At 36.9% G+C, this 140,817-nt stretch overlaps 2 protein-coding genes and 1 long non-coding RNA gene across 7 annotated transcripts; all 3 read right to left on the bottom strand.

Moving 5' to 3' along the window:
• Positions 1-18,130: 18,130 nt before the first annotated feature.
• LOC149837075 (uncharacterized) lies at positions 18,131-45,450 on the bottom strand. Its single transcript, XR_016432081.1, has 2 exons — positions 45,248-45,450; positions 18,131-18,325 (listed from the first exon to the last, which is right to left on the bottom strand). It is a non-coding gene; the product is annotated as an uncharacterized LOC149837075 (long non-coding RNA).
• Positions 45,451-64,868: 19,418 nt separating this feature from the next.
• On the bottom strand, positions 64,869-90,275 carry LOC149837074 (metal tolerance protein A1-like). Of its 2 annotated transcripts, XM_090005801.1 has the most exons (4): positions 90,196-90,275; positions 90,052-90,105; positions 87,424-87,492; positions 64,869-66,029 (listed from the first exon to the last, which is right to left on the bottom strand). In XM_090005801.1, exons 3-4 carry the CDS (start codon positions 87,424-87,426, stop codon positions 64,875-64,877), a joined length of 1,158 nt encoding a protein of 385 aa, XP_089861927.1. In that variant the 5' UTR covers positions 87,427-87,492; positions 90,052-90,105; positions 90,196-90,275; the 3' UTR covers positions 64,869-64,874. The 2 variants fall into 2 exon arrangements, with proteins under 2 accessions (XP_089861927.1, XP_089861926.1); XM_090005800.1 differs by lacking the exon at positions 90,196-90,275 and having other exon boundaries at positions 90,052-90,141.
• Positions 90,276-95,286: 5,011 nt separating this feature from the next.
• LOC149837073 (uncharacterized) lies at positions 95,287-134,269 on the bottom strand. 4 transcript variants are annotated; one of them, XM_090005795.1, is made up of 11 exons: positions 134,133-134,269; positions 132,787-133,530; positions 129,789-129,977; positions 126,962-127,054; positions 126,654-126,836; positions 126,453-126,555; positions 126,162-126,347; positions 116,474-118,671; positions 113,430-114,061; positions 96,800-96,996; positions 95,287-95,530 (listed from the first exon to the last, which is right to left on the bottom strand). In XM_090005795.1, exons 2-10 carry the CDS (start codon positions 133,015-133,017, stop codon positions 96,849-96,851), a joined length of 3,963 nt encoding a protein of 1,320 aa, XP_089861921.1. In that variant the 5' UTR covers positions 133,018-133,530; positions 134,133-134,269; the 3' UTR covers positions 95,287-95,530; positions 96,800-96,848. The 4 variants fall into 4 exon arrangements, with proteins under 4 accessions (XP_089861921.1, XP_089861924.1, XP_089861923.1 ...); XM_090005797.1 differs by lacking the exon at positions 95,287-95,530 and adding an exon at positions 96,638-96,693; XM_090005798.1 differs by lacking the exon at positions 126,962-127,054.
• Between the last annotated feature and the right edge of the window lie 6,548 nt (positions 134,270-140,817).

Raw genomic sequence — 140,817 nt, 5'->3', positions numbered from 1 at the left:
TTGGTTAAGTTGTGCATGATGGTTTTGAGCATGAATTGTAACTAAATTCATGACAATTAGTTTATGTATATTAGTTGAAGCATGAACTTATATTATGTCATGAATATACATGCATTAAAATGTGTGCATGGGCATGCTCTATAATACAAATAGAATTTTCGGCAAAAGATCTTGATTGACCGATTCATGTAATCACCAAAGTGATCTGAGTCGTGTTAATTAAGGATTCTTTGAACTGTATTAAGATTCGTTATTTTGATTATGTGTGAATTTATGAAACATCGATTCTACCCAAAGGTAGGTCATTGTGTTCCAAATTTACACATGATGTGATAGTAGATGTGTATTCCAGTCCATGAAGCATGTTCGTACCCAAAGGTACAATGCTGAATTGCCTCTGGTTACATGATCTACTAGTTTTACCAACTGAAATCAATTCCTTGAGAATTGAAGAGACGGAGCAACTATGAGTATTGTCGTTTTCACAAAAGTGAAACGATACTGGCTTAACTATGCTTGTCTCAAAAAAGGTAAAAATAAAGGGTCTCAATTTTACCTTTTTATCACGAGTCTCGTCTGAGCAATAATAGTATTGTCTTTACATCTTTTTGTTCCTTGTTTTATCAGGTTCCTTTCTTATCGATGATTCTAGTAATATCTCTATTTTAGACAGATCAAATTTTTTTGATTGGAAAGAAATCGTATTATTCATTTTGGGCTATATGGATTTAGATCTGACCCTTAGAATTGACGAACCTCCCGCTCTTACAGAGCAGAGTACATCCGATCAGAAGGTTGCCTCTGAGAAGTGGGAGCACTCGAACAGACTTAGCCTGCTGCTTTTACAATCTCGGGTGGCTAAGAATATTTGAGGTGTCATTCCTCACTATGGGATAGTGAAAGAATTTCTGGGAGCCATTGAGGCTCAGTTCGTCACTTCTAATAAGGCAAGGGCCAGTACGCTCATGTCCAAATTAGTGTCTATGAAATATATTGGTGACAGTCACATCCGACAACACATTTTGAAAATGAGGAATATTGTGACTCAACTGAATGACATAAAATTCACCATCTTTAACTCTTTCTTAGTCCATCTGATCTTAACCTCGTTACCTACTGAGTATGAACCCTTCAAAATCTCCTACAACACACATAATGATGAGTGATCTTTTAATGACCTCTTGGCTAAGTGTGTTGAAGAAGATAAGAGATTGAAGGGTGAGAGGGTGCCAAGTGCACATATGGTCTCTCATAAGAATAAACATAGGTCGAGGCCAAAGAAAATCCCATTAAAAAAGAAGAATCAGAAGAGAGCCACTGAGGAGAGTTCAAACTCTCAGGCAAAAGCTAATTCCCAGTTAGGAGGCCCTTCTATAAAGTGTTTCTTCTGCAAAAAGAAGGGGCATAAGAAGGTGGACTGTTTGAAGTACAAGAAGTGACTAAAAAATAAAGGTAATAAGTCATTCGTTTCTCATGAGTGCAATCTAATTCATGTTCCATTGCATAGTTGGTAGATTGATTTTGGTGTCACGGTGCACATTGCCAACTCTTTACAGGCTTTTCTGAACAAAAGGGAATCAACGGAACATGAAAGAAGCATCTTCTCAGGAAATAAGATGTGTTCGCATGTCAAGAGCGTTGGGGTCTGCAGAATTGTGTTGGAGTCAGGATTTATATTAGATTTGATTGATACATTTTATGTTCTATCTTATAGTCGGAACCTAATTTCAATTTCAAAACTTGACAAGTTTGGTTTTGCTTTTAAATTTGAAAAATCTAAATTTATTATTATGAAAAATTCAATGAATATAGGTTCTGCATATATGTGTAATGGTTTGTATCGATTAAGAACCAAATTCCAAATTCGAGAGTATCACTCCATTGCAAACACAATGATTGACAATAAACGTGGTCTAAAGGATGATCAATCCTATTTGTTTTGGCATCGGAGGTTAGGATATATCTCCAAAGAGCGAGTCCAAAGACTCGTGAAAGAGAGAATCCTCGGATCCCTTGATTTTACGAATATAGAGCCATGTGTTGACTGCATAAAGGCTAAGCAATCTAACACATATAAGAAAGATGTCAAACACAACAATAAAAAGTTAGAAATAGTGCATACGGATGTGTGCGGCCCTTTTTCACTGTGTTATACGAGTGAAAAATATTTTGTCACCTTTATAGATGATTACTCACAGTATATGTATCTCTACTTATTATCTGAAAAATCAGAGGTCTTTCAGGTTTTTAAGGACTTCAAGAAAAAAGTAGAGAAACAAATCGGTGAAGTTATTAAGGTTGTCAGGTCTGATAGAGGTGGCGAATATTATGTTTGTTTCACTGAAATGGGACAAAAGGAAGGTCTATTAGTGCGGTTTCTAAAAGAGGAAGGTATTGTATCTCAGTATACCATGCCTAGTAGTGCTTACCAGAATGATATATCTGAAGGAGAAACCGTACGCTTAAAGAAATGGTTCGAGCGATGTTGAATCACTCAAACCTTCCTTTGACCTTGTGGGGTGAAGCTCTTAGGACAATAATGCATATTCTGAATAAGGTTCCTATGAAGGTTGTTCAAAAGACTCTTTACGAGTTATGGACATGTAGAAAACCTTCTTTGTCATATATGCATATATGGGGATGTCCAGCAGAAGCTAAATTGTATAACTCACATATAAAAGCTTTTGATCCTAGGACAACTAGTGGTTTCTTCATTGGTTATCCAGAAAGATCGAAAGACTTTAGGTTTTATTGTCCATCTCATACACCATAGATAGTGAAAACAGATAAAGCAAGATTTCTTGAAAATGGTTCTGTTGGGATATATGTGTTTCAAAATATTGATTTTGAGGAAATGCAGGATTCAAGTTTCACACCCGCTAAGAATAAAGACCCGATTTTCTCTATCATTGTTCCTTCGAGTAATATAAGAAAAAGTCCAATCAATGAATATCAATCCCAACTAGATCTGGTTGTTGATGAGGATATACAACAACATGATACAGAGACTCATTTTGAACCACCTATAGCACCTATATGGAGGTCCACCAGAATCAGAAAAGTTGCTATCCATCCGGACTATGTGGTGTATTTACAAGAGTCAAATGATTTCATAGACATTGATGAAGATCCCTTCACATTTGCAGAAGCCATTGAAAGTGAAAGATCAACACATTGGATTAATGCCATGAAAGAAGAGCTTGACTCTATGGCAAAGAACCAAGTGTGAGATCTTGTACCTCGACCTGATGGAGTTAGACCTGTTGGAGTTAGACCTGTTGGTTATAAATGAGTTTATAAAATCAAAACAGACTCTAAAGGTCATGTGGAGAGGTATAAGACTAGGCTTGTTGCAAAAGGTTTCACACAGATAGAGGGCATTGATTATAATGAGACTTTTTCTCCTGTCTCAACTAAAGAATCATTAAGGATAATCATGGCTCTTGTAGTTCATTTTGATTTAGAGTTGCATTAGATGGATGTGAAAACTGCTTTCATGAATGGGGATTTGGATGAGAAGGTATACAAGCAACAACCTCCTGGTTTCAGTATAGATGACTCGAATAGTTTAGTTTGCAAATTGAATAAGTCAATTTATGGACTTAAACAGGCCTCCCGCCAGTGGTATAAGAAGTTCAATCAAGTAATAATGAACTTTGGATTAACTGAAAACGTTGTTGATCAGTGTATTTATATTAAGACTAGTGAGAGTAAGTTCATAATTTTGGTTTTATATGTTAACGATATTCTTCTTGTAACTAATGATTTGAGTCTATTACATGAAACAAAAGATTTTCTTTCATCTCATTTCGATATGAAAGACATGGGTGAGGCCACTTATGTCCTTGGAATCGAGATCTGTCGTAACAAAACTAAGGGTGTCCTTGGTCTCTCTCAGAAATCATATATCCTTAAGGTTCTTAAAATATATGGGATGAAGAATTGTTCTCTTTGTTTGACACCTATAGTGAAAAGGGATAAATTGAGCTTAAAGGACTGTCCTCAGGATGATATTGCGAAGGCTCAGATGGATGATGTCCCATATGCTTCGGCAGTTGGGAGTTTGCAGTATGTGCAGACCTGCACTCGACCTGATATAACATTTGTTGTGGGAATGTTTGGTAGATATCAGTCAAATTCAGACATTGCGCACTGAAAGGCAGCAAAGGAGGTCATGCGCTATTTATAAGGAACGAAAGACTATATGTTGACCTACAGGAAAGCTGACCACCTAGAGGTCGTTGGATACTCTGATGCGGACTTAGGAGGGTGTATTGATAGTAGAAAATCCACTACTGGATACATTTTCCTTCTAGCGGGTGGTGTTGTCTCATGGGGAAGTGAAAAGCAGTCTACCACTGTTGCTCATACCATGGAGGCAGAATTTATTGCTCTATACGAGACTTCGTCACAAGCCATTTGGATAAGAAACTTCATTATGTGTCTTAGTATAGTGGACTCTATTGAGAGACCACTGAAGATCTTTTGTGATAATGAAGTAGTTGTGTCCTTTTCAAATAACAACAAGAGTTCAACATCGTGTCGACACATGAAGTTAAGATATTTTGTTGTTAAAGAAATGACTGAGAATCATCTAATATGTATTGATACAATTAGGACGAAGACAATGACTGTTGATCCCCTTACTAAAGGGCTAGCACCGAGATTGTATTCCCAACATGTAAAGGGGATGGGTCTTTTTTATTCCTCCTGATGTATGACAATACATTATGTGATCACATTTGTGTTTATGTTTTTTGATTCTCTAAAGTTTTGTGTTATTGTTGATTTTGCATAAAGAATCTCTCATATGAGTTAGAGAGAATAGCAGAATAACAATATTAAAGGACCAATAGAGTAGGTGAGAGACCAACCTATTCATAAAGGTAATTTTCTATATGCCTAAGCATTGAAGGTGAATTGTAGTGTAGTACATAGGAATATGACATTTCATAAAGGAGTGTTCATATCCATGACTCATATGATTCATCATTGTGATAAAGGGTGGCATGTGAACCCACATAAAGAATTAAATCGAGATAACGGTATACACCTCAATTTAGTACACTTTTGGTGTCAATGGGTCAAGTGGGAGAATGTTGGACATTATGGGTTAAGGGTCCAACCCATAGTGTGACCCGATTTGACAGCCATTATTGGGTCACATTAGTGGCCAAATAATGGGGTTAATGGGTGGGAGTTACGTGAATGTGGAAAGACCACATTCACGTAACTGCCTTAATCTTCCATTATATAAAGGAGTTAGGAGGCTACGAAGATAATGAGTTATTCGTAACATTTATCTTGCCAAAAGAATTCCACATTCTGATATCGTGGGACAGGGTCCTGCTCATCGTCGACCTAAGGCCTGGGCTCATTGTGGGCATCGACCGACTGAGGAGAACACTGAATTCCCTACACGCATCCATGACGAATTCAGGTACGCTTCCTGCATTTTGTTTTACAGGATTCGCCAACACAAACACACAACAGAAAAAGGAGCTCATGGTTAACATTGACATGCCCATGGATCGGTCACAAATATCGGCCGCAAGATTTTCAAAAGCTGATATAATCACGCAAAGAACGTGATATTTTTAAGATATCCCCTATTTTTAAATATCACGATATTTATAAATTTATATATTTTTTGTATTTTAAATGTTTTTCTTATATTTTTAAACAGTTTCTTACTTTCTTACATATTATTAAATTTAAGGCGTATATGGAAACGAGATAATACTGGGAAAAATACAAGTCATAAAGGAAAACTGGCAACTTTTTTATTGGTTCCACATAATAGAAAATGTTTGAAAGTGAAAATTTTCAATATTTGCCTTGATTTTATCAGGAAACAATTCTCGATTTCAGAGATGAAAAAAAATTATATAATTTTTTTTTAGTTTTGAAGACAGCCGTCACCACTTAGAGCACTAACATTTTTTCAACTTGATTTTCTTAAGTCACACAAAAAGAATTTGTTTTTCATAAAAAAAGTTCTCATATGAAATAGGCAAATTTTTCTTTCTTATGAAAATTTCCCACTTTCAAATATGTCGTTGAATATACCTGTATTTTTTTCAAAGAAACACAATATTTTTAATTCATTGCAGTATTTTTTGCTGAGAAAATCCCTATAACCAGACTTGTGACAATAGTTGTATAGAAACCACATTTTTCCCTACATATCCTGTATCAAAACATTGAAACCAGTTTAAAAAACATAAAGAAACTCATCCCTAAGAATATAGGAAACCATATTTTTATATAAGTGAAACCAATACAAAACTTGGTTTCATTTATGGTGGTGACAATAATTGCATCCCTATCAAACAAGGTAAGGCATGGGATAATAGGACCTCATTTGTCCCCTCTTACACCTTTCTTGTGTGGATCTAGCTTATTCTATTGAAATCATCAACAAACTTTTCTCACTTTCATTCACAAGAGGTTATTTCTTTTTCTTTAACCTAAATATGATTTTTGTACTTTTTATATCAATTTCATGATTGAGATTTGAGAAGACATGCAAGAGATCATTCTCATACTTGCATATACTTTTCATAAATTCTTGTAATAAAGAACCCTTACATCATTAGCTTTATATGTTTTTTCTTTATTAATTATTGTCTTAAAATATATTACTTTTATTATTTTGCTTTTACATGTTGCTTGAAATTAGGTGACATTTTGATTTTCAGTGCTTTTGTTTTTCTTAGCATTTCTTTTGTCACAATATGTATGATGGTATTATTCTTATAACATAAATGATGAGATATAATTTTCATACCAAAATCTTGTATCAATGTCTATTAGAAACCTGTACCAAAATTTTGAGATATTCAATCAAAACGTACTCAAAACTTTTGAGGGCCTTGCATACCCGTACCCATCTTTGGCAACTGTGTGGTTCACCGAGAAGGCCCAGGGCTCAGACCAAGCCCCACCGTGCTTGGTGGCTTGGCCTTTGACTTGACCAAATTGACCTAATTATTAAGGCTCGGGTCTGATTCAATCTAGTCTTCCATCTTTAGAGGCCTGTGAACCTAGGCAGGATGGGACCAATTTATATTAGATTGAATGTAATTTTGTCAGCCAATACATTGATTCTCCTTGCTTAACTTGGTTTGGATCCAATAATTCAAGGAAAAAATCCTATCACCGACCACATTGGTTGGCATCCGGTTGGTAAAACCCTTGAGGTCCCCTGCAAACCGGGGAGTGCACCCAACTTTGACCTTGTGGCGAGGGACGCCACCCATGGGTTTGAAACTTTGTGACATTCACAAGTTGCTCCTACCAGATGAGTGGAGCATTTGAGGGAGGTTTGGATATGACTTTGAGAAGCTGGATTTGGGATGATTGTGGACTCAATCGAGTGGGACCAAGTTGGGTAGACTTGGCTTGATCGACGGCCCTCGGATGCTCATTCTAAGTTCCACAAGGACTTTGTTGAATCTTTTAGCCGGGTCAGGTTCATTCTCTGTCTTGTTTAATGCAGTTCGCATGCAAGCTGTTAGTGTGAAAATGATGGTTTGAGTTGGACCATTCACGATCCCAGATATATGGGTTCAAGCATAAAAATGCCTGCCCTAATTACTCAACCCAAGTAACAAGTTGGTCGGGTTTGAGGTATGATATACCCTTTTCAGATATCCACCAAACCGTCTTGCCCAAATGCGTATGTATACATTTTTACGTATATGGGTCGGGTTTGGGACTCCATTTTCTCCATCTGAAACTGAACCCAATTACCCAAGTGCTTGGTATTTGGGCAGGTTTGGGTGCAACCTCATGGGTCAGATACTTGACCCGTTCACATCCCTGCCTGAGAGAGGTTACTTCATGCAAACATCGAATGGTTAGGACAGTTCCTGTCCTCCCCTATCCAGTATCCTGAAAGCATGTTTTTAAAACCCTCGTCCTTGAGTGACTCGTGACTCCGCTGGGTCATATTAAGGTTTTATTTTAGATAAAATATATATAAATATATATAATATGTATATTTATGTTATCAATATATTATATATAATATGCATTATATGATATTTTTATAATATTTTAATGTATATTATTATTAATGCATGTATAACCATATAATATACATAATATTTATATTATATTTTATATAATATATGCAATTATATATAAAATATATATATATATATATGTATACATGACTTGACGGAGTCCTGGGCAAACTCGGCCTAGTCATGCCAAAACTCAGCTGGGCCGGCCATGACTCGGCTGAGTTTTGTATACAAACAAGTTGTAATGGATTTTGACCAGTACTTGAATGATCCGGGTAGAGTCACCGGGTTGACCTGGTGACCGGTGAGTTTTCAAACCATGCCTTGAAGTACGGTATAGTCTATGACCCTATCTAGGTCTAAAAGGATGGGTCTGGAATCTGGATCCAATAAACCCAAGGGATTTCATGGGACTTGAGATCAGGCGCAATGTGATCGCACACTTTACGCTTGCTGCTTCACCTGATCACCCACCATTTACTGTTGGGCCCCACAGCATGCAGCAGCACACTTAAAGTTTGCAATCACATTGCACCTGATCCTCCCTCATTTTATAGCGGGTCGGACCCTATCTTTGGGTACTGCAAAAGAAAAGTGAATTTGACCTAGTAAACCCAAATTAGGACTCAAAGCCAAGATTTCAAACTTGCAAATAAGTGATCTATTGGATTGTTGAGGGACGTGGAAGGGAAGATCAAGTGGAGAACACTACTTTTCTTCCATCGGGATTTGGGGTAGTGGGATGGGGCCTAGAACGTTTGACAGGCAGTGTAGGTTCAAATCCCATGGGTGTCACTCCTCCTGCATAAGCCGAAGCTTGGCGACTCCTTTGGGTCAAGGGGTGATATGAACATAGACTGTAATTACGGCAGGCTGAGCCAGTGCGGCTAGGTCTCGAAGTAAAAAAAAAAACTATTTTTCTTCCATTTGCTAGCCAAGGATGGCCCTTCAAGTTTAGTCTTCTAGCAACGTGCTCTGCAATGATGTTCTATAAGATGGAAATACCCGATAGTCATGATTTTGACATGAGAGAAAGAGAAAATGTTTGAAATATTTAATCTTTTATATAGTATGTGACAAAGTAAATTTTTTGTAATTTATCAATAAAAAGAGACAATGTTAACATATAAAAAAAATATGCACATAAAATTTTGAGAATATTATATATATTCAGTAATGCTAATTTAACAAGTTCCATAATAAAAGTGAAAAATAATAATAATATTCACCACATATTTGCTTTACATTCGTCCATTTTGGCATTTTTGCTGTCATAAGTTCTACAAATTGATTTTATTGCTCTAATTGCTATGCATTTAGAGGGAGCACATTTGTATAATTAAGAAATTAACATGTCTCCAATTTTAAATGCATAGCTAGAAATTTTATTATCTATAATTTAAGCTTTTTAGATTTTATAACTTTTAATGTGATATTCGATTTTGCTCATTAATTACCATTTGCAATTTTGCCAATTAATCACGATTTAATGAGGAGCTTGCATGCCAAAGTTGACCGAGTCCCGATTAATCACGATTTAACAAGGAGCTTGCTTGAGTATCGAGGAACTGCTGAGGCCGAGTTTAGTTACAATGATACGGCGTCAATCATAGGGTTTAGCTCAATCCTATTTTGATCGCTGCTGTGTGTGTTTTTTTTAATCTAGTTGGATAACTATCTTGCTTAGATAGTGATATAAACAAATTTTTTTTCGACCGAGAAAGCTGCTGTTAGGCAGACTCCTACCAGCTATACAACCATATACCATTGGGATTCGAACTTGCAACATCTCAACACAAGCTAAGGTACACTAACTGCTCCTGCCAGCCCCCGTTGGTAGATATCGATATAGACATAGATATGATAGAGATTCAAATAGAGATGCACACGATACGGGTTTGAGCCGAGCTTGGGCTGACTTGGCTCGTGAAGGAAAACAGCTTGTTCAAGCTCGTCTCGAGCTGAGCTTAACAACTAGGTTCGAGATCGGCTCGAGTCAAGCTCAAGCATGGCTCTTGAAAGAGATGCAAACAATGAGATTTGAACTCACTTCTCTTCCAAAAATGACCAGTTGTCCATTAAAGTAAGACACATCATTGTGTTAAGAATGTGAGCAAAATATATAGATATATAAATCAAATTATATATATATAACTATATGAATTGAGTCTAATCGAGACTATCTAAATTATTCAAGCTGGACTGTCGGTTCAAGCTCAACTCATTTAAGTGTTCTGAGTCTGAGTCAAATTATGTTCAAGCTCGGATCATTTATTTTTTAAACGAGTTTGAGTTGAGCTTAAACTAGTCAAGCTTGAGCCTAGCTCAAGCTAGCTTGGCTCGTTGTTCAACCCTAGATTTTAGTAACAAAAAGGGTTATATATATATATATATTAAAGTACGGCACATGTTTTCAAATAATTTATATATAAAAATTAATTTAGTAATAATTACAGTATATAATTGATAATAAAATATAAAAAGTTAGTCAAAATATAAAAATGTCAAATCGCGTGTCATAGTATCATGCGGCGTGTCCGCAAGTTTGAGCCATGACCCCTGGACCAAAGGTTCCAAATAAAGTGTCAGTATGACATTTAATGCTATTTTGTAGCCATAATTGCAGTTGACTGGGTCTTACCATTTCATAATTTGTCCCAAGGACATGACGTAATGTACATGGACATGATAGGGACATGACGTTTTTTCTATAATATTGTGATTATTGTTGTTTTTACTTTATCATTAGAATTAATAATAAAAAACGTATTAAACTTGGTTTTATTCTCATGAGTCAGACATGTTTTTAAGAAAGAAATATTTTATTTTTAATTTTATTTGGTTTTATTAAACAATTTATTTGTTTTTTTCATTTCATTGAATAATAAAGCATTATATCAATGTTACCCAATGGTAATAACTTTTGCATCAATCATAATAATTCAGTTATAAAAAATTTATATTAAATTTATGTCATATGTTATTGCATATTATACAACCGACATAATCAAGTTGACTCGGTCTTATTATTTTATAATTTATCTCAAGGACATGACGTAATACTTAATATACACATATTGAAAATAAATTTTTTATTTTTTAAATGATGAAAGATATGTTTCTGATATTTTAGTTTATATATATTAAAATATATAATATAAAGAAACTAAAATAGTGTCAAAATAATGTAAGGGCATTTCATGATATTGTGTTGTGTTGTGTCATGTCGTGTCGTGTCACATGACCCCAAAGAGCCAAAGAACGTGTCCTTATCACATAGCTCATAATCATAAGGTGCTGCGGGTGATCCTTGATTTGTGCAAGGGCAACCCTGTAGACAAATAAACTTGTATGACTATGACGTCTAAATCAACTCTCCACAGACTAAACTCTGGGCCAATCAAGCCAGTCGTATAGGGCACTAGACCCACGGGTCAATTATCCAGTCACAACTCACAAATATCTTTTAAATATGTCTGGATTTTGTTGTTATATTTTTAAAAGATTCTCTAGTTCCATCACAATACCGTTGTGATATTACTGTTTATTTTTTTTATGTTTTTGTATTTTTTCTTCATATATTTGAACTTTTATAATTCAAGTTTTATACAAATGGACGTTTTCTTGGAATTTTCTTGAAAAACGAAATTTTAGATTACCGTGAGATTTGTTTTATTGACGAGAAAACCAAGAACAGTGACGGTTAGATTGTATATAACCGGGGGTCGGTTACATTGATAACTGCTCTCGAGAGAATCCCATCACGGTATTTGTGATATTGATCCAATTACCCACCGACACTCTGGTGCTGCAAGTAACTTTTTCCTCTCCCACTAGTCGTTTGAACTGACACAAAACACACACAGCCTGGCCAAGGAAACCAGTTGAAATAATTAGAGATGGCAGTGGACAAGGTCTCCACCCTCATCCCTTCTTCTCAAAATTCTGCCCTCCATCCCCATTCTCAACCCTGTACAGGTTTTGATTTTAACCTTCATCCCCATTTCATGTCCTCCATCCCCGGTCTAAACGGGGCGAAGCAGGGTCCCATTTCTCTTCGGTCCACTGTCATACCTAAAGAGTATTTTAGTATTTTACTAATAGGCATAAGGGATGGGGTGGGGGGAAAAAGTAAGTCTATACACATCTCCATCCCCGCACGGGTTTTGATTTTAACTCCAATCCCTGCTTCCATCCCTGCACGGGTTTTGATTTTAACTCCAATCCCTGCCTCCATCCCCAGTCCAAACGGGACGAGGCAGGACGGGGTCCCATTTTCCGGAAGCAGATCAGGTCATGCTGAACATGAGCGTTTTTGCTCATGCTGACATCATGGCCATCCGATTTGCATTTTAAAAAGCTCAAAAGTCAACAAAACCACGTGGCATTCACCCAAAATGCAAACAGACAGCCACAATGTCGGCATGACCAAAAACGCTCATGTTCAGCATGACCTGATCTGCTTCCCCATTTTCCCCCTGCCATCCCTAGCAACCATAATCCCACAAAGATCTCTCTCTCTCTCTCTTAGGGGCAACTTGTGAAAGTTACCAAGTTGATGAGGCGTTACAAGTTCGAAACCCAGGGTGATGTCCCTTGCCACAAGGTTGACGTTAGGTGTAGGCATCGGTTAGTAGGGGGACCTCAAGGCCTTTACCAACCGAAGGCCAGCCAATGGGCGGTTGCTAATGGGTTTATCTTGTGAACTATAAAAAAAACAAACAAAAACTATATCATATGTCAATTGCACCCATATGTTGAACTTGAACTAAAAATTTTACTGGGAGTTGGAATCTCTTATCTCATTCCTTGTGTGCTCTCAGCCAATCACATGTCCGCATTCTCTCTCTCATATGCTATTGCACCCATATGCTGAACTAAAAAAAATTTTACTGCATATTTTCAACTCCAACTTTCAACTCAAAAGTCAGGTAGATGGAACAGGCAGCCTGTGACCAACCAAATGCCAGACCCACTTTGGAACACTAGGGCCCCATCTCTCTCTCTCTCTCTCTAGCTGGGGTGACCAACCCAACATGACTCTGAGTAGCACATGTGCCACTGCAGCTAAAAACTGCAAAAAATACGTTCATTAACAGATAATAAAAGAGGCAATATCACGTGCCTCTCTGTAAAGGATATATATCACATAAAGAAGAACAGCTCAATTCATAATCAACGCTCCATAAATTCGCTTCTATTAGTACTCTCTAACGGCTATATTCCCCACTATTTATCAGCAAGGTCATATCCCCCTGTATCTCATCCTCTCTCTAACACTCTCTTAACGTTCATCTTCTTCACCACCATCGACATTACCAACACAACAGTTTAAAAGGATCCTTTTGGAGGGTCATCCTTATAGTTCTCTAATGGAAGCAGCCTCTGCCGTGCAGCACGTCAACAAGGCCTCGTCCGACCGGCTTCTGCGTAAATTCGCCGACATCGAGCTGGCTGCACCGCAGAAGCAGAGGAAGAGAGCCCGACCGGTTCGCAACGAGGACTCGCGTAAATCCGGCGGCACCATGACCGAAAGGAAATCGCTCCTCCCGTTGGCGAACCCGTCCAAAGCCGAGATATTTTGGCACTTCAAGATGAAGAAAACGGATTGGAGGACGCGGGAGCGGGCACACAACCGGTTCCTCTTGACCTTGGTTAAGAAGGTATGAACTTTGTGACTCTGGATTTTTACTTCCAACAATGACAATTGGGTTTTTGGAAGACAAATGAGAATCATCCTCTTAGGCCAAGGGGTAAGCTCATGGAGTTTTAGGGTATCAGGAGTCAGGACAGTGATCACAAGTAGGGCAGACCGAGCCAGGCTAGGTCTCTGATCCTGAAGGCGTAAAGGATCAGGTAAAACTGTAGATTACAATGTTAATGTGAACACCAATGCAACAGGCGACACCTGTCCTATTCAACATTCCTCAAAGTGAGTGTGGGTCCCATAACCCAGGACAGGTGTTGGCTTCTAAGTTGAGTGTTTTACTCAACACTCGTTTTACCTTACCTGGTCAGGTATGACAAGGTGTTAAATGTTTTGGGCTGACTGTTTTCTGTCAGAAACGGTACCACTAGGTAGCGACGGTAGATCATGTGCAATCAAATTGCACACTTTAGCGTGAGGCTGCACCTGATCTGCCCTCCATCTTGTGTTGGGCCCCATAGCTGACAGGCTGTACCTCAGATGTAAAGGGCAGTAAAGTGCAGCAGTACAATCAAAGTGTTTAATGTGATTGTACCTGATCAGCCTGGTAATAGGGCCTGTCTCTAAGGGTGTCAACGGGTCGGGTTTTGTTCGGAATAAGGTGAAACCAGACCTGGACCCAATTTTCGAGTATGGTATCGGATTTAAACCCGTGTCTAATCATACTCACTATAAGAGAAGCCTTACTCGATAAGAACTACATGAACCAGACCTGGGACATACCCAGTAAAATAATATTTTTTTAATCATTTTTACATTGAAAAGTTGCGGGTCTTAATCGAAACTCGGGTCAGACCTGGATCCTGTATAAATTTCATAAACTATAGCCAGTATTAATCTGACCTTGGGGTCCAGACCTGGGTCTTAATCAAGTTTTCTTATTTATCACCATACCCAAACCCTATAGGGTTTGGTACAGGTCGGGTGTGGGTCTGGGTAAATCTGACCGGTTGACACCTCTATGCAGCCCTAGAGGCCACGGTGCAACGCTGGCTTAACCTATCCCTTGCACCTAAGGGCGTTTGCACATACAAAGATACGTGTACCAACTGACACGCAACTCAAGAAAGCGATCCGAGGACACAGATTTTTGCATTTTTTATCAATAAAAAAACTATTTTTTAATATTTTAGAATATATAAAGATGCGTTTTTCATTGGAATGCTATTAAAAATATTTAAAAATATTTTAGAATACCAAAATAATGTTTGTATGTGTCAGTGTCGTGTTAGTGTGTCTGCTGTCACCCATGACACACACATATCCTAAATGGCGTGTCACTGTGACATACAGGGTACCCTAGCCTGCACCCTGCATGGACTGGCTTTGGTCCGTATCTAGCATCCTGGAACCAGATAAGACCTAGGCTGGAGCCTGCCTGAGCAATAAACCAGGCTAGACTGAGGTTTGGATGAAAATTCTTTGATGGGCCCAACCTGACCCGACCCAAGCACGGACTCATGGCCGATATATATGGGTCCTGGCCAGTGTCGGGGACTGGCTCTTCCGGTTCTAAAAGGAATTGGGTTGTGTCGGGACTGCCTGATTTACATCCAAGCAACAGTCTAGGTCTCACGTACACAGAATCCTAACTGGGTCCAACCTAACACCGGACATGGACCTCCCTAGCAGGCCAAGTTAAGTTCATCATGACTGGCCCCGGCGCATACTGGGCTTGATTTGGGGTATTTCTGTCCCATATGCAAACCCTGAACCATTTTGCAACAACTCTTGGACTGGTCCGATCCATACTCTTTTTTTTTTTTAAAGGCAAGCTGGGGTTAGGCAGACCCCTACAGGATATCTCTTAAACCCCATGTAGCAGAGGGATTCGAACCTGGGCCTTCAGCTTGGCACAGGACCCTGCTTACCACATGGGATACCATACTCTAGTTGGTCAGATTGGTTCCTCAAACCCAACTCAGAGCTGAGCCCATGGATCAAACCTGAGTCCAGACCATTTCAGCCCGCAAATCTGCATCAAGCCCTTTATTTAAGGGCAACAAGTTCAAAAAGAGGAGAAAGCTCCTTGTGACCATCACCAAAATGGGCAACAATGACGACCATCTAACCCTAACTTAACACAAAGAAGCATAAAAATGACTAATGCAATCAAGCTATAATCATCAAAATTGACAAATGAAGGACAAAGTCGACATGATGGTATTTCAACTAGGCATGCAAACGGATCGGATCCGGATAAGCAAAATACATAGGAAAGTCAAATCGAGTAGAAACAGCCAAAAATCATAAAATGTGGATTCGTTCTGTTTGCATCCTTAATTTCAACCTAAATTAGGGACCTGCAGGTCCTTTTCTCTAAACTTGGAAGGCATAAATAACTATTCTTGTTCAAGATTGAGCCTTACCAAGTGCAGGTGACTTGTAAAATAAAGAATTAGAGCATTTTGTCAAATAGACTTGCTGCAATATTCTGCACAGTAGGCAAAGCAGGTCTTAGTATGAAAAGAAATGGGGTTATTTTAATAAGGTTTAACCACTTCAACATCTCCTTACTCAAAATTAAGAATCTAATAGGCATTTGTAGACCATGACACTATTAGTGCCCGGGTCCAATGAGATAGCTGGATAGTTAGGTCAAACTATCATAACCGAGGGGTCTCAGGGCTAGGAAGGGCTACAGATTGGTGAAATAGTAAAGTGAATGAGCCCTCAGGGCAAGAAAGACAGGTTCAAGTCCTAAAAGTGGCTTATTTATGCAAAAGGCAGAAGGTTAAGACTTGTATCGAGTCCGCGACTTCCCCGCACCCCCGAGTATGATCACAGTGGGCATTGGCTCCTTTGTTCATTTACTTTGAGCTTCATTGTAACTGGTTCATAATTTGCTATTCTTATTGTTATTACTATCATTCTAACTAAAGGATTAATTATCATCAGACATGGCATCATACCATGGAAAGAGCTTCAAAGATGCTGCTGGAGAAGCACTGCAATCCACACGTTCGACTCAGAAATGAGGTTGCTTGATGGTTGGGGGGAGAGCAGAGCAATTATCATGTGGCAGATAAATGGTTCATCTCAAGAATGATCTTATATGTCCCCCCCAAATGTACCATCATAACATTTTAAGCTTTTTTAGGATGGCAACCAGATATGGGCTAAGGGGTGGTTGTCCAGCAAGTTGAAATTTTATGTTGGATGCTTTATATGTAATGCATGCTGATGCTTTTGCATGCACAACTGAATATCAATGTCGTGTAATGCTTTAAAAACCGTTCATCTTCAGTAGTTTCCTCATTCATTATCCATATAGATCAATAAACTTCAGAGAAATTGTGAGAAGATCATCTGTACAAGAGAGGAAAAATAAAAGAAAAACTCATGGGCAGGCAAATCTGGGAGATAATTATCAAAGCAAATACGCTCAGTCAAAGGCTCTTCATATTTGATGTTTGGTTCAAGTTTATGATAGATTCTCAGTTTGGATCAACGGAGTATTTGACCCGGAGAACCTGTTCCAGTTTATCTCCATACTTCTGTATTTAAGGGTCTCGCTTTGGTAATCTAAAAACTTGGTCCCGAACAAGGTCAAGTTTTACTTGGTGATGCAGGCGAAACTCTCATTTTTATAATATTAACCAACAAGAAAACCAATCTGAAGATAACAAAAAATACAGCAAAATGCAAAATGCAAAAAAAAAAAGAAAAGCAGATATAGATTGTGAATCACGACTCATCTCAATTAAGTCACGATCAGAAACCATGTAACACGGACAAATCTCAATTCACTTATGCAAATTGTTTTGAGAAGACCACTGAATCATGGGATAACACAAAATCTTGGCACAAACTGAGTGAACCTTTATTCTAGACTCACCAAGCAGCCAATCCAAGATGATTCAGCTGAGTTTGCAAACCATGAGAGGTTATGAGCTAACAAGAACAGATCAAATAAGTTCAAATAAGCTGTTCCAGCCTTCCGGGCTTACTGTTACCTTCCATTTATCCATATTTTGCAATATGAAAGACAGAAATGCCTTAAACTCAAAGTGGGCATGCCTTGTAAAGATGCCATGAGGGCAGATCAGGTGCAGCAGCACACTAAAGCAACATAATAAAATCTTATTGCTCCAAAAAGAGATCACCATGTCATGATAGGATTCAAAATCATAAAACAGGAACAAGATTGTAAAACGCCCAAGTCTGAGGAATGGCAACAGATCTAGGGCAAGATCATGACGTCTAACCAAATTTTACCTCTAGAGTCTAGACTTGATCTAATAGAAACCAATAAGACTGGTCACCAACATCAGCATCAGGAATCCAACCAAGTTTTGTCAAACAGTTATTCCAATGCAGAAGTGTCATGATTCAAATTCACACACACATAAACAGAGAGAGAGAGAGAGAGAGAGAGAGAGAGAGAGAGAGAGAGCTAAGAAATCATCCATGTAAAAGATTTGCAAGCAAGATACAAAATGTGGCAGTCCATTTTATTATCAGAAATAGAAACCAAGTCCTGAGAAAGAGGGTCCCAACAACTGGGGTACTGCAATAAAGTCTGCCAATGCCAAACCTTGCACTCGAGATGGATTTGAATGACTAACCATTTCTCAGAGGTCGAAACCTGCATGTCATGAATGTGGAAATGAAACTTTTGCAAACCAATTAAAGGAAAAAAGATAATTTGCAGCAAAATTGGTGACTTCCCACATCCTGAGACTCAAGTGATTCATCATGAAACAATCATGGAGGCGGTAGTTAATCTACTTTTCACTAGCTAGAAGGCAGTACTATAATTTTCATAGTCAAGTACAAACTTGATAAATACCCATGGTTCTTCATAATCATGCATTTTGACTCTTCTCCATTGCACACTTAATTGTCATAGGTGCTAGGCGGTGAGCCCCTAAAAAGCCTAGGCGAGGCCTAGGCGGTACCCCAAATAAAAAAAAAAACGAAAAAACATACAAATATGTACAGACTACTAAAATTAATAACATGTGTACAACATAAAATCAATCAACAATAAGCAATAGACAAAACAAAATATGTCGTCAAACACTATAAGACAATTATATTAAATAACCAGCTCAATACATTGTCCAATACAAAACATTTAACATTTAACAACGCAATACATTTAACTAAACATAGAGTTCAGAAACATGTCTATATATAAAAGTCATCTTCATTCTTCAGTAGCAAACTTCATTTCAACGATTTCCTTCGTTTATTGCATCGTTTAGTGGCTTGAGATGATAATGGTGGGTCATCTTCATCTTCTGAATCAAGGACCACCTCTGGCAATTTTTGTCCCATGTTGCATGTACTTATGCCTTTCATAATATTCTTTAAGACTAGTAAGAATCTCAATACGAATATTCGAAAGAATGCTATTTGTACATAATTTTACATTAGAGTTGATATACCCCACAACATGACATTTAAATCTATACAATCCCCCATGCATTATAAAATCACAAAAGTTACACTTCACTATTCCTTTGAGAGACTGGTGTAAAATATTTCAATGCAGGATCCTCTAAGAGGCATCATCCAAGACCTCCACCCTCCATCGACCTCTTAGAACATGAATTAATAAATCTAATAATTACAAAGATGTAAAACAATGTAACTAATAACCATGTTAAAAAATAAAACAAAAAACAATTGAATAAACAAACCATGCAACTATAACCTATACAAAAAATTAAAACATAACCAAATAATCACCAAATAAAAATATAAGCACACAGATATTCAACAAATCTACACACACATAATATAACTAACTTTAAGTGTATTCAAGTCTAAAATAATCAAAGAACCCCAATAAGTTCATAATAAGTTTTCAAATAACAACATTTAATCCTTAAATGATAAACTTAAAAGTCCATTATCATTATCATCATCATCATCATCATCATCTGAAACATCTTCAATAATATATTGCTCTTCTTCTTCAGTTTCATCTGCAGAGCTAGCTTCTTCCACTTCTTCCACGCTCACCATCTTCTTTCCTTTGTCAGACATTTTCTTTCTTACGTCTTTAGTAACACACGTTCTTACCCCCGCCCTATGCCTTGACGCTCCGGATGCCTTATCAACAAGATCTCATGTAAGTGACATGTCATCTTTGAAGACTGCCTCTTCTTCACTTGGCCACAAATCGTTATCATCGACTTCTCTTAAAGACGATGGGGTCGAGATCTCCTTTGTTCATTCGCTTCTCTTACCTTCGCTTCAATTTCCGATTATATTGCACAAAAACCAAATCATTCAACTTCTTGTGCAAAAGTCGGTTTATTTTCTTTGTATGAATCTGCAAAAAAAAAATATAAAGTTAAAATATATACAAACAAAAAAAAACAACTACGCCTTCATCCCAAAAGTTAAAATATATACAAATTGACAAATATTATTTAGTTATTACTAATTAGTGGTAAATAATATTTTACTGCTTCAAAAGTACTCCAGTTACGTTCGCAACTAGATGCACTGCATGTGAGGCCTAAGACTCGAACAACAAAGGTCTAAAGCTGGGGACAACCAATGGCAAAAGAAATCCACCGATCCACTAAAAAAAATCAAATTAGATGTAAATAAAATATATAAGTTATAAAAATAATGTAAAGCAAGTTATATGCAATTTAATCACCTTACCTGGCGTTTGCACTTTTCTCTTCTTCTTTGCTAAATCCATCTCGAAAGGCCCATTAGCAGTTCTATATCTTATGAGTTGGTCTTCCAGTGTATCTCAATCCGTTTCGCTTTGAACAAGACACTTGATGCAATCATATAAGTCATTTTTTATCTCTTCATTGGACTCAATATTTTCATACTCATAATATATAGCTGGATTCAAATATAAGCCTATTACATGCAAATGTTTGTGTAATTGATTGCTCCATCTTTTATCGATTATCTCTCAAACAGGGCCATATATTTCTCTATCATCGCGCAAATTTACCTATTAAGTAAAATAATTAAAAATAATCATCATAAAAGCTAAGTTAAAATTTAAAAACAAAATTTACAATTAGTAGAATACAAAAAAATTAACTTATACCTTGACATGTTCCTTTGCACAGTTCATTTTCTCGTAGATGTAACCCATAGGAGGCTTTTCATCGCTATCAACCAATTGAAGCACATCAATCAAAGGGGCCATTGTTTTCAGAGCACGACTCACTTCCTTCTAAAATTTTGAAATCATGCTTTCACATCTTTTACCAACTGGTGTTTTTGAGAAACTACTTTTTGCCCAGTCATCTCCAATAAACATGGACCTTAGGCCTTTTTTGTAATTATATATGCTTTCTAGAGTAAAAAATCTAGTAGCAAATCTTGTCACTGCAGGCCTATGTAAGTCCCTTTGTGTGTGTGCTTTCATCATACTCAACACTTGTGTATGTTTATATATGAATATTACCAATTGTCTTGCTTTTCTTAAAAATGTTCTTCAACTCTTCCAATTCTCCTATATCTTCTAACATCAAATCTATACAATGTGCAGCACAAGAAGTCCAAAATAAATGTCTTCTCTTATTCATCAACAACTTATACGCTTTGACGTAGTTGGAGGCATTATCGGTAACAACTCGGACCACATTCTCCTCCCCAACTTCTTCAACAATATTATTCAACAATGCAAAAAGCAAATTTGAATTTTTTACTTCATCTGATGCATCAACCGATTTAAAAAACATTGTTCTCAAAGGACAATTAACCAAAAAATTAATAAGTGTATGCCCTTTTTATATCAATCCAACCATCTGACATTATTCTGCATCAATATTTGGACCAGTGCACTTTGTATTGGTTCAAAAAAGTCTTTCATTTTTTTCATTTCTTTATTTAAAAGTGATTTTCGCAGCTCGTGATATGATGAGGGTTTTATCCTTGGTCCAAATTAGCCTATAGCTTCAATCATACTGTAAAATGAAAGCAACTTTGTTGTATTAAAAGGTATTCCATCGTCATAAAACCACCTACTAATATACTTGCACATTGTTTCTCTTCTTTTTTTTTGAAGCGATTCTCTAATATGATTTGTTTGTTTGCTTGCATTCCTTTCTCTGCTAGATCACTTCGGAAGTACAAATCCATAAGCCCTTTTTCCTATGATGGTCTCAAGCCAAATGCACTACTTGGCTGCCCCTCTATCTGCGAAACTGCAGCATGTCCTTCGCTAGAATCAGAAGCTGATAACAAACTTTCACTTCTTTCGTAGCTCTCTTATTTTTTTCATCTATCTTCTTCTTCGATTGTTTCATGTACTTAGAAAGTATTTGCTTGATTTCTGCAGTTGTTTTATCACAAGCCTTCACGTTTCTTCCAATCCCAAGTAAATGTTGCTTTATTCTGTATATGCCTACTTTATAAGTTATTCCGCATTTAAGGTATGCCACATAATTCGGATCTTGATTATCCTTAATATAGACCCACTCCCATGTTGGATTACTTGATTTTCGCTTGAAGTTCTACGTATCTTTCAAATTTGAAAATGTCGAGCTTAGAGTGGACCCGCTAGAACTTGTAGAAGAAGTCCCTTCCATCGTTCTAAAAAATGATAAGAATAAAAAAAAAGAACATGTAAAATCGCTAAATTAAAATGAGTAAACATAAGCAAAAATTAACATAAACGCAAAATATGAATTCAGCCTTTCACAGAAACACACATTGTCACATATTACATATATATATATAAATATATAATATATTACATAATAAGTAATAGTCTAAACATGCTTTTGGGCTTTTATAAAAAAAATTACAGAAACAAATCAATAAGCATGCACATGCAAGTGTTCATGCATGTGTTATTTTCTGCAGTCAATATGCTATTTTGATGGCACAAATGCTGTCAACATGCTTAGCAAAAGGCAAATGAATTAACTTTGCATAAGCATCAATTTCATAGCAAATATCAGAAGAAAAGGAAAAAGTATGCAGTCATGATGACATAACAAGGACCTTGTTCATCCTTTTCATTTAAGCAAGAACTTTATATTCCCATGAATGAAATATTAAGGGAACAATCAATCTTGTTTGATGGTTTGAGAACCAAACTGCTATACCTTGCAGCAAACACTATGAGTACTCTACTGCAGTAATAACTGCAATGGTAAATCACACTTGTACATAACACAACGTCCAATAAATCACATTCACTTGGCCATGAATGCCGATCAGCTTGCAAGTGTATTCCATAAGCATCTTTTCCATTTAAGCAAAATCGGGTAACTACCTACGTGTACCCTAGAATCGGACATTTCAAAGTGGTAAATATTTACCTATTTGCTCACGTGAATTGGCCCCGAGATGGATGAGGGTGATCGTGTTTTAAGTTACTAAGAAATGGATGTTGGACCCTGATACAAAGAAAATAATGAAAAACAGGGGAGGGTGTTTCTGCATAATTGCAAGCCAAAAAAGGCCAGGAAAATGTCACATTGGGAGGGCTGCACAACTACCTTAAGCAACTTTTAAAATTTATAGGTTTTACACGATCTTAGAATCATATGTTATCACTAGCAAAATGCTTTCAAGAGTTAAGAAAAGGTCGGTGACCTAGGCATCAGCATTCCAACAATGGAAATCAGCATGATGGCATTATCAAAGGAGTGATTCTCTTCTGATCTACGATAAAGAGTAAAGACAAGTGATAAGGATACATCTTTCCACAAGTAATTTTCATGTGTTCCATTACAAAGCTGATGGAACAGTGTATTCCATATTTCTCTATTTTATCCATTTTGATAGAAACTTTATCAAATGGTCGGCCATGACAACTTTTAATAAATCATACAAGCAACAATATAGCCATAAATATTGCAATATTTCTCAAACCCCATGGAAAACGTCATGGACGGTACCATACCAACCATTTTCTCGCCACCTTGTGGCTGAAAAACGGGCAGATATATTTTTTTTAAAGAAAAGTTTGTTAGATCAAGCCGTTTTCTGGCCATTGATCGGCCAGAAAACATCCAGAATGGTATCACCTAGCAAGGGCCATACCATCTGGTAATTTTTTGGCTGATTGGTAGCCGAAAGAGAGCCAAAAGGTTATTCCCTTTTTTTCTAAAAACCTTATTTTTAGCCATTTTTAGGCCACAGTTTGGCCAGACAATGCCCTTTCTCTCCATCCCTCTGTGGCTAGAGAAGAACGGCCCATCGCCGAGAGTGGTTGCCATCCCATACAGAGAGAGAGAGAGAGAGAGAGAGAGAGAGAGAGAGAGAGAGAGGTACCCGTACCTGTGTAGTCTGTAGAGGCCCAGAGTCTTCTTCTTCTTCATGCCTAGCATGCAAGAGAGAGGAGAGCGCACAAATAAAAGGGGAAAAGGGACCCCTTTTCCCCCTTTTATAGTCGTTGACATTAGTCAACGACTTAAAAAATTGCCGACCTAGGCTATCACCTAAGCGGTCCCCGCCTAGGCGGCGCTTAAGCGGAAATGTAGGGCCCCACTGCCCAAACTGTATCGCCCAGGTGGTGGGGCTGCACCTAGGAGTCGCCTTTGACAACTAAGGTTGCACATGATTGGGTTTTTTCAGACATCATGGTTAGTTTTGGCCTTTGCATTCTTTGTGTAAAGCTCTTACACATTACTCTCTCTCTCTCTCGCACGTATATTATCATAATCACTCAAAAGATGAAACGTAATCAGACTTTAAATTCTTATTGAAATCACATGGAAAAGTCATCATGTTCACTCATGATTATGGATGAAACAGTCAAAAGAATAATGAATATAATAGACACCTATTAGAATTCTTGCCTCAAATGAAACTTCACACATTCAAGAGAGCTATTAATCTGAAAGAAACATTAAATGACATGACACATAAGATGATTCTTACATATTAATAAAAAATTTGACCTCTAGAGTTACTCTTTTCAATGTTTTTTTTTCCTTTAACAACTATCTAATCACAACATAAAAGGTCGCTCCATACTATTAAATATTTTGAATGTGAACAAAAATAATGTGCTCACCCATTTCAATTTCACTCTCATGTGTGCTGTCCATAATTTCTCTCTAACATACCACATATGACTTCTTACATGCTATATGAACGGATGATTAAGACAATCACGAAAGTGAAAGCATCATCAAATTGAGTGTTCCATCTAAATGAACCAGTTATTTAAATTAGCTTTTCATCTTCCCGCTTTCAGGTGTAATGAAATGGTGGTCTTCAACAAATGCACTCACAAACAAGTGTCTATTGGAGACACTACAAACATGACCCTTGAAAGGGAATAAAAGGAAGAACACTTGAAAAATAAATAATACTTTATTCATGCACAAAATGCTTAAGAAGCATACTAATTTACATTGAAGGGGTTCACCCCTATATATACAAAAAAGTGGAAGGGAGAGGAGAGCTCATTTTGAGCTCTCCAAAAGAGACGTCCAACGACTCTTATTATAGCTGTTGGACCAGAGTCCAACAACTCTTATTATAACTGTTGGACTAGAGTCAAACGGCTATTTGCACAGTCAAGTTCCTGACTTGACTGGATCAACTATCTACTTCCTATTGAACTGGATGCTAAAAAAGAAAATAAAGGAAAATAGAAAAAAAATAATAAAAGAAAAAAATATAATAATAATATTAAATAATATATATGTATTACAGTTTACATTTTAACACTCCCCCTCAAACTTACGGTACAATGAGCGAAAGTTTATCTAAGAGGAAGTGAAATCTGGGAGCAGCGAGAGGCTGGGTGAAGAAGTCTGCTAATTGATATTCTGATGTAACATATGGCAGATCAATGATTCCATGTAAGTATTCCTCTCTGACATAGTGACAATCCATCTCAATGTGTTTAGTGCGCTCATGAAATGTCCGATTGCTTGCAATGTAGATCACACTTTTGTTATCATAGCACATCTTTAAAGCTTGCGTTGCTTCAGCTCTCATATCCGCTAGCAATCGTCAGAGCCAAACAACCTCCATAGTGGTGGTTGTCATAGCTCTGTATTCAACTTCGGTGGAAGAAAGAGAGACCTTTTGCTGCTTCATGCACTTTCACGAAATTAAGGCTTCACCTAGGAACACACAAAAACCAGTAGTTGAGTGCCTATTATTGGGATCACCTCCCCAGTCAGCATCAGCATATGCAATTAAATTTAATGAAGATGAAGCAGGCAAGAAGAGTCCTCATGAAAGAGAGAATTTTAGGTATCTAATAATACGCAAAACTGCTCCCATATGCACAGAGGTGGGAGCATGTTAAAACTGACTGACTGTATGAACTACATGGGCTATATCTGGCCTAGTAATGGAAAAATAAGAAAGAACTCCAATAAGTTGTCTGAAAGGAGTATGATCATTAAGAAGTTCTCCATCATCAATTTTTATTTTAACATTGACAACTTCTGGAGTGTCTACTTATCATCTGTAATTCCAGACCTGGAAACAATATCAAGAGCAAATTTAGATTGAGATATCAAATACCCCCGAGGGGAATAAGCGACTTCGATGCCTAAAAAATATCTTAATAAACGTAAGTCAGTCATTTCAAAGTGAGTTTTAAGAAGAGATTTGATATTTGCAACTCTCTGTTTGTCGCCTCCAGTGATGATCATATCATTCACATAGAGAAGAAGAATAATGATACATGCATAAGATTTCTTAACAAACAAAGCAATGCCAGTTAAACAAGGTTGAAAACCAATATCAAGCATAACATGACTAAATCGATCATACTAGGCTTTTAAAGCCTGTTTAAGACCATAAAGAGATTTTTCTAAACGAAGAGTTTTACCCTTAGGGATACTAATACCAGGTGGGGCTTTCATGTATACTTCTTCAACGAGATTCTCATTCAGAAAAACATTTTTGACATCCAATTGAAAAATAGACCATGTTCTAATGGAGGCCAAGGCTATTAAAGTTCTAACAGTGGTCATACGGGCCACAGGAGCAAATGTTTCTTCATAATCGATGCCATACTCTTGGGCATATCCTTTTGCCACTAAACGGGCTTTATACCTTTCCAAGGTCCCATCACTTTTGGTTTTGACTTTGTATACCCACCTATAGCCTATAGGTTTCTTACCTAGAGGGATATCTTGGATCGTCCAAGTGTTAACCTTTTCTAGTGCATCCAATTCTATTTTCATGACTTCTATCTATTCTATATGATTTTTGGCTTGAGAATAGGATGATGATTCAGCATATGATTGTATTAATGTAATGACTACCCTATATGTGGGTGAAAAAGATTCGTAAGACACAAATTTTTCAGGAGGTCTAGAGATTCTAGACATTCTTCTGGGTGAAACTTCAGAGTTTTTTGTAATACACATGGAAGATTTTGCTCTCTATGTCTTGATTATTGTAGACTAACATCCCTATGGATTTGCTCTTCATTATCATCATTTTCAATAACAATAGGACTTTGATCATTGTCAAGGTCACATCCAAAATCACATTCATTGGATTTTGAAGTTGGATCAATTGAAAACGAGTAATCAGTGACAACCTTAGATTTTTCAAATTCAAAAAAGCTTTATTTTTTTAAAAAGGATACATTTCTTGACACATATAATTTGTCATTTTGAAAATCGAAACACCTGTAGTCTTTTTTATTATCAGCATATCCTAAAAAGGCACATGGGATTGCACGAGGAGAGAGTTTGTCATTTTTGTTAGTGAAAACAAAACATTTGCATCCAAATACTCTTAATCTAGAATAATCTGGAGTTAAATTAACAAGTTTTTATATTGGAGTTGTATTCTTTAATGAGGAAGATGGCATCCTATTGATGAGGTAGGTGGCAGTTAGGTCTGCTTCAGCCCAAAAACTTTTTGGAACCTGATTTGCAATTAGCAAGGTCCTAGTAGTTTCCATAATGTGCCGATGTTTGCGTTCGGCTAAGCCATTCTGCTGTGGAGTGTGTGGACATGATCTTTGATGTGTAATACCATGTAAATTGAGATAGTCTTTGAATTCTTTGAACATAAACTCTCCCCCTAAATCAGTGCAAAAAACTGAAATATCATTTTGAAACTTATTTTTAACCATTTTATGAAATATTTGAAAGTTAGCAAAGACTTCAAATTTATGTTTAAGAAAATAAATCCAAGTATCTCTAGAAAAGTCATCAACAAAAATGACATAATATGTATAACCACCTTTGGAAATAACTGGTGCAGGGCCCCAAACATCCGAATGTATTAACTCAAGTGGTCGTGAAGAAACAAAAGTTCTACTAAGAAATGGTAACCTTTTCATTTTGCCAAGAATGCATTCTTTACAAGAAAAATTTTCAGAATTACAAAATTTTCCCAAACTTGAAAAATATTGAATTTTAGACATATGAGGATGGCCAAGTCTTTTGTGCCATAAATCCAATTTTAATTTTTGAACATTATAACAAAATGCATTCTTGGGTAATTCCAAAAAGTCCATTTAATAGAGTCCTCATTTTCTATGACCTTCCCCAATCAACATCCCTGACTGACGATCTTGTACCCAACAACCATGAGAAGATAATGAGATATTACATAGTCAGATATTTGTGAGACAGATAAAAGATTCAAATTAAGTTTAGGGATATATCTAACTTTTGAAATAATTTTTTTTTTGGATTTTTGAAGATTTTCAAAACATCCTATTCCTTTTACTTCAAGAGACGTGTCATTGGCTGTAAAAAAAAACCTGACACACTTGAGTTATTTTTAAGACATTCGGATAAACTATTAACATTTGGGGTCATGTGAAAAGAAACACCAGAATCTAAAAGCCAAGTTACCTGGACCAGACAAAGATGCAACTGCCGCTCCAGTTGAGGCTCCAGTTGAGGCTTCAGTTGAGAAGGATACCCCTTTGAGAAGAGGTTGAAGGATTTTCATCAGTTGAGCCATAGATACAGGTGTATCTTGATCTTTTGACTCGGATTCAATAGATGCAACTCTTTTTTCTTCTCTTCTTTTTAACTCTGGACATTGAGGCCTATAGTGCCCTGATTCATGACAATGATGACAAATGACTTTTCTTTTATCAAAGTCACTGTTTTGCCTTCCAAAATAAGGCGGCTTGTAAGTAGGAGTATGATTCCTCAGTCTAGACACAGTTAAAACTGAGTCATCATCAACTTTTAGAGTACTTTTTCTAAGTCTATTTTCCTCCATAGTCAGCTCTTCTATAATATCAACAATAGAAGAAATTTTTCACGATGTAAAAGGGCCAATTTGGTGGATTCAAACTCCGGCCTTAGACCATTCACAAATTGATAGAAATGTTCTATATCGAGTTGCTTTTGGCGAAGCTCGATATCTTCGGCACAATGCCATTTGGGCTCAAGAAGAGTCAACTCTTCTCAAAGTTCGGACAACTCATTGTAATATTCTCGAATAGTTTTATCTTTTTGAGTCATTGTCCGAACTTTGTCTTGTAAATTGCACACATGTGCAATATCTTTAAGGGAATACATGTTTTTGAGGTATTTTCAAGCCTTATCGGCATGCTCAAACTTAGCTAAACTAGATCATTTTTTAATGTCTACGCTATTGATGAGCCATGGCATAATTTTTGCATGCCCTATCCTCCACTCTTTCCATTTCTTTTCATAAGTGGCTAACGCTTTACTTTTCTCTTCCTCCATTAGAGAAACCTCTTTATCACCCTCTTTCTTGGTAAGAGATAGTTTAGGTTCCGAATCGGAACCATCCACTATACCTCATAAACATTTTCCCCAAATGTGGTGCTTCATAATCGAAGCCCACATTACATAGTATCATTTAGCTTCATAGGAATGATGGTGATCTTATCATTGTCATCCATCTTTTACAAGGGTAAGACAGGAATAGATAGGAGGAGAGAGAGAAAAAAGAAAAGAAAAGAAAAAGAGTAGACAAGAGAATACGAGAGAGGATACAAAACCAAATTTTTTATAGCACAAGTTCGCCTTTCTTCAAACAAATCTTCTTAAGCCAAGAACAAGGTGATGAAACACATTTATAAATGTAGCACGAAAATCGAGACAAAAGCACTTCAAGATCTAAGAATTCCGTAGCTCTGATACCATGTAATGAAATGATAGTCTTCAACAAATGCACGAATAACTCATAAACAAGAGTCTATTGGAAACACTACAAGCATGACCCTTGAAAGGGTATAAAAGGAAGAATACTTGAAAAATAAATAATATTTTATTCATGCACAAAATGCTTAAGAAGCATAGTAATTTACATTGAAGGGGTTCACCCCTGTATATACAAAAAAGTGGAAGAGAGAGGAGAGCGCATTTTGAGCTCTCCAAATCTAATCCAACAGCTATAATAAGAGTTGTTGGACTAACAACTATTTGCACAGTCAAGTTCTTAACTGGATCAAATATCTAGTTCCTATTGAACTAGATGCTAAAAAAGAAAATAAAGGAAAATAGAAAAAGAAAATAATAAAAGAAAAATATAATAATAATATTAAATAATATATATGTATTATAGTTTACATTTTAACATCAGGCAACTCTAATTCCTGAAAACCTAATTTTTCCATCTTTATCTTGTTTCATTCTAAATTTTCAAGTCATGGCTTTTAGTACGAAATATTAGTTCTTTTTCTCAATTACTAAAATGTTATGAACCTCCTATTACCTATTTTCTATCTTAATCAAACATAACCTAAAAAAGGCCCCAAAGTGTTCTTCGTTTATTTATCATCCTAGAACATGATAAGACCCTGAGTCTATGTCACATGGGTACGGGTGCAGGTACGACATGACAAGTTCGAAAAATGTGGGTACGGGGACATGGCTATATATATATATGTTAAAATGTAGTCTCTTTTATATTTTTATATATATATATATATCAAACCCGATAAGGGTATTTATGTAAATTCATGTATTTTACGCATATTCTCACTTGAGAATATGACTGTATTTTTTTCATTTTCATTTTTTTTTGTATTTTTCTTTTTCCTTTTTTTCTTATTTTTTTACTTTTTGGACTGATGTGACATGAGGGGGCCCTCAATACACATGTTGGAGCCCCCTCCAACGGTTACATTTCTAACCATTGGAAGGGCTCCAACGTATGTATTGGAGCCCCCCCCATGTCTCCAATGCATTATAAATAGGGGTGATCCCCTTTAGCTTTTTCATGCTTATGTAAAGCCCCTTTTGGGACCCAATATATTGAAGTTGATATTTTTTTATGCTTTTGTGCATGTGTATCCGTGCCTTTGTGCACTTGTGAGAGTTCTCATTTGTGCCTTTGTGCTTCTAGCATTGTGTTTTTACACCGTCTCTTTTTATAGAGATTTTCACATGGTATCAGAGCAAGGTCGCTTGGAGAAAAAAATTTGTGTCGTTCTTCACAATATCGAGTGCCTCAAAAAGTGTACAGTCAACCTTTTGGTGATTGGCGTGAAGAAACTTCTTCATCTAATATTTTAGAAGATTACTACAAGATTTAAAATCTTATTGTGGTACGTCCCCTTTTCTCTCATCTTACCTCTCTAATGGGTGAAAAGGACTCCCATTTTTCTCTTGGTTTCAAGCTAAATGACTCCAATTATCATGTATGGGCCGGAAATATGGAAGGCCACATTAAAGGAAAAGGGCTTTGAGGTTACGTTCAAGGATCGATTCTGGAACCGGAGCCTAAAATTACGTTGATTAAAGAAGGCAAAATCAAAATTCTTGAGGGAGGGAGATGAAAGAACTAAGACTCTTGAGGAGTATAGTAGAAAACATGAGTGAGAAACGAAGAACTTCAAGATCTTGTCATGGATTTTTTCCTCTACTGAGACAAGAATTAACGCCAATATTATAAAGTTTAGAAAGGCTTCTCAAGCGTGGAAGTAACTTGAGAAGATGTACACTTCTAGAGACTTGTCCCATAAGTATTACCTCTAAAAGAGAGAGCTAACCCTTCTTCAAGGGGAGATGACTATAAGGGAGTATTTTGTCGAACTCTCTTCTATTTGGGATGAGCTTGCTATGCTCGAACCCAAGTGGAGTGGCAAAGCCATAGAGTTTCATCATAAACAACTAGAAGATCGATTTTTCAACTTTTTGAATGGGCTAAGGCCCGAGATTGAGCAAATTAGATATTTTCTCCTATCCTCCTTCACATCTCCTTCTTTTGAAGACGTCATTACAAAATTAAGTGAAGCGAAAACTCGTATGGGCATTAGCAAGCAAAATCCAAGTGTTCTTACAATGCCCACAAATCAAGAAGAGTCTGATGGAACAAACGCCGTTTCTAGGCCCGGGAACAACTTGAGGACATATAAACCTCCTCATTTTAAAAGCCAAAATCAAGAAACCAATGGTGGTCAAGGCGGAAGAAGGGACAATAGCAAAATTGTGTCACTTTTGCAAAGAGTCGGGTCATATCAAACCGGTTTGTCCCAAATGGAAGAAATTACTAGCAATGGCCACCACATCTCAACCACAAAAAGAAGAATCTACAAATAGAGCTCTCTTTCTAAATTAAATTATGGAAGCTCTTCAACCTCTTCTTAAGGGAGCTATTTTCGATGCTGCCGTGTCTACTCCTTCTCCTTCAGGTAAAACTTCTTGGCTTTTAGATTCGGGTGTTTCATTTCATATGTCTCCAAACATTTCCTCTCTTTTCGAATATTCTGAAAGTTCGTCACCATCTTTTGTTTCAACCGCGGATGACACTTCACTTGAAATTAAAGGAATTGAAAATTTTAAAACCCAAAACTTCTTTATTCCTAAAATTAGATTTATACCGAAATTGAATTTAAACTTACTTTCTGTCTCTTAACTCTCGGACCTTGGGTGTGACATTCAATTCTCATCTAATAAATGTTTAATACAAGATCACCGGTCTGAGAAGTTGATTGGGGAAGGCTCTAGGAATGGAGACTTATACTATGTGGACTCTCTTTAAATTCTTAAAACCCCCTTTTGTAATGTGACCCAACATAAAGACATAAATGTTTGACACAAAAGACTTGGTCATCCCAACATCACCAAGTTGTCATATTTGGACTTTGTTAAAAATCTTTGTAAAAGTACTTTCTCTTGTGATGATTGCATTCTTGGAAAAGTGAGAAATATGCCTTTTGAACAAAGATCTATGTTTACCACTAAACTTTTTAAAATTATTCATTCGGATGTTTGGAGACCGGCACCCGTCATATCTAATGGAGGTTTTGCCTATTATGTGATTTTTGTGGATGATTTTTCACGATATTGTTGGATATATTTTCTCAAACATAAACATGAAGTCTTTTCGTGTTTTAAATCATATCATATAATAATAAAAAATCAATTTAATAGTAATTTAAAGATATTTAGGACCGATTCCGGAGGTGAATATCTCTTTAATGAATTTAAGAAATATCTTGAAGACTATGGTATTGTCCATCAAAGATCGTGTCCTAAGACCCCACAACAAAATGGTTTGGCCGAAAGGAAACATAGGCATATCATTGAAACCACTAGAACCCTTCTTATTTCTCAAAGTATTCCAAAAAATTTTTGGGCCAAGACGGCTTTTGCTTCCGTTTATCTTATTAATCGTCTTGCATCCAAAAATTTAGATAAAATCTCTTATTTTGAGACTCTATATGAAAAAGAACTCGATTATAATAGATTGAGAGTTTTTGGTTGCAAGTGCTTTGTCATTACAGATAAAAATGATAAACTATCACCAAAAGCCATTCCTTGTGTTTTTCTTGGCTATTTTGAAACCCAAAAAGGGTTTCGATGTTATGATACTAAGAATGATAAGTTATATTTCTCAAGGAATGTAACGTTTTTGGAAAACGATAGTGGTTTTGAAAAGAATGAATCTCATTTAGAAAATGCCGACTATTGCTTCCTTTTTTATCTATTATCTAAAGATGATGATATCTCTAGTAATGATGAATCAACATATAACAGTGATAATAAAGTGGTTGAAATCAACAATAATTCTAACCCTACTACCTCTCAAGAAGAAAATACAACTAGAGACCCTATCACCTATACTCATAGAGATAGACACACCTTTAGAAGTACTATTGAGCAATATAGTGAACCTAGTGAATCTATCTCCACACATGATTCAAACCCTAGAAGAACCGAAAGAACTAGAAGGACTCCCTCTAGATTCATATCATTTGATTCTTTTTCTCCTAAATATCGAGCTTGCTTAAGTGTCATTCACTTATATTTTGAACCGAAAATTTTTAAAGATGCCAAACGATGTATTGAATGGAGAGAAGCCATGGAGAGTAAACTCAAAGCACTTAGGAAAGCCAACAGTTGAGAATTTCAAACGCTTCCTAGTGTAAAGAAAACTATAGGATGCCGATGGGTGTTCAAAGTCAAAACCAAGAGTGATGGATCTCTTGAGAGGTATAAAGCTCGTCCAGCAGCTAAAGGGTATAGTCAAGAATACGGGAATGATTATTAAGAGACATTTGCTCCAGTAGCTCGTATGGTTACTGTCAGATGTCTCATCACCATTGCTTCCATTACAAAATAAAATATTTATCAAATGGATGTCAAAAGTGTCTTTTTAAATGATGATCTTAATGAAGAAGTCTACATGGATGCTCCACCTGGTATGAAAATTCCTAAAAATAAAGTTCTTCGTCTTCGTAAAGCTCTTTATGGCTTGAAACAAGCTCCCAAAGCTTGGCACGATAGGTTTAACAATGTAATGACTGAAAATGGTTTTTCTTCAAGCTATACTGACGCTACATTGTTTGTTGAGAAATCTGATGCAGGAATTGTTATATTACAGTTATATGTTGATGATATGTTGATAACATGAGATGATACTAAAGGAATCAAAAATATTAAATCTATCTTGACTTTAAAATTTGAAATATCAGACTTAGGATTTTTGACATATTTTTGGGAAATTGAGGTTGCTTATTCTCACAGAGGTTATTTTCTTTCTCAAACTAAACTTGCTTGTGAGATTCTTGACAGATCAAGAATCACAGATGACAAGGTCTGTGAAACTCCTGAAATAGTGGGTTCAAAGATGAAGATTAATGATGGGATTCTTCTAAAAAATCCCACACCTTACAGGCAATTGATTGGATCCCTAACGTATCTCAACATTACTAGGCCTGATATTTCTCATGCAGTACATGTTGCCAGTCAATTTCAACATGCACCTACTATAGTTCATATGAGCACCATTCTTTGCATCATCAGATACATAAAGGGTACAGTAAACAAGTATTTTTATCTTCTCTTGAATTAAGTTTAATTGCTTATACTGACTCTGATTGGGAGGTGACCCAAATAACCGTCACTCCACCACTGGTTTTTGTATTTTTTTAGGAGAATCGTTAATTTCTTGGAGATGCAAGAAGCAACAGAAAGTATCGCTTTCATCTACCGAAGCCGAGTATAGAGCCATGACATCTACCACCATGGAGATTGTTTGGATTCACAACTTGGTGGAAGATATGAATATTCAAGTTCTAGGGCCCACAAAATTATGGCAGACTTCTTCACCAAGGCGCTGTGCTCTCCAAGATTTAACTTCCTTCTTGGCAAACTTTCGGTTGTGACACCCTAAGTTTGAGGGGGGGTGTTAAAATGTAATCTCTTATATATATATATATATATATATATATATATATATATATATATATATATATATATATATCTATCTAAGTATATATATAAATATATATCTCAAACCCGATAAGGATATTTATGTAAATTCATGTATTTTACGCATATTCTCACTTGAGAATATGATTGTACTTTTTCCATTTTCAATTTCTTTTTTGTATTTCTCTTTTTCCTTTTAGTTTTTGGACTGACGTGACATGAGGGGGGCCTCAATACACATGTTGGAGCCCCCTCCAACGGTTACATTTCTAACCGTTGGAGGGGCTCCAATGTATGTATTGGAGCCCCCTATGTCTCCAATGCATTATAAATAGGGGTGATCCTCTTTAGCTTTTTCATGCTTCTGTAAAGACCCTTTTGGGACCCAATATATTGAAGTTGATATTTTTTTATGCTTTTATGCATGTGTATCCATGCCTTTGTGCACTTGTGAGAGTTCTCCTTTGTGCCTTTGTGCACACTTCATGTTTCTAGCATTGTGTTTGTACACAAAGTCTCTTTTTATAGAGATTTTCACAATATATATATATATATATATATATATATATATGAGTATGTGCAAAATTGATACATGCTAAATAATACCTGCTAAATGGGTTTTTCTGCCCTTCCGGTGTTTTTTTCGCAGTTCTGACCCCATAAATGTGTTGGGCATGGTCGATTTACGAGGAATCCACACTTGGATCATGTGTTTTCATTGAAAAAAATGATATTTGGAGCCTAAAAAATTTACAAAGATTTTGGACCGTTGATTTTTTTAACCTTATAAAAACCCACCCATGTGTCAGAATTAAACACTTCAAGAGCTGATCCCTATAAAATCAAGTACATAGATCACATCTTTAAAAATAAAACAAAAAAACTTTGAAAGACTCATTTAAGCACCTACCCATTGCTATATATATATATATATATATATATATATATATATATATATATATGTGTGTGTGTGTGTGTGTGTGTGTGTGTGTGTGAGAGAGAGAGAGAGAGAGAGAGAGTGGGGGGGGGGGAGGGGGATGTTTGTTTTATTTAAAATATTTACAAATATTTCAATGGGCTGTTTGTGTTTTTTTTTATAAGGGGTAAAATGAATTTGTTCAAAAACAGTGGGGTGATAGATTTTTTTTTAAGGGAAGGGGGTCTCGTTCCCATTCCCACCACCTCTCTCACTCGATCTCTTCCCACCGCCTCTCTCCCTTTCTTTTAATCTTGATGTGAAGAAGAACGAGAAGGAGGTGGAGTGTTAATATATATATATATATATATATGTGTGTGTGTGTGTGTGTGTGTGTGTGTGTGTGTCTATTGTAATACCCACTAAGGGTAAAATAGTTTTTTCACATGTATATACGCATATCCAATAGGGATATGCTTTCTCCTTTTTCTTTCTTTTTATTTTCCTATTTTTATTTTATTTTTTTATATTGAAAGAGGGGTCCACCATAGAGATGTTGGACCCCTCCAATGGTAAATATGACAGTTGGAGGGGCTCCAACGGCTCTATGTGGAGTCCCTCTTTGGTTCCTTTTGTGTATAAATAAGGGGCTTTTCCCCACTACATTGTAAGCTTGTTTAAGCTTTTCTCAATAAAGGTTCTCATATCTTTTAGCTCTCTTTCTCTCATTTTGTGTTTGTTAATTGTCACTTTGTGGCTTATTGTATTTTTGCCCATTAGCGGCCTCCTGTGCATCTCTTAGTCACTTAGTCACATTATCTTTTATCATTAGTGTTTCATTATAAGGTATAAGAGCTTTGGTTGTGAAAGTATTACTCTTACCTACGTTTGAGTAACCTTTTAAGAGTCATTCATTTGTTCATCATCAAATTCCTCCAAAATAGCCGACAAAGACACAAAGATCGATCTTTCATTCAAATTGAATGGAACAAATTATAGAATGTGAGCGGCCGCCATGAAAAACAATCTCAAAGGTAAAAGACTTTAGGGATATGTATGTGGAACCATTCCGGAACCACAATTGAAGCTTACTAAAAAAGAGAAAAATGAAGAAAAGGCCTTGAATGAAGAAGAGATGGCTAAAGCTATTCAAGTGTACCAATCTAAAGTTGAAGATTGGGAAAGTGAGCATGCCAAAATATTAGCATGGCTCATGAATAATGTGGAGCTCAAAATATGCATCAATCTTGCCAAATTCAAAAAAGCAAATGAAGCTTGGTTGTTTATGAAAGGTACGTACACTCAAAAAGACCTTGATAGGCATTTCTTTTTGCAAAAGAAAATAAGATGAACCAAAAAGACCTTGATAGGCATTTCTTTTTGCAAAAGAAAATAAGATGAACCAAGCAAGGAGACATGAGCATTAGAGACTACTATAGTACTCTATCCCCGTTATGGAATGAATTTGCTCTTCTCGAACCACAATGGAAAGGAAGTGCTATTGCTACGGAGAGAGAGAGGTTTCTTCAATTTATTCATGGGCTTCGTCCCAAATTTGAACAACTAAGAGAATCCCTTCTTCATAGGGCTTCTACTCCTCTTAGTGAAATTTTAACCGATTTGTGCCAAGAAGAAACTCGCTTGGCTCTTAAAAACGATATTGATGAGGTCCATGCGGTATCTAGACCGAGAAATAATACGAGGACATATAAACCTCCTCATTTTTTGAAAAATAACAATGGTGGAAGAAGAAAAATTATTTGTCACCATTGTAATGAACCGGGTCATCTTCGACCGGATTGTCCTAAGCTCAAAAGAAAGGTAGCTTCCGTTGGAGAATGTCCAAGCAATTCAAATGAAGAATCAAAGAGAGATGGAGATATAAAGGACTCCATTATGCAACTTACCGAAACTCTCCAACAATTCATGAGGATCAATTCTTCCACACCTTTCACCTATGGTGTCGCGATCTCATCAACTCCCGGTATGTCCTCTTGGATTCTTGATTTGGGTGTCTCTTTCCACATGACTCCGAATGCATCTCTTTTATCAAAACCAAGTCTCAATTCTTTTAAATCCTTTGTTTCCACGGCCGATGGAATATCATTAGATGTTGAAGGAATGAGGAACTTCGAAAAAGTTTGTGGCCAAAACAAAGAATTTCATGTTACAAAAATTAGAATAATTTTAAAACTTAATTTAAATCTTTTTTGGGTATCTCAAATTTCATGTTTTTTTAATGTAGTGTCTATTTTTCACCAACCAATTTTTATGTGCAGGATCTCCGATCCGAGAAGCGGATTGAGCAAGACCATAGAAGATGAGACATATATTACATGGATTTTTTGTCTTTGCCATCCAAATCTTTTTGTAATCATGTTCAATCTAAAGATCTTGAGACTTGGCACAAAAGGCTTTGTCATCCTAGTATTTCCAAGTTGTATCTTTTTTCATTTTTGGAAAAAAATTGTAATGAAAAGACATTTACTTGCAATGATTGTATCCTTGAAAAAATGCATTCGCTTTCGTATCCACATAGCAATTTTATTTCTAAAAGACCATTTGAACTAGTGCATTCGGATGTATGGAGACTGGCACCCGTTATGTCTAAAAGAGGTTATTCCTATTATGTTGTCTTTATTGATGATTTTACTAGATACACATGGGTTTATTTTATCAAAAACAAATCCGATGTCTTTCAATTTTAAAGAATTTCATGTTCTCATTCAAAAGCAATTTCAAAACAACATAGCAATTTTTAGATTCGATTTTGGAAGAGAATATATGTCAAAAGAATTTCAAAACTATCTTAAACTAAATGGCATATTACATCAAAGATCTTGTCCAAAAACTCCGCAACAAAATGGTTTTGCAGAGAGGAAACATAGGCATCTCATTGAAACAACAAGAATTTTTCTTGTTTCTAAAAATGTTCCAAAGAACTTTTAGGCCGAAGCCACCCTTACCGCAACTTATCTCATAAATCGAATGTCTTCCTTTTCTTTAAAAAATGTTTCTCCTTTTGAGAAATTGTTCAAAATATCTCCAGATTTTAAAAGATTGAGTCTTTCGTTGTAAGTGCTTTGTTCTTTTTCAAAGACAAGATAAACTTTCACCAAAAGCCCTTGAATGTGCTTTTATTGGATACAATGAAAATAAAAAAGGTTATAGATGTTATGATATTGAAAACAACAAACTTTATGTTTCAAGAAATGTCACAAAATGGTTTTGAAATTCAAAAATCTAAATAAGAGATTGCCTATTCTTTTCTATTTAACTTATTACCTAGAAATAAGTCTAAAAGTGATTTAATTTGTGATCATTCTTATAATGACAATTCACATCAAAATGTTGATTTGTCACATCAAATTGTTGATTCTCACAACAAGAATCCTAATAATATGCACATGTATAGTCGGCGTGAGGGCAATGAACATCAAATCGCTTTCAAATATATACTTTCAAGACATCTCCTTAGAAGATCTAGTTGAAGAAACCCAACCTAGGCAATCTTCTGGACCTCCTCAAAAATTTGTGTTATATGATTTCTTTTCTCCAAATTATAGAACTTGTCTAATGATGATACATTCCTATCATGAGCATTCCAATTTTAAAGAGGCTAAGCAACATCCACATTGGGTTGATGCTATGAGACTTGAACTAGAAGCCCTTAACAAAGCCAACACTTGAACCATCGTAAGTCAACCATTAGGGAAAAAAGCTATTGGATGTAGATGGGTTTATAAAGTCAAAACCAAGAGCGATGGGACATTAGAAAGATACAAAGTTAGGTTAGTTACTAAAGGATACACTCAAGAATATGAAATCGATTATGAGAAAACCCTTGCCCCAGTTGCTAGGATGACCAGTGTAAGAACCTTGATAGCTTTAGCATCTATTAAACAATGGTCTATCTATCAACTAGATGTTAAAAATGCATTTTTAAATGAGAATCTTTGTGAAGAAGTATTTATGGATCCTTCATCGGGTCTTGAGATTAGTAAAGGAAAAATTCTTAAACTTAATAAAGCCTTTTATGATCTCAAACAAGCTTCAAAAGCTTGGTATGATCCTTTTAGTAAAGTTGTTCTTGCTAATGGTTTTACCTCTTGTTATACTGATACTGCTCTATTTGTTAAGTCTGCAGGAGATCACATAACTATCTTATTGTTATATGTTGATGACATGATCATAACTGGGAATGATAAAAAGGGCATTGAGCTTATTAAAAATATTCTTAAAAAAAAATTGATATGTCTGACCTTGGATTTCTAAGGTATTTTTTAGGGATTGAAATTGCATATTCTCCTCAAGGATATGTTTTGTCTCAGATGAAGCTTGCATCAGACATTATTGCCAAGTCTAGATTAACTAACGAAAAGAATGTGGAAACTCCCGAAACAATCAACGCCAAGATGAGAGCTAATGATAGAACTCCTTTAAAATATCTCACTCCTTATCGTTAGCTAATTGGATCACTAACATATTTGTCTATTACCAGGCTAGATATCACTCACGTTGTTCACAGTGCAAGCCAATTTCATAATGCTCCTGCCTCTATTCACATGGCTGCTGTCATGAGAATTATAATATACTTAAAGAAAACTATAACAAAAAGGGTTATTCTTATCTTCCTCTTCATCTCCTAATTTAATTGCTTATACTGTCTCTAAATGGGGGGTAACCCCAATGATCGTATTTCTACAACAGATTATTGTGTTTTTCTTGGAGAATCATTCTCTTAGAGATGTAAGAAACAACAGAAGGTGTCCCCTTTTTCCACAGAGGCCGAGTACAGGGCGATGACCACCACTACCACTGAACTTGTCTGGCTGAGAAGTTTGCTCAAAGATATGGGCGTCCTTTTCTCTGCTCCTTCGAAATTGTACTGCGACAATAAGAATGCTATTTACATTGCTAGCAACTACACCTTCCATGAACGAATAAAGCATATAGAGATGGATTGCCACTATGTTCGAGATGAATTTTTACGGGGGACCATTCAACTACCTTATGCTATTTCAGAGTATCAGCTAGCGGACTTCACTAGAGCCTTGCCATCGCCTCATTTCTACTTTCTCCTTAGCAAACTCTCAGTGATCTCACCATGTGTTTGAAGGGTATATATATATATATATATAAAGAGAGAGAGAGAGACATATATACATATATATATTATATATTATATATATATATATATATTGTAATACCCACTAGGGATAAAATAGTCTTTTCACATGTATATACATGTATCCAATAGGGATACACTTTCTCTTTTTTTTTCTTTTTTTTTCCTATTTTTATTTTTTCTTTTCTTTTTTATATTGAAAGAGGGGTCCACCATAGAGACGTTGGACCCCTTTTGAATATAAATAAGGGGTTTTGCCCTACTACATTGTAAGCTTGTTTAAGCTTTTCTCAATAAAGGTTCTCATTTTTTTTAGCTCTCTCTCTCATTTTGTGTTTGTCAATTGCCACTTTGTGGCTTATTGTATCTTTGCCCATTAGTGGCCTATTGCTTGTATGCATATGCATCTCTTAGTCACTTAGTGACATTATTTTTTCTCATTAGTGTTTCATTACAGCCGATGCTCTCTCTCTCTCTCTCACTTGATCTCAATGTGAAGAAGAAGAACGAGAAGCCATCATTGTTGTTGCTTCTCTCTCTCTCAATGCAGTGAAGAAGAACAAGAAAGCAGAGGAGGTATGGTTATCTCTCTCTCACAAAATTGTTTTCTTTGTTGATGTTTAAGGTATGGTGCTCCCCCCACCTCTCTCTTTCTCTTTTTCTTTTTCTTCTTCCTCTTCTCCTCCTCCTCCTCCTCTTCTTCTTCTTCTTTTCCTCCGCTCTTTCTTCTTCTTCTAAGAGGTACGATAAAAAGGAAGGGGGAGGAAAGGGGATGATCTCTCTCTCTCTCTCTCTCTCTCTCTCTCTCTCTCTGTTGATTGGATGAAGAAGAGTAGAAGGTCCTCTCTCTCTTTTCCTTCTTCCTCTTTTCCTCTTCTCCTCTTCTTCTTCTTCCTATTTCTCCTCCCTCTTTCTTCTTTTGAGGGTTTTGTGAAACAACAAAAAAAAGGAGAGTTTTTGGGTTTCAGGTTGGGTCCAGGTTGGACCCGACCCAATCTGGGCCACTTGTCACGCCCAGTACCCGTCCCCGTGTCGAGCCATGTCGACACGGGTACGTGGGCCATTTAGCCACGTCTATGTGACATACCCCTGAGTACATAATATTAATAAACAAGAAATGAAGGGATTTTGCAATTACATGTAACCACTTCACGTTTACCCATACCAACATACATTGGACCAGTTAAAGTTGTCACACATTTAAGAGTAAACAAAATCTCCTCTCATGTGTTTTCATGTAGACGCTATATCATATTCAACTCCCTCTAACCAAAATCAACAATAGAGTATACAAAAAGTACAATCTGTTTCAAACCCTGCAGAAGGCTGGCTTGATCAATTCCAATGTTACCATCAAAGGCATCACTCCAAGCTCCAAAAGTGGGTCATAAAGTTAGACTTGTTGACTTAGTGTCTGAGTACCATAAACCTCAAAGCACATATCATGCTATTGTATTTTCAGTCACAACAAGTTACAGCATAGCCAACAAGGAAGTCAAACAAAATGGTTACTTGATCCTTTTCGACGTTTAAAAAAACAGTCAAGTTGTCTCATACAGCTATAGGTAGATAACGGTTCTCTCCTTCGGACTGGGTGCTCTGCGTTGTTCCAATTCCACAGCTTTCTTTGTTGGTCTGGATGGGCCAACGTCGTATGCAGGTAGAAAGAGTGCTTCCCGCTCTCCTTCGTCAAGCACCGTATTGATTCTCTTTTGGTTTAATGAGCAGTTTTCTCCTGGGCTCCAGGTCTGATTCTCGCTTCACTCGAACTCGTTTCGATTATAAAATAAAGACATGCAAGAGCCCAAAAAGCTAAAGTCTAAGAAACTTATATGCTTTCTGACCTTGTAATATTTCTCACATCACATCTATATTATTCAAACGCTGTTGGCACTTGATAGTGAAGAATCATGCTTCATGCTCCTCCAAATGAAGCCCTTTGAGCCATATCAAATATGCTAATGGACATGTATGCACAGGTCTCTTCTATTGGCCAGCTTGACTGCCTAGAGGCCCTAGACAATGAGTTTTGGCAACTATAATGGTTTGATTAAAATTTGCTGTAAATTTGAGATGACGGCATCACCTTCCCAAGTGAAAGCTGGTCAGTATAATTGCTGTGGGTCATGCACTAACAAAGAGTGAATTTGAAGACCTTCCTCCTAGATGGCAACAATTTGGTAAAAGAGCCTCACTGGTGGCTCTTCCTCCTAGATAATGCCGGATAGAAGAGCCTGCAGAAACTAAAGTCCAACATCCCACCCCCGCCTCCACCCAAAACACCCACACTGGAGAATGCTGCGAAGACCATTATTCAAAAGCAACAAACTTGTGGGAAAGAATTGGAAATATGTGCCATCAATCAGATTATTCATGTAGATGATTATTAATAATCTTTCAAAATGTTGTTGGCTAGAGAAATTTATACAATGAATCACACTGAAAAAGAGCATCCTGCACATATATGCACTGCATGTGCATTCCATGGTTTTTATTTGGTTCCTAATCTTCTACCATTGTCATTCTTTCCCTCTAAACTATCTTAAAGAAATTTTGGCAATTTCTATAAATGCCAAAAAAACAGTATAAAAGGAAAACAAGCAAATCAATCCTTTAATATAGGCTTCAATGCTAATTACTTCATCCTGAAACCTTTATGACAGAGCCCATCTAACACAATAAACTGGCAATATTTGGGTGTTTTTTGAAGAGCCTGCCCATATCTCTAAACTTCGTTTGTAATGATCAAATGGTAAATATGGAGAAAGCTATCAAGTCTGATAATCAAACACTTAGACGGTACAGGGCAGATGAAACTTTCCTAGAAAAGAATCTGCTTGGCCAAGCTGCTGTTTGCTGATTTCTCGGTGCCTTGAAAACTTCATTCCCTTTTTCAAACCAGATACTAACTGGCAAGATCACAACTTGCAAGAGCATCACAACAGAGAAGATGGGTAATCTCAACAAATTGCAAGTCAAAAGGTCATCACGTTGGTCCCAGCATCACCAAAATAAAGGCAATAAGCACTATCGTCCTAGAAATCTCAAGTAAAGAGGCAACGGAAAGGAGAAGAAGTTGAGAGGAAACAGAATGATGGCACGCTTGCTAGAAAGCATATGAAAACTTCCATATGCATTTTACAAACAAAAGCTCAGGGAAAACTAGACTGGCAGGAACGAGATCTAGTAACTAGGTGACTCTTACCCAAGCACCAAGTAGAGTAGTGATCAAGACAAGCAAGAAGCTTATCATAGAAAAAACCAATAGAGAATACAAAAGTTCACAATAGCAAGCAATAGGCAAACTATGTACGAAATTACTGTAACAAGTTCGCCATCATTCTCAGTAATAGTAATCTTACAAAATTGCTAAAAACTTCTGGAGAATGCATGTGAATTACTCATCTCTAGCTCAGAAAAACATTTCGGCAAAGGGTTGAAGGGAGATAGTGCATCATGCTGTTCGCAAGGAAAACATTTGACAGTATACATACAATCAATCACCACAATCACATATAGTAACACTCGGAAGCAGTTTATCCCATGGATCAAAAACCTACAAATATTCTACCCTCAATTTCATCAAGAGATCTGATTGCCATCAAAGTCAAAGCTTCAAAAATCTCAGAAACCAACTTCACACACATGTTTCCTCCTCGAATGAACAACCACACTTCACCCAAAATCCATCGTTTCTAATGGTTCGCATCTATTTATAAACTGTTCACTGAACTTTTTTTTTTCCTTTCAAGCTTATTGATAAATGATAATCGATATAAAGCGATTCTGATACAATATAAATGAAAAGAAGGAACATGCAATTACCAAGGAAAAAAGAGAAGAACCCCAATTTGAAGATACAATGGAAAAGCTAATTGTGAAAGGAAAAGGGGGAAGAAAGAAAAGGGTCACAAAGGGACAATAATGGGTGGGTACCTCTGAGAGAGAGAGAAGTTTTCTCTCTACTTGTCTTCGTCCTTCTTCTTCGAGCTAATGGGAGGAACGTAGAGAAGGGAGGCCGTCATGGCAGCCGGGAACACGACGTAGCGCGCTACGCTCGCCAACTTCGCCAACAAGGGCTCGCCCCTCATGAACGCCATCTCTCTCTCTCTCTCTCTCTCTCTCTCTCTCTCTCTCTCTCTCTCTCTCTCTCTCTCTCTCTGGGGTTAGATCCTAAGCACTAAGCGGTATAATAAACAACGACACTTCCATCATATACAAACATAAAACATTAAAAGAAACCGAATTCAGAATGAAATTTCAATAAAGCCCATAAGGGCTCCTTTATATGGTAGTAGCGACCTATGAACGTCACCAAATTGACTGGACGTGACAAGTTCGATACCCACAGGTGACAACCTTGATCAAATCTGACCATATAGATGGATTCAGTATGGCCGATTTAATAGAAATCAACCCTTGAATCATAAATGGGTTTTTAAATCACAAAATATTGTGTTTTGTCAAAAGTTGATTTTTTTAATCACCAAAAAATCTTGCACACAAATCAGATTTTGGTGATTTAAGTGTGGATCTTCACTAAATGGATGATGACATCTAATTTGATCAAAACAACTTTTTTTACTAAGAGAAACGGCTCTAGGTGCAAAAACCTAGACTGCCCTTCAAACGGTCTAGGCCCCATCCCACTACCCCAAACCTGTTGGGTCTTGATCAAAACAACTTTTTTTTTTTATGATCATTGATCAAAACAACTTACATCAATGAAATCCCAAAGAGGGGTATGAAGATAAGGATAACTTTGGGGATGAGTAAAACCAAATTGTGTATCCTTTGCCGAATGATCAAAGCTGGGTGTATTCTCAAGGGTTTTACTAACTGGAGATCAGATAATGTGCAGTCAGTGATGAGGAGTTTTTCTCTTGGATTATCCAAAAAAAAAAAATCAATAAGGGTTTTTGATTGGGCAAAAGTTCCTGCAACTCTAGTATTATAAAGATGCAAACTAATCGGATGTGGGCTGGATCGTGGCAGATCCGAATCCAAAACACAAACAAGAGATCCCAAAGTGAATCGTACCCTATGTGGCAGGGTTGAATCCAGATCCCAAAATGCATGTGGCAATAAGTATCCAGTACAAAAAGATTAGAAATTAACAAGCTTTTTACATGTAAAAAAACATTTTGCATCAGATTTCAATCCGAATTTGAATTAGATCCGATCTTAAATACTGATCCAAATCTGAAAATAACTTGAGCTAGCAAATCCCAATCCAATATGGTGCAGATCTTAGTAATGGATCTGAATCCAAAATTCTGTTAGATTCCGATCAGACATCGCATTATATCTAATCTATTTGCACCACTGCTAATGAACATTCACTGTTTCACAATTACTTTGACTTGCCCTACTTGTGCCTCTCCTTGAAGAGCAACGCAACAATGGATCAGCCATGACCCATGAACCCCCTGGAACAAAAACTCTACTTGGTCCAGGACACCTTTACACCTGGTGAGCAGTGTCCAGACAGAACTGCTCTACACAATCTTATCCACGCAATCAAACAGGCCAAGGCCGCATTAAGTTTGATTTGAAATAATAATACTTGCAGGCTTGGGTCTGTCTTAGACTAATTAATCCTAACCTAATTACTGGGCAAAATAATAAGCTTCAATGCTGTCCAAGTCCTAAACACTGGGCATGTTCCGACCAGGCTTGAACATACCTGATGTTGATTAGTTCCAAGAGGTTCATGGGGCCCATAAAACTCAAGCACCCAACTAGGGTTGAATCAGGTATTCTTTTGACCCTAGTTCATATTTGAGTCATAGTGAAAAATATTTCAAATATAACATGATTGTATTGCGATGTTCACATTTTAAATGGTAAAAAAATTGAGAAATGGCTATTTTACTCTTATATAAATTTTTAGTAGTTATTTTTAATTTTAAAATTTATTTATTTTGCTGATAATTTTTTTTTGTTTTGGGGAATGGATCTCATCCTAACACGGTTGGACACTTACCTTGTCATGCACAGTTAGAACATTATACCAGAACTGCCTTAGGTAGAGAAAATGGAGAGGAAGAGGTGGGAAAGTGAGGTAGAGGAGAGATAGAGAATAGAGGGAAGAAGTTGAGAGAAATCTTAACTTTAGAGGCATTTTAAAAAAGAGTCATTTCTTAACTTTTTTTTTTGAAAGTCTAGCTGGGGTTAGGCGGACCTCTACCAGAAAACGATCGCCCCATGTGGCAGAGAGATTCGATCCTAGGTCTTCAGGTTGACAGAACCTAGCTTACCACATGAGATACCACCTCGGTGGTGTCAATTCCTAACTCTAGGTGCACCAAAGAGAAGCCCAAAGACTATCAGACTCAATTCATTAAGCAAATGAAAAAAATAAGTACCTACTTATAGACTCAATCGCTCAAGTACAATGACTATTGTACCCTTCACCCATAGGCTAATGCCTCCCATGTACATTTGACCTAATACCCCCTTACAATTATTGACCCAAACCCATTACAAGTAGGGGTGGCAATCAGGTCGGGTTGGCGGGTTGGCGTGTCAGCATACCTCAACCCGAACCCGACCCGTTTATTAAACGGGTCAGCTGTGGCAAACACGAACCCGACCCGTTTAATAAACGGGTAACCCGACACGACCCGCCAACCCATTTAATAAATGGGTTGGGTCGGGTAAACGGGTTTTCAGGTTCGCGGGTCAGGTTGGTGGGTCGGGTTGGCGGGTTGACGGATCGGGTTGGCAGGTAGTCAGGTTGGCGGGTTGGCGGGTTGACCCACCCGCCTAACCCGTTTATTAAACGGGTCAGCCGGGTTGGCGGGTTGGCATACCCCCAACCCGAACCCGACCTGTTTAATAAACGGGTTACGCGGGTCGACCCGTTTATTAAACGGGTTGGCTTAAGCCCAACCCGAACCCGCCTAAGAGGCGGGTTGGCGGGTCGGGTCAGAAATTGCCACCCCTAATTACAAGTGTAGTCAACCCTCTCAATGAGCCTTAGGTGAGTTAGACTAGCTTAATGAGCTCCTCCTCTCATGGGTTGCTATCATTCTACCACGGTTCCAATAGCCTTGCCCTCAAGGCTAGTGTAATAGTAATAGGAGGTGGTGTTGGGCTGATCTTCCTTTATCTTTACCTTTTCTTAGCTGCACTTGGCATTCTTGTACATCATGGAATGTTCCCCCATTACATGAGAGCATCTCACCTCAAATTACAAGAATTTGCCAAAATACAAATACATGAGTTTGCCCCCAACCCAAAACATGAAAGTACATCCTTATTTCATCATTTTTATTTACACATTTGTATGTGAGGTACTCTCATGCCTCACCTCCAAGGTGAGAACCCACAAAATGAGTGTATACATCTTCCTTTTGCCACGGTGAAAATGCTTGGAAACTATGAGAGTAGACCTTTCTCTTTTCCCTTGACTCTTGCTTACATGAGGTGGCTTCCTGCTTCTTGATTGCTCATGCATCAACTTCAATTCTTTCTTAATAGGAGACTCAAGCATGTGGATTTCTTTTATCTTTTTAAAGACAAGCTGGGTTAGGTAGACCCCCACCAGTTATTATTCAATGTACCACTGAGGTTTGAACTTGCAACGTCCCACCACAAGGAGACCTGCACTGATAGCTCCTACCAACCATGCTGAGCCCCTGTTGGTAAGCATGTGGAATTCTTGTTTAGTTGCATTTAGAGAAGCTTGTATCTCTACCTCTTCATTTTCAATTGGGAACTTCATTGATATCTTTTTGAAGTCCCAAGTGATAACCCCTAAGTCTTGGAGTCATTGGACCTCAATACGGCATTAACTCCTTTCACGGGGATTACATAGAAATCCAACTTGAAGTCATTACCCTCAAGGTCTAGAGTGATGGCTTTTTTAATGTTCTTCCCCCATTTGGAGGGATGGTCTCCTTTATAGCCACTTTTTTGCACCCGATCCGGCCTACTGGTTCCTTGCTAGCTTCTCCTCAGCTAATCTAGCCAATTCAAAGCATTGTATAACATTAATTGGGTGTGCAGCTTAGACTTCAATTTGAATGTCATACTTCAACCCCACAATGAATGGGCTAATGAGAATATCCATTGACTATCTCTGGTTACCAAATTACTCAAACTCAGCTAAATATTCTATAACATTTTCAGTTTGCCAGACACTAGAGAGGGAACCATTGTGGTTCACGAACACCGAAGGTCCAAACTGGATTGTGAGAGTATTGGAGAAAGATTCCCAAGATGGTGTACCAAAACTAGACTCAAACCAATTAAACCATTTAATCACATTCGCTTCCATGTAAATTGCGGCAAGGTACACACTCATTATTTGGAGTTTAAGCAATTATGAAATATTACTCACAATGGCACAACCAACTAATAGGATCTTTGCCAGAAAATTTTGGAAATTCTAGCCATCTTTGTATTTATATCTCCTTCTTTTAAGATTCTAAGTCATTGCTATGACTCAAGTTGGCCATTGGGCTTGTTGGAGTCTCTTGATGTGTTTGGGACGGCGTAGGTCCCGGTTTTGCATCATATTCATCAATTGAGTTAATTGTGTAGTTGGACCATCTATTTTTCCACAACCGACTTACTCCGCCCATTTGACTTATTGTTGATCTTCATGTGCCCAAGCTACTTGTGTAACGTTAAAAAGTTTAACCCAAAAATACAAAATTTTCTTTTATGTAAGGCTTGATCAATGGCATTACTCTAATTAGACTAAGCACTAGGGGGGTGCTTGTTCAGAAGCGCTAGCATATATTAGCTCACTAGAACTAAGTTCAAGAAAGAGACAACTAAGGACAATAACTTTTTATCAAAGAAAAACAAAAATACAATGAAAACAATCATTTTGGTTCTGGTTAAAAATTTTGGGCGAGTTACAAGTAGGGTAACACATCATGAGACTGAATCCAATTCTCATATTGGACTTGGGTCTAAGTCCAAACCATGAATCGATTCCAACATAGGAATTCGAATCTGAAATATTAAAATAACAATACAATTCATGAACAAATTTAAATCATTCATAAATTGATTTATAAATAATTGTCAAACATTTTAACAAGTATTGGTAAATCATAAACTATTGGCAAAACAAAATTCCAGATCTAAAATTGTTGGTTCTTGGCACCACTCGCAGCATCCCGCTATCGTGCTAGCTAATTCATTCATTACCTGAATATTTGAAATATAGGGGTCTGACTCATCGAGTCTCAGTAGGAACACGATAATCATGTAGGTATATACAAAGATAAGCATACATGAAACATACATCATTCATAACATAACCAATACAACATCATATCATAATGCATTCGAAAGAACAATTATAACCACTAAATTCATGCATTCAACTGGACGATTTGTGCAACATGTTATAAAATATAAACATATTCATAATTAAGCATTTGAATTATTTGGGGCATAAATCAAACAAACCTCAACTTTAGAGAATGTTAAAGACATAAACCAATTCAAATATGCTTGCAATCAAATATGATACATAAACCAATGCATAATGCATGAGGTAACTTTTATCTTCCATATTGCCACTTACTTTTAAATGCATGAACATATTATAAACAATTTAAGTTTTCTCCTGAATCAAGACAATACTAAAGGTATTTTTACCTACATACAATTTGTATTTTATTAACCTGCTTTGCACATGTTCCTCCGAACGATATCAAACATCATCATCCAAATTGTCAAAGGGAACCATCATCCCAAGCAGCTAAGAACATCATTACCATATGCCATCACTACTTGGCATCATCAAACATCATTACCCTAGCTAAATTCTTAGTATACCAATACACTATCAGTTGAAGCAACCACACCATCCCCGAGTCTCAATGGTGGAAGTCATCTACTACCATAGCTGAGTTCACGAACCACAATATCAAGTTCTTGAGAAAACAATACCATAGAGTTTAGTATTATACTGTCTCCCACGACATCCATCCAAGGATTCCAATATCATCAGAGGGTAATTAATGAGTGAATTATTAGTATATTGTTTGGGTATCTTTTTTTTACCTCTTTAATTTTTATATGTTCTTTCCACCTAAAATATTTTAAATCCATAATATTCATAGCATGCAATCATGCCACATGAGTTCCATCTAGCTCAAACAAGCATATCACCATGATTCATCTGATTGGGCAATCTCCCAGCTCGGATACATCAGGATACCTATCATCTGCCAATTATGTGTCAATATATGGAAGTGTGTTATTCATCATATGCATCATAATAGAATTAAAACTTGCATTCAATAACATTTTTTATAAAATACTACACTAGCACACAACCTTAATATGCCCATATGTTGCTCACCATCATGCCACATATCATATTTGTGCACTTATGATACCACATTGGTTCTTTTAAGCCACTTACTTATTCATGAGCATAAACATGTGCACGCATGATTTTGATGTCTTATAATACCTTATAATATCACATAACATCATATTGCATATCATAACACCATGTTGAATATCAAAACATCATGTTTTACATTAACACATTATTCTTCACATTATAACATTATGACAAAAATTTATGACATAGCATTCAAACAATGTTTTAAAGTGATGATACAATCGAATTGACTCCATAGGCACATATATATGTCATGTGTTCATTTGGTTCACTTTTGGAAGCATGTCATGTTCATCTGGTTCACTTTTAGAACCATGTCATATTCATCTGGTTCACTTTTGGAATCATGACATGCATTTAAATACAATGATCCAATTTGGGACTTTTAACACAAAAATTTACCTAACATTGTAAATTATGTCATAAATCATCCATAAAGACTTTCACAGAAAATTCTCACATATGTTATATGCATACATGCAAAAACCCAGAATTTAACTCATTATAGATTAAAAATTAAAAATTTTGTAAGCACAAACTGTTTTCTATTCACAGAACAGTCTTGTCCAAATATATCTTTCCAATAAAAAATCAGCCATAAATCATACATAACAAATTAAATGTTGGGATTTTTCTTATGGATGTCTTGATATATCTAATTCAAGTTTTCAAAAACCTAGAGTTATATTCGATTTTAGCAGAAAACTAAAAATCATGTAATAACTGTTGTTTTTGTTATTTGACAGTGCAGGTTCTAGAAAATCACATATCCTGGTGTAACTTTCCTGGTTTTTCATTTTCAAACCATAAGAAATCAACCTTCAAGATTTTAACCGTATGATTTTCCATATACAGACTAACATATACAAAAATCTCAACCATAAGATTTTTACAAAAATAAGTTGTCTCCAGAAACTCCCTATCAAGACAGGATTCTTCTGTCAAGTTAGAGAAGGCATATCTATCAAACTATAACTCATCTGAGTTTCAGATTTGGACTGGGATTACTTTTATATGTTTGAAACATCTTCACAATTTTTTATGATTTATGGGCTCACAGTTTTGGAGAACCGAAATTATCTTTATGACTGGTCGGATCAAAATACATAAAACAGAATATAGATTTTCAAGAATCAAGAACTTCATGTTTTTCAACAAAAATATAAAGAAAACACATCCAATGATTTTGATCCATTAAGAACACATCGAATTCATGCATATAAATATGTAATCATGTTGTAAATAAAAAAATATGACACATGTCATGAATCTATATCTCAAATCAATCATTTTACCAAAGAGAATACATTTTTCTCAAAACCAATTTCCGAAAAAAGATTTTGGGTCTTTTAAAACCTTTGTACATGACATAATTTTATATCCTACGTAAATCTAGGTTGATATATGTGTTGATACACATCTGAGGATCATCAGACGACATGCTCATGTATCCTATTACTATACATGCATACAAAGTTATGGTGTACCTTCCGCAAAATCAAAAAATCTATCAAAAAAGTTTTTCTTGAATTTGTATTTATCAACCAACCCTTCCTACGTATGCACCACATTTAATGAAGTTGTAGCCACCCCTTGAACCACCTTGGGGTTTCTCTCTATTAGGGTGGGGCATGAGTGTGGAAGAAAGAAGAGGGAGAGAGAAGAAGAGATAGGGATAGGGAGAGGAAGAGAAAGAGAGAAGAGGGAGAGAACAAAACATGTGGGAGAGAAGGAAAGTGATTCTCTCTTTAAATAACCATTTCCAAGGGGTTCTTTAATCAAATTATGAAACCCTTTATGAGATCGTAGGATTTTTAAATAAATTAAGGCAACCTAGCTAATTTAAAACTTCCAATTGATTTTTGACACTTATCTAATTATAAGAGAAGGAAGGCGGGGACGACCCCACCATTTGGGATTGACATTGTTGAGACCTTACCTAGGACTCCAAGATTCAAGGGGGGATACATCAAGGGCCATCCCACCCTATGGGTCCTCTTTATCATATTTAATTCAAAATAAATCCAAATTCAATCCCAAATTAAATTTACATTGAAATTCATTCTAAATTAGAATTCAAACCCAAATTGAAATTAAATCCCTAATTGAAATTCAAATCAAATTGGTATTCAGATCCAAATTAAAATTAAATCCCAAATTAATTCAAATCCAAATTGAGTTGAAATGCAATTATCCAAATTAAAATCCAAGTTCAAATGAGAATTCAAACCAAAATTGAAATTTGAATTAAATCTAAATTAAAATTCAAACTAAATTGAGACATAAATTTCATCTTTATTTATTAGAAATTATAAAAAATTCTTAGGTGTTACATCTTGACTTCGGGTCATCATTGTGTCTCACTTAAGTTCCATCCAACTTTGTGAATAAAAAATTTCTACTCCTAAAAATTTGCTACCAGATTAAGGGTTTATGTTAAGGTTTAAGGCTAAAACTTGGTTTGGTCTTAGAGGTATATGAGTTGGGTAGGTTATGTAATGTTTTTGTGATTTATGGTAAGGTTTAGGTAGGTGAAAAAAGTTGTACTATGAAAGTCTATTTTGTGACAGAATTGATTTCCTATAGTTATAAAAAAGTATGTTCTGATAAATTAGACATAACTCTAGATAAAGAATGAATTTTAAGGTGTTGTAAATTGAGTTACGTTAAGGACAAATAGGGCTATCTGAGTATAAATTTTCAGGTTTAAAGGTTGTAAACTTTGAAAGTTTACAAATGTGCAACTTTAAGGGTCTTCATGATTGGTCTTAGAGAAACATAATATCTCAATTCTAATAGGTTCTTGTAACACCTCAAATTTTCAAAATAACACTTTGTTCAAATTTTTTGGAGTATTTTTTTCTTTGCAATAGAATTTAGAAAAGACTTTATCAACGAAAATAGACGATAGTTGATCATCGATTTTAGAAGATGTCGGGCGAGTCACAAGTATGTGGTCAATTACTCATTGTCTACTAAAATATTACATTTAAGCAAATAAAAAATGAGCTATTTGTTATAAACAATACTGCTTAATAAAAAAATATTAGATAAATTGGGTTTGTAAATGAAATGTCTAACGAAGTCTAGAGAAACCTTGGATCTTGATACCACCTTGCTCTGTATCGCATACCACATGTTTGGTACTTGTATCCCTCATAAAACAGGGTCAGAACCATCCCTGGTCTGGTAAAAAAGCATAAGTCTAATAACTATAATATGTTGAAGACATACAAGGCCACTCCAAGGCCGCAGTTGAAAACATCACAACTCAAGTCTCCACAACTTAGCGTATAGGGATCCCACAGACTAAAGCAGGAGCTCTTCGAGCCTAGCTTAGCCATGCAAATACAATTTGGGTCCTTCACCCGATCAATCCAATAGTGTATCGATATCAATACCTTACATAAGGTAATGCATGAGTAGTACTAACGTACATTCATTCATTAGTGTACCTATGACTAATGCAGTATTTTGATAATTATAAGTTCACCTACTAGTATGTAGGAGAACCTAACTTTGGCGTCAAATGAAGTCATTTGAGTGTTTCTTATGCTATGTATTTTTGTGCTCAGATGCCTGAGTGACCTTGTTTGTAGCGGAGCAACAGATTTTTGTCGGGAGACCCCCACCAGGCCGGTTTAGATGCATCCTACAATTGTAGTAGGAGGTTCAATCCCTAGGTCTTAGGATAACCCGACTTTCTAACCTTCGAGTGACCAGGAAACCACATGAACTCTTTGATTCATAAGATAAAGTATGTCACTTGAGGTGGTACCATCATCATCTTCCTCAATTAGTGTAAGTCCTGAAGGGGTTCAACAACATAATTTTTATTATTAGAACATCGATTGTCATACAGGCAACCAACGTGTTCTGTACAAAGAGAAATACGAACCCAACCACAATTAGTTTTTCAAAGCACGGATCAGTTCTTGTGTGGACATGGACTATCGTTATGTTTATTTATATGCATACAGACATTACTCTTGGCACCTACGACCTTCACGAGTGCTTCACCCCCATTATAGTTGGATAACCAACTCTGGCATAATGGCGCTCACGAGTATTATTTTTATAACAATAGTTTATAGAGGTATGCATAATCAACGATCACTTTTGATTGACTGCTTGAGCGTATTTAACCACAACAAGCACTGGCTTAACAAGGTACAATAGTTATTCTGACATAGCAGCCCTTACGTGTATGATGCCCTTGAAGGCAAAAATGGAACGAGCCAAAATGGAACGAGCCAAAATGGAACGAGCCATCCTGGCAGAGTTCTAACAACGAGGGCATCATCGTGTCATCCATACTAGCTTAGGTGAATATTTTGCCATAATTTTTGGCAGCATCTTCCATTTTTAACGAAAAAATGCTACATTTCTTTTTAGCTTGGAGAACACCTTGTCAAAAAATTTGACAGCATCTCCCCTGTATAACAGGGAAAATGCTACCTTCATTTTTAGATAGTTATGCACCATTGTGTATAGGTTGTATCTTCTCATGGTTGATCAGAAACTTAGGCCTTAGTTAGGTCTTATGCTGGTGATTTAGATGTTTACGTAAATGCGGTTTTGCATAATCTGAAGCCTTTCTAATAAGAGTTTCTTCCTTAAACAATGTTTTGAATACGATAAGGTTTTTGAATCGCTTTGAGCGATAAGGATCAGTCATCATTTGTATGCTTATTACAACATAGTTATATTTATTAAAAAATAGAAGTTTGTGCACATAACAGTGCATCGACAAAGTAAATAGCATAAAGTAAGAGCATGTGCACATAATAACGTAACGACAATGTAAAGTGCATAAAGCAGAGCCTGGTGAATGAAACCACGCATCGAGCTAAGTAACTTGTATATATATATATATATGAAAGTAGTCACAAGGATATGGGTATGAACACCGAAGCAAGCTTGCGGTAGCTTAGAGAGCATGAACCAATGACTAGGACCTTATGATACGTAATTCACCATAAATATTGAGAAATAGTCCTAAGGATACATGCATGAACACCGAAGCAAGCTTGCGGTGGCATAGAAAGCGTGAACCAAGGACTAGGACCCAATATCATTTTAGAAAGGTGTATGGTAAGAAAAATATGACCGTATACGATAGTTATTTCAACAAATATAACTTAAAATAGAGGATGACATGCAAACCTACCAAAAATCTGGTAGATGTGGCTTAGCGCAAGCATAGAGGTGCTCCAAGGTCGTGCTCGGCAAGCTCTTATGTCTGATACAATTACAACCAATAGCGTCTTGTGCAAAACTCATCGGGGCAAAGAAACACAAAAAAATCTAGAGAAAAAGCTCTTTTCTAAAGTGAGTCTTTTTCTATAGAGAGGAGAGAGGAGAGAGGAGAGAGGAGAGAGGAGAGAAAGCTAGAGAGAGAGGGGAAGGTAATTTTCTAAAAAGGGGAGGGAGTCCTATTTATAGAGGTTGGGTGTGGGCCCCACCCCAAGAGATAAATATGCATTTTTTTATTTCTTCCTACGCTTTTTGAATAAGGACGGATATGTCTCTTATGGAGTCTACCTAGACATTTCTATGAGATATTTATGTGGAGCCCACACATTTTTTTGGGATTTCACTGATATTTTTTGCAAAAAAAATGAGTATGCCATTCTCTTTATCTTGACGAGACGAAGCAGATTTTCTCTGCATAATTCTCTCATTTTGCCAAATGAGCCCGATATGGCTCCCTAAATGTTTTGGGTGTATATCCCTGAGGATATATGTGTCCTAAGTATAATTGACTCTGTGAAATCCCTTTGTTTCACATTCTAGGTCAATACGATAAAATTATGCAAAAAAACTTCATATTTTTATTTAGAAGTTTATTAAAAAATTATGAATCTTACAGTTCCAAAAGAACTAAAGCTTCTTTTACTTCAAAAATCTAATTTATGCCAAATAAAATGATTTCACAATCTACACAAATTCAACAATCTATACTAAATTTTGCAAAATATTTCTATGTCAAATTTTCTTTCAATTTGATTTTTCAAACTTAGAGTAATTCTATCAAATATTTTAGCATTAAAATTTTTGAACTTAAACTTAGCCTGACTTAAAGGAGCTTCTGATACTTATCTGAAATCATATTTTAACGAAATAAAATTCTACAGTGAAGTATAAAATCTACAAAATCTATCATCTAAATCTCAAACTCAAAGAATGCATGAGCAATTCCAAATAATATGATATTTCTGATGTGTTTTTGTAGATCTATTTTGCTCAAGAACTAAATAATTTACAAAGATATAGTGAACTTTCTAACTTCTGGAATCCACTTTCAATTTTTTTTTCTAGAAGTATATAAACACTCTTAAGGATCTATACACCAAATTTGGGCCCCGTTTGATATAAAACTCAATCAAATTAATGATGAAAGTGCACTAAAAATTTCAAAAATTTGACAAAAAATATAATGATGATCAAAAGCAGTTATGTACAATATCACGACTTTCAACCCTTTAAAATGCCCCCAAATCACCTTCAATGCATTCCAGATCATGCATACTCTTCATTTTCATCAAAGTAAACCTGACCTACTAAAATTTAGCACAATCCACACGAATTCAATGATGAAAATAAGACTTCACAAATTTTACTTTAATTTGACTCTAAGAATGATGGATCTTGATGATTTGTCTTGAATCATCTTTGATCTAGTAGATTTCCATGAACTAAACATGATTAAAAGTCAATATGATAAATTTTCATGCAAATTATGGTGCAACACATGAATTTCTTCAATCTTACGTGAAAATCAGCTAGTCCTTCAGTACGATACTATAATTTTTTTGGATTTTGATCTAAGAGATATAATTTCGCTATTTTTTTGGTTTTTGAAGGTGAATAATGGATCTAAATGCTATGATACCAAACCTTTCTTAGATAGAGAAAAAAAAGAGGAAGAGGTAGGAAAGTGAGGTAGAAGAGAGAGAGAGAAGAGGTTGAGAGAAATCTCCACTATAAAGAAATTTTAGATAAGAGCCAAATCCTAACTCTAGATTCATTAAAGAGAGGTCAAAAAACTACTAAAGTCAATTCATTAAGCAAATAATGGATGAATACAAATGAATATGCATGAGCCTATTTATAGACTTCATGGCTAAAGTATATTAATCATTGTACCCTTTACCCATAGGTGTGGATGTGCTAACTTTTTTCCAAAATTATGGTTTTAAAAAGATAAACAAAGTTTTGAAATTAGATTTGCAAAAAAGTGGGTGCTCGACTTGCAAGTTGAATGCCTTTCCGCCCCAAGTGGAGAGGGATTAACTCCAACAGGATTGCAAGTTCTTGGATTGGATCTTTCATGTATTCGGGTTGTGCATACCTTCTAGTGGATTTTTAAAAATAAAACACAAGACCCTGGTGGTGTTGGATACCATTGAAGCTCGAGAAAATGCGAAAAACATAATGGAATGTGAGACATGAGATAAAACCAAACTAAAATAATAAATAAAGTAAAAACAAGAAAATAAAGAGGAATCAGAGAAAGAGAGAGTGCTCACCACGGGCTTAGGTAGTCCTCCTAAATGGCTTGATGAGCGCGACATGATTCTAACAGAACTTTTGTAGGGTTGGGGCTCTATGGACCTGGGTTCGCAAAATGGACCTAGTAGGCTAAGACTAAGGACCTATGTATGGATCAGGTAGGTTTGGTAGGCTCGAGCATAGTAGGGATGTCTAGGCTAGACTAAGCTAACCTCAATGCAGCGGACTGTTCTCACTCTGATCTAGGCTCTCCTCAGGTCTCTCTCTATCTTGAAGTAGGGGGTAGGCCCTTATTGATAGAGTTTGAGGTGGATCCTAAACTTTGTATCTCATATCCAAGATCTAATTTCTATAGATTGAGGGTTAAGATGTTCAGATCCAGCAGTTGTGCAACAACTGTGATTTGATTGGTTGGTTGTTTGAGGTATTAGGCTCTATTAGCCCAAACTCGGTGGCTTATCTTAAAAGGTATTTTTGGTAATTGGGCAATATAAGCTTATGGCAGGCTGTGTGGGTTTATTTTTTTATTAGAAAAGGTTTAACCATGAACTTTTGATGGTTTTAGTAAGTAGGATAGGCCTTATCATTGTTTCCACATGTGTCCCAGGCCAAAATGAGCAATTTCCTATCAAACAAGTGAAAATTTTGAACTTCTTGTCTAACTCTATCTAACGTCGAGCCAAAAATATCATACAGAAAGTGGATTAGTCTGACAACAAGATAGGGTTTTGGACCCATATCTAACGACAATACATCTTGTCTAATGACAATTCAAGGTTGTCTAACGATTGGTATGACAGTGTCTAACAATAAGTCTGATCTTCTAACTTTTTGTCAGACATAATAGGCAAAACTGCTCTGACATGCTGACATATTTTGGTGAAAAACCAAATTGGATCAATTGGGGGTCAAAATCATACTCAAAGTGTACCTTACCTGAAAATAGGTTTTTTTAGTAGACAAATCAACTTATTTTGGTCATAACTTTGTTCTCTGGTATCAAAATGGCTTGATTTTTATCATGTTAGAAAGCTAAGACTCTATAGTTTTAATCTCCTTTTGGACAAAAAACTTGAGAAGGTCGTTTTGTATGCCAAAAGTATAGTGAAAGTTAGCAGTGGGTTGGAAAGATTCAAGGCAACTGGTTTTTCAAAATGCAACCTCTGACACAAGACAACTAGGTCAAATTTGGGGTGTCTACAAATTGTCTCTCTTTATTATCGAGCATGCAAAGCTCGGTCGATGACTATAGATCCAATTTTTTGAAAGATTTTAAAAATAGGTTTTTAAATGTATATTTAAAAAAAATGGATCTAGATATTAGATTCTTAAGAGACAAGGGTTCTGTTATTCAAGAATGTAAGCCTTTTCTCCTTTGGTGAGTAGGGATCAGTCGATTCAGGGCTAAAACTTTCGTTCTACGGTTCCTGACATGCGATCCGAAGTGTCTCGACTCTCTTCTCCATCATGTGAAATTGCAAGATAAACATCAGTACTACTCAACATGAAAGACATGACATCATCATCTTCAATACACATCAACTATATATTACCATCAAAATCCTCTCTTCGAAAGCTAAAGCGAAACCTCGTCTCTCCCTTAACCAACCCAATTTTGTGTTTCATCAATTCAACATCATTAAAAATGTTACTTCTCAACAACAGTAAAGTTCATCAATCCTCATCATCAACATAGTGATAGTAAACCCTTACCTTTTCTGGATTCATCGTAAGTTAAGCTTTTACAAAGTACTTGACATTAAAAACTTAAGCAATAAGTACACTTATAATACAAAAACATGTATTGATGTCATGTTAACTGGAATAGCATGACAAAAACAACCAACAATACATGACTAAACAGGAAAATATACAACTGTATAGCCATCAAATAAAAAAATGCATAATATAAATGAAAACATGACAATGTTTGGCAATCTTCTACATGATTGCATTGAACAATCCACACACATGCAAATGGTGATGTTATTGTAGTGCAAGCGTATGTGTACATCACATTCAAGCAGTATGAATTTTTCAACTTCATAGTTTGCAAAACATTAACAACACATTTACAAATGAAATAATGAACTATCAATCAATTCTGCAAAATAAGGTCGACAACAAAAAACATATTTATAAGAAATGATACAACCATGAAAGGCCTAACAAAATCTCATAGGGATAGGCGGAAACATTTAATGAGAAAATATAGATGCATATCTTACAAGAAAGACCCATCAAAATCTCACAAATGTAGGTTGACAACATCACACAAAAGGAGGTTGACAACGATCAGATGAAACAATGCACAATAACTTCAAACAAGAACATCAAAATTTATCGAGCGAAAGTGCAAAAGAACACCGACCAGAGGAAAACCGTGGCCAAAAAAATATGTCAAAATAGTTGATGGCACTATCGCCAAAAAAACATACTGGAAAACTTGTCCGAAAAAGTGCAAAGGGGTAAAGTGACAGGGAACCAATAGAGATCTCTTCCACAGGAACTGGTGTATAGCCGACCAAAAAACAACTTTTCAAATTAGTTTTTTTTTAAAAAAGAGTTCCACCAAAAATAGAGTTTCACAAGAAACAAGTTCCACTTGAATTATAAAGACATATGAGTTTAGCTAGAGGCCTAAGAGTTTCACTGGTAAAAGAGTTACGCTGAAAACTTGCATTCTGCTGAAAAATGTTAACACATCAGAGAGTTTCACCAATAGCTAAAGAGAGACACGCTATTTAGACTTAAAAGCGAAACTCGTATCTGTATAAAAGTAGAGTTTCACTTATGTGTAACCAAAATCTATGTATGCATTTTCAGTGGAAGGATGCCATCATAAAGATCCAAACTTTTGCTATTTAGATCCCTAGGCAAATCTTAGTTACATTTTTATTTGGACTTTCGCAAGAAAAGACTTTCGAAAAAGTGTGGTGAGGGTGAAAGCTATTTATTTTTTATGTTCCAGCAAAAGGGTAAAATCATTAGAAATATCTTCATATTCAACAAAAATCGAGTGGGTGGGTATTCCAAGAATATTGTGATATCTTGTGGCTATGATGTGAAATAGTGTTATTCTCAAGGGTAGTACAGTCATTTGTTGATATAAAAATTTGGTACAAGTTTTTACTAGACATTGATACAAGATCTTGGTATGTAGTTTCTTTGATGATGGTGCGAGTTTTAATGAAATTGAAGCGGATTTGTGGAAATTAGATCACAACATTGTGTGGTAAGAATAATATTAACATAAGTTGAGATAAAAGAAATGCTAAGAATAAAAGCAAAATCTGTGACTTTAAAAACCAAAATATCACATAATTTCACCATGTATAGATACAAGAGTGAAATAATGTCTCAAGCTACATGTAAAAGCAAAATATTTTTAACTTTTAAGGCAATAATCAATCAATCTCAAACTAATATGTCAATGTCATAAAATGCTCTCATAAGATTTTGTGTAAAAATACATGCAACTATGAATATGATATCTTGTGTGTCTTCTCAAATCTCAACCATGAAGTTAATATAAAAGGTACAAAAACCAGATTTAGATTAAAGAAAAAAATTAACCTCCCATGAAAGCTTCAATAGAAGTGAGAGAACCCAACTGACAGTTTCAATAGAAGTAAGATAGATCTACATATACAAGAACAGTTTATGGGGGGTTGTGGAGGTCTTATCATCCACCTTATTTGAGAGGGATACAATGATGACCACCACCAGAGGAAACTAGGTTTGGTATTTTACTTGTACAAAGGACTGGTTTCTTATATTCTTAGAAACGAGTCTCATATGCATTGAGAAACAAGTTGCCTGGTGCTTCTGAATCTGGTTTTAATATTTTTGAAACTAGTTTCACACTAGTACTGGTATTCCTGGAAGAGATACACAGGGCAAAATAGAGTTTTTATGCAACTATGGTCCAATCACCTCCTAACTAGAGGGGACTTAAATTCTCAGTACATAGTAAGTATAGGTCCGGTACATGGTCTCCACACAAAAACTTTTTCTGACTAAAAAGTGGGTAATGGCAGTGGAAAATCCAAATCACTCATGATTAGCAGGAAAACAAAATTTCAAGATATGAAAGTAGAAAAAGTAAGGTGTGATTTTTTCAATTGTCACATCACGTACCGACATTCTTTGGATGCAAATAGGGAGAGGGAGGGATCGTTGGAAGGAATTGCTGCAACTCAAATATTATCCCAAAACTTATATAGCCAATGCTGCCAGAGTCGGCTTCTAAATCAAATCAATTTTCCCAAAACAATCGGACCAGTTTGAATTGGTCTATTACAAAAACTAAAAACAACTTAAACTTAATGTTTGCTACATTCGACTGTATTTACAATAGACTTAGTAAAGAACATGTTTTGTTTCAACACCATAGATGTGATCTATATGTTCAGTATTGAGTACCTGCTTTTGTATCAATAAAATATGACCTGTATACAGGTTTTTCTTATGATGATCCAAAAATAAAGAATGCAATTGTTCTGACTCAAATACATGCTTATATATATATATATATATATATATATATATATATATATATATATATATATATATATATAGAGAGAGAGAGAGAGAGAGAGAGAGAGATTCAACTGAATCAACCAATTTTATAGGGGGTCTAAATCTACCCCTATGTCCAATCGAGGAGCTGATTTGATTCAAATCCACGAGTTTAAGCTGATTTGAATTTCATTGTTGTGTTTGGGAGCCGGTGTTGGGGAGAGAGTTGTCATTGAAAATGGCCTATCTCCACCTCTTGTACTCTCAACATCATTCTCATCTTCCCAAACACCAGTGGGGGTAGGTGGTATTAACTAAATCCCCATTAAGTATCATTTCCCCTACCATCTCCGGCTCCCAAACAGAGTCTTGGTAACATTGTTTACAGCGCTACAACTAGGGGTGTCAACGGGTAGGGTTCTGTTCGGACCTACGTGAAACCAGATTTGCCTCCTATTTTCGGGTATGGTATTGGGCCGGACCTGGGTTTAATCAGATCCACCATAAGAAAAACCATACCCGGACCTGATAAGAACTGCATGAATCAGATCCGGGCCATACCTAGTAAAACAATATTTTTTATTATTTTTACATTGAAAAATTGCGGGTCTTAATCAAAACTCGGGTCGGGTCCAGGTCTGGTATAAAATTTCACAAACTATACCCGAGTCCATGTATTAATCGGACTTTTGGGTCTGGACCCGAGTCTAATCAGATCCATCATAAGAAAAACCATACCCAGACCCGATAAGAACTACATGAATCATATCTGGGCCATACCCGGTAAAGCAATATTTTTTATCATTTTTATATTGAAAAATTGTGGGTCTTAATCAGAACTCGGGTCAGGCCTGAGTCTAGTATAAAATTTCACAAACTATACCCGAGTCCATGTATTAACCGGACTTTTGGGTCCAGACCTGGGTCTTCTTATTTATCACCATACCCAGACCCTATAGGGTTTGATATGGGTCTGTTCCGGGTAATCGCGACCCGTTGACACCCCTAACCACAACCTTGTGCTTGCTACAATTGGCTTGTATACGATTTGACTTGGTAGCCTGTACTTGTGAGAGTTTCTGCAACATGGCTTAAATATAAAGCCAGCATACATGCAGTATAAGCACCATCTTCATTATCAAGCGTCTATAGTTCAGTCTGAATGGTTACATGGGTGATGCTATACTCTCTTTGCATATAAGCAATCACATTGTTGAGAACAAAGTCAGCATCAGCCTCTGGTTTTATCTTTACATGGCACGACATGAGGATCTTGCCAACAGTGATGGCCCATATGTGCAACTCATGCACAGCCACCACCTCCTCCATCTCACACAGCCCTCTCTCCACCTTCCCTGCATCGATCTCCCTCGGCGTGCTCTCCATCAGCACATCCAGTATGCTCCTCAGCATTCGAACCGTCGTCACCAATACGATCATCGAGAATAAGAGAGTGCAGATCAAATCTATGATCTTCCATTCGGGCTTGCGCCATATGATGGCACCTCCGATTATCACCCCAATGCTCTGAATTGAGTCCCCAAGAACATGAAGATATGCACTTTGAACATTGATGTTCCTCTTTTTCTTCTTCGCCTTCGTCGTTTCTAATTCCTTAGTATCAACATCTTCTGCTTCTTGCTTGTGGTCATGATGATGATCTCCCTCATGCTCAGAGTGATGATGATCATGCTCTTCATCACGATCGTGTTCATGCTTCCCATGACCATGATCATGGCCCAACAAGAGAGCCATGATAAGATTCACGACCAAACCAGAGGCAGCAATAATGAACATCAATAAGCCATGAACCTCCCCATTGCCATGTATGATTCTGTTAATGGCCTTGTAAACCAATATGCCAGTAATGAGCCAAATCAGTTGTATGGAGACCAGGGTCCCCAGTATCTCAACCCTGAAGAAGCCGTAGCTCCTGCGTGGCGTGGCCTCCCAACTGGAAGCCCACAGGGAGAAGAGCGAGATGCCGAAGGCGACGATGTCGACCAAGAGGTGCGCGGCATCGGTGAGGATGGCGAGGCTGTTGGCCTTCATGCCTCCAACGACTTCTCCGGCCATGAAGATGAGGCAGAGGATCATGGCCAGACACAGCTTCTTCATGGAGGATGACCTCTCTTGGGCTTGCTTGGTGCGGCTGCCGGAGTCGGAGAAGCCGCACCGTGCGCCACCACAGGCCTTGCTTGCATCCTGTTCTTGAACTGACCTGATGGGCAACTCTCTGGAGATCTCGACTATGTGGGTTTGGCAGGATTTTGGTGATTCCATTCTGTTGTGTAAAGCATCCTTGGAGAGAGAGAGAGAGATTATGGCAAGAAAATTCACTTTTGTATTATGGTAGAAGTTTTATGTAAAAAGAGGAAGGAGAGATTGGAGTATAAAAACAAAACAGATCATATTCTATCACATATGAATTATGATTTATGATGCAAATTTGATGGCTCATGAGAAACTTGAACTACTATGAGATTATCTATGAGAAAACAAAAAATTCAAGAAGATTGCTGAAAATAATGAAAAATTATAAGAAATTAACCGAAAACAAGAAATAATGGAAATGAGTTAAACAGATATCAATTCTGCTTTTCAATCTTCACCCTACAAAAAACTCACAACAAGTATTTATAGCATGAAAGGAAACCCTAACTCGAGAGTAGATCTTGGATAAGATTCGAATAAGAAAACAAACTCAAAAATAAAACCCAAATCCTGAATACTAACTACGGATCCAATTGGATCCTGGATCCCAATCCCATCACCCTTTGTTCTTGTTCTTGTTCTTGTTTGTTTGAATTGGATATGATCTTGGATCCACGATAGCATCATCCTCCTTGGGTTGGGAAAGATTTGTCTCGAACAAATCGCAGGTGATGGTATCATCGCTTCCAAGCATGAGACCACATAATAGATCATATCCATGAAAATATATTGTTTATTCCTCGTGCTCTGCATCCTTGCCTTTCTCTGCATCCTCGACATCAAGTTCTTCATGCTCAACCAACTGGACCTACTTATGGGTCATCAAAGATTGGGCTAAAAAGTGCCTAACTCCATCACATCGAAAGTGTTTCTACCCATTCTCAGCTTATCACATATGAGATCTGTACGCGGGTCCTAAATCCTCATGACGAGGTGTCTATTTAGAGCCCTTCTGAGTGGCAGCCTTAGCATTATGTTGGTCCAAATTCGCTCCTCGGGTTAGGACAATGTCCTTGGATCAAGAGGACGACAATGCTCACAAATTGTTCTTAATTAGCCCTGAGCTTTTCCTTGATAGACATTGCATGATGGGTTGCTTGATCCACATTTGAAACCACAAGATAAATCATTTCATCATAGATGACAGAACGAAGGCTAGTAATATACATGGCGACTTGATCTTCAATCTCATTTTTTAAAGAAGAATAAGATTCAATAATTAGTAGCAAGAAAGAGATGACAAAGAGTCATCTGACTAATGAAATATTAGAAGCTTTCAAATTATAGTATTCAATATCATACAGGTTGAGCGACCTCCAAGACACACCAAAGACCCTATTTCGTTGGTGGCCTATCCATGAGAGATATGAATCCTTTCGCTTCACAACATAAAATAGGTCTAATTGGATAAACAACATAATTGACTTGGCAGGTTTCTTCTTTCCCCCTAAAAATTATATTGTTTCTTTCTTCCCAAACTCTCCACCAAGCATATATAAACCACCACCTCCAGATTTTCTTCCACTTGCATGGGAACTTAGTCATCGTAGGCCTAGTTATCAATTGCCTGAAGCAAGGGAACTGAATTGACTCCATTTTAGTTCCTTGATGTCGAATCCGCAAATTCAGGTGATGAAATTTTGTAGTGCACTTGGCCACGAACTTCGAACCCTTTGGCCCTCAAGGACCTAATGCAGATCGTTCCACCATAGAAGCACTAGTCCTCATAGGCGAGTTGCTGCAATCTCTAACCACTGGTGATCTAGAACATGCTAAGAAGAGAAGTACACATCAATCACCATCTTTCAATCCAAGAAAGTGTCAACATCAAGTTAACCTGCATACTCAGGGAACAGTTTGGCCCCGAAAATACCCATTCGCTTAGTCATACATCCCTGGTAACGCATGACTGGTCTTGGAGGATGATCGTTTCAAAAATCTGCATCATCGTCAGGATCCAAAACTGATATAGCCGATCACCTCAAATTGCATGTCTAGAAGATGGACTTCTGGTAAACGACTATGATGGACATCTGGCTGCCTCTCATCTCAACATGGTTCGAAGTCCATGGCCGAGTACACTACAAAATTTAAGTATGTTCCCTAATACATTAATCAGTTTAGGCTTTTATTTTATATTTTTCAGCTTATTTTCATTATTTTTTATTTTTTATTAATTTCTTATAATTTCTCATTATTTTTCAGCAATTTCCTTGATTTCTTGTAATTTCCTATTTTCTCTTAAATAATCTCATAGTGGTTCATGTTTCTCATAAATCATATAATCCAATTTACATCAATTTGGTATCAGAGTGAGGGATCGTCATCTCAATTTCATTCAAGAGATGATCTTGTCATTTCATCAGTTACAAAGCATTCAATCCAAGGATCACAATCGACAACACCATGTGTCAGTTAGATTCTTTATGGTCTCAACAAATGGGGGATATAAGAAAACAAATCATGATGATTGTGCAAGCTAGCGAAGAACGATGAAATAAGGCGAATCAAAGATTTGTGATGATTTTCAAAGAATATATGTGGCGTTCAGGTTGGCAAAATAGCTATACCCAGAGGAGCCTGTTGGGTCCAGCCCTATCCCTAATTAATGGTGTGGGGAAGTGGAATAGCCACCCACTTCTCATTAATGCAGGAGAAGTTGAAGGGTCAGCCCTATCCCCTCATTAATGATGTGGGGAAGTGAAATAGTCACCTAATTCCCATTACTGCAGGAAGTTGAAGGGTTAAAACCCCTTCGGTTTCTGGAATGAGTCTAGAAGACTCTCTGCCATCTATAAATAGGGGTGCAGAGGCTGTGTGCTGGAAGGAGAAGGGTAGAGTGGCTGTGTGCAGCATGCAGAGAGAGAAGAAATAAGAGAGAAAAAGTAGAAAGAAGAAAAGGAAGGAAGAAGGTTCGTCACCACGCATTGATCCTCAGAGAGAGGTGTTGGTTGTGGTGTGTGCTTTGACTCGGGTTGTGCACCTGAGAGGTAATCTTGTATTCATTTCTTCCTGTGATTTCTTTGTTGTTATTATCTTTAGCTTTGGGCAAACTATTGGACGTTGTACTCTCTACATTGTACTCTCTACTTTCATTATAGTGGATTATTCTCTCCGTGCCCCGTGGATGTAGGTCGTGTTGACCGAACCACGTAAACCCTTGTGTTGTGATTTGATTGTGCCTTTGTTAGATCCTATATTGCTTTCACATATTTTTTGTTATCTTAATTTCTCTACAAGTGGTATCAGAGCAGGTTCGTGGAAAATCATGTCTTCTAAGTCAGTTAGCTCTAAGTTTGAGGTGGAGAGGTTTGATGGCAAAGGAAACTTTTCCTTATGGCAAAGAAGGGTGAAAGCTCTACTTGCACGGCAAGGGTTGTACAAGGCTCTTGTCGGGAAGACGAATAAGCCAGAAAGCATGACCGATGATGAATGAGATGATCTTGACTTGAGAGCTGCTGGTGTGATTGAGTTGTATCTATCAGATAAAGTCATGTGTAACGTGATGGAAGAGAGGACAGCAGCGAGATTGTGGTTGCGGCTAGAGAGCCTCTATATGACCAAGAACTTGTCCAACAAGTTACACCTCAAGAAACAACTTTATAGTCTTCGTATGAAGGAAGGTACTCTCATTCTTGACCATCTTAGTGTGTTTAATAAGATTATTGCTGGTCTGTTTAGTCTGGATGTTAAACTTGAAGATGATGATAAAGCTTTGTTGTTACTAACCTCATTGTCACCATCTTATGACAACCATAATTTATGGAAAAGAAACATTGGATATGGAAGAGGTCACAGGTACACTCATTTCCAATGAAATTAGGAGAAGACCATCACCGAATGAGGATTCTGGTGAAAGATTGATGGTGAGTTCATCTAAAGGCAGGGGTCGGTCAAAGGACAGGAAAAATGACTGCAGATATAGGAGCAAGTCCAGGTCAAGAAAGGACATCACTTGCTATAATTGTGGAAAGAAAGGGCACTTCCAGAATCAGTGCAAAGAGCCAAAGAAAAATCAGAAAAAAGGAAAAGAGACAGAATCATCAGAAACCAAAGAAGATACCACAACCACAATTGAAGGTGAGCTTGTGATTTTGTCTACTATTAATGATCCGTGTATCTGTGTATGTCAGGATACAGATTGGGTCATAGACACAGGAGCCTCGTACCATGCCACACCACAGAGAGAATATTTCAGTATATACAGGACCGGTAATTTTGGTGTTGTCCGAATGGGAAACACAGAAACGTCAGAAATTATAGGTATTGGAGATATTCATCTCCAGACCAGTCTTGGGTACATGTTGGTGCTCAAGGATGTCAGACATGTTTCAGACTTGAGGTTGAATTTTCTTTCAGTAGGAAAGCTTGATGAAGAGGGCAGAAGCAGTGTTTTTAGCCAAGGACAGTGGAAACTCAGCAGCCGGTCATTGGTTCAGGCCAGAGGAAAGAGATGTTGTACTCTTTACAAGATGCAAGGCAAGGTATGCAAGGGACAGTTGAATACAACTGAGAACTCTTCTATTGATTTGTGGCACAATCGATTAGGCCACATGAGTGAGAAGGGCTTGCAGATTCTTGCTAAGAGGGAGCAACTCCCAGAGTTAAAAGGTACACGTCTAAACCCGTGTGTTCATTGCTTAGCTGGTAAGCAACATAGAGTATCCTTTGTTAGAAATGTCTTTCATAGAAAATCTCACATTTTAGAGCGAGTTTATACTGATGTTTGTGGTCCTCTGAGAACAAAAACTGTTAATGGTTTTACTGATGTGAAAACTTTCAGTGGTGTACTTTATTTTGTTACTTTTATAGATGACTTATCCAGGAAGGTTTGGGCATACCCTCTGAAAACCAAGGATCAGGTTCTTGATGTATTCAAGCAATTCCATGCTATGGTTGAGAGAGAAACAGGAAAACAACTGAAATGCATCAGGTCAGATAATGGTGGCGAGTACACAGGTCCATTCCATGAATATTATAAAATTCATGGAATTCGACATGAGTTGACAGTTCTAGGTAGCCCACAACACAATGCAATTGCAGAAATGATGAATCGTACAATTGCAGAAAGAATCAGGTGTATGCTTGCACAGTCCAAGCTGCCAAAGAAATTCTGGGGCGAGGCCTTAAGGACAACAGTTGATGTGATCAACTTGTCTCATGCTCATGCCTTAGCAAATGATGTTGCAGATAGGGCATGGTCAGGAAAGGATGTGTCTTACAAGCACCTAAGGGTATTTGGATGCAGGACATTTGCACATATCCCCAAGGAGGAGAGGTCCAAGCTTGATGATAAGACGAGGCAATGCATTTTTCTGGGATATGGTGATGCCGAATTCGGCTACAGGCTATGGGATCCAGAGAAGCAGAAGGTATTCAGATCCAAAGACGTTGTATTCTTTGAAGACCAGACACTTGAAGATATCAAGAAAGAGGTGTCAATTCAGACTTCTGCAGGTGCATCTATCCACTTAGATCCAGTTACTCCTCCAGTGACATAAGTTGAAGGAAGAACAGTGCAGGAAGATGATGTAGAGGCGGATGTTGATTTACCTGCAGGCCATGTTGAGCTGAAAGAAGTTAGAGAACAACCTCTTCTAGAACCCCAACTGAGAAGATCTTTCAGAGAGTCACAACCTTCCAGAAAGTATTCTCCACATGAGTATGCGATGCTTACTGATGCAGGTGAACCAGAGAGTTACCAGGAAGCACAAGAGTGTGAGCAGAAAGAGCAATGGCTAATAACTATGCACGATGAGATGGATGCATTGCAGAAGAACCACACTTATGATTTGGTGGAACTACCAGAAGGCAGAAAGGCCTTGAAGAACAAGTGGGTTTTCAGGTTGAAGACTCAAGAACAATGTTCTCAACCAAAGTACAAAGCTAGATTGGTTGTGAAAGGCTTTGGTCAAAAGCAAGGTATTGACTTTGAAGAGATTTTCTCTCCTGTTGTTAAAATGTCTTCTATTCGTGTTGCTCTAGGTATTGTTGCTAGCCTGGACTTGGAGATTGAGCAGCTAGATGTGAAGACTGCTTTCCTCCATGGTGATTTGGAGGAGGAGATATACATGGAGCAACCAGAAGGCTTTAAAATCAAAGGTAAAGAAAATCTTGTATGCAGGTTGAAAAAGAGCTTGTATGGGCTGAAGCAAGCTCCAAGACAGTGGTACAAGAAATTTAATTCATTTATGGCTGAAAATGGATACAATAGATCGGCTGCAGATCATTGTGTCTACATAAAATGGTTCAGTGAAAATTTTATTATTCTCTTGTTATATGTTGATGATATGCTTATCCTTGGAAAAGATATGTCTATAATTGACATGCTTAAGAATGAACTGAGTAAGACCTTTGCAATGAAGGACATGGGGCCAGCAAAGGAAATATTGGGTATGCAGATCTCTCGTGATAGAAAAACCAAGAAGATATGGTTATCACAGGAGAAATACATCGAAAAGGTGTTGGACAGGTTCAGTATGAACAATGCAAAGCCAATTGGTCCTCATTTTGCAGGTCACTTTAAGCTGAACTCGGAGCAGAGTCCATCAAGTGACGAGGAGAAGGAGAAAATGAAGAAAGTTCCTTATGCTTCAGCAGTCGGAAGCTTGATGTACGTGATGGTATGTACGAGACCAGACATAGCATATGCAGTAGGTGTTGCTAGTAGATTCCTTGCAAATCCAGGAAAAGAGCATTGGACAACAGTAAAGTGGATCTTTAGATATCTTAGAGGGAGCTCCAATGTTTGTTTAAGCTTTGGTGGTGGATCACCTGTCTTGACAGGTTACACAGATGCAGATATGGCTGAAGATATTGATACGAGGAAGTCCACATCTGGTTTTGTACTCACTTTTGCAGGGAGAGTTGTGTCATGACAGTCAAAATTGCAAAGGTGTATTGCTTTGTCTACTACTGAGGCAGAGTACATTGCTCTTACAGAAGCTTACAAAGAGATGTTATGGATGAAAAGATTCTTGATGGAGTTGGGTTTTGAGCAAGACAAGTACTTGGTGTACTGCGACAGTCAGAGTGCCATTCATCTCGCCAAGAATCCGAGTTTTCACTCAAAGTCAAAGCATATAGATATCAGGTACCATTGGATCCGATATGTGTTTGAGAAAAATTTGCTTCATCTTGCAAAGATCTCCACAAATGATAATGGTGCAGATATGCTGACAAAGGCCTTACCGATGGAGAAACAAAATACATGTCAGCAATTGGTCGGTATGAACTTCAGTTGATTAGTTGAATTGGAGTATCCCCTTGGGCTGGAGGGGGAGATTGTTGGGTCCAGCCCTATCCCTAATTAATGGTGTGGGAAAGTGGAATAGCCACCCACTTCTCATTAATGCAGGAGAAGTTGAAGGGTCAGCCCTATCCCCTCATTAATGATGTGGAAAAGTGGAATAGCCACCTAACTCCCATTAATGCAGGAAGTTGAAGGGTTAAAACCCCTTCGGTTTCTGGAATGAGTCTAGAAGACTCTATGCCATCTATAAATAGGGGTGCAGAAGCTGTGTGCTGGAAGGAGAAGGGTAGAGTGGCTGTGTGCAGTGCAGAGAGAGAAGAACTAAGAGAGAGAGTAGAAAGAAGAAAAGGAAGGAAGAAGGTTCGTCACCACGCATTGATCCTCAGAGAGAGGTGTTGGTTGTGGTGTGGGCTTTGACTCGGGTTGTGCACCCGAGAGGTAATCTTGTATTCATTTCTTTCTGTGATTTCTTTGTTGTTATTATCTTTAGCTTTGGGCAAGCTATTGGACGTTATACTCTCTACATTGTATTCTCTACTTTCATTATAGTGGATTATTCTCTTCGTGCCCCGTGGATATAGGTCGTGTTGACCGAACCACGTAAACCCTTGTGTTGTGATTTGATTGTGCCTTTGTTAGATCCTATATTGCTTCCGCATATTTTTTGTTATCTTAATTTCTCTACAGAGCTACAATCATAATGATTCGAGGTCGGTTGATATTCAAAGTGTCGATGAATATTCTTCCTTGGAGATCAGCTATTGAACCCTTTTTTCCAAAGATATCCCTGATTTGAGTGGGCAGATGACCACCTAGGGTAGACCCCAGTCGGATCCCAACTCATTTAACCTTCAAGAAGGAGGACAAAACATTGAAATTCCTTTTGTCGACTAGCTTGGTAGACATAATCTCATAGTAGTAGGAAACCCTATTTCAGACCAAATCACAGCAATATGGAGTGCCCATAGTCATCCTCCACCAGGGACTGACCGGAGGGACCCTTAGACAGTCGCCAGAGCCATGTAACTGGTTGGTAGGGTGTAACCCAACGCGTCGGCTCCTTTGAGCAAGCCAAGTTCAATCTGGCCACTGAGGGAGTTGTCACAGATGAGTGAAATTCCACTAGATGGGGGGTGAATAGTGAAATATGATAAAGATCGATAAAATAAAATAATCAGGCAATAAGGCACAACACATAAAACACAGAATTTATACTGGTTCGGTCAGTACCCAGACCTACATCCAGTCCCCAAGCAAACCACTTGAGTTTCCCACTATAACATCCGAGTCACCGGATAAATAGTACAACACCCTCTTCCTCAGAGGTCTTCTTCTCTCAACAGAGAAGGACAACACCCTCTTTCACAGAGGTCTTCTTCTCTCAACAGAGAAGGGCAACACCCTCTTTCACAGAGGTCTACTTCTTTCAACAAAGAAGGAATACAGTGCATAACAGAAAGTTACAATACTTCCTATAGAACCTTCAGAAAGATATGAATGCACGAATGAAGGATTCTCAGAATGTTCTGTTTGTCACTCAGAGGATACTCTTTGTCAAAGAGCTGGACTTGACTTTTTCTCTTTTCTTTCTTTTCTCTTTCTCTTTCTTTTTCAAGGCTCTCTTTTCAAATAATGAATAGAATTTTTCTCGTTGTAAGCTCACACGTCTATTCCATTCTCCTCTCGAATCGTTTATTTGAGTGTGTTTATATAGAGCTAAAAAGTAGTCGTTACATTTTGAAATCGTAGCCTTTTTGAAATGTGAAATGTTATGTCATTTCAAAAACATCTTTTAGAGAAATTCGAGAATGCCTTTTTCCATAAAAGTAAAATGTATGGTACACTAGTCGTTGTAATATTTTAGGTAATACATATTTTATGTAAAAAGTCTATTTCTTACAATAGTACATTGAACGTTGGATTGTAGTTTTGTCTTTATTCTAATTAATGATTTGAGGTACATAAGTACTTCTTTACTTTAAATGAGTGTAAGTACAATGAGTGCTTTGAGATATATATTTGTATATAGTCATGTCAAGTGTTTTCTTTATGTTGTGTTTTTCAAAGTCTTCAGAGAGAATGAGGATTAAAAGAAAGTCGACATTCTTTGAGAATGATATTAACAAGGATTTCTTACAGGAGGTTTTTAATGCTTGTACAAAGAGAATGATGACTTCAAGTAAGTCGACATTCTATGGTTTTGTAAAAAGGTAACTAGAGTCCTTTCAAAAACATATTATATTTGTATTTCTTTGTGTAGCCGATTTTATGTTTTTGTCTTCTTCTTATATTAAAAACATTTCTTTAAAGAAGGTAACTAAAGTCTCTTCAAAAACATATTATATTTGTTTTTCTCTATGTAGCCGATTTCATGTTTTGTCTTTTTCCTACATTTCTTTTTCATGTTGTTTTGTATATAGTATAAGGTACAATTATTACATGACAAAATATCTTTTTCATAAAAGGTTGTAAGAAGGTACAATTATTAGTTTTCAAAAAAGGAGCTTTTTGAAATTATCGTATACTTTTATGATATAGTTTATATGCATGAGTATGTAATATGCAATATGCATGTTCCTGAAGGTTCTGTTACATATGACTCTAAAGAAGAAAAAAAATCTTCATCTTGAGGTAGCCGATATCTTCAGTTGAACTTTAGGAATGCATGGCTCATCAAGCTTTTTCTTCAAGGAGTATGATTGCACTAAAGTTGTACTTGAACAGGAAGTCAACATCCTTTTTGGGTGAGATATCCTTGCATCAAATACTCGTTAGATGTATGGCAAAACATATTCAGTCATAATATAACATTTTCAAGAGGATATTATCATATTATATAAAATCAAATACGACAGTGTATCATATTATGTGACATCAAAACAGAATTTCTCAACATTCTCCCCATTTTTTATGATGACAAAATATGCTCCCCCTGTCAAAAAGACATTATGCATAGAAATAATAATATGATAAAATATTGAAAAAAGTTTAAAGAGAGTATTTCTCCATTAATGGAGACAGGATTTCTCCCCCTTTGTCATGGACAAAAAGGAAGGGATCAGAGTAAGAGAGTTATTACAAATCAAAAGGAATTAAAAGTTATTACAGACCGAAAAAAAAGTTTATCCCGAAGGTGGAGGAGGTTGATGTGTTCGGTCGGCACGATTCTGCTGGTGAGCTTGACGAGTCTGCTACAACAGGGCTTGATTGCGAAGAATACGATCCTGAGAGCGTTGGACATCCATCAGAGCAGGGAAGTAATTGAAGGTGGATGTTGGATCTTCTTCATCAGAGCCGGGCATGTGCAGGGACCTTAGATAGAAGGTGGTAGCATCGAGGACCTGAGAGGGATGGAGGATGACTTCGTTGTGAAGGGGTACTTTGAAGTATTTGAGAATGGGAGTTATGAAACACCCGAAAAGAAGAGGCTTAAATTTCTGATAACGAATAAAAAGGTTGAAAAGAATGGAGGACCAGTTTATCGGAGTAGAAGAAAAAATTGCGTATATAAGAAGAGAGATTTTTCGTGGAACTAATCCCTTGCGGGGAAGCTTGGGATAGATGTTGTGGAGAAGAATCTGGGCAAGTAATTGAGCATGAGGTTGGAGATTCCTCATGTGTCAGGGAAGTTGGTAGCAGTTGGTACAGAGAAGAATTTTTCGAAGTACCGATCGTTCGATAGGTACTATGGTGTTGAGGTCGGTGCCGGTGGAAGGCAGATTTAGAATTCTACCTAGTAAGGAAGCATGAAAAAACATCAGCTTTCCTCGGACTTTACTGGTGATGGTAGTTTGTTCATGATCAGTGGAAAAGTTTGTATAGAAAAGTCGAACTAGTTCAGGATAGTAGGCAGCTTGAGATGAAGATCCTAGTAAATGTTTGAGTTCAGGGAGATAATTGTCTAAGTCAAATAGCATGAAGTCGTCGAAGTTAACCAATTTACCTTCATGAATGGGGCGAGAGCATAGTAAGTTGTAATCGTGAAACAGATCTGGATACCTTAGATCTGCTGCAGTAATCACATTGTTGGAGGAGGAAGAGGCCATTGCAAGAGTTTGTAAGAAAACAGGAGGACTAAGAAGGGCGAGTTTGAAGTAGGTAATAGTTTGTAGGATGATAGATGGATACGAGTGAAATTGGTGTGTGATGAACCAATCCATTAAATAGAGGAATGAAAATAATTTTGATAGGTTTTGAATGACATTGGAAGTGAGTGATTTTTAGAATTTAGTCAAATAAGGAAATTCGTGAGTAGTAAGTTAAGAGACTTGTGAATGACAAATCAAATCAATGTTTGAAGATAGTGTATTATATTGGGTTGAGAAGGGCATAGTTTTGAAATAATTAGTATATATATAGATTTTACTATGGGTGAGTTTATCGACTAGTGAGAGAAGCCATTAATAGAGTATGGGGTGTCATGTTGAACTAAAAAGAGTGAATGATTTTAAAAATAATGGCCTAATAAAACAAGCAACTTTTTACTTTATGTGAAAGTATTCTTAATTCGTGAATGGAGAGTTTAGAATAGGACAACCCATGGGGTATGAGTGAGGGGTAATAATAGTTTTTATTTAAGAAGTATATATATTGATAAGCGTGAAAGGAGAGTGAAAGACATAAAAAGATGATATGGATATGTAGAGAAAAGAGAAAGGTTATAAAGGACAACATTCACTTGATTTAGATATGACATAAAGTAGAGTTAGAATAAATAAAGTTTTGCTTGAAGACAAGATTTTTATGAATCTCGATTTAAGAGAGAGATATGAAATGAGAGAGAGACATGGTCACGGATGGAAGATCACGTCATATGAGATAAAAAATAAAAAGGGTGGTACTAGTAGTGCTAGAAACAATAGAGGACAAGTTGTCGACAAAGGAGAGTTTAAAATATTATTTCATAAATGATATGACAGGATGATAATAGATTATACTTAAGCTATGAAATAACCGATGATATAGTAAACGTTTTATGTGAAATATAACCACTTAAAAGGTGATAAAAAAATAATCACTTTGAATTTTTCATAAGAGGGATTAAGATTTTTGAGAAGAATATTGATAAAAGGTCATAAAAGGGAATATATCACATGAATATAATTAATTTTGAATAATAATTAAAGTCATGAGGAATATAATATCATGTTTGGAGGTCGGCTAGCTTATTGTATGAGAGGTTGCCACAAAAGACAAAAGATATAAAAGATGAAATGAACATGAGTGATGTGATCCAAGTCATGATGGTTTTTTACTTAAAGTAAATGGTTCTTATGGATATACGTAAAAGGAGATAGGACAAGAAGTCATTATGAGAGTGTACTTGAAAGATGACATGTTGAAAGACATAAAGAATGTGGTATGATGAATGAATTTCTATGAGTATTGTGAGTATACGAAAATATGAAAACATAGTTTGACTTTGAATAGTAAAACAAACAAAAAAATCGATAATAAGAAACTTTTAAAATAAGGTTTTACAAGTCACTTAGTTTGCAAATTCCTAGTTCTCTTCTAATACGTGTGAAGTCTTCATGTTTTAATGGTTTAGTGAATATGTCTGCTAACTGTTGATTAGTAGGTATAAATTCGAGTTTAATAATGTTGTTTAAGACTTGTTCTCTTAAGAAGTGATGTCTTATTTGAATGTGCTTAGTTTGTGAGTGTAAAATGGGATTTTTAGATAAGTTTATAGCACTAGTATTGTCACAGAAAATAGTTGTATTTTCAAAATTTAAACCAAAATCTTTTAAGGTTTGTTTCATCCAGATAACTTGTGTACAAGCTAGGCTAGCAGCAATGTATTCAGCTTCAGTGGTTGATAAGGATACACAATTTTGTTTCTTACTGAACCATGAAACTAGTGAGTGCCCTAGCATGTAACATGTTCCACTTGTGCTTTTTCTATCAGATTTACTTCCAGCAAAGTCAGTATCGCTGTATGAGATTAGATCAAATGTAGAGGATTTTGAATAGAATAATCCAAAATCAACTGTGTCTTTTAAATATCTCATTATTCTTTTTACAGCTTTAAGATGTGATTCTTTTGGATTTGACTGAAATCTAGCATACAAGCAAACACTGAACATAATATCTGGACGACTAGCAGTTAAATAAAGAAGTGATCCTATCATACCTCGGTATACCTTTGTATCAACAGACTTACCATCTTCATCTTTGTCCAAAATAGTAGTAGTGCTCATAGGAGTAGATTTTGAAGCAGTTGAGTTCATGTTGAACCTCTTCAGAAGTTCACGAGCATACTTAGATTGATTGATGAAAACTCCATCCTTGGTTTGCTTAATATGCAGTCCAAGAAAGTAGGTGAGTTCTCCCATCATACTCATTTCAAACTCTTTCTGCATGGACTTAGAAAATTCTTCACAAAGAGTGTTGTTAGATGATATCGTCTACATATATCTGAACAATTAGGGTATGATCATTCACTATTTTTACAAATAATGTAGAGTCTGCTTTGCCTATAGAAAAACTCGTTTTTAACAAGAAGGTTTTAAGTCTATCATACCAAGCACGAGGTGCTTGTTTTAAACCATACAAAGCACGTTTGAGTTTGAAAACATGATCTGGATATTGTTCATTTTCAAATCCTGGAGGTTGTTTTACATAAACTTCTTCATTTATAAAACCATTTAAAAAGGCACTTTTAACATCCATTTGATATAATTTGAAATCCATATAGCTTGCATATGCTAAAAACATTCTAATAGATTCAAGTCTAGCAACAGGAGCAACTGTTTCATCAAAATCAATACCTTCCTCCTGGTTGTATCCATGAGCTACTAGTCTGGCCTTGTTTCTTATAACATTACCTGTTTCGTCTAGCTTGTTTCTGAAGATCCATCTTGTCCCAATGATTGGATGATCCTCTGGTCTAGGTACAAGATCCCAAACTTCATTCCTTTGGAATTGATTCAGTTCTTCAGTCATGGCTAGCATCCAGAACTCATCGATGATGGCTTCATCAATCTTCTTTGGTTCAAGTTGAGAAATGAATGTCATATTTGCAATTCGTTCTAGCTGAGCTCTAGTTTGAACTCCCTTTGTCAGGTCTCCCAAAATCTGCTTTTGAGGATGATCTTTGATATCGACAAATGTTCTTTGATGATCATCTTCATTAGACTTAGCTGTGTTATCTAAAAATAAATCTGTACTTTCAATATCATCATCGTTAGTTTGCTTATGAACAGATTGATCAATAGATTCACATAAACTAACATGCATAGATTCTTCAATAGACTTAGAGTGCTTATTGAAAACCCTGTATGCTTTACTATGACTTGAATATCCTAAAAATATGCCTTCAATAGATTTAGCATCAAATTTATCTAGGCTATCTTTTGTGTTTAGGATAAAGCATTTACATCCAAAGACTTTGAAATAGTCTATTCTTGGAGTTCTGTCATAGAATAGTTCATAGGGAGTTTTATTTAATAAGGGTCTAATGAGAACTCTATTTGTTATGTAGCATGCAGTATTAACAGCTTCTGCCCAAAAAGATTTAGCAAGATTATTGTGTTGGAGCATAGTCCTGGCAGATTCCTGAAGGGTTCTTTCTTTCTACTACACCATTTTGAGGTGCAGCTCTAGGAAAGGCAAAGTTATGAGAAATTCCATGCAAGTTACAAAAATTTTCAAAAAGTTCATTTTCAAATTCTCCTCCATGGTCACTACGGATTTTAACAATAGAACAAGATTTTTTGTTTTGTAATTTTTTACATAGGATTTCAAATTGACAAAACGTGTCACTTTTGTTTTTCAAAAATATTACTCAAGTAAATCTTGAGTAGTCATCTACAATAACAAAAATGTATTTATTGTGATTATGACTAGCTACTCTAGAAGGACCAAAAAGATCCAGGTGGAGAAGCTCTAAAGGTCTTTTACTTGAAATGATATTTTTTGATTTGAAAGATGATTTTGACAATTTTACTAATTGACATGCATCACAAAAGTAATCCTTTTTAAAAGATATTTTGGGTAACCCACGTACTAACTTATTTTTAGTTAATTTAGACATGTACTTAGAATTTACATGACCCATTCTCATGTGCCATAAATGTTGAGAGTCATTATTAGCTATAAGGCAATGTTCTGTGATGTTTTCTAGGTGAAGTTCATATATATTATTCTTTCTTATACCTTTTAAGATGATGTTTTCGTTGGTGTCTGCTATGAGGCATGCATCATGATTAAAGCTAACATTATAACCTGTGTCACACATTTGACTGATACTTAGTAGGTTATGTTTTAAGCCTTTAACAAGGAGAACGTCTTTGATAAGAGGTTTATCTATGTTACCAATATTACCAATGCCAATTATCAAACCTTTGTTGTTATCTCCAAAGGTGACGGTTCCTCCTTCTTTATGATGAAGAACAGCAAAAAGGCCTGGATGTCCTGTCATGTGCTTTGAACATCCACTATCTAGTATCCATCTGTTCTTCTTGTTTGGAGCCTGCAAATCATTAAGTAAAATTTCTTTTTGGTACCCAATCGGGTCCCTTTTTGTTAGACTTTGGAACCCATATCCATTTGGATTTGGGTTTGTCTACAATCTTAGAGGAGTTAAAAAAATTAACATTATAATACTCCTTATTTGGTTCAGACGAATTTTTCACAAACGTGGTCTTTTGATTCATACAAGAAGGCTTGTTGAAATGAGAGTGGCCAATACCATTCTTGTAGAAAGAGACTTTCTGAGAGGATAAGAGTTTATTCAAGTTCTCTTTACCTTTAGTAAACTTGAAAACCGTTTTCATGAGGTTTTCAGTTTTACTTTTTAGCTCTGAAATTTCTACTTGCAGATTTTTAGTTTTGGAGCTAGTAGAAGAAATTTCAGACATAAGCATAAGGTTTTTCTTTTTCAACTCAGAATTTTCACTGCTGAGTTTTTCATTCTTTTGGGAAAGCTTTAGATTTTCAGATTTTAAATCTTTATTTTTGAAACTCAATTTTCTAGATTCTTCAAATAGTTCTTGAAAAGCATCTAGAAGTTCTTCAAAGGAAAAATTAGAGATTTCACTTACAGAACTTTCGTTTGCCATGAAGCACATATTTGCAGTTTCGGCTTCATCATCACTTGACTCTTCACTGCTGGATGGTTCTGAATCATCCCATTGAGCATGCAGAGCCTTTTTCTTAAAGAACCTCTTCTTAGGTTCCTCAGTCTTGGACTTTCTTTTGAGAAGGGGACAGTCACGTCTCAAGTGACATGGCTTGTTACACTGATAGCACATGGGATCTTCCTTAGGATCTTTTCTTTCCTTGTGTTTGTTTGGAAGCCGGTTCCTTCTCATGAAGCGCTGGAATTTTCTGGTTAGTAGCGCAATTTTGGTTTCTTTATCTGAGTCTTCATTCTCAGATAGAGATGGGAAAGCCAAGGTTTTCTTTATTGGTTGCTCTTCTTCCCTTCTTTCTTTCATGTGGACTTCATAGGCCATAAGATTGCCTATTAAGTCGTCCAAAGTAAGCTTAGATAAATCTTGAGCTTCTTCAATAGTTGTAGTCTTTTTCTCCCAATCAGTTGTGAGAGATCTCAAGATTTTCTTCACCTTTTAAGTCTGGGAATATGTTACACCCAGAGATTTCAGATCGTTGGTGATGTTGGTGAACCTGGTAAACATCTCTGTGATGGGTTCATCTTTGTTCATTTTGAACAACTCATATTTTCTAACAAGAGATGAGATTTTGACTTCTTTTACTTTGTTGGTTCCTTCATGAATAACTTCCAAAGAATGCCAAATATCATATGCAGATTCACATATAGATATTCTATTGAATTCGTTCTGATCAATGGCACAATATAAGGCATTTATAGCCTTTGCATTTAGGTTTGTCATTTTCTTTTCTTCATCAGACCATAAGCTATAGTCTGCGGATGGAGATGTGTATGGATGCTCAACAATTTTCCATACAGCAAAATCTATGGATTTGAGAAATATAGTCATTCTGCACTTCCAGTATCCATAGTTGGAGCCATTGAAGAAAGGTGGACGAGATGCGTGTTGACCTTCAATATCACGAGCATAGGAGGTAGATGTCATTTGTGCTGGAAGACTTGTTACGTCGAAACCAGCAAACCTGCTCTGATACCAAATGAAATTCCACTAGATGGGGGGTGAATAGTGAAATATGATAAAGATCGATAAAATAAAATAATCAGGCAATAAGGCACAACACATAAAACACAGAATTTATACTGGTTCGGTCAGTACCCAGACCTACATCCAGTCCCCAAGCAAACCACTTGAGTTTCCCACTATAACATCCGAGTCACCGGATAAATAGTACAACACCCTCTTCCTCAGAGGTCTTCTTCTCTCAACAGAGAAGGACAACACCCTCTTTCACAGAGGTCTTCTTCTCTCAACAGAGAAGGGCAACACCCTCTTTCACAGAGGTCTACTTCTTTCAACAAAGAAGGAATACAGTGCATAACAGAAAGTTACAATACTTCCTATAGAACCTTCAGAAAGATATGAATGCACGAATGAAGGATTCTCAGAATGTTCTGTTTGTCACTCAGAGGATACTCTTTGTCAAAGAGCTGGACTTGACTTTTTCTCTTTTCTTTCTTTTCTCTTTCTCTTTCTTTTTCAAGGCTCTCTTTTCAAATAATGAATAGAATTTTTCTCGTTGTAAGCTCACACGTCTATTCCATTCTCCTCTCGAATCGTTTATTTGAGTGTGTTTATATAGAGCTAAAAAGTAGTCGTTACATTTTGAAATCGTAGCCTTTTTTAAATGTGAAATGTTATGTCATTTCAAAAACATCTTTTAGAGAAATTCGAGAATGCCTTTTTCCATAAAAGTAAAATGTATGGTACACTAGTCGTTGTAATATTTTAGGTAATACATATTTTATGTAAAAAGTCTATTTCTTACAATAGTACATTGAACGTTGGATTGTAGTTTTGTCTTTATTCTAATTAATGATTTGAGGTACATAAGTACTTCTTTACTTTAAATGAGTGTAAGTACAATGAGTGCTTTGAGATATATATTTGTACATAGTCATGTCAAGTGTTTTCTTTATGTTGTGTTTTTCAAAGTCTTCAGAGAGAATGAGGACTAAAAGAAAGTCGACATTCTTTGAGAATGATATTAACAAGGATTTCTTACAGGAGGTTTTTAATGCTTGTACAAAGAGAATGATGACTTCAAGTAAGTCGACATTCTATGGTTTTGTAAAAAGGTAACTAGAGTCCTTTCAAAAACATATTATATTTGTATTTCTTTGTGTAGCCGATTTTATGTTTTTGTCTTCTTCTTATATTAAAAACATTTCTTTAAAGAAGGTAACTAAATTCTTTTCAAAAACATATTATATTTGTTTTTCTCTATGTAGCCGATTTCATGTTTTGTCTTTTTCCTACATTTCTTTTTCATGTTGTCTTGTATATAGTATAAGGTACAATTATTACATGACAAAATATCTTTTTCATAAAAGGTTGTAAGAAGGTACAATTATTAGTTTTAAAAAAAGGAGCTTTTTGAAATTATCGTATACTTTTATGATATAGTTTATATGCATGAGTATCTAATATGCAATATGCATGTTCCTGAAGGTTCTGTTACATATGACTCTAAAGAAGAAAAAAAATCTTCATCTTGAGGTAGCCGATATCTTCAGTTGAACTTTAGGAATGCATGGCTCATCAAGCTTTTTCTTCAAGGAGTATGATTGCACTAAAGTTGTACTTGAACAGGAAGTCTCCATCCTTTTTGGGTGAGATATCCTTGCATCAAATACTCGTTAGATGTATGGCAAAACATATTCAGTCATAATATAACATTTTCAAGAGGATATTATCATATTATATAAAATCAAATACGACAGTGTATCATATTATGTGACATCAAAACAGAGTTTCTCAACAATGAGAACCAGACCGATAGTCATTTGTCGGCTACGTTCGACCAGCTACTCCCTCCTTAGCCAGCCAAAAGAGCTTCCAGTGTTGTTGGGTTGCAACAGAGTGGGGGCAACCCTCCTATGCTTCCAACACTGGTGGGAGGCCACCCGATGTTACACCCAGCAAAACTGGTTCGGTTCAATGACAACCCTAATCATGGGTTTGAACCAATTTCAGGTCAAATCAAGTCTAATAACAACCAGTTCAAGATAATCCCAAGCTGGTTCAAGGGTTTATCTAACCAATTCCATGTCCTTTCAGACTAGTTCCTCTATCCAGAACCACTTCTCACTAATTTTGTACCTGAATCCAGCACCTCCTTACCCAAATTTAGTCAGGTTTGGTTTTTTTTTTATCAAATCCAAAACCAATTAAACCAAATCCAATTTACTCTCTTTGGCCTTTTATTTGATCCAAACCTAAATGTGAATGTCTTTAACTCAACTCATATTCTTAGCATATCATATCCATTTTGACCCAGGAGGCACATACTAAGACCTGATTCAATATAATTGGATCCATAAGTATTTGCAAATGAATCTTTCTACTTTGACACATATATTGCAAGTAGATCCATTTAGTATTGTGATGCACCAACTACCAAGGAGAAACATGGTTCATATGCTATCTCTATTTGGATCGTTGGCAAAAAGGATCTTGTCATTGCTAGTTTCTCTGGATCAATGCATCAATCCACACCCTCATCAATTTTGTGGTTCTTAGAAGTTGAGTGAAAATGAAAGAAATGAATGTGGATCATGCTCAAGGTTGAGTCTTTTTCCAACCCAAGGAGAATGATGTAGGAGTAGAGAAAGTTGCAACTTGGGTCCAAGAAATCCAATTGGATCTGGTTTTAGTTTAGGCTTTTATTTATATTTAGATTTTTTAATGTAATAGATCCATCTTGGATCCAAAATAGGCCTAGGGTTTATCACGTTTCCCTATAAATACTCATTATAGGGGTTTTTGAGCTGGAGGTTGACCAAATTATTGATTAATTTCTTTTATGAGTGGATTTACTTCATATTTTATGTTGCTTTCTTGTTCTCTTTCGAGTTTTGTTTGTAGGAGTAAGGTAACATAGAATTTCCTCGTAAATTGATCTTCTAGAATTTCCTCCAAATTGATTTCATAATGCCGAAATTCCTAATTTACATCAATTTATAACATTAGAGGATCTATGTAGATTGATCTTAGCCATCCAACTAATACATTAATTTAGATAGTTAGGATTGGTCCACATCCATGTGAGAATGTAGACCAATTTTGACAGCTAGTTGGACAGTTAGGATTGAATGTAGAATGGATCCCATCTTAAAAAAGACATTTGTATTGTACTAAAAACATTTAGCTAATGAGGGAGACAACAAAATTTGGTCACTAAAAGAATCCAGGCAATGAGAGGGACATGCAATGTGATTGCACACTTTTAGTGTGCTGCTGCACCTAATCACCCATAATCTCTTTGAAATACAGCTTATCAGCTGTGGGGCTCAACATCATATGATGGTGATCAAGTGCAACACACAGAAAGTGTGCAATCACATTGCACCCTCAGGAATCACACCTACCTCAATTGGGGTCTCCTTTATTATTCAATGGGAGAGAAAGAGAAGTTCATTCGAGTTCAGATCAGGTGATATGTCAAAACAAATGTTTTTGTGTTTTGAAATCATCATCGTACAAACACTATAGCTAAAAGTCTGAAACCGTCACTATAAGTAATAGTGACAGCTTAGTATCCGACACTATTACTTTGACAGCTTGGTCGGTCACTGATTCCTTGTTTGACCATCACTATAGGCCTATAAGTATGATCTTCAAGGGTACTAGTAACGAATCAGCCATCATGAATGTGTCTTATTGGTGACAGCTAGAGCCGTAACTAATTCTCAAAGGAACATTAAAAAAAATGAACATTTATAACAACTAAGACGTCACCAATACTCATTCAATTTAAGAAAAACATATATTACAATTTATAACACATTACAATTGTATCGGTTTCAATGGTAGAGGCAATACTATAATCACTCACAACTCCTTCCACACCCTTTCCCTAGAGAGATATCTTGGTTCTACCATTGCATTAAAAAAACAATAAAATGTGAGAAAAAATGTTTCAAACAACAAAAGAAACATTAAATGCACTTAGTCAACTATTCAAATAAAAAAAAATCCCTCTTCAAATGGATGGATGAGTTTTCTGTAAGCTATCATCAGTCATTATACTACGTTACTACAACTATTAAAATAAATTTTGCCTAAGTATGCTAAGCTCAAACAAAGTTACCATGGTTTCAGGTCACCCAAGTGCCCCTGTTGCTCACAAGTCATGGACTTTACAAGCAAACAAATATACCTGCCAATAGAGGTTGAAATATGTGTCAATTAAGTGAAATTGAATGGGAGCCATAAAAATCATCACACGTGGCAAGAATCCACATGCCTAACAAAATACCTCCTAACATGAAGGTTAGGCAACACACTAAATGCAACATGCTACATAGGAATAGAATGCACATACTGTCAGTGTTTACAGTAGTGTGATGCCCAAAGGAAGAACTCTATTTGCCAAACTTGACACTAATGATGAAAAGGCCATATAATCCCATACCAAATATCTACATGATAGTGCTAGCAAGGTAAACATTTATAACAAGAAAAATATAAGTCACACAAAGACATCAAAAGATAATATAAAGGTGATTTTATGCAAACAGAAAAATAAAACTGAAGCACCCAAAGCATGGATTGGATGCATAAGAAAGTGTTTCACAAATAGATGCATTTACCAATCCATAGAACAAATATAGATATAGTTCCACTGTCAGAAAATTGGTCAACAATGTAGTAGTGACAATCTTTTCAACATGTGCAACCTCACACTTATTTAATCCAACTCAATAATAGCTAAATATCACTTGTGGAATAAAAGACAATAACAATATAATTTATGAATTAGAGAACCAGGCAAACATGATCAACAGTGAAATAATTCTAGTGTGTGCACATTCTGCCCACTTTCTTATATTCGATTCCAATCAAAGTTTGTATTTTAATGAAGTTTTTTCTCAGCACTTATATAGTCTAATAATTTTGATCAAGTTCTTAGGTATCCCTATCTAGGGGCCTACTCCAAATGAGATAAGTCATTCAATTGGCACAATATGTGCATGAATAACTGAGAATAAGCAAGCGTAACTGAGTACAAAATATCCTAAGTAACCAAAGGAAAATCTCATTAAAAAAAGTAGACATCAATCAGCCAAACAAGATAGTTTTACCTCTATTACCATACACTTGTGGTGCCTCCTGTATGAAACTTCTATATTATGATCCAAAAGCACACAAGACCATCAACAAAAATTGTTTTTCTGATGGTGCTGAAAAACAGACAAGACTTGGTCTGTCCAGACCGAGATGTTGTGCCAAGAAAACAGACCCGGCTCAGTTTGTTCAGACTCGATCTGTACCATTACCAGACTAAGTCGATTGGCCTATCTATTCTGACTCGGTCTGGGCACACCCACACCCAGACCAAGTCAGTCTGGTTTGTTGCTGGCTCGGCTCGCTCTACCATTCTGTGCAGATCACCGAGTCTGGTTCGACCACTCGGGGTCGAGACAGAGAGTCAGAACTCTCTGCTATGCTCGCCTTCGACTACCACACGGTTGCCGGCCGCTGAGGCAACCCCCCCCCTCTTGCCTTCTACTACGAATGCGGCGACCCCGCCGATAATCCATGATTGGCAGCAACTGTCCGCCCTGACGTTCTTGTTTTTTTTTTTCAAAATTAATCGCTGTTGGCAGCGACTCTCCTCGCACCCTGCTCTTCTTCTCCTCTCCTCCTCTTCCCTCCCTTTTAGTTTCTCTCTTTAACAAAATCAACCGAGGAAGAGAGATGACCCATGGTTTTATAAGCCCCCCCATCCCGCCCCCCCCCCCCCCCCATAGGTGGGAGAGAGAGAGAGGGGTTTCTCTCTCTATTTGGGTGAGGTAGGGCCCCTTCCTCTCCCCTATTATCCATTTAATGGGAGAGAGAGAGAGGGGTCCTGCCCTCTCCTCTTCTTAACCGAACCAGGTGGGGGTTACGCCGACCTGGTAGGCGTTACACTGAGAACTTGATGCTTCCATCTGTAAAACTTGAGTGTTAGTGCAAGACAACCAAGAAACTTATGCGTGTATGTTTGTGTGCGTGTGCGCATTGCATATGAGAGAGAGAGAGAGAGAGAGACGAAAGAGAGAGAGAGAGAGAGAGAGAGAGAGAGAGATCATCCCGTTACAAATTGTTGGATGGTGAAAAATATTTGTGCATGTACAATTAGTTAAGAAGCATATTTGCATGAACTATCAGTGAGTGGCATTGGGGATCCTAACAGGATCTGAGTCCTATTCTGGTTTGAGTATCCGACTGCAAGATCCACAATTGAATCTGCCCAATTGGGTATGATAGCATGATCAAGTTGTTGGCTAATGGAACACAACTCCTAGTCAAGCCCGCACATGGTGTCAGACCAAGCACAGATCAGAGCCCTACTACATGGTGCAGCAGGCTTATGTGTTGCCATGAACCACTGGTGCTCATGGCCACATGTGAAAAGTGATGCCGCGAATTGCACACTTTCATAAAACCTCGCTGCAGAAGCGCTGCGAAACGAAATCAAATTAATGGCCATGCGCCAAACTGAAGCTAACTGCCATGGCCATGAAAAACTTGAAGCATAATTGCACATAAAATCAACACAGGAAAGACCTATACATCCATGTCAAGTGCACCAAAAGATAGTCAGGCAAACCCGGTTTGGGCTCGCGCCGACAACGATCAATCATTTCCATCGAAACCGCTGTAACTAACTTAACTGCCTCCATTGAATTTCAAATCTACAATTTCCCACAGGTACAGAAATCAGAAAACCAACCTGGTACAGGAGGAAAACTGAGCTCTCTGGTCCTGGCTCCTCAAAGCTTAGAACCTGTACTTATGAACTTTCAGCATGGTTCACATGGCTTGACTAATGTGATTAACTCAACAAAATTTCAATTAGGGAGATAAATATAATTACTACATCGTGACGTTTGCCATGAGGTATGCACCCCTCCGAAGTTATGTGGTGATTAGTCTACCTGTAATTCATTTAGAGCCAATGGAACATTTGTAGATCAAGCCACCAATAGTGTTGGTGCCGTGACAGCAGTTCCTTATAGCAGCATATCTGCATTGTACCCGCATTTTCGCAGGTAACATTCACTTCATTGGCCCATTGAATTTTAATTTAAATACGCTGATCAGCATGTACATAACTCTGCATTCGTTAAAGCTGGCGTGCAAAATGACGTTTTCACTTTTTTATTTATGGACTCAAAACTATGGATGTCACGACAGCGATCATTCAGCCAAGATGCATTCCACTATCTTGGGACAGAAATGCAGTGAACCACGAGACATGTATTTGGGCATGATTAATGACAAGCTCTCTCTCTCTCTCTCTCTCTCTCTCTCTCTCTCTCTCTCTCTCTCTCTCTCTCTTATTTATATATATATATATATAAATAAAGGGAAAAGGCATGGTGACAAAAGTTTAAAACGCAATTTCTCAGCATTGAATTTCTTGAGAGATTTTCAACTTAGGAATAGGATTCACGAACTCTGCAATAGTGTTGGTGCCGTGACATCTGTTCCTTATAGCAGCATATCTGCATTGTACCCGCATTTTTGCAGGTAACGGTCACTTCATTGGCCCATTGAATTTTAATTTAAATACGCTGATCAGCATGTACATAACTCTGCATTCGTTAAAACTGGCGTGCAAAATGACGTTTTCACTTTTTTATTTATGGACTCAAAACTATGGATGTCACGACAGCGAACATTCAGCAAAGATGAACTCCACTATCTTGGGACAGAAATGCAGTGAACCACGAGACATGTATTTGGGCATGATTAATGCACTGATTCTATATGGGTAAGGGGCTAGCTTCGAGGGCAAAAGCTTTGACGTAGCTAGTGGTTTTGGATCGTGTTTAAACCCAGATTAACGTCAGTAAACGGTGGCTTCAATTTCCCAGCATGTGTGTTCTTTGCGAAAAGGTAGTAGAAGACACGACTCACCTATTTTGGTTTTGCCCAGTAGTTCTAGATCAATTTTTTCAAACTTGGGGTGCACGGTCTGTTCAAACACGTTCGAGTTTTGTTATTCGGAACCTTTTGCTTGGTCACATGATTTTACGAAACAAAAAAAAATGGAGATTATTGTGACGGGTATGGTTGTTTTCAGCATGGTGGGTGATCTAGATTGAAAGAAACGATACCTTTTTTAGGAGCATCAAATTCGATTTTGAAAGGCTACGTCAGCGGGTTACGTCTGATGTGTATATGACTCTTAAATTACATAGTAGAGACGGGGGGTTGGATCTACTTGTACTTTGAACTGTGCGCAGTCACCATCTAGATGGTGGTTGTCTTACTCTTATGTTTCTCTCTCATCCAATATTTTGTTGGATGTATTTTGGGAAATGTTGAATGATGAATGCTCTCTCTCTCTCTCTCTCTCTCTCTATATATATATATATATATATATATATATATATATATATATATATATATATATATATATATATTGGTTACTAATGAAGGTAAGGAGGAACTAATGACTAGAAATCACTTTTTTCTTCATTTTTTTGTAGATCAAATGTTATGGATGTGATCTACAGGATGGTTTGTTTAGTAGGATACTTATTTTGAATTATGTGATTATGACGAGTAATTAGGTTTTTAAATGAGTCAAAAAATCAACAGCATTGAGGCCTTCAATGCACCAAAATTTAATAATTTCAAAAGATCACATTTTTACATCTGAAAAGCATGCCAAGGCTTGATCCTTAGCAAACAAACCATAATGAACACCTCTATTTGGTTAGATTGAATCGATACAACTTGCACCCATGATTTCTAACTCATTAGTTCCTTACCTTTTCCCATGGTAACAAATATGGCGATATTTATGAAAATTTAGAAAAAAAAATGTGAGAAAAACTGTAAAAGTTTTAAACGGCTAAATCTTGCAAGATTTTTTTTTTGATATTTCTCACAAAAATATCATGAGATTTAATAAATCTCGTGATATTTTTGCCGATGTTTTTGTCAGAATTTTTATTGTCTTTTTTTTCACGATTCTTTCAAAACACACAAAGCAAAACTTAATGTTAGAAACCCTAGTTACGAACTTAGGAATACCATTCACGAACTCTGCAATAGTGTTGGTGCCGTGACATCTGCTCCTTATAGCAGCATATCTGCATTGTACCCGCATTTTTGCAGGTAACACTCACTTCATTGGCCCATTGAATTTTAATTTAAATACGCTGATCAGTACATAACTCTGCATTCGTTAAAGCTGGCGTGCAAAATGACGTTTTCACTTTTTTTTTTTTTTTATGGAGTCAAAACTATCATTCAGCCCAGATGCACTCCACTATCTTGGGACAGAAATGCAGTGAACCACGAGACATGTATTTGGGCATGATTAATTAGAAGCTCTCTCTCTCTAATATATATATACATATATATATATATATATAGGGAAAAGGCATGGTGACAAAAGTTTAAAACGCAAATTCTCAGCATTGAATTTCTTGAGAGATTTTCAACTTTTTAATATTTCTCTAGTTTTTTTTTGGCAAAATCTTGAGAAAAATTAAAAAATCAAATAAATTCTCAAAAAATCTAAAAAATAAAATAAAATAATTTGATTTTACATGCAAAAAAATATAAAATCTATTTTCAATCTCACTAACCATATCTAAGAACTATCCAACATCAAATAAGTATAAACATGTGCATCAAATGTACTTACATTAAAATAAGTATCAAACACCAACTAAATCATCATACATTAAGTATTAAGTATCAATAATCAAGTATCCAAAACAAAAACAAAATGATCACAAGTTCATGAGAAAACAAACATATTCAAGTTTATACAAAAAGATAATGGGGGCATGGACTAATTTCTTTCCTCCCGAAAAACAGAAATATTGCACACTGTTTACATTGGTCCTACAGTGAAAATTAAAAGTTTCTCTTTTCTGGCATTTACAAGGCTAAAAGTCCTGAAAATTAGTTCTACCATTTACTACACTATTGCACACAGTTCTAACATTTACTCAATTCATCAGAAAAATGAGAAAAGTGGGGTTACGAAAATTCACTTTCCTTGTCATCAAAACACATCAAATATTATTGAATCCACCATTAAAACACATCAAAACAAAACAAATATTTAGCAAGAATGCATCAAAACGGAACATTTTGCATGCACTAATTACCAAAAATTTGCTAAAATGCATCGCCAGAAACCCAAAAAAAATGAGATTCACCTGTGCGAGAAGATTGTAAGGAAGATTTGTTCAAAGACAGACGATGAATTGGTTGAGCACCATTATGACCGGTTTAAGCCTTTGGTGGTGGAGGCAAAAACCCTTCAAGGGGATCTCCGGAATGTGTGATCTGGAGATTGTGTGATAGCATTCTCAAGGAGAGAGGTATTTGAGGTGAAATTGGTGATTGAGAAGTTCACGAGTCATCGATGCTGTGTTATCTATGGGGCTCTGCCACCAGAGACAAGAAGGCTCCGCCAGTCTGTTCAATGATCAGGATAATGGGTACGATGTGATTGTGGCCAGTGATGTGGGAATGGGCTTGAATCTGAATATTGGGAGGGTGGTCTTCTATGGTTTGCCAAAGTATAATGGGGATAAGATAGTCCCTGTTGCAGTGGTCGATTGAGAGATGAAAGAGAGATGCACCAGCCAGTTTCCGATAGTTGCCGGTAGCAATCACCCCTCACCAGTTGCAGTCGCCGGTTGCAGAGTTCGTGAATCGTATTCCTAAGTTGGTAACTAGGGTGTCTAACATTAAGTTTTGCTTTGTGCGTTTTGAAAGAACCGTGAAAAAAAAGACAATAAAAAGTGCGAAACATTTACTAAATCTCACGATATTTCACGAGAAATTGTCAAAAATAAAAATCTCGGGAGAATTAGCTGTTTAAAACTTTTACAGTTTTTCTCGCATTTTTCTCACGAGATTTTCCTAAATATCGCGATATTGTCACCCTGCTTTCAAGACAAAAAAGTCACCTTGACTTTCTAAATTCAAATTAATAAAGTATGCTTTAAAAGGTGTTTTTGACTTTTTGTTAAAGCAAAATATTTAATTTATTTCAAAAAATGATAATATATTTTCAAAAACATGATTGCTTTCCAGGGTGTTTTACTATTTTTTTCAATCAGTTGAAAGTTGTATAGTATATAAAATTTAACATTATCTTATAAGGAAATGAAAACCTCTAAAATACAAAACCTACTAAATGAAACATAATAGTGGATTTTCAGTGTTTTTTACTAAATTCTGACCCATAAATGTGTTCAGCGCGATTGATTTACTAGAAATCGACACTTGGATCATGTATTTTGGATAAAAAAAGGGTATTTGGAGCCTCAAACATTTATGAAAATGGTAAGATGTTGATTTTTGAAACCTAATAAAAACCTATCAATGCATCATAATCAAATGTTCTAAGAAGTGAATCCTATAAAAGCAAGCATATTGACATCTGTATGGTGCATGCAGTTTTTTTTTTAATTTATAACCTGAAGAAACTGTACCAGGCACAAAGACATGGTTGCACTGGCTCAGCCCGCCATACCTATGGTAATCGTGCCAGAAGCATAAAACTCTAAGGCTAGGACCCCAGGGCCTAAGCTTCTACGCTTTGGCTTGCGCAGAGGGGCCTTGTTTGGTGCACGCAGTTATTTAGCAAAATTACAACACAAAGGGCACCACTGCTTGGCCCCCCAATGTGAACATGAGATTCCAATTCATGCAAATTATTTAAGATCTGTTTGGGAGCCGGTGTCAGAAGCAGAGGTTTCCGGAATCCCCCCTCATCTCCACCAATTGGTTTGGCATAGTTGGAAGGGGAGAGGAATTCAGAGGAGAGATCAGAGCAGAGTTGGGACGCTCAGATAGTTCAATTTGGCAGAGTTCTGTTGTGAACTCCGCTACCATCTCCACCGACCCATCACTGTTCTCATCTTATCCCTCTCAACTCTGGCTCCCAAACCGAGCCTTACACGCCTCCAAGCAAGTGTGCAAATTTTGCTGCAAATGAATCAAATACATGGCCCTGTACATGCGAGGCTTGTGATTGCAATTCACGTGAGATTCTGCAAGTCGTGAATCACACATATTTTCATCTTTTACATATTTCAAAATGCAAGCGAACATGCCCCAGATGAAGGTTACCCATGAAGCTGTGCAGTAAGATTAGATCTAGTGGGTCAAGGTATGTTTCATTCCAAGCATGGGATGCCAGGTCGCCTCCCGTGCTCATGGTGTACCTGTTGAAGGGGCCAAAGAAGCAGGGTCTGAGAACTTCACTGAATAGGTAAAAGTTGCCACTTGCATAAAGTACTAGACTTAATTAATTTAAAAACATATGTGATGTTATATTAGACTCAGCAGAAAACCACAGTAAATCTAGAGGCATAATGCAAAGAGTTTAAAAATCATGAACAATTGTTTTTGACCAGCTTAGTCTCAAGAGTTGATCTTGTGATACTAAATACAACCAAAAAGGTCGTGTTTCTAAAGTTCGCAGCACAAATGGCCTCCTGCAATGTGGTGACCACAAACATGAACTGATACAGGCAACCAGCAGAGACACTGTTTTGCCATGTCCAACCTTGTCCTGACATGATCACTGCCTTAGCTGCAAATCTAGCTGCGGCTGGCAGCTATGAAGAAACTGATGGATAGCAATGCACTAACATTCTACGTGGCATAAAAACACAAGAATGACACATTCTGGTTGACTTTAAAGGTGAATTCAGTATATGCTATTTTTACTATCAGACGCTGCTCATATGGTTGCCGCTCGGTGGCAGTCCGTCTTTGTGTTTTACCTATTCCTCAAGGCCTTGCATGATTCACTTTCAAATACAAAATGGCATTTAATAATGTAATGAACAAAATAGATAGCTACGGCCTACCAACTACATGAATTGTGAAGCCAAGCAACTTATGTCAACATTTTCTTGGAGAGAAACCACATCCTACCCATACTGCTGCAAAGAAGGGAATGTGTGTGTGTTTGCCAGCGAAAGATTGCCTTGTCTCAAAAAAAAAAGTGTACCAGCAAGAGAGAGAGAGAGAGAGAGTTCTGAAACTGAAAAGGAAAAGTAAAAAGATGTATAAATATGATTCCAATGAGAAGTTTAATTGTTAGTGATCTATTAGAAATGAAAAGATGTGTCTCGCCAGCCCTACATTCTGAGCTTTTCTGTAGTTCACCTTGATACATGACATGCTGCTACATCATAAGACCCAATACAAGGTAGAAACCAGAAACCCAGCAACTAGCACAAGGAATCCTAACCACAATAAATGAACAATTAAAGGAACATCAAAAACTCCTAAAACTACAAAGATTAAAAAAAACAGTAAACATCTTCTCTCACTCCTGCCATCTCTATTATCCCGACCAATATCATCATCCCCTTAGCTACATCATTTGTAGAATGGGTAGAAGGTTAAAGACTTTGGTGATGTACATACAGACACTACCATCTACACTGGTAAGAGGAGTTAAAAAGGAAGTGTCCACTTACATGAGTAAAATGTACAGATACCCAATAGAGCAAATAGACAAAGTCTCCTTTATGAGTGAGGGGGGGTGAAAAGGAAGGTCTGGTAATGGGAAGCTCTGCCGTTACAGTTGTTCCCACCACCAGCTCCTCCCTGGGGAGGGAACTCCAGAGGTGGAAAATCTTCTTCTTTCAGTGAGTAATTCCTCTGGGCTGCCGATCTGGCAAAATAATCAAATCCCCCTGTTAAGATAATACACTAAAAGCATCACAAGCAATCCCGACGAAGATGGTGCAAATGTAAACATATTAAAAAACCCTGCCAAGATTATACATTAAAAAAAGCATCACAAGCAATGTAAAGAAGATGGTGCAAACAAAAATATATTAAATTTCCAACAGTATCATAAGACTAATAAAAACTGACTGCATCTTATAAAAACTAGTGGTCTGGTGCCTGGTCTCAAGTTGCTCAACGTTAGAGAATTCAGCACTAGCATGTTACTGATGAACTCAATGTTCTATGGAAGAAACACTCCAGTTAGTTCTAGCAATTAAGCAACTTCACCGAGCAAAGTATCTGAAAACTAAGAAATCGTAGCTTTCAAATAGGTGAAAACCTTCTTTTTCTTCAAAAAATATCACAAACTATACAAATAAAGCTGCACAACATCAACATGATCAAGAGAACAGATATTAATCCAATCATCAACCACTAAAACATCAGCAGTTCCTCAGGTTTTGAGACTACAAAGATGTCCCAATTTTTTGTTCTGAAAAAAAAAAGGTGAAGGTATACAACAACAAAACAATACAATGCCAAAAATCAGGGTAGTAGATCAAATTTAAGTCAACATCTCACATCATTGATCATATAAAAAATGTGGAATTAAAGTATAAGTTGAGGATGTCTTAGTTCTTTTATGCTCCAAAATACTGCATCTTCACCATACATTGTTATACATCTCTTTGAATCATATATGCTCAGTAAATACCCAAATGGTTCCAAAAGAAAACATTTGAATATCCCAATCTTGTTTCCCTCATTCTGTATTGAAACTAGAATTTGCAGAGATTAAACAAATTTTATGGCAACCAAAATCCTTTTCTTTGTAGATATAATTTTACTGTCAACATTGTTAAAAATGTATTTATACATGGTATATATACATATTTATACGTATTACGTACATATATACATGTGTATTCGTATATGTATTTATATGTGTATATATATATGTATTTATATGTATTTATATGTAACTAGGTTAGTTTATTTTTTACTTTTTTGTTCTTGTTGAACTAGTCAACGCTTGTTGACTAGTCAAAAAATAGTCGTTGGGAGAGGTCCAACGACTCTATTTTAACTAGTCAAAAAATAGTCGTTGGGAGAGGTCCGACGGCTCTAAATAAAGCCGTTAATGACTCTTTGGAGCTCCCTATTTTTGTGGTGAAAAGATCAGGTGCAATATGATTGCACAAATATTTGTGCATTAAGAACCTGATCACCCTCCATCTTGGGGACAGGGCCCGTCAGTTGTGGGGCCCAAGGCCTGATGAAGGGCAATCACGTGCTTAATGCACAAATTTTGTGCCATGCGATTGCACCTGATCCAGACTCATTTATGTGTATATATAGGGGTGAAACCCCTCTCTTGTGTAATGCTTCTTGCATAAATTCTACATCAATAAAATATTACTTTTTACATATGTGAGCATTCTTTGCGGGCTCCTTTAGTGGGTTTGGTGAGTGAACCTATTTGTGGTTATTTGTGTGTTCATTTTTTGTGTTTTGGTGGACCTTGTTGTGGCTTTTTTGTGTTTCCACTTTGGTGATTTGGAGAACATCATTGGAGACTCTTATTTCCTTACATGGTATCAGAGCTTGGTGATCAAGCTGAATTTTTTGGTACATTGGAAAGCATGTCACTCAAAGCTTGAAGGTGTTAAAGCTCTTTTGTAATTCTTATTCAAGTGCTTGTGAGACCGTGATTGTGTTTCAAGTGAAAGATTGGTGGTGCTCACTTGGTGGTGGAGTGCTCGTGCTCTTAATCGGTGGTGCTTACTTGGTGGTGGAGTGCTCGTGCAATTCACCTTACCTTTTCTCTTTTTTCTTCTTCCTCTTCTCTATTATTTTCTTCGTGCTCTTTCTTTAGCCCTTGCAACAATAGATGACAATGAAAATGTCACCATAAAACCCATCAAACTCAATGAATTCAATTATGTAACATGGGATTTAATCATGAAGCACCTTATATGGGGAAAGGGTTGTGGGGACTAGTGGATGAAACCGATCTGAAACCCAAGCTAATCATTACCAAAGTAAGAGGTGAGAAACAAGTACCTCTTAAGAAGGTGGGAAAAAATAAGGCAATGGACACCTATGAAAAGAAATGAAAGGAATGGAGAATTGGGCATGCCAAGATTATGTTTTGGCTTATTAGTAGTGTTGATACTAAGAAGTGCTCTAATCTTGCTAAATTTGAACATGCAAATAAGGCATGAAATTATCTCAAGAGAATATACTCTCTTAAAGATATTGCACATGTGTACAATTTGCAAGACAAAATCCATAATATGACTCAAGGAGACAACAGTATTAGAGAATACTATAATGAATTGTCCGAGTTTTAAGAAGTGTTGGCTCTTCTTGAACCAAAATGGCAATGTCCCGAAGATTTAGAACTCCGCCAAAATCAAATAGATGTGGAGCATTTTTACCAATTCATCAATGGATTGAGGTCGGAATTTGAATCCACCAAATTCGTTCTTCTTCATCAAGGAAAAGTTCCCTCAATTGAAGACACTAGAGAGAAATTAAGTATGGAGAAAATTAAGCTTGAAAAGATGATTTTTAAGAGTAATGATGACTCGATTCTAGCCGTATCTAAACTGAGAAACTATGTTTGTATTTACAAACCACCACACTATGAAAGGCCAAACAATGAGGCATTATGGAAAAGAAGGCAATGAGTATGAGAAGAAAAAAGTCATTTGTTATTATTGTCATGAACCGGGACATGCCAAAACTTATTGTACTAAATTAAAAAGGTCGTATGAGAAGAAGGCCAACTCGGTTGGTCCTCCACAAGAGTCAAGTGATGTCAAAAATGCTCAAGACTCATCTATTGGGAACATGTCCTTGATACAACTAGTAGAGGCTCTTCAACCTCTACTCAAAGGATCATCCTTATCAACTGAAGTCATGGTTTGTTGCTTTAGCTTCTTTGATCTTAGTAAATCTCTTTGGCTTCTCAACTCAATTATCTCATTTCATATGAGGCCAAATAGTGATATATTATCTGAATGTCGTAGCTCAAATTGATCAAATGTGCTTACTATTGATGGGACATCCCTTGAAATAAAAGGAATAAAATATTTTGAAAATATTTTTAAAAAAATATATTCTAAAAGGTAAATATAAATTTAAATCTTTTGTTTGTTTCTCAATTATCTGACCATGGATGTAATGTTTTCTTCAACTCCAATGGTTTTCAGGTGCAAGATCGCCAGTTAGGGAAGCTGATTCGGGAAGGCCATAGAGAAGGAGGCTTATACTACATGGATTTTTTAGAAATACCCAAGAATATTTTTTATTGTAATGTTCAGAAATTAGATTTGCTTTTATGGCATAAAAGGCTTGGCCATCCAAATGTATCCAAAATTCAGTATTTTTCAAAAATGGAAAACTTTTGTAATTCTGAAAAATTTAACATATAAAGATTGTATTCTTTGCAAAATGAAGAGATTACCATTTCAAGAAAGAACCTTTGTTTCTTCTCGACCACCTGAGTTAATACATTTGGATGTTTAGGGCCCAACACCTATTATATATTAGCGTGGATTTGTGTATTATATAATTTTTTTTTATGATTTTACTAGGCATACTTGGATCTATTTCCTTATACACAAATCTGAAAGCAAAAAAACTAGTCCACTAAGTCCAACACTCACCACCACCATCACCCCCCCCCCACCACCACCACCACAAAAAAAGAGCGCCCCTTTGCAGTTCACATGGTTGTTAAAATAAGTTATATATATATATATATATATATATATATATATTTTGTATTGCCCTTCAAGGGCATTTTGGTCATTTTACTCTCATGTAATAGTATTGTTCACTAGGAACAATTTTTCCACTTTTTTGTTTTTTATTTTATTTTGTCATTTAGTGAATAGAATGTGATTGTTGGGGAGTTCCCAACGACTCTATTGAGAGCTCCCCAATAGAATCCCATGCTCCCCTTGTATAAATAGGGGTTGAACCCCTCTCTTGTATTTCAATGCTTTGTTTAAGCATTTTTACTTAACAAAGACAATATTTTTTTACTTTTGTGTTCATTTTCTAGACTCTTTGAAGTCTTTGTATGCACTTTTGTGCTTGTATTGTGCCTTCGTCCCTTTGTATTGTCTTTTCTTGGTCTTGTTTATGTGCTTATGCACTTTATTTTGTAATTTTGCATACTTCATTACATGGTATCAAAGCCATAGTGTTTTTGGTCTTATGGAAAGTGGTCATCAAGTGTTCATTATTGTGTAAAAGCATCTTCAAGTGTTCGTGTACTTGTGGTGCTTATGGTGACTCAAGTGAACGTGTTCTTCCACATTCTTCTCTTTCTCTCTTCTACCATTCAATATGGAACATGAACAAAAAAATGATATCCTTCAAGCTAAATGGTTTCAACTACATGGTGTGAGCATCCACAATGGAAAATAACCTCAAAGGAAATAAGCTTTAGAGATATGTAATGGACACTATCCTGGAGCCTCAACTCAAACTCACCAAACTAAGAGATCAAGAAAAAGCCTTAGAAGGAGATGCTTGAATGAAAACTATTCAAGAAATTGGGAAAGTAACCATGCAAAAATTCTTGCATGGTTTATAAATAATGTTGAGCTCAAAATATGTGTCAACATTGCAAAATTTTGTAAAGCCAATTAGGTTTGGTTCTTTATGAAGGATATGTATACCCAAAAAGACCTTGTAAGACAATTTTTCTTGCAAGAGAAAATACAAACCATCAAACAAAGGCACATGAGTGTCCGAGATTATTTTAGTGCAGTAGCTACTCTATGGGATGAGTTGACATTACTTGAACCCAAGTGGGTTGCTAGTGAAGAAGTGGATCTAAAAAGGGAACAAATGGAAAAAGAACACTTTTTTCAATTTCTACCTCGGTTTCGGCCCGAATTTGAACAAGTTAGATCTTCTCTTCTCCATAGATCTAAACCTCTTCCTTTAGAAGATGTGGTTGCCAAAATATATCAAGAAGAAACTCGTTTGACAATGTGAAATTGTACAAGCCTCTACACTTTGGAAGACAAAATAGCTATAGTAGTAATAATAGATATAGCGGTGGCTATAGAAAAGCTATTTGTCATCATTGCCATGAACCAAGACACATAATACCTAATTATCCCAAGCTCAATGATTCCTCCAAGAACAAGGTGGCTTCCGTTCAAGAATCCACACCAAAAAGGGAAAAATCAATCAAAAAATGAGGGGGGGTTTCACTTTCTCAACTATCGGAGGCACTTCAACAGTTGTTCAAATCTCCATCAACTTCGGATGTCGTGATAGCCTCATCCTCTCCTCCAGGTATGTGTTCTTGGATTCTTAATTCGGGAGTTTCCTTTCATATGACACCACGTGAGAATGTTTTATCCAATTTATGTACTAATTCAAAACTTTTTTATGTTTCTACTGATGGTGGAATATATCTTTGCAAATTAAAAGTATTGGAACCTAAGTCACACGAACTCGGCTAAGGAGGCGCCGCACCCGAGTCGACACGCCCCGACACGGGTGCGGCTTCGGACATGGGCCGGACTCGGTCAACGACAAGTCAGACTCGGTCAATGCACCTGGACCGAGTCCGTCCACATTTTGGACTTGGTCAACTTTGACAGAGTCTATTTTTGTCCATTTTTAGGACAAAAATGTATAAAAACTAAAAAATATATCTTTTATATATATTTTTTAAAATATATATACTTATGTCTTTAGCAGAGAAAGACTGTGCAGCTGCACAGTCTTTACCCAGACTGTGCAACATATTTTTTACCAGACTGTGCAGAGCACAGTCTTTAGCAAGACTGTGTTGCACAGTCTTTACCCAGACTGTGCAGAGCACCGTCTTTAGCGCTAAAGATGGTGCAACAACATAGTCTTTAGATATATATAATTTTTTTAATATATATATATATATATATACTCGTGTCCCTGTGTTCAAAATTTTTGAAATTAAGCCGCACCCGCACCCATGTGACATAGATTGGAACCTTAGATTCTTCTCAAAACTTGTGTTCCAAAAGTTAGGGTGGCTCCAAAATTGAATTTAAATCTTTTTTCGATTTCCCAAATCTCTAAAATCTCCTCATCTAAGGGTTGCTTCGTGCAGGATCTTCGATCTAAGACGCAGATTGGGCAAGGCCATAGAAGGCGAGCTCTCTACTTCATGAACTCTCTAAATCTTCCTTCAATTTTTTTTGTAATTATGTTCAAGATAAAGATATTAAAACTTGACATAAAAGACTTGGACATGTTACTCAAAGATGTATTTTTCCTTTTGAGGAAAAATTTTGTAATGAAAAAAAATTAATTTGCAAAGATTGTACTTTTTGTAAGATGAAATATATTTCATTTCTTAATGAAACATGTGTGTCCAAAAGACCTTTTGAATTAGTGCATTGACCTTCTATGGGGGGTTATTTATATTGTGTTACATTTATTGATGATTTCACTATATACGTGTGAATCTACTTTCTTAATTTCAAATCCGATGTATTCTCCTTTTTTAAAGAATTTCATATGATTGTCGAAAATCAATTTCAAAGCAATATTTTCACTCTTAGATTTGACTCAGGTGGTGAATATTTATCCAATGAATTTCAAAATTACTTAAAACAAAATGAGATTTGTCACCAAAAAATCTTGTCCTAGAACTCCTCAATAAAATGGGTTGGCCTAAAGAAAACATAGGTAGATTATGGAAATTGCTAGGACCTTACTTATCTTTAAAGATATTCCAAAAAAAATTGGGCCGAGGTCGTTCTAACAGCAACCTATTTGATAAATAGAATGCCCTCACCATCTTTGCATCAACTTGTTTCTCCATATGAAAAACTATTTAAAAGAACACCTATTTTAAGCGTTTGCGAGTCTTTTGATGTAAGTGTTTTGTTCTCTTACATAAAAAAAGATAAATTGTCTCGAAAAGCCATTGAACGTGCTTTCATTGGTTATAGAAAAAACAAAAAAGGAAAGGCTATAGATGTTTTGACTTTAAGAATAACAAACTTTATGTTTGTAAGGATGTGACCTTCTAGAAAATGAAAATGGACTTGAGAAAACTAAGGAGAAACAAAAAGTAGATTATACCTTTTTATTTGATTTCTTACCATAAGAAGAGTTAACTTCTTGTGATATTTCTTTGAATGATAATGAAGAAAAATTAGATGGTGATGAGCATCTTAATGATGAGAATGTTGAATCACATTAAGAAATGATGATATTATTGATAGACCCATACAAGTATATACCCGGCATGAGAAAAGAAATCCTCCAAGTGCTTTAGAAAATATTCACATAACTCCTCCATAGAAGAAATCTCACTTAGAAGATCTAATCACGCCTCTATCCCACCAAGTAGGTTTGTATCATATGATACTTTGACACCAAATTATAGAGCATGCTTAATAGCTTTACACTCCTATTATGAATCAAGACACTATAACAAAGCCAAAAACATTTCACAATAGGTTGAAGCCATGAATATAACTAGATGCCCTTAAGAAGGATAAGACTTGAGAAGTAGCTTTGTTACTCTTATAAAAGAAAGTTATAAGATATAAATGAGTTTTGAAGGTTAAAACCAAGAGTGATGGGACCCTAGAAAGATATAAAGTCAGGTTAGTGGCCAAAAGATATTCCCAAGAATACGGAATTGATTATGAAAAAACTTTTGCACCGGTAGCTAAAATGACTAGTATTAGGACTCTCATAGTTGTTGCATCTATTCAAAAATGGTTCATATGTCAACTTAATGTTAAAAATGAATTTCTCAATGGTGAATTAAATGAGGAGGTTTATATGGATCCCCTACCAGGATTTGGTATTGAAAAAGGTAAAACACTTAAACTTAAGAAGGCCCTGTATAGCCTTATACAAGCTCCTAAGGCCTGGTACGATAGATTTAGTGATGTAATGACTCATATGGGTTTTGATGGTTTTCATTCTTGCTAAATTGGCAGTGCCCTCTTTGTCAAAAGTACAGGTTCTAAGGTTATTCTATTGTAAGTAAATGAAGCCTAAGCAGGATTTTAACTACATAGGTCCTAATTGGACATATAGTGAACACCTTTTTCTTTAAACTGCAAGATAATGAAACACGGATGTAATGCAACAAAACCACACTCAACTTTCTGAAAAACAGCTTGATAATCTGGAAAAAAGAAAACAAAAAACAAAAGAAAATGGTGCTGTACCCCCCCTATTTTTTTTAATAGGGGGTGGGGGGGCTCGAGGTAAGGTACCCCCTCCCCCCCTTTCATAGTTTTTTTTTGTCCAAAATAGACTCGGTCAGAATTGACCGAGTCCATTTTGACCACACCGAGTGCCGCACCCGCACTCACGTTGCATCGACGCGGGTGCAGCACCCTATTGGGCGAATCCCTGTGGCATAGACTACGACTGTTTGTAATTACAAACAACCCAAGATCTCACACTGGAAGTTGTTTTGACATAATCCAACAACATAGATGAGTTCAACATTGTAGATTTCACAGATCGACCATTGGATCATGTTTTTTTACCCCCAAAAAAATTCTCTGCGTCAAAAGTTTTGGTGCATTTACGACAGTTAATTTTTGCATCAATGGAAAATCATGCTCATTTGCTCAACACATTGGAATCCAAGATCCACACTAGATGGACCATGTAGATCATATATGTGGGGTTAAAAAAATGGGATTTACTACATTTTTGTACATACAAACGATTCTATATATATATGTATACATACATATATATATAGAGAGAGAGAGACTATGTAACACAGACTCTTCTAACAGGGCAACGCACCAATGTCGCACCTACACCGATGCAGGTACGACACTTGGACAAGCCTTCTTTTGTATCAGGTGAAGTCAACCATGTTGAGGTCCATTTCTGTCTAAAAATAGATTCAGTTAACCCTAACAAAGTCCAATTTATCTATATTATATATAAATGCATAAATGCACACACATACATGTGTGTGTGTATGTAATATATATACGAGAGAGCATATCGTCGAACGCCTCTGGCATCGGATGAGGCTCGGCCGCGAGCTGTGCCTAAAAAAAGGTTTTTTAGCGGTGATCTTGACTGTCGCTAAAGACCTTTTTCTACCCAGGTCTTCAGCGGCGGTCAAGTCAGCCGCTAAAGTGTTGTTTCAGCGCAAATTCGTCTCATTTGTGTCGGACAAATTGGGTGTTTGATGATACACTACTATGTATATATGCACCTTCACATCCATTTTCTGAAATTGCTGTGTCGCACCATCCGCACCTGTATCCGCATCCACACCTGCACCTATGTGACATAGGAGAGAGAGACTTTAGAGCAGTAGAGTGTTGAGATGGGCTAGGGGATTCAAAGGGTGTTGCAAGAGGATTCACTACCCCTAGAGAAGGGGCAGAGGAGCTCTGATTCCTAGCAAGAGTGGGGGATTGGGGGTGGTACGGAGGAGCGCCTTTTCAAGAGGACGCTAGGACGCTGGAGGGTGGTTCTTGAGCAGAGGTGGCAGGTGTTGCAATCGGTGGTCAGGTTGGAGTTGAGACTCGTAGTGGCAAAGACAAAGGTAGCTGAGTAGGTGGTGTAGGTGCAGATGTGGAGGCTACATGTAATGAAGTGGATTGAATCTGATATACATGCAAGAGCACTCTTTCATCAAGTGGAATGCTTGATTGAATCACCGAACCACCCACACAAGGGTCTAACAAATTAATATTGCATATATTCACTCAAGAGAGTGTGTAAAAAATACAAGGCCTTCAAGGCCAATTTATAGAGCAAGATCGGGGCAGCCCAATGTGACTGTTGGGCTGCTCCCAATGGTTAGAATTCTAACCGTTGGGAGCAGCTCCAACAATGGCCCAAAAAACAACAAAATGAAAAGGACAAAAAAAACAAAAAAGAAATAGAAATAAAAGAAAAAATAAAAAGAGCTGTCAGCCCCTATTGGGCTGACACCTGTTACAGTGAAAGTACCAAAATACCCTTGATGGGTATTTCGGTTTACAACCTTTAAACATATATATACATATATGTATACATATATACATATACATATATGTATATGCATACTATAACATATTTTAACACCCCCCCCCCTCAAACTCATGGTAGAACCACCGAGAGTTTGCCAAATAGGAAGTGGAATCTGGGTGATGGTAGCGCTTTGGTGAAGAAGTTCGCGAGTTGGTATTCTGATGGAACATAAGGTAGTGTGATGGTCTTTCGCAAGAACTCTTCACGAACGTAGTGGCAATCCATCTCAATGTGCTTCGTTCTCTCATGAAATGTATGATTGCTTGCAACGTAAACAATGTTCTTGTTGTCACAACATAATTTTAAAGGTTCTGCAGTATGAACCCCCAAGTCTTTGAGAAGTTGTCTCAACCAAACTAATTTCGACGTAGTGGTTGTCATCACCTACAAAATCACATAAACCAGTGGTTGAGCGTCTATCATTGACATCTTCTCCCCAATCAGAGTCAGAATATGCAATAACTTCTAGTGAAGAAGAGGATGATAAAAACAAGCCAAGGGTAATAGATTTTTTAATATATCTAACAATTTTCATTACGACACCCATATGTACTATAGTGGGAGCATGTTGAAATTGACAAGCAGAATGAATAGCATGGGATGTATTAGGGCGAGTAATAGAGAGATAAGACAAAGCATCAATCATTTGTTTGTAGGGCGTTGGATCTTACAAGGGTTCTCCATCATCTATCTTCATTTCGGCATTTATGACTTCCGGAATGTCAACCAATTTCTCATCCGACAGACCTGATCTTTCAATGATCTCTGCCCCATATTTAGTCTGTGACAAAAAGTAACCACGTTTTAAGTAAGCAACTTCTATTCCAAGAAAATATCGTAAAAAACCAAGATCTGTCATATCAAAGTTGGCTTTAAGCACATCTTTGATATGGTTAACTTCATGTTTATCATCTCCGATGATTATCATATCGTCTACATACAGTAGCAGAATCACCATTCCTGCATCAGAAGACTTAACAAACAATGCAGTAAAACAAGATTTAAAGTGAAGTTGAGTCATCACATCACTAAACCTATCATATCAAGCTTTTGGAGCTTGCTTTAGTCCATACAATGCCTTACGTAATCGAAGAGTTTTTTCATGTGCTAAAGACAAACCAGGAGGAGGATTCATGTATACTTTTTCATCTAGGTTGCCATTTAAAAAGGCATTCTTAACGTCCATTTGAAATATGGGTAATTTCCTAATTGATGTTATAGCAATGAGAGTTCTAACAGTAGTCATGCGAGCAATTGGGGCAAATATCTCATAATAGTCAATCTCATATTCTTGATTGTATCCCTTGGCTACTAACCTAGCCTTATATCTTTCTAATGTTCCGTCGTACTTGGTTTTTACCTTATAAACCCATCGGCATCCTATAGTTTTTCTTCCTTTAGGTAATGTTTGGACCTCCCAAGCTTTTGCTTTTTCTAATGCTTCCAACTCGTCATTCGTAGCCTTAATCCATTCATGTTGGTGTTTAGCCTCATGATATGATTGAGGTTCAGAATACGAGTGAATGGTCATTAGGCAAGATCTAAACTTAGGTTCAAAGGAATCATATGATACGAATCTATTAGGAGCTTTTGAAATTCTTATGGATTTTCTAAGGTTAGAAGAATCTTCTTCTTGACATTGGGAGTATCTTTGTAAAGCACTTTGTGGGTGATCTTCAGTACGACGAGCATATATTTGTAAATTATCGTAAGGTAAGTCCACATTATCAAGACTCTTACATATTCTCATTTGCCTCATGAATGTTTTGACTCTCATGAATATATTTACTTTTGTCATTGACAACGTAAAAAAAGAACGAATAATCATAACTTTCTTGGATATTCTCTTTGGTAAATCCTTTTTCATTTTCAAGAAACATAACATTTCTAGAAACATATAACTTGTTTATTTCAATGTCATAACACATATATCCTTTTTGGTTTTCGGCATAGCCCAAAAACACACAAGGAATGTCTTTAAGAGAGAGTTTATCATTTTTGTTGGTAAGAACAAAGCATTTGCTCCCAAAAACCTTCAATCTTTTGTAATCGGGAAACATTTTACAAAGTTTTTCAATAGGAGAAATGTTTTCAATATTTTTTGAAGGCATTCTATTAACCAAGTAGACTGCCGTAAGGGCAGCTTCAGCCCCCAAAAAAAATTGAAACATTTCCAAACACTAGAAGAGTTCTAGTGGTTTCAATGATGTGTCTATCCTTTCTTTCAGCAAGACCATTTTGTTGAGGGGTATAGGAACATGATTTTTGATGTACAATTTCATTTGAGCCAAGATAATTTTTAAATTCTTTTGACACAAATTCTTCCTCAAATCAGTTATAAAAATTTGGATATTGGTTTTAAATTGATTTTGTATATAACTATGAAATTTCTTAAAACATTCAAATACTTCAGATTTGTGTTTTAAAAAGAATATCCAAGAGTATCTGTTATAATCGTCCACAAACACAACATAATAAGAAATGCCTCCTTTGGATATAACTGGTGCAGGTCCCCATACATCTAAATGCACAAGTTCAAATGGATTCTTAGTTATAAGATGTCTTGTTCCAAAAGGTAAAGACTTCATTTTGCCAAGAATGCAATCTTCACATACAAAATTTTCTTTTTTACAATTTGAAAGAAATGAAAATAATTGTAATTTGGTCACACTAGGATGTCCTAGTCTTTTGTGCCAAATTCCTACATCTTTCTTTTCCACAAAATTATAAAAATGATGTCTTGGCAATTCAAGATTGTTCATAACATAGAGGTCTCCTCTTCTATGGCCTTGCCCAATCGGCTTCCCAGACTGGAGATCCTGTATTAGACAATCATTAGATGAGAAAACTATTTTGCAAGCATAGTCCGCAATTTGAGAAACCGATGAGGTTTAAATTTAATTTTGGTACTACTCTAATATTTGGTATGAGAAATATAAGTGTTTTTTGATAAATACCAAAACTTTTGATTTTTAAAGTGGTGTCATAGGCAATGGAAACAAGAGAATCATTTGAGTTAAAATTGCATTCGAACAATATAGACTCATTAGGGGTCATATGAAATGAAGCACCGGAATCTAAGATCCAAGAGGTCTTACCATGGTTGTCACTGGTCGATACGGCCACTCCCGAATACGAGGAAGATTGAGTTTTGAACATAGGTTGCAAAACCTCCATCAATTGAGTTAAGGAGAGTGAACCGATGCATTTGGAGTCGTCTACTTCACTCCTTTCCACCAAAATCACTTTTTTATCTTCTTTATAATCCTTTTTTTTTTCTTTTGGAACAAAAAGATTTGATGTTTCCCGGTTCATAGCAATGGTAGCAAATAATTTTTTCACCTTTCTTTGACTCATGCTCACCCCTTTTTTCATAGTTGTTGGGGTTTCTTCTATTCTCATTTCTTACAAAATGAGGTGGTTTATAACTCTTCGTATGGTTTTCGGGCTTTGACATAGCAAGCACAGATTCTTCATCCTTAGAAGTGGATGGTTTTTTCAACCTATTCTCTTCCATAGTTAATTCTTCAAGAGTATCAACTATGGAAGAAACACCTCCTCTATGAAGTAAAGCGAACTTAGTTCCTTCAAATTCGAGCCAAAGCCCATTTATGAATTGATAAAAATGCTCCGCTTTGATTTGATTTTCGCGGAGCTCAACATCTTGTGAGCAATGCCACTTTTGCTCAAGAAGAGTCAATTCATCCCAAAAGAGAGAGAGAGCATTGTAGTATTCTCTTATGCTCATCTTCCCTTGAGTCATAGTCCTCACTTTATTTTGGATATTACATATATGCGCAATATCCTTAAGACTATACATGTCTTTAAGATATTTCCAAGCATCACTAGCGAAGTCAAACTTGGCCAAACTTAGCCAAACTAGAACATTTGTGAATGTCCAAACTATTGATGAGCCATCCAATGATTTTGGAATGACCCATCTTCCATTCTTTCCATCTTTTCTCATATTCGGAAACGGCTTTAGCCATTTCCTCTCCTTGAAGCGCAATTTCTTTTACATTTTCCAACTTTGTAAGGATGAGCATAGGCTCCTTGTCGATGCCGTCACCCAACCCCCAACTCCCTTTTTCTCAAATCTTATGTTTTACTATGGATGCCCACATCACATAATTGGTGTCATTTAGGCGTACGGGAATGGAGACAATTACTTTCCTTTCATTCTCCATTTACAACAAGCGAAAATGAAACACAAGAGAAGATGAGAAAGAGTGGAAGAAAGAAGAAGAAAGTGATACAAGGCCTTTGTTTTGGAGATGGTTCGTTTTCCGATGCAACGATCAAAATTTTCCCAAGTTCAAGATGATCACAACCTTCTTTTTAATAAACGTCCCTTGGAACACCAAAGCTCTGATACCATGTAATGAAGTAGATTGAATCTGATACACATGCAAGAGCACTCTTTCAATCAAGTGGAATGCTTGATTGAATCACCGAACCACCCACACAAGGGTCTAACAAATTAATATTGCATATATTCACTCAAAAGAGTGTGTTAAAAATACAAGGCCTTCAAGGCCAATTTATAGAGCAAGAGAGGGCTGTTGGGGCAGCCCAATATGACTGTTGGGCTGCTCCCAACGGTTAGAATTCTAACCATTGGGAGCAGCTCCAACAATGGCCCAAAAACAACAAAATGAAAAAGACAAAAAAAAAAAGAAAGAAATAGAAATAAAAGAAAAAATAAAAAGAGTTGTCAGCCAGCCCCTATTGGGCTGATGCCTATTACAGTGAAAGTACCAAAATACCCTTGATGGGTATTTTGGTTTACAACCTTTAAACATACATACACATATACATATATGTATATGTATACATATACATATATGCATACTATAACATATTTTAACACTACAGAGGAGCAGTGGTGGTCAATGCACAGAGTAGTTCAAACACATTTAATAAAAAAATGAATATAAACAAATTAGTCAAAATACATCATTAAGTAGAAGCCCAGAAATCTGCTCTAAAATAAGAAGTTGTCAGTGGCAACAAGGACAACTGCTTAAAATATCGACGAGTTTATGGCCAAAATCGTGTTTCCCATCCCGGAAGCATCAAAGGAAGGGGATTCATATGTATAGTCAGTGGTGAAGAAGTTGAAGTCATTAACTTGAGGTTGTCACTAACCTCAATGTCCAGCTAGAAAAAGCAGGAGAGGGAACCACCTGCAGTGACAGTGATGAGATAGAGAGGGAGAGTGTGGACACAGTGAGGGTGAGAAGGGCGAAGGAGGTACCTCAATAAGAGAAGGATGCCAAGGCTAAGGTGGAGGAGATTGTGAAAAGCATAGAAGGTGGAGATGCTGAGGTGGAAAATAATGTTGATGGTCCTCAGTTGAAAGGGAAGGAGAGTGACGGTCCTTTTGCAAAAGAGGATCCTCAACAAAAAGAGGAGGCTGGGGTGGAGAGTGCGTAGGAAGATCCTGAGGAGGAGGCCGATAGATCAAAGAAGGATCCTCAGGAGTCTTATGAGGTGAAAGATCAGCTCTTAAAGGAGAAAGTGCATGCTCTGAGGAAGAGGTCACAGTGGCAAACAAAGTTCAGAGCTTGTGGATAGGTACTTTCTTCATTTGTTATTGTGTGCAATATGTTTATAAGATGTTTGCAATTTAATTTTTGTTTATAAATATCATTTCTATTTATTATATATAAATAATAAAGAGAAATATCGCTAAACATGGTTATAATTTTATAAAAAGAAGGCCTCAGTAATCCTTAGTTACTGAAGCCACTTAGTAGTTAGAACATGCTAACAGGGAGATTAACCATCTACCAGAACCCTAGACCTGAGCCCATGGTGTACAAGGGGCCAAAACAAATGCTCAAACTGAGATTTTGATGCAATTAATTCAGAAAATAAAATGAAAGCCGAGGTATCATGACCTTTATATCAAATCAGAACTTTTAAAACCCAACCCAAGCACAAAAGAAAAATGAAAAGGTCAACACAACTTTCTCTGATGGCATACTTCTATCATTATTAGGGGCATTTAGAAAGAGTGTGTCTCCATGAATAAAGAACAGTGTGTGTCAAAGAAAGAGGAGTGGCATCATTGGGAAGCCCCTTTAGTATGGAGACAAAAGAATCATCTTTCTCATATGGACTGTGAACCCATACTATCATATATTTTTGTATAGTACTGGTGCACCCCAAAGGGGGTGCCGCTTGACTCACTTGGAGCCTGAATTGGCCACCAAAATAACAAATATACTTCTGTCTGCACATTTATTCAAAATACAAAACTGAAGACGGTATAAAGAACAAGCACTGAACCATGTAATTAACTTCTCTATTAAAAAGAATCAAAGTGCCTACCTCTGGAGTTGGGGTGAAGAGGGCTGGTCTGGAGATGACTGAGCAGGTGAGCCACCCTTGAACAGGCCATGTCGCTGCTCATACAAACCTGGTGCCACACCTCCATCACCAATCTGTGTTGCCTCATTAAAGCTGCCAAAGTGGACTGGGCCCAAGGAGCCAAACTCAAGCTGCGCCTGTGATTGAGCATAGCCAATATTGTGCTCATAAGGGTACAACATTACCACTGATGGAACACTGGGGCCTGCCCCACTCAGTGATGACCCAACAGCATTAGAGTTGACAGCCTGAAGAGGGTACATGCCATATGCTACATTGCCTGTGCCATGAACAGGATTGGCAGACATAAATGTGCCACTTTGTGTAGGAAACGTAGTGAAAGCTTCATGTCTGTATGAATCCCATAATCGATCTGTACAGGTATCAGGCCCTCCCGGACGATCAGACCTCGAACTTAGTTTATCAGCCTGGACACGGGCATCATATTTGTTGTGGTTTCGTCCAGAGCCACGTGGTTTTGAGTTGGCGTTCCATCCTCTGTCATTAGCACCATGGTCATTTCTGTCATAGTTGTAGCTCCCTCGGTGGCTTCGGTTGTTTGCTGAATGCCTATCCCGGAATGGAACTGGTTTCTGAAAAAAACAGCAATGACAGTTTCATTAATTGACTATCCCTAGATACCGACTCTAGGACAGAAACCAGGTTTAAATTATGAAGCATGGAAGAAAATGCCCTCATGAAAGAGTAAATGTATAAGAATCAATCAAAAGTCATGCTCCAGCCACATTGCAAAAGCCAAGGGACAATCAAGAGAGCAACAAAAAGATTGTGTTGACTATTGGCAAAACTACACAACTTTATAGGTGGCAGTAAAACATGGTTGGCACGTTTCCTCAACCTGACTTTGTAGTCAGGCAATCATTTTCCACGAACTACACCAGAAAATCCCCCATGATTGAATTACCAAAACCAACTAGAGTGTTTTGTCCAAGAGGCACTTGACAAACAATATTGGAATATAGACTGGTCTTAACCAATCAGCTTGATATAGGGAAAAAAACTAATTTTGTGTAAAGTAAATTCCTAAAGGAAAAGAATCGATACAAAGATAATGAAAATCTCTCATATTGTCTGGAAAGATATAAGATGGAAATGAAACATAAAATTCAGCAATTAATTCTTTATTTTCGGCAAAGAATAACTAAGGAAAAGAGTAAATTCTTTGTTTCCCAAAGGATACCATTAATAAATATTGAAACAAATAAACTAAAGAACCAAAATTAATCGCGATGCATTGATAACTTTCTTAAAGATCATTATGGCAAAGCAACATCAATTGCAACAGCAATCATTAAGAAAATCTGCTGAGTAGAAAGAAAAAGAAGAAAAAGTGACAAATATAGACCAAATATCTCTGTATGAGAAGAGATGACAAATTTTTTCTCATTTTAGGCCACAGCTATGTCTAATGGATATTCCTTTTTAACTTCTGTTCTGTACTATATCCCCTCATTTATTAATTATACTGGAAAACTTCAAAAAATGGCTGTATTACTGTTCCACAGATGTATCCATGCGACATAGGTCCACAGGATAACCATAACAAGTGAAAAAAAAAAGATAAAAGTGGCCAACTCTTTCACTTATCATCATTCAGCAATAGCACCTCAAGGGTTGCCATATCTCATGAATCCCAGTCAGCAACTTGACTGATATCACATATAGAAAGAGAGTTGAGAATAATATATATATAGAGAGAGAGAGAGTAGTGCATAGGTGCATGACCACTTCCGAACATGACCAAAACGAACTTGTGCTGAGCGTCCATCACGCGTGCGATGGACGCTCAGCAGCACTGTTTCTGAAAGAAGACTTTTAGCGGCAACAAAAGTCGTCGCTAAAAGTCTCAGCCGGGACCTTTAGCGGCGAATTTTGTCGCCGCTAAAGGTGTTATTTGATGCAAACTTGCACAATGGACGCTCAGCGCGAATTCATTCTGGTCATGTTCGAAAGTGATCATGCACCTACACATTTTCATATATATACATACATACATATATATAAGGACATGACCCTGTCCTCAAAAAAATACATGGCTAATATCATATCACATCATAGACCAACATTTGACTCCTATAACATTGACAATATTCAAAATATAGAAAGATAGTCTTCGTAATTATTTTTATTGAATAAACCCAAACTTTTTTATCCATATAAACTATAAAGCATAAGTTTTAGGCAAAAAAACCTAACTCAAAACAAAATGCATTCTAGAATTCAGCTTTGATCCCTCATGCATATTTCAAGCTCATAAAGACTAGGTATTTAGAAGAAAACAAAGAACTTCAGTATAGAGGTTAAGTCAATCATTTTGGATAGCAAGGGTAGGCATCACAAAATAAGATTCACAAAATAAGATTCCAGAGTTCACAAAACGACCTCTGATTATGCAAAGCAGGAAAAAAAAATACCAAAATGGCAAAAGTATTAGGCTCTTGTTTCCAAATATTGAAGTTCTTAGCCCTTCAGAAGTCTTTCAACTTTCAGAAACCAGGCAGATTTAGTAATGCCCAAGTAGAACTGGTGTCACAATTGAAAGGTGTACACAAATATTCTAAAAATGCATATGCATATACATTCATACATACATATATATATTCTTGTATATATTTTTCTTATGTAAATATATTTTTCTTTCCTTATTTTTATTTTTTATTTTTTGTAGCTAAGTTTACTAGCCGTTAGGTAGTAGCACCTAGTATTTCTAGCCGTTAGGCTAGCCAGCCTCTCACACCTTCTTACGTATGCATTTTGTGTGCATTTGTTTCATTAATAAAAAATATAATTTTTAATTATTGTTAGTGCTCTTTTGTGATTTCCCTTTGGTGCCCTTAGTGGCCTATGTGTGTGAGCCCTTGGTGGCTTATGTGAGTGCACTTGTGCCTTGTGATCGTGCTCTTGAAGCTCATAGATTCACATTTTGTTGGGCATCTCATTACACATATATGAGGACCACCCATCAAAAGAAGCATGGAACTTACGGGATTTGGTAAATAAGTTCCTGTGCCACTCCGATATCTTGGCATCTCTTCACCATAGCGTTGATAAACTCCAGTGGGTCTGCTGGAACCTGGTTGCAGAGGAGTAACAGGCACAAAACGTGGCCCATACCCCATGATCTGTGTAAAAAGACCCATGTTTGCTGCTGATAAAGGTCTTCCCGGTCCATCCCAAGGAAAATGACCCTGTAGATAAACAGGTGGCACAACCAATTGTGGTGAATAAATGATTGGTGTATGAGGACCCTGACATATCCGCCCATACTGTAGGTTCTGCCAGTGGCTGTCAAAATCACTGTTTAGAATGTCTAAATTGAGCTTATCCCTTGGCTCCATGGCTGGAATATCCACAGAACTTGTGTTCACAAAAGCTTCAGACTGCTCCACATTCTCTGACGCATCAAAACTGGAAGTGGCAACACTATGTTCAGATACATTTGTGTGCCCGTTCTCCAGAAAACTATCATCCCAGTCAAAGTGTCTAGGTGATCCATTAGAGTTCCCTAAATCAGGTGGGAAATTGTAGAATGGAATCGCCACAAAAGGAACCGGAGGTCCTGTAGGATAGAATGCAATCTGTCGAGAACCAGAACCTACAAGCATTGGTTCAGTAATCACGGGATCCGATCCACCGGAACCCACTTCATGGCCAACAGGCAACAAAGGAGGGACTGCAGAAGCAGACCCCCCATTCCTTGAGGATGACATATGCCAGTCCTTATCATCTGCTTCATCCACCACTGCTGGCACATCATTTTCATATTTCCAACCAGCCTTGGATTTGTCAGGTGTAGTTGGGAGCCCTCCAGGAGCCATTTTTCTTCCCCGCTTGTCTCTGGCAGACTTGGGCAGCTTTGATGGATTCGCCTCATTTACAGATAAAGGTCTCATGCTTGCAGACTTTTCTGATGCATAGATATCATTGCCTCTGCTGTTTTGAAATTTCTGATGATGACCTCTCAAGGAAGTACCACGAGAACCACTCAACCGTGAAGATGATACAAATTCTAACCCACTAGACGATGAGGCATTGTCATTTTCAGGCCAGAATGCAGCATCACTGTCATCCTGGTTTGATTCAGTCAAAGTGGAATTTTCATTACTAGAGTCAATGATCTCCTCTGGACTGGAAGCCAAACCAAGCCCAGAAAAATAATGTGACAGTGAAGAAGAAACAAGACCAGGTGGGAATGGAATGCCAGATCCCCAAGCAGGGTCAATCAAGGAGAGATTTGTAGGCACCATCCCTCCTAAATTTTTCTGTGCATAGCCCAAGAGAGAAGGTTGTAATGGAACAGGTATGTGTGAAGACGCTAGACTCATGGGTCCAGGAAATCCATGTGCTCTAGTAGCAGACATCATGTTAACCAGATCTTGCTCTTCCTGTTGCAAGTCTTGCTGGGCCTCGCTGCCATCGTCATGAGCATAACTATTTAATGCACTTGGCATATTAGTGGCAGCACTAGCATCTAAACTCTGATGCGAAGAGCTGTGCCTGAGCGACAAGGGATCATCGGAAGAATAACGCAGACCCTGGTGAGCAGCAGAAGTTTCAGAGGGCATGTTCTTTCTTCTGTTGTAAACAGGCCTCGCAGTGATAGAATGATTCTTTCCAATATCCAATGCCTTGTTACCCCGTCTTCCTCTGGTTGATGCCTCACCGGATGTCTCAGTAAGTTCTGGGCTAGATCGTGTCCTTGCAAACTGATGTCTCGCTTGGGCTTCTTGGTTATTAGAAGAGTAATATGGCTTCAAAACCTCCTGGGTCTTCTCAGCATTTACAGGTTGATTACCATAACTTTTCTGACTCAGACTGCGATAAACTCCAGAAATATTGCTCGTCCTTGGCACATTTTCTAATGAGGCGCCATGGATGTTCGGAGTACCATCAAAGAGAGAAGCATGATCAATCCCTATAACCCCACCATTATCTCCTTTTTTCTTTGTTGTTGAATGGTTTTTGAAATTATCAGATCCATCTGTTGGCTCTGTATTAGGAGGCTTCAACTGCCAAAGATCTGGACCAGGGGCATCTGGACGGTGCCTGCCATCATGCCTGTCCCATGTGTTCATGAAGAACTGATTGACCTCAGAAATAAGGTTCTCCTTGGGACACTCAAGTAACCTTGCTAGCTTCTTAGCACCAAATGCAAAGGCACTTCGTATCCTAAAGAAATTACCTGCAACCATAAATCATATCATTAGGATGAAAACAAAGAAATAGAACAGCAGCTCACAAGTTATATATAAGATTTAATTGCTGGCTTTCATCTTTGTTTTCAAATTATTTTTCCATCGCCCATTATATAAATGCAGCTTCCTTATCAACAAAGATAAAAATAGCATGGCAAATTCCAAGCTACTAAGAAATAGGCACTTCAGGACACACCAAATAATGAACTAGGATACAGAAACTTGCACATAATTGGAAAGCTAACATCATATCTCCAGCATAACCAATGTGCTTCTGAACCACAATGCAGTGACTCTGACTTTCATATTGTGAGACTGAGCATAGAGGCATATAATCAAAACCTCAGAAATTACAAGAACACCTGCCATGGAACAACTTCAATAACTGATATTAGACAAGTTGGACACCTGCCACTTATTGACATGACCCATTGACAAATGTCAGATTAACATGCACCAATGTGTAAGATGATATTAGGAGAGAGTTAACTTTGTCCCAAATACATTTCACATATAAAGATCATTTTGTGAAAAACTTCAAAACGATTACTGAGTTGGTATGAAAAGATATTACAAGATGATATCATGCCATCTTGGCTATGTAACGAGCACACAGACACACCATTCTTGCATATTTTTCTATTAAGAATAGTATACATGGGGGCAGTTTGGAGTGTCCCTTTGACGTAGCATCCTTCTGATGCATTCGTGAAATTTCCCAGAGCATATAAACTATGAAATATTTCAAAGTTTGATATACACATAGATCACACATTCATGTCAGATGGTAAAGTTCTTCCCCCTCTCACAATGATTCTTGCCTGTGCCAGTTCCACCTTCGCCACATTAATAGCTTTCACTTTTGGGTCAGGATCCCTCCATTCAGTCCTCCTACCCATGAGGAACAAGAAAGGACAAAGTGTTAAATTATGTATATATTAATATATATACATATACTTATATATATATATATACATTCGTATATATATATATAAGTATATATATACATATATGTATATATACATAATTCTTTTTTTCTTTTTTTGTTTTTCTGTACAACCAAAAACCCGATAGGGGTGTTTTGGTAAATTATCATGTAATTTTTCCTTTTTATTTTTTCTTTTTTATTTCTTATTTTTCTCTTTGGAGTACCATAAGGGGGCCCACCCATCTAGTCGTTGGGGCCCCAACGATCATATTTATGACCGTTGGGGCTCCCAACGACTAGAAGGGAGCCCCCTTTATGGTCTCCTTTTAGTTCTCCTCCTCTATAAATAGAGGAGGCTCTCTCATTGTAAAAGCATTGGGTTTTTACCCTCTTCTTTATTTCTTCAATAATATTCAACTTATGACTTTAAGTCATTTTCTACTTTTGTGAGTTTTGTGTATACACTTTTAGTGTTTGTATTCTTGGCTCTTGTGGTCACTCTTAAAGAGTGTTTTTGCTCTATTGGTGATTCTGCCTCTTTTCATTTCATGATATCAGAGCTCGGTTAATGATTGGGCTTCTCTTTGCTATCTTGGGACGTGTGCCTCTCAAGCTTTTAAAGAAAAAAAGAATATTTGGTGCCATTGGAACGTGATTCTAAAGTTGAGCTTTTTTTTAAGCTCAATGGGTCCAACTATCTTATGTGGGCCTCCGCTATGGAAAATCATCTAAGAGGTAAGAAACTATGGGGTTTTGTTATGGGAACTACTCCCGAGCCTTCTCTTGTTCTCACTAAAATCGAAAATGAGGTTGAAAAAGCTTTAGATGGCGATGAGCGCATCAAAGTTATCAATGATCATCAATCCAAAGTTGAGGATTGGGAAAGTAACCATGCCAAAATTTTGGCATGGTTTATGAACAATGTAGACCTAAAAAATTGTGCTAATATTGCCAAATTTAGGAGGGTCAATGAGGCGTGGTTTTTCCTTAAGGGTATGTATACCCAAAAGGATCTTGCCCGTCATTTTCTTTGTCAAGAAAAAATTCGTTCCACCAAACAAATGGATATGAGTGTCCGGGACTACTTTAGCTCTCTAACTCCTCTTTGGGATGAACTTGTTCTTCTTGAGCCTAAATGGGTGGCTCCGGAAGATATTGAGTTAAGAAGGGAACAAATTGAAAAAGAGCATTTTTCTCAATTTCTTCATGGTCTTCGACCGGAATTTGAACAAGTTAGGGCATCCCTTCTCCATAGAAGTAAAGTCTTACCCATTGAAGATGCCCTTGCCGAAATATGCCAAGAAGAAACTAGACTTGGCCTAAGCATTAAGAGTGATGAAGTTTTGGCCGTTACTAGGCCCGGATCAAATGTAAAAGCATATAGACATCCTCACTTTAACAAAAATAATGGGCCTAGAAAGGGAGTAATATGTCACTATTGTAATGAACCGGGGCACATTAGACAGGTTTGTCCAAAGCTTAAGGGAAAAGTAGCCGCGGTTGGAGAAAATTCTCTTAAGAAGGAAGAAGAAAGTGCCAAAGAGGGAGATATCAAAAAAACTCTTAATCATATCTCTGAAGTTCTCCAAAATCTTCTCAAGACTTCTTCTTCAACATCCGGAGCCGCCATCGCCTATTCTTCATCACCTCCAGGTATGTGGATACTAGACTCCGGTGCTTCCTTTCATATGACATCTCATAAAAACTCTATTTCTAATGTTTTCTCCGAACCTATATCCTCTTATGTTTCAACGGCTGATGGAACATCTTTAAAAATTGAAAGTATTGGAACACTTGATTTTAAAAACTCTCAAAACTTTTTCGTTCCTAAAGTAAGAATCGTTCCAAAGATTAATCTAAATCTTTTTTCCGTTTTCCAAATCACCGATCATGGATGTCAAGTCTCTTTCTCACCTAAAGATTGCACCGTGCAGGATCTCCAGTCAGGGAAGCTGATTGGGCAAGGCCATAGGAGGGGTGATTTATATTTTATGGATTTTTTTACTCTTCCATCTAAGTCATCTTGCAATCTTGTAAAGGACAAAAGTATTGGAATTTGGCATGAGAGACTTGGTCATCCAAATTTTGTAAAAATGTCTTTTTTCGCTTTTTTGAACAATACTTGTAAAGACAATCACATGACTTGTAAAGATTGCATTTTTGGGAAATCTAAAGCTACTCCATTTCCTCAAGGAAATTATTTCACCACTCGGCCTTTTGAACTTGTTCATTCCGATGTATGGGGACCTTCCCCTATTTTGTCCAAAGGAGGTTTTTCGTACTATGTGGTCTTTATTGATGACTTCACTCGATTTACATGGATTTACTTCTTAAGTCGCAAATCCGAAGTTTTCTCATTCTTTAAAGAATTTCATGCGATGGTTAAAAATCAATTTTTAGGAAATCTATCAATTCTTAGGTCCGATTCGGGAGGCGAATACATGTCCAATGAATTTCAAAGTTATTTAAAAGAAAATGGAATTTGTCATCAACGTTCTTGTCCCAACACTCCGCAACAAAATGGTCTTGTGGAAAGAAAGCATAGACACATAATAGAAACCACAAGAACGTTATTAATTTCAAAAAATATTCCAAAATCCTTTTGGGCCGAAGCGGTTCTAACCTCAACATACCTTATCAATAGAACCCCTTCATCTTCTTTGAAAAATCTTTCTCCATTTGAAAAACTTTACAATATGTCTCCCGATTATAAAAGACTAAAAATTTTTGGATGTAAATGCTTTGTTCTAACTCGCAAAAATGATAAACTTTCTCCTAGGGCTATTGAATGTATTTTCTTAGAATATGGCGAAAAACAAAAAGGTTATCGATGTTTTGACATACTCAAAAACAAACTTTATATCTCAAAAGATGTCACATTCTTAGAAGAAGAAAATGGTTTTTCGCACCAACCAAATGAAAATATTGATTATTCATTTCTATTTGACTTGTTGCCTCAAGAAAACATCATAGATGATCATATTGATCCTAGTGAACCTCTCATTGAAGATCATCTTGAACATCCAAATGATGATCAAAATTTAGAAGAAAATGTTTCAAGACAAATACAAGTCTACTTTAGAAGGAATGAAAGAAATCCACCTTGTACCCTTGAAAAAATCTCTCAAAGTGAGTCGATCGAAGAAACCTCTCAAAGAAGATCAAATCGTATTTCCAAAGTACCAAATAGATTTGTTTCTTATGATTCTTTTTCTCCAAATTTTCGAGCATGTCTACTTGCTCTTCACTCCTTCCATAAACCATCTCATTACAATGATGCTAAACAATATGCTCATTGGAATGAAGCTATGGAACTTAAACTTAATGCTCTTAAAAGGGCACAAACTTGAGAAATCATTGATCCACCCAATGGCAAGAAACCCATTGGATGTAGATGGGTTTTTAAAGTTAAAACTAAGAGTGATGGTTCATTAGAAAGATATAAGGCTAGGTTAGTAGCCAAAGGATATGCCCAAGAGTATGGGGTAGATTATGATGAAACTTTTGCCCCAGTTGCTCGAATGACTAGTGTTCGAGCTCTTATTGCTATAGCCTCTGTTAAAAAATGGCCAATTTTTCAACTTGATGTCAAAAATGTCTTTTTGAATGGAAATTTAAATGGAGAAGTTTATATGGAACCTCCTCCAGGTATGAATTTAAATGGAAAAAATTTAAAATTAAAAAAGGCCTTATATGGACTTAAGCAAGCTCCTAAAGCTTGGTATGACAAGTTTAGTAATGTATTAATTAATTTAGGATTTACTTCTTGTTATACTGACACTACTCTTTTTGTTAAGAAGACAGGTGACTCCATTGTTATGCTTCTGCTATATGTTGATGATATGATCATCACTGGGAATGACAAAAAGGGGGTAAATGATGTAAAGTCTATGTTAAAAGAAACTTTTGATATGTCTGATCTTGGATACTTGAGATGTTTTTTAGGAATTGAAGTGGCTTATTTCGCGCGAGGATACATCCTATCTCAAATGAAATTAGCTGCAGAAATTTATACCAAATCAGGAATATCCGATGAAAAGAAAGTTGAGACTCCCGAAGTTATCAATGCAAAACTGAGACTTGAGGATGGTGTTCCTCTTGAGGATCCAACCCCCTTCTGTCAATTAATTGGATTCCTCACCTATCTATCCATCACACGTCCAGATATAGCTCATGCGGTTCATGCAGCAAGCCAGTTTCAGCATGCACCTACTTCGGTTCATATGACGGCCGTAATGAGAATTGTGCAATACATCAAAAATACCATCTCCAAGGGACTCTTCTTATCCTCTTCCTCATCTCTTGAGTTAACTGCTTTTACTGATGCTGATTGAGGAGGAAATCCCAATGATCGTATCTCAATTACGGGTCTTTGTATTTTTTTAGGTGAATCTCTCATTTCGTGGAGATGCAAGAAGCAGCAGAAGGTCTCACTATCATCCACTGAAGCTGAATATCGGGCCATGGCAATGACAACTATGGAAATCGTATGGCTCAGAAGTCTCCTTGGGGACATGGGCGTTCCCATTTCCACTCCCACCAAGCTCTACTGTGATAACAAAAGTGCGATATACATTGCCAGCAATCACACTTTTCATGAGCGGGCCAAGCATATCGAAATGGATTGCCATTATGTTCGAGACGAATATCTCAGAGGGACCATCACATTACCATATGTTACTTCAGAATATCAACTGGCTGACTTCTTCACCAAGGCGCTCCCAACTCCACGATTCATGTTTCTTCTTAGCAAACTTTCGGTCTTCTCCTCGTAAAGTTTGAGGGGGCGTGTTAAATTATGTATATATTAATATATATATATATATACATATACTTATATATATACATTCGTATATATATAAGTATATATATACATATATGTATATATACATAATTTTTTTTTCTTTTTCTGTTTTTCTGTACAACCAAAAACCCGATAGGGGTGTTTTGGTAAATTACCATGTAATTCCTTTTTATTTTTTCATTTTTTTCTTTCTTTTTCTCTTTTTCCTTTTTCTTTTTTATTTCTTATTTTTCTCTTTGGAGTACCATAAGGGGCCCCACCCATCTAGTCGTTGGGGCCCCAACGATCATATTTATGACCATTGGTGCTCCCAACGACTAGAAGGGAGCCCCCTTTATGGTCTCATTTTAGTTCTCCTCCTCTATAAATAGAGAAGGCTCTCTCATTGTAAAAGCATTGGGTTTTTACCCTCCTCTTTCTTTCTTCAATAATATTCAACTTATGACTTTAAGTCATTTTCTACTTTTGTAAGTTTTGTGTATACACTTTTAGTGTTTGTGTTCTTGGCTCTTGTGGTCACTCTTAAAGAATGCTTTTGCTCTATTGGTGCTTCCGCCTCTTTTCATTACACAAAGGGGTGACCGATGAAAAATCAGACAAGTTGAACAGACTTGGTTGCAATAGAGACCAATCTTTCCATCGTTTCTCCTCTCATCCTTCAACGTCTCGAAAGACCTTCAAGTAGAACCATACAGATACATCTAATGATTGAAAATAGCTGTCAGATATGCCCATTTCCTCTGATATGAGTCTTGTTATACAGCTCAATGAATGCTTATGGTTCAGATTGATAGAGGGGTCTTGAAATTTTGAACAGTACCTAAAGCAAAGAAATTTTGGAGATCATGTCACATAGCTTGATCTTTTCTTACAAAAGTTACTCGACATCTTCCAGTATTTGATGTATTTGATTACACTGACCAGTCGTCCTTGACTTTGTATTTTATTCCTGTCACATTCATAATAAATAATCTTATTCTAAATACCATCCAAATTCTGAGACTAGTGATCTTTTGTCTCCTTGTCATGGACATCCTTGTTGAACAACTATAGAATCACCTGCTCCTTGAAACTTAACTGGTAAACAAAACATAGTTATAAGTGCACCATTACATTACAGATTTGTCAAAAAAAACAGCCACAGCAACCCCAAACTTCCAAGAATGATTATTTCTATTAGTTTTGAGCTTAAAGAATCTTTCAAATTCAAATAATCAGTGAAAACAATAACAGGACAATGAATGAACAAGACAGTGTTGAGCATATTTACACAACTTGCATCCTGACCCATGTTGAAATTCCAGATTAGAGTTTATTAATACCTTTAAGTGCACTCTAAAACTTTACGCACTAAGCGATCATGAAAGCGGGTAATTCCATGGCCAGATCATTTCAATTAATATGGAGTTGGAACATAAAATCATAAAGCACATAATTTTATCAAGCAAAAAAAACACATGGTGTGCGTTAATCTTTTACCAATTTTCTCTTGACTAAAAACTCAGTCCAAACAACATAACAGGTCTAGAAAAGCCAATGAGAATTGAAAAATGGATAAAACTACCAACCAATGGCAACAGATGTGATCCTTGCTAGCTAAAAGGTAATCCAGAGCATACCCTAATTCATCATACGCTATCAAAAGGAAAGAAAACACAGCAGCCATCCGCATAATCAGGGTTAAGGCCAGATCACACAGAAAGATCACAAAATTCAATAAATAAAAAATGGCATAAATCCCAGACCTTTACTGACACTTCGTCCAAGATTGTTATTTGTCCGTAATGGATCAATGACATTGAAATGCTTTGACACAAACGCTTGCCCTTGATTTTCCTGCACTCCAGGGTAAACAGCATATACTGTGCTACAAGCATCAAGGAAGTGATTGCCGAGTAATAACTCTCCGCCATCTTTCCTAGGAGATTCCGCTGCATCATATTTCAAGTCTGTGAGTATGAGAATATGGGCTTCAAGCTACAATTTATTTAATGCAAATTATTATACAGAAAAACTCAAATAGAAATCTGGACTACCTGTTATGTCAGGAAGTTGACTAATAGGGACAGGACCCCAAAGACTAACGCAAAAGTTTTCCCAGTCAAAGTTACTAAAGAACTCCAAGAAGCGATAAAGAACCTAAGAAGGTTGTGTAGAGAAAACCATCCAACTGCAGGATTAGTAAATAAAGCATCTACTACACATATGGCTGCAGAAAAACAGGCAAATTCAATTACCTCCAGTGGTCCAGTGAAGGAATTGTTAAACACATGAAATATATACAGAACTAAGGTCTCTAACGCATATGTAGAAATAAGTCCATGGTGGGCCCCCAATATACGGCTCTCATAGTAACACCAAGCCTTTATCAATATGATACTGCGCTTGAATAAATGATTTTGATTTATCAAATTGTCAACCTACAAGAATGGAAAATCTATCTCAAAATACAACTACTAGATCAACAGCTAATAAATTTATCTGATGCTTCTCATTGATGTCAATTTAAATTTGCATGCAAATCTTCAGAACACCAGCACCTCACCTCCTCAAGAAAACAAAGCGTACATAACCCACCAAGTTGATTAAAAGATATATCAACCACGATGTTTTCTACAAGGCACTTGATTAACTTCACCTAAAAAAATAGAAAAGGAAATCCAGCATTTAAAAATATATATTAAAATCCTACAATAAATAGCCTAAGAATCAGAACACAATCATAGATGCAGCACATATTGTCAGACATATACAAGATCCCAAGGCTGTTGCATACAGATGGTGGATTGCTCAGATGAAACATGAAAGGAAGCAGGAAGAAAAAAGAATTTAATGGACATGGAAAGAAATAACAAAATCTGAAAAAGAAAAAGAGGAAGCAGTACAAGGAAATACAAGAATAAGTCAAAACATAGGAGCACAAAACTTTTTGCACAAAACTCAATATGCAAGAGTCTGAATTTCTATGCTACATTCAAATGTTTCAAATTGAACAGATGCTCAAAAGTGTACTTGTAGATTAGTCACTGCAAACAAGGGCTAAACAAACAAAAAAAGAAAGCAAAGGGAGCAAGGAATTTCAGTGAACAGACCAAGCAGCATTTGAACAGAGTAAAATAGACCCTAGATTTTACTACTAGGGGCACCAAGTAAAATAGACTCTACATTTGACTACTGGATAAAGTTAGGACCAGAGAACAAACAAGTAATTGGACGTATAGTGACTTAAAGTCACTAGATGCCTCAACTATCAAATAGCCACTATATATACTGCTATTTCTCATCAGAAATCCTCATGTCATGTGCCTTTGTTCATTTCATAAAGTTCTCTTTCTAGAAGTACGGACAGGGGTGTTCAATATCAGATAGTCGAACAACACAGGAAACTCATTGGAAGAATGCACAATGCCTGAGAAATCTCCTACCGGTGCATAGTATATCATCCCATCCCTTTCCTCTGTCCTCTGTTACTTTAACCTTCTGCTTCTAACAGACTCATACAAAGGCTTCATCATACTTGGACCTTCGGTCAGCTTCCCTTTTTCGATGACCTCACCATAGTCAACCTCTGGTTCAATTTTCAATTATCCAATCCAAAATGGAAACAATTCCCTATGTAGTCAAATACAACAGGCAACACCTACGCATTGGGTTTTGCCTAGGCACCGCCCGAAACCATGATATAGCGTAAAGAGGAAAAAAGAAAAAGAAAAAAAAAACTGCATAGGTGTTTAGGCCCTCATGTAATTTTTGGTGACTAGGGGAGCATCACCTAGTCACCAGCCAGTGCCACCTAGGCTGACAAGGTGAGGCCTAGTCATGTTTTTTACTAGATAGGCAGCTCCTTTTCCCGAAAATGCAATATGCACACCTTGATGGCACGCCAATCAACTTCACTCTATGTTTCTCTTATTCTTTCTTCAAACCAACTTTTATAATCATTGGATTTTCTACATAAGAAAAGCAGCTGTTTTCCCCATTTTTCTATCTAATGAACACCCTCTCATAGTTAAGCAGAGCCCACGTTGTGACCACTCACATGAATCAGGGGAGGGTCAATCAACCTACCCCCTGCAATCTTCCTATTTTTTGCTTCAATAGTCTCTCACATGAACAGATGAACTAGATTTTAATTTTTACAGATTTTCAAGGGATATATGTGCAACATTGGGCAGGTTTAAAATGTCCCTGTAAGAGTTTTATTCTTGCCCACATATGAAAGGAAACTCACAGTTCCCATATACAATCAAGTTTTTAACCATTAGAGCCTTCTAAGCAAGGAAATTGACAAAGTCAATCCTCCTAACAGACTGAAGAGCAATCAAAGATCAAAGGCTCAACATTGATCTAGATGCATTATTCTAACCGGCTAAAAATATTCAAATTTTTTCTTTAGTAGAAAATCTGCATATTTTAAATCCACGGCGGGGATTCTATATAAAGAAAAAGATCCAGATGAAGATATATATATATATATGGTTGCAAAAGTTCTACAAACCTTCGCCCATCTTACAGAAGAATGCACTATAATTTGATGGCCGATATAGATACCATTGCAATGTCTGTTTTTGCAATTCAAACAAGTTGGGACTTTTGTCTGTGAAGATCAGAAAATGGTTGGGAAAATAAATGATTATGTGGTGTACATCGTTTTGTTAATGAGCTAAATAAAGAACAATGGGACATTTAAATTTGATTGAGCAACAAGCATACATGCACATCATGAATGTACCCACATTTCAGCATATGCAAAGAAATTGTGAACTAATGAAACAGACAAGAAAAAACTGTCAAAGTCCTTTTTAAATAGGACAAAGCAAGACATGGAATAAGTAACATAGACTGAATTTTCTCCAGGATATCAAAATGTAACATTTCTGTCCATGAAATGGTTTAGTGTTCAAAGTAGAGATTCTAGTTGGAGTAACCACAAAGATTACAATTTTGAGACTAACAACTAAACAGACTACCAAAGCAAGACCAAAACTCAAAGACGCCAATAATGTCAATGACAACACAAAAAGGAAAAAACAGATCTTTAATGAACATATAGATCTACCCATTCACTAGTAAAAGTATGTACATGATTTCTTTCACATTTAAAACAAAAGAACAATCAGAAATAGTTTCACAAGTGTGACAACAGTGCTTGCAAAGGCCCTCAACATGACCAGGTTTTAAGCACTCAAAAAGTAGCAAACTCTCCAAAATGAAAAGCATAAGGACTGAACATACACAAAGCACATCAACAAAAGGAAAAAAGATAGCTTCCAAGCTACCCAAAAAAACAAAGAAAAAGATGCAGAAGGTAAAATAACCCTCACAGACGCATGTGGGAGCTAAAATATGAGGAAGAGATATGGAATACACACTTCTGCTTGAATGTACTGAACCTCCTTTACACAAAACTCTGCATTCTCACTCTTCTCCTCAATTTCAAGCATATCGCGGACATCATTTGCCCACGTATCCTTTAGATTCTGGTTCTTGCTGAAGGCCGTCAAATCAATATCTCCATCAGGCAAATAGGTCTTTAGAGGAACAGAACCAAAGGTGAAGACCTATAGATTTCTAAGAATGTTAGTAATACTCTTCAGGAGGGCAAAATATATTCAAAAGAATATGCCCAAGAAGCTATAAAATGAATGTGAAATGTAAAAGTAAAACACAGAAGTTAATGACAATAACCAATATTATGAGACAAGCAAAGAATAAAAAGGCCACTCAAGCTACATAAGCAAGCAATACGGTTTTAGAGGAACAGCATGATCTTTTACTTCATGCATGTGTGTTGGATCGTTCCAGAAACAATGAAAAAATGAATTTTATGGCACCACAAAAGAGAAGCATTTTGTTACTGTAAATTAATCCATTTGAGAGAGAGAGAGAGCTGCATATTGACTTCAGACCATGGAACTAACATCAAATGGGCTCTCCTACTATATCTGTAACATAACTTCATCTGTCCACAGGATACCTTATCATCAGTTCTCGATATCCAATCTAATGCCTTTATGAATGTTTGTGATTGAATTTACAATGTCAACAATAACCACATTCTTTTTCCCCAATAGGCAAGCCAGAGAGCCCCAGTTCAGTCAGAGAACAGACCCTTTGGCTAAGATAGTGCAACTCTACAATCCAAGTATCACATTCAAACCTACATAATCTTACATCCTTGTTCCTACAAGACACTGCTTATATGACAAAATTTCACCGTTTAAAAAGAATGCAGATTTTAGTCAATGTCCTATCTAAACATCAAAAATTGAATACATGATGGATGAATGCCCAAGCATAAAGAACTTCTCCATCCCGATATAAAATCTAACTTAAGCTACAAGTGACTAACTGGCTATCTCAATAATTGCCCTTCATAAATCACATTTACTAACATAATGAAACAGTCATTTGCAAATTATGCTCACTTGTAAATTTGATATGTGTCACGAAGTTCTAATGTGGGGATTGGGGAGGGCCCTCCCTCTCTAAAACTTAAGGGACATATACATTACATATAAGTACTTATATTAGCCACTTATGTTTAACACCAGAGACAAGGACTGGACCCAAAGAGTTGGGAACCAGCTTCCAATTTTGGTTCTATATCTTAGAGGGGGTTTAATTCAATGCACATTAAGGTGCCTAACTTCCCCCTCTACTTTCTAAATTTTCCTTATGGTAACTTGGCAAACGGTTCTCGATACAATGTATGTGAGGTTATTTCAAGATCTAAGAAAATAAAAATAATTTTAGTTGCTTATTTAATACCAAACATAAGCACCTGTGCTTTGGTTCAATTTGGCATGAACTAGGCTTTCCTGCCCCCTGTTGGAAATCCTGGCTCTGCAACTGCAGAGTCCATGAAGCACCACTATAGAATGTCTGGTCCTCCACTACTAACAAGGTACAAGCATTTACCATTACCTAAGATTCTAATAATTATGTCCTTGACTGACAGAAGCCTCCAATACCTTCAACATATCATACGATCGAATGGTATTAGAAAATTGGAGCTTTTCAATAGATATCCAACCACTGGGATTTTATTAATTTGGCTATGATGAAACCTATTGCAATAATAAATAGCAATGCCACAAACTTAATATAGGGAAAATCTTGTGATAAATTAAATTATTTTATTTTTTAGTAAAATCTTGGAAAATATCAGTACTATAAGAAACTAGAAAAATATAAAAGCATATAAAAATATAGAGAAAAATAAAAAGTAAACAACAGACAAAAAAATGTTTATATTGCACTAATATCATGATAAAATTGAAATATCTTCAAACAGGTGTTATTGTGAAAATGTCATGATTTTTTTTTGTATTATGTTGGTTTCAAGGATAAATATCACGATATCTTCAAAATATTGCCAATGTTTGTTACACAGGATCATAGCTAAAAATAGGCCATGCAAAATGCATTCATGTCCCTGAGGATGTGCAACACTTCCTCATGCTTTTCAGTATCATACAAAGATTTGTGTTCAGAAAAGGAAATTTCACACAAATAATCAAGTAAATAGATTTTTCTTGGAAAAATTAGCTAAAGATGGCTATTAATGAAACCTATTATAATAAATATCTGCAAAAGGATACATATAGCTACTGCTGATTTTCTATACAAACCAAGAGTGTACTGCCATATGGTATTGTGGTTCAATACCATAAGACACACACATGTGCACATACCCACCCATACCCGCACTCCTAGCATGCACACACACATGACTCATGCACTTTTACACGTACCAAAGCTTGGGGCACAATCAAATTCTCAATTCTCTCAGCACCATGCCATGAGAAGGTGCTCATTGCACCATTTTTAGCAAACATGTTCAAAAGTAATAGGAAAGTGACTGATTAACCAAAGTGTGGCCCTACAAGCTAATGAGAAAGATTTGTTCTTCCACATACAGGCCTTACAGTAAATTTGAGCACAATCAACAGTCGAGTTCCAGTGAGCCATGGAAAAACCAATATGACTAGGAAGTGCCTACACATATGAGCAGCAGCAGTCCTGACAGCTCTTCTTGTTCTACTGTTTTAAACACTTTCTTTCTTCTCCTTTTCTTTTTCTTGGTTGGAGAGCTTTATTCAAGATAGGTAAAGCAAAGTAGAGATAGGATAAGGAACAGAAGAGGTACCCCATGAACAAAGCAAAAAAAATCATTTCAAAGGCACTATTCATTCAGAGTTTTCCAGTTTCAGGACAAACAGAACAAGCACTACAATGATGATTTCTTAAAAACAAATGAAGATAATTCAGGCCTTTTTCCATAATTAAGTTTTATGTACCACGCTTCCAAGAAGAGGGAAACAAAATCATTGCAAAAAGCATAGTTGCATGAAGTTGAACCTTTACCTGACAAGAAAAGCACTTTATAATTAGCCGCTGCACATAATTGGCAACCGCATTCCTTCGCTCTTCAGAAGGCTGATTTGGCTGGATACATGCAATCAATTCTGCAGTCCTCTCTTCTGCTTTCAACCATCTCTCTCTGTCCAGCTTTCGTGTTACACTTGCTGCAGCATTCGGTAAAAGGCCATTGGGCAAAAGGCCGTTTGGTTGCGCCCAGCCTTCATTGTCGCCCATGCAACTACCTGTAACTAACCCGTGTTGCCTACTCTGTCCCTCCCTCTAATGAGAGAGAGCCGCCAAAGTCCCCCTGAGAGCTATGAAAGATATATACCTCAATGAAGTGAAAAATTATTCAACCATAAGATTTTTCTCTAGTAAGAGCCTCCGTCCAGAATTTCAGGCAAATGTTCAACAACTATTGAGTCCATCCATCACATTACTCATATGTACACAGCTCACATTACAACCATCATTACCATATAGCGTACAGGAATCCACCAGAAAGAACGCTACAAGAATGCACAAATTACAGACCAAAATCATCAATCCAAGTCGGTCACAACAGCCCCCCTCCCAACATGCATTCACTAAGCCCAATACATACTGCAATATGAAACAAAGTGAAACCCACTTTTCCCTTCAAGCTCAACGCCAAAAAACGAATTACAGACACCAAAAGAAGTTACAGATTTCCCAGAATTTCGCTCCTCCAAGAACTCAAATCAGTACCTCAAAAAAAAAACTATCCTGCAACAATGAACAACAGAAAAGAAATTATTCAACCTCTTGAGAACACAATTAAAAACACAAAATTACATCAAGCCATCGAACAAAGTCACAGAAACACCAACGTAGGTCATGAAATCGAATCGATAACTTTCTTAGACTCTCCCACTTAAAACAACAAATTGAAACTCACGAAAGAGTAACCCTTCCAATAAATCAAAAGCACACCCAATTCACCGAGAAACTTAACAACCCCACGATGAGAAATCCAATGAAGGCAGCGACCAAGAAATAAGAAGCCGAAGTAGAAACAGCGGAATCAAGAGGGGCAGAAGACAAAAAGGGATCAGAAAACCGACAAGGGAATTAATGGAAACACCATCAAACCACATAGACACCACCAATCGGAATCAAACCTTAAATACTCAACCGATCGCCAAAGAACGGAAAATGGGGCACCCAAAAATTCGAGCACACGACTTCAGAAACAGCACAACCCACACTAACAGAGGCGAAAACCAGTAGAAAAAACGATGACCCATCTCGAAATCGGTATCGATAGGGACAGAAGAATCCGAAGAAAATCGAGGTAAATGGAAGGAAAGCTAACACCAAAGACCCACCTTTGCTTTTTCTTCTCTCTGGTAGGGCGAATCGATGAGAATAAAAAAATGGGGTTATGGTGGTAGATCGTTTTATATTAGAGGTTATACAAGAACCCCCCACGGGTTGGCTCTCTCTCTTCCTTTTCTTCCCCTTTTTCTTGTGGTGTTCTTTCTTTTGGGTTGCGTTGAGAAGGAAAGATGGACGAAATGAGAAGCAAAGGAAAGAAAATGGAGACTGTTAGCCACCCTTTTAAAAAACAATTATTATTTTGTGTATCTAATATATATTTTGGGTCAGCATGTGTTTTGGTATTTCTGTTTTAAAGTTTAGAGGGAAGTTGGGATACTCACTTTATCTTTGGCTTTGTCCTCCCACAATTGATGACCAAAATAAGCTCACCACTTAAGTATAAGGGAACAACCCCCCTTCTTCCCTCTTATTAGGGTTTTCTCGGCGACTCTTTTGTTTTTTTCTCACTTATTTATGAGGCCTTGACATCATTAGGGCTGCAGGAATTTAAGCTAGGGTGGGAACAAATGCGCGGTAAAAAGAAAAATTAATTTTTTTGATAATAAACTATTCTAGCAAGTCAAAAAAAAATTAGAAACTATAGAATATCATATTCATATTTAGGAACCTTGATTGAAACTAAACAATATATTTTCAATAATAAAAATTTTATTTAAGAACCACATAGTATCATGCAATGTGACTAAACTCAAGTTTTGATCTTGTAATGCATTAAGGAAAAACATGACAAAGGAACATAAAGATTTTTATAAATAAATAGCTAATTAATTAATTAATTTTTAAAAAAATATACAAAAGATACCATAAATGTTTTATAAATAATTAAAAAAAATACAAGCTACTCAAAAAGAAGAAAGAACATCAAACATATTTAATAAATTTTATATCTTTCACCAATTTATCTTTATCATTAATTATACATTCACTTTCTCATAAAAAAATATTTATGTGCATTTGTATATTAACATAGTTAAATGAAACTTATAGAATTATTTCTCTAATCAAATCTTTAACAAACCTATTTAAATATTTTCCTAATCAAATCACTAACTTATTTAATTGAAACAAAAAAAAATACAAATGCATGCTAATCGAAACAAAAAAAACTAAAATTTTCATCTATGCGAATTGAAAAAAAAACTAAAATTCTATGTTCTAACCAAAGTTAAGTATTCATTATTCATATTTTAATGCTAATTTAAAAAATATATAACACCCTAAAGCATAATTCAAAATTCATGTTATTTAAACAAATACAAAATTGGAACCCTAATTCTTATATCATAAAATATGCATTTATGTTAATCAAGCATACATAATCTTAATTTAAAAACATAAAAATACATAAATTAAATATTCATCTTATTTAAAAACAAAATAAAAATCTAAATGTTATTAAAAAATACAAAAAAACTCTAAACATAATTAAATATTCATGTTATTTAAACAATATTAAATGAAAATTTCAATCCTATCAAACATCATTCATAATTTTTATACATAAGTTGATTGAAACAAAAAATAACAAAACCCCAAATTTCTAACTAAAACCAAACATGTGCATCATGTATAATATTGATTAAAGAATTACATAAATAACTAATTAATATTCATCTCATTAGAAACCTAAAAGCTAATTAAAAAAACACACAAAAAGCACTAAACCCTAGTTATTGAATTGCAACTATTTAAAAAAAAATAAAAAACCTAAATCTTAATCTTCAGAAACAACAATAATAATTTTATGTTAATTAAAAATTTATAATAAATTAATTAATTAAATACTAATTAAAAATATTAAAATATTAATTAAAGTGCTCAGGAATGAGAGAGAGGACCTTGTCCTGTGTGCATTGCGGCAGCAGCATGTGTGAGACGACTAGAGGTTGCTTTGTTGCCTTAGGACGTTATGTTGTTGTGGTTGTAGGGTTGAGTATTTAGGGTGAGGGAGGCGCACCTAAAGAAGAGAGAGAGAAAGAGCGGGGGGGGGGGGGGCAATGGCCCTTGTAGGTATGTGGTTGTGCCATTGTAGGGTCACAAGCATTTGGGGGTTGAGGGCCAGCGAGTGGGGTGCCAACTATGGCTGTGGGGTGGGCCAGAAAGAGAGAGAGAGAGAGAGTTAGGTTTAGGGTATCAGGAGAGGTCGAAAGGGTAGGGATCATCACCCCCCTTTGGGTCATGCACGAGTGCCTACCCTAACCTGCCTTAGGGTGGGCACTGCCCACCCTGACCCATACCCCTTGGGGGACTTTTGTGGGTCAGGGTGGGCACGTGCCCACCCTCCTAACAACCTGGATCTGCCCCAACTTACTTAATTAAGGCTTTTGATTTTGGGTTGGCATTAACCCCAAGGAGCCTTCACTTCATGATGATTGTTAAGAGCATAAATGATGCATGGGGAAATGAACAATCCTTAATGAGATTAGAGCTTTTTGATTAAATGATCGTTATGATTTATGCAATGTCATATACATGTTACTTACATGCCTTGTAGGCTTTGCGTTTGGAAAACTTTAAAATGCTTTGTAGTGATTCTATATGAATCAACTAGAGTGCCCATTCATCACTTGATATAACAAAATGGTGGGATTACATCACCATAATGCTTCTCGTGTTGCTTTTGGTGTTTTTTATCATGCTTCACTCTAGGTTTTGGGCAGTCAAGAGCCCCATAAAATAAGGATCTTTGGGTACTCGAACATCCTAATAAAATTGTGTGCATCTTAACTATGTTTCTGGGAGAGATTTATTACCATGTTAGCATTTGTTTTCTTCTCTGGAGCCTCCATCTCGCCCCAAGGGGGTTTGGCCTAGTGGGGTGAGGCCTTGGCTGCTAGACTGGCAATCAATTTTAGATTCTCATGGGTAGGGGTGGGCAACCATCCTCGATGGGCCAAGCCGACCCGGCCTGCCACGAGCCAGGTTTGGGCCAAGATTTTAGGCCTGGATTTGTTAGGTATCGGGCCGCAACACAACCCGATATATATGTGGGTTGTACTCGAGCCAGCCCACAGTCTATCAGGCCGGCCCTATGAGCCTGGGTTATTTATTATAAAAATTTAACTATTGCATAGTAACTTGGTAACTATTACTTTTTACTTAATTAGTTGCATTGATTTTATGAAAACTAAAAAGATAATTAGTTGGGTACATGAGAAGTTAGAAATTTGTTACTTATTATTATTTACAAATGGATTTGGGTAGGGTCAGGCCCGACCTAGCCGCTTCACATTGGCTGGTTGGGCCAATGGGTCGGGTTATGGGCTGCTCTTCAAACCCGAGCCCATTAAGAACCGGGCCACACTTAAAGCCTGGCAAGTTGAGCTCTAAACAAGCCCAGGCCAGGCCAATGCCCATTCCTACTCATGGGTATCGCTCCACTGCGCAAGCTAATCTGTAGCATAGGCCTCGGGGCAAGGGTCCTAGCCTTAGAGTTTTATGCTGCCAGCACAACAACCATAGGTATAGATATGGCAGGTTGAGCCAATAGATGTTGTTCCTTACAGTTATAAATTCAAAAAAATAGGAACCTCCATCTTGTGACGTTGGTTATCGCTAGTGTATATATGACACTAAGCACCCTTAGACTTGTTTGGAAGGTTATCGTTGAAATGCCAAATCCTGGATATCCCAATTTGAGGATTTTGAAGCCTTGGAATTTGTTAACACTCAACACTCTTTGTAAGATGGTATTTGGAAACTGACTGGAGTTGGCATCTTCTTGTCTGTTTCTAGCTCTCTAGTGGCCAATGTAAACTAAAAACGAGTTGAAAAGGGAAATGATAATGGAGACGACAAGGGTATCATGTTGGCGAAGCAGGTTATATGTTACCCCCCGAACAGGGCATCTCATGATCGGGGGTCCCAAAAAGCACCATGTATATAAGCATGTGTGTCTCACATCCCCATGTTTGTCAGCATCACTTAATGTTGGAGTTTGATGCGATTGCAAAGACTTAAGTACCTTTTCCTCCATTGGTACCAAAAAAATGATGATTCTAGAAAAGAAGTGGTTGTAAAGACTTAAGTACCCCGAAGATGGTTATTTAAGATCCAGTCCCTGCACTACAGGATTATCCGAGAAAGGAATCCCCCGTGGAGAAGGCCATGAACATTAACCCTCTCACTCTCTCTCCCTTCTCTTTCTGCTTCTGTGCACATCCAGGAGACGATCCTACATTGCTTCATTAAACACTGACTGACCTGCACATTGACTGTAGCATCGTTCAACTTGATGAGTTGTGGAGCCTGATTTAGAGTTTTTGCCCTTACAAAAGGGGGGTTTGGGGGCTCCTCCCAGGGTGGGTAGCATAGTTTTTGCCCTTACAGGAGGGGGTTTGGGGGCTCTTCCCAGCGTGAATAGCATAGTTTTTGTCCTTACAGGAGAGGGGTTTGGGGGCTCTTCCCAATGTGGGTAGCATCATTCAACTTGATGAGTTGTAGAGTCTGATTCAGAGTTTTTGCCCTTACAGGAGGAGGGTTTGGGGGCTCTTCCCAGCGTGGGTAGTATCATTCAACTTGATGAGTTGTGGAGCCTGATTCAGAGTTTTTGTCCTTATAAAAGGGGGGGTTTGGGGGCTCCTCCCAGCATCGGTAGCATAATTTTTGCCCTTACAGGAGGAGGGTTTGGGGGCTCTTCCCAACGTGGGTAGCATCATTCAACTTGATGAGTTATGGAGCCTGATTCAGAGTTTTTGCCCTTACAGGAGGGGGTTTGAGGGCTTCTCTCAACGCGGGTAGCATAGTTTTTGCCCTTACAAGATAGAGGTTTGGGGGTTCTTCCCAGCGTGAGTAACATCATTCAACTTAATGAGTTATGGAGCTTGATTCAAAGTTTTTGCCCTTACAGGAGGGGGGTTTGGGAGTTCTTCCCAGCGTGGGTAGCATCATTCAACTTGATGAGTTGTGGAGCCTGATTCAGAGTTTTTGCCCTTACAAGAGGGGGGTTTGGGGGCTCCTCTTAGCGTAGGTAGCATAGTTTTTGCCCTTACAAAAGGGAGGTTTGGGGGCTCTTCTCAGCGTGGGTAGCATCATTCAACTTGATGAGTTGTGGAGCCTGATTCAGAGTTTTTTCCCTTACAGGAGGGGGGTATGGGGGCTCCTCCCAGTGTGAGTAGCATAGTTTTTCCCATTACAGGAGGGGGGTTTGGGGGCTCTTCTTAGCGTGGGTAGCATCATTCAACTTAATGAGTTGTGAAGCCTGATTCAGAGTTTTTGCCTTTACAGGAGGAAGGTCTGGGGGCTCCCCCCGGCGCGGGTCCCGCTGTGCGGTTAGTCGGCGGGGGTCCGGGGGGCAACGCCCCCCAGACCAAATTTTTTGGGGGCTTTTATATGATCTCTTTTATAAATCGCTACTTTATGATCTGATTTTCACTATAAATCGCTACTCTCTGATTTAATTTTCACTGTAAATCGCTACTCTTTGATCTGATTTCTACTGTAAATTGCTACTCTCTGATCTGATTTTTACTGTAAATTGCTACTCTCTTATCTAATTTTTACTATAAATCGCTACTCTCTGATCTTATTTTCACTGTAAATTGCTACTCTCTGATCTAATTTCTACTATAAATCGTTACTCCCTGGTCTGATTTTTATTGTAAATCACAACTCTCTTATCTGATTTTTATTATAAATCGCTACTCTCTGATCTGATTTTCACTGTAAATCACTACTCTTTGATCTAATTAATTTCTACTGTAAATCACTACTCTCTGGTCTTATTTTTACTATAAATCGCTACTCTTTGATCTCATTTCTACTGTAAATCGCTACTCTCTAGTCTGATTTTTACTGTAAATCGCTACTCTTTGATATAATTTATACTGTAAATCGTTACTCATTGATTTGATTTCTACTGTAAATCGATACTTTCAAAATTTTTTGGGGCCTTGTATAAAATTTTTCTTTTCTTTCCCTTTTGTAAATATAAAAAAAAAAGCAATAAAGTGTTTTGTTTAATCATGGTGCTCATGTTTTCTTCGGTTGTTTCTTGCTTGAGGTTTTCGTAACACCCATTCCCATGATTTTTTTGTTTTTTTTTTTCACTTTGCGATTTTTGTCATGATGAGGAAGTCGAAGGTTGTACTCCGTTGTGGGTGTACTGAAGGAAGATTCTTGTTGTAGGTGTCCCTCAAAGGCAGAGGAGGAGCCGCCATAGTCGGTTGTCCGCTGGACGAGAGCAACATTACGACCACTGCTAGTAGAAAGAGGATGATGATCACCATCGGATTACCGACTCTTTGCCTCCCTTGATTTCTTCTCTAGAGAGAGAGGGTTTTACAGTATTTTATGGAGAAGGAAGAAGAAGAAGATGATGATAAAAAGTTCAAACAAACATTTTTGATGGCTCAGGTTCATTTTGTCGGATGACCATCAGATCGCCGACTCACCATCGTTTCACTGGATCACCATTGGATCGTCGGCTAAGGTTCGTTTCGCTGTGTAGACTTTGAAGAGTCAACATCATCCTTGACTTTCTGGATGAAAGACATGTTTGTCCTTTTTTTGAACCGTTTGTTTTCCCTTTTTGAATAAAGGACATTTTTATCATTTTCTCAAACCGTCGTTTTATAGCAAGAAAGGGTACTTAAGTCTTTGCAATAGCACCAAACTTCAATCCTAAGTGATGTCAACATACACGAGAATACGAACCCCGTGTGCTTATATACG

This window comes from Nuphar pumila, chromosome 5 (genome assembly GCF_984573655.1).
Source record: "Nuphar pumila chromosome 5, dmNupPumi1.hap1.1, whole genome shotgun sequence".
NCBI classification, from domain to species: Eukaryota; Viridiplantae; Streptophyta; class Magnoliopsida; order Nymphaeales; family Nymphaeaceae; genus Nuphar; species Nuphar pumila.
Note: the sequence above shows the minus strand (reverse complement) of the source record. Positions and strands in the feature narration are given on the sequence as shown.

Excerpts from the sequence above, each read along its gene's own strand:
- LOC149837073 (XM_090005795.1), bottom strand. The coding sequence starts at position 133,017 with ATGGGCGACAATGAAGGCTGGGCGCAACCAAACGGCCTTTTGCCCAAT. Across the intron at positions 129,978-132,786 it reads TAAAGTGCTTTTCTTGTCAG|GTCTTCACCTTTGGTTCTGT; the intron begins GTAAAGGTTCAA and ends AGAAATCTATAG. Across the intron at positions 126,348-126,452 it reads TCAACTTCCTGACATAACAG|CGGAATCTCCTAGGAAAGAT; the intron begins GTAGTCCAGATT and ends AATATGATGCAG.